Genomic DNA, 144,179 nt, shown 5'->3' with positions numbered 1-144,179 from the left:
GAACTAACAAAGTCAATAGGTTTGTCCTTGGAAACTGTGCAATAGTTTTTACTTAGTTTTTTGTGCCAGCTTATGCAATGCAGATCAAAGCTTAAAAGTCTAAAGGGTTCAAACCTCTTGGCAAAAAGTGGCTGGCATATGTTTGAAAAGAGAAATAAATGCCCACTAGTGGACATGTGGTGATGATAAATGCCATCGCGGTCAGTGTAAGGCAGCCAGGAAAGCTTCGCTGACTCCTTGCTCCATGCTGCCACCTCTGGTAGGGGGACATCAATTGTAAATGACATTGAAATAGCGCCAGGACGAAGAATACCGTCCAAACGCATGTATTAAGTATTTTTATTACGTATTTTCTTCTAAAGCTGTTTCTAGCCTGACTTAAAAGCAGGTCTGGATGACGTACTTATGCATGATCTATGGCTCAAGGAGTCTGTTAACCCTAATTAAGATTCGGATACATCGCTGCCCAATTAGGTATGTTTGACTATGGAGTATAGACTGAAAAGATTAAAAGTTCATCTTGAAAAGCAGTAGAGCATGAGACATTGTCAAAAGACCAAAACAATACAATACCGGTTCTCATGAGCTAAGCAAACCAACCCAGTTAACACCTCAGATACATTTGGGTACAAGTTAGGGGTGGGGGTGTAAATAATGCCCAGGTCCCCCCTCAGTCTTCATAATCGTGGATGGTCCACGAAGAACGTACAGTAAATGCACCTTTGCTTCTCTTTGCACCGTGGCTTTTTTCTTTGCGGATAATTTAGTACGAACACGCGTCGTGTGCAATGTGAAGACACAGGGCCTCATTCCCAGAGATTTCAGAATTATAGATGTGTAGTTAAGGTAGTTCGGTGGGTTGTGCATTTGTTGCTGTGCTTATCAAGCACAGCGTTAAAAATTATCGCCGGTTTAACGGCAGAAAACTGCCGCTAATGCGGCGACAATGGGCATGATAATATGCCCTTGAGAATGCCCATGGGAGCCCATGTTCTGGTGTGAACATGGGCTTTTATTGGAATTCTCCAGGGCATATTATCAAGCCCAATATCGGCGCTTTAGCTACAGTTTTCTGCCGCTAAACCGGCGATAATTTAAACGCTGTGCTTGATAATATGCCTCCTGGTTCCCTAGCTCTGAGGTCGACCGCTCTAGCCATAAGGCGACATCCTCTCCCTAGGTGTGCCGAAATGCTTCACTGTTTTCCCTGTTCATGCAGCATTGTGCGCAGATCAATAAGTTGTTATTATACCTGTATTATGCGGCAAATACATTTGCTTCAACCTTGCCCTGTGCAAAATTATTCTGTAATACGTTCTGCCAGTAAATCCTGTTAGCTCCAAAACCAGTAGCAATGTTGTGACCTTATTTGTTATTAGTGGGTGTCACCTTTTCACAGATGTAAATACAGCCTTACAGCCTTTTGGCCAAGGTCTCAGAGCAGCGAGGTTAACATTAGACAGTTGCGGTTACAGTGCTTAATTTGTAAAATATGAAGTGCAGGTGCTCAAATTTTTTTAGGAGGCCACACCCACTTCCCTCAGCTCTACCCACTTACTCTAGATGCCCCACCCACATCCTCAACGGGCACTTCTGACTCATGTAGCACATGGTAGCAAAGGTTCATTTAGTGGACCCTGGACAGATGCAATATGGGAGCTTCACTGCAAGATGGTGGCTGAAGTGAAGCAGCATGACAGTTACAAGTACTGGGTGCTCTACAGTCCCTATCACAAAGGAATGTTAAGAGAGACAATGTTGAAAAGGAGCTGCCTTTTAACTTTTTTAGGTCAGGATTACATGCTATCCCCACTTGAAAGGGCGATCTCTTTGTTTCACAGAATGTCAGCACTTCATGTAGATCTCCATTGAGGTTTGAAGTTTCCAAATTGCCCAATCAGTGTCCCGCCCAGCAGCAACACTGAACAAAGGGTAGCAAAAACAGTAACATAGCTGCCGAGGTTTCAGATTGCTTATGTGTGACATTTTCATGGTTTAGTGTACTTATGAGTGACATTCAAGACCAAATGTGTGACACTTAAAGTGACACTCTCGCACAAGCAAAATCAAGCAATGGAAATAAGATACATATCAGAAATAACACCCATTTGGGCAACAAGAAACTCTAAATATATCTTAAAGCTGTTGCAAAGCAGCTAAAATGGAAGGGCACTAACTTAGTCGATTGTGATAAAAGCAGTAACCCATGAAATTATCCATATTAGTTAGTGGTACACTTTCTTTGCAGCAGGCATATTAGCCCTCTGTGCTGCTTTATGAGGAGTCAAACTGCCAGTGGACAAAACTCTGATTTCTTTCCAACAGGCACATTTATCATCAGTTATCTTTGACATGTTTATTGTTGCCTAGAAAATAGACACATAAGTAACTATGCAGCAGGTGCTTTTAAACCCATATATTGTAAGCACAGCACCTCACCCCAGCTCAGCGTCCGGTGGGGCTGAACACCAAGCAATAAAAGGATTTCTGTGACAAAAGCAGTAACCCATTGAGCTATCCACATTATATGCATAGTACACGTTCTTTGCAGCACCTACATTAATCCTCTGAGCTACTTTATGGCAACTGCTACTAGACAAAAGCGAGAACATTAATCATGAGTTTCCTTTCACTTACCAACTCCCTCAACAAAGGCAGTGCTTTGAAAAATAATTACTGCATCGTACTGATGCTATCCAAGCAGCAGTCTGTGGACTCGCACATGCTCACAGCCAACAGATGCTCAGGCCAATTGCTGATGAAGATAGGAGCGTTCAGTTGCGGATTCTCATCTCTGTCTGAAGTACTGTAGAAGTTATCCTGAGAGCTCGTGTCTTTGCACACTGGAGTTCAGGGCAGGCCCGTGCCCTGTGCCTTTTAAAGATACAGCAAGCTCTCACCGACCACTGGACACAAACAGGTGACCTTCCACACACACACACAAACAGGGCAGCACATGTCGAGAAGGCCATAAATTAAGTTGTCCACTGGCATTCCGGCATGGGGGACTTGGCAGTTGCAATTTTTTCCCTAGGGCACGTAGTATTTAAATAAAAACATCCTGCTGAACCATATCCTTATATCAAGCGGGAAGAAGGCAGATGGCTGCGGTGGTGCTGCACGCCCACGAATGGACCCTGGATACGCCAGAGCTCCACTCTGGTGGCGCCGCCGCACAAGAGATAACAATAACTCACAGATTTGGCCATAGAATCCTCTGCTCATCATTGGTACCAGAATAAAAATCACAGGCAAATTAAGGCGCTGAGGGTGCTGAAAGAATTATCAGGAGAGGTTCATCTCTATAAGCAGCATTTCAAGTGCAGAGCTCTAGCTGGCTTAACCTCGTCTCAAAACCGGGACATGTATTTAATTTGGAGAAAGCTATCTGGACACCCGGATATATGTCCAAAAACCAGGACTGTCCATGCAAATGCGGGATCCCTGTTTCAATCACCTCCCTTCTACTACCCAGCTTCGGCTAGCACCTCCCAGTTGTAAACCATTCCTTGATGGTTAGCAGAGCTGAGAACCAAGTAAAAAGTAAAACATCTTTACCACGTCTTGTTCTTGAGAATTCTTACAGTGTGCACGATAGCACGCCGAGGCCCACCTGGCTCTGGCATGCCGACTCTGTAGTGCTAGGATAATAATAAACTGTGAAATTCTCGGGAACGAGCCAGGCTGTGCTCCCCAACTTCGACAGACCCCCTCTCTGCCTCACCCGGCAGGACATTTGTACCACTACTGCAGGTTTTTTTTGTATTTGTAAAGAACAAAATTAATATTTTCGAGGTTACACACACTAACCTTTCTTATGGTCGGTTCCAGGAGCGGGACTCGGACATGAATTTCTCTAGTTTGCCACAATTCCACGCCGAGGTCACCACAGAGAGCCATTAAAATACAGCTCAGCTCTCTGTTTCCACTCCCCCACAGATTTTATGAGCGTGCCCGGCCTGAAAACGAAACCGAATCCTGCCCTGGGCCTGCATCCTCTACTGATTACAGGCAGCCCATAACTGCGTAACAAATAGCCAGTGACTGAGTGCACACTAAACATGATCGTGCATCCCATCGATTCGTGATGATCAAACTAGCCTAAGCCAGGGCATCAGAAACAAAACAACATTTAAGCAGTGTGACCGTCACGTCGAACATAAAAAAGTTAATCTATTCTGTAGGCCTCACCTGCGCAGATTTTTTTGTTAATTCATGATGTCTGCCGGCCAGGCCTACGCCGCCTATCATTCCCAGCCTCCGTCCAGGCAAATCTTCATGTGCTAATAAATGTATGTGTAATGTAATGATAACCCAACTACAATGATAATTAATTAATTTAAAAAAACGTAATCCTGCGCCTGCGGCCCCCGCCGCCCCCAGGCCCTGCCAGCCCTGCCTGCCTCGCCTCACCTCACCTGCTGCCTGCCTGCCTTATTTCGGAAATTCGGCCGGCGCCGGCCTACCCCCAGGGCCCAGGCCATCTTGTCCAGGCGCTGCTGTAGCAGTGGTAGGTAGACCAATCAGGAATGATTTAAAAAACCTGACTGGTCTGGCCACCACCAGTAAATTCATCACGTTCACGCCACTGCCAGGCCCCCTGCCCTGCCTCGCTCGCACCTCGCCCTCACCTGCTGAGCACTCGCCGCTCCCAACTCCGAGTCGAGTCCACCAGCAACTTTGGGCGGGCGAGGGAAGAGGTGCGGGTATGCTGGGGCGGGCAGAGAAAATGCGGGTGCAATGCATTCAATTGCATGCAATCTGCGCACGCGTCGCTTCCTCTGGCGCGCACAGCCCCAACCCCCGCAGCAAAGCCCTGCCCAGTGCCTGCCCCTGGCCCCTGCAACAAGTAACAAAAGTTACAAAACAACAAGTCCCGGACTCCCGCCCACTGGGGCCCTGATCCGCGCCGCGGCCGGGAAGTGGAATTCTTAAAGAGAGTAAGTTAACTGGTGGGACCCGGAGCAGAGAGCAGGGCAGCTCAGCTGTATGCATCATCGACGTCGACGACCTGGTCAGTCAGAGTCGGCAAGTTGGCAACAGTGACAGCAGTAACACAGCAGCGCCACACAGCCACACTCTGTGTGTGCCTGCCAGAGTCACCACCAGTCAGTGCGCAGACAGAGACACGCACGACTTTAAAAAATCAAAATAAGGCAGGAGAACAGGTGCACTTAATGCCGAGTGATAGACCCGGCCCCCATAATTAAGTGCCGGTGCTGAGCACCGGCAAGCTCCGGCTCAAATTAAGCCCTGTGCGGTTACTGTGATTAAAAGCTCATCAAGGAAGCAGCTAGCTGCCCACTCAGTGAAAGTGTCATATGCATTAGTGACAGTAACAAAACAAAAACTTTCATCCCCTGTGGACATTTCAGTAATCACAGGGCAAGAGGCCACTTACACACATGCATTCCTAAGTCTGGGAACCATTAGGGAGCCTCAGACTTACTTAAGGTTTGTGAAAACATTTGTATGAAAGGGGCTGTTACTGTGGTGGCCGGTGGCATGCACTGGGTATAGGCGGGTGGCATTGGTAGAGCTGGGGAGGGGGTCATATTCTCCAGAGGGATTGAAGCCCGAGCTGGGGAGGGTGTAAAGAGGGATGTCTCCAGATAGGATCTCTTCCACAACACCTTTTGCCTCCCTCTTTCCACATTCACATTTACGGCCATTATTCAATATTCCACTCCTACATTGAACTTCCCATGCAACATGTATTACATTGCGTAAGCTCTACAGTGCAGTGAATCTTGCGACTCTTGCATGGGTTAGGAAAGCGCAAGAGATGTTTTGAGTATGTTTTTACCTCTCAAGTGGCATTACGTATGCAAAATGAAGCTTCTCCTACTGTAATTATATAAGCAAATATTTTTTTTTCTTGGGACAGAAAAATGAGGCAGCAGCTAAGAAGTGTATATTAGCCGCTTTTAACCTGATGCCCACAGGGTGTCTCTGCTCCAGATGCCAAGCACTGCTGGGACAGTTGCAGTAGCTCAGGGTGTGTCGGAATAACTTAAGCAGCGAATGGGCTCAGGATGGCCAGACATGGAACAGGCTGCACCTGGGAGCTGTGCACAGCATTTCCGTGGCCGGCACCCCCCATAATGCCCCCTGGGCAACTAAAAAAACACACTAATACCTTACAGTTAGGGGAGTGCTAAAAGGAATCCTAGAGCTATTTGCTGCTGGTGCTGCAGTTAGGACAGTGCATGAAGATGGTGGCCAGGCTGAGGGTGAACAGTAGTGACCGGGACCTTCAGGAGGAGATCGGAAGATGGTGCCGAGCTTAGTGCCAATATCGGCCTCTAACCCCAACCCACTACAACAATTTCTTCAATACCAGACACCACACAAAGTTTTGTTGGAGAAAGTTGTTGCAGCTTTATTTGCATAAACAATATGCCAACACATTGGGTTAACTTACGGACGATCCAGGGTCAGGGCGCCCTCGCGACCTGCCCACCTGATGAGCCATAAACCCCTGTGGTAGTAACCGCTGGGGGTGTTGTCAATGTTGGGGGAAGGGCTATCTCCTCCCCCCGGCGGACCTATAGTTCACCCCTTACTCACACCCCTCCCCCTACGGGGGGCTGAGCCTTGCAGGCAACCACCGGTTGCTCAGGTCCACAACCGCCCGAAGGACTAACGGGGCGCCGTCACTCCTCCAGGATCCCTTCGAGGATTTCCCTGGGGATAATTGGCTCTCGCACCCTTACTGTGCTCTTGTAGAGGGTACCCTTCTGTACCTTCCAGCGTTGGACCCCCCAGTAACTCCGCCTGCAACACAAACAAACATAATATTAGATATTTGTCCCCCTCCCTTGCTGCTCGCCGCCGGGTTTGCGGTAGGGAGGGAAAACAGCATCGGGCAGCAAGAGCGGAAGGCCCACGAGGGGAGGGGTTCTGTCCACGAGGCTACAAGGGTCAAAGAGGGTGCCAGGCCCGTGACCCTGGGCCTTATACCCTCGCCCCTCTGCCCACTGCCAGCCGGAAGTGACATCCCTCGGGACCCACCGTGTCCCCAACACTAGAATGCTCATCGGGCGCCGCCATCATGTGGCACTAAGGGTGGCCGCCCACGTAGGTGGCCCCCTACGGTGGCCCGGGGCAGCCTGTCATAGTGCCAATATCGGCCTCTAACCCCAACCCGCTCCAACAATTTCGTCAATAACGGACACCACACAAAGTTTTGTTGGAGAAAGTTGTTGCAGCTTTATTTGCAGAAACAATATGCCAACACATTGGGTTAACTTACGGACGATCCAGGATCAGGGCGCCCCTCGCGACCTGCCCACCTGATGAGCCATAAACCCTTGTGGTAGTAACCGCTGGGGGTGTTGTCAATGTTGGGGGAAGGGCTATCTCCTCCCCCCGGCGGACCTCTAGTCCACCCCTTACTCACGCCCCTCCCCCTATGGGGGGCTGAGCATTGCAGGCAACCCCCGGTTGCTCAGGTCCACAACCGCCCGAAGGACTAACGGGGGCGCCATCACTCCTCCAGGATCCCATCGAGGATCTCCCTGGGGATAATTGGCTCTCGCACCCTTACTGTGCTCTTGTAGAGGGTACCCTTCTATACCTTCCAGCATTGGATCACCCAGTAACTCCGCCATGGCTCTGGGTGTGGCCGCCGCAGCCCCAGAGCCCCCCCACGTTCTATAGCTTCTTATTATTTGCAATCTGTAGATGCTAAAGCTTCAGCTAAGTCAAGCAAGAAGAGGTCCATCCCCACCTTGGATAGTTCAACGCCATCTTTTTCAAAGCATCCTGTGCATTTTGTATGAAGCAACCCGTGTCTGACAAAACCAAATCCCCGCTGCTCCGCGAATTTGCGCTTTGCACTGTTCACCCGCCTGCGTGAGGTCTCCAAGGCCTCCACTGACCTTGCACCCCGCCAGAATAACCTCGGGATAATTTTGGACCACCATAACTCGCAAGTCCCCAGCAAGGTGCTCATATCGCATAACATGCTCTTCATACCCTGCAGCAAGCTTCTGCGCCCCCTGTGAACCAACTCATCACTCCCTAGGTGTATTATCAGTAAGTCAGGAGGGGGAACCCCCTTGCACAGTCTCTGGACAATACTTTTCTTCATGCTATTCCAGTGCATGCCAGGAGTTCCTAGCCACAGAATCCTTGTCTCCGTGAAACCGTGCTGCCACTTTCTGCTCTCAGCCCACTGGGCTACCCTTTGGACTCCCGCATGTCCTGTCACCAAGACCGTTTTACCTTACAAATAAAGATGCAGATGTTTTACACATAAATCGTTTTAGACACTGCAAACATAATTACACCGACTCTAGGTCGCAAACACAAGGCAGAATAAAAGCAGTTAGTGACTATACTTCCTTCCTAAGGCCATATGTACTTCTTGTAGTAACCAGACTCCCAGCGGCCCACTTGTTTTATCTGTTCTACAGGCAAGCCTGCCTGGACAGCAGTGGTTGCCGCACCGATTCTGAAGGAGTGGCTACAAAAACTTTTGCCTTGGATCCTGTTCCCTGACAAATCCAAACACACCACCATAACTCGCTGCACTTGGTACTTAGTCACAGGTGTCCCATCTGCATGAATCAGAAGGTACCCCTCACAGTGGGGGCGCAGCGCAAGGTATCTCACAACTAGTCGCACAGGGCAGTATTCAGCAACATCAAGCCTGTTTAATAATATGACCTTTCCAGTCCCATCCTGGTCTGTCTTAGATCTCCTCAATCTAAGCGTTAGTACCTCGTCAGACAATACAACATCCCCTCGGCACAAGGCAGTAAGAGAAATGTCCTGTTTGGATCTTGCCACCAGTTCCCCTATTCTAAAGGCACCAAAGAAAGCCAGGGCAAAAGTTGCTGAAAAAAGTGCAGCTTCAAACATGGAATGAGTGGCCCTCTCCACCCAAACAAGCATCTCTTTCAAGGTTGAGAAATCCTGACTAACCAAAACAGGAGCTGCTTCTTGGACCAAATATTCAACATTAGTATCCCCATTCTCATTATCATGACCAAGATATGCCACATTTTGCCCCAAAGCGAAATTGCTCTCGTCAACACTTGTACTTGGCTTTTCTCCATCTCTAATACCCCAATCAAAAGGTTCCCATGAGGTCACAGGACTCTTTAGAGAGCACCCGGCCGAAGCCTCCAAATCCGCAAAAGATCCGCCTCGGGTATACTTTGACTTACCAAAAGCCGCACTTTGCTTTGCCGTAGCTGGAAAAGAAATCTGAGACCCAGAATTGATCCCAGAGTCCGCTAACAATTCCTCGCCGCTCCAGCCAGGAACCGCCACCAACTTACCATTTACCTGATCCTTAGGTACACCAGATGCCTCATTAGTGGACATATGTGAGTGCTCAACCCACACCCACTGGCCCCGCTGTGGACTTGCTAGAATCTCTGACTCCTGCTGCACAGTCCATAACCAATGGTTCTTCATTCATAACAATCTGCTGGGGGCTATTTACAACACTGGCGCTGCTTTGTCCGCCTCTATTCCCAGCCCTGTCGTATGCAATAATAAATATATCAGCAACAAGAGAGGGAGGGTATGAGTAGACACTCCTGGACCCCGGGCTAATTCATACACAAACAACAAAGGAGTGACTAGGCACAGGCATTTGAAAAACAATAACCACGGTTCTCTTAACGTGTGGTGAAGGTTAAATAAATGAATAAATAAACCCCCATGTAAAGTGCTCTGTCTTTATCTAAGATAAAATGGTGCTGTCAGTTCCGTTAGTATACCAACTGGTACGCCTCTCACCCTCTGGAGCTAGTAATCTACAGTGGTGAAGCTCTATTCATTTAGAAGGACCCTCACTCACCACTAGTTGGTGACATGCTTCATCATCGGGTCCCCGCTAGGGTGACCGAGTATCACCCTAGCGTGCTACAACGCCTGACTACAGCGGAGCAGGATGTGGTGAGTGGAACAGTGCCCAAATCAAAAAGTGACTAAACGTGTGGTGTCAGTGCAAATTAAAAAATGCAGAGGTTGTAACCAGGTCAAAAATATTTTTAATGATGGCCAACCCGCATTGATTAAAAATAGTGAGTGGACTAGACAGGTTCTGAGTTACGGAACCACAGTCCTAAAAATCGGTCGACATGTTTCTGCTGTTTTATTGCATTTTGCTCAGCTTTCTTCAGGACCTAATAAATAGTCCTCCGGTGGTGTGCGCGCACTAAGGCGTACCCTCCCGGGAGGCTCTAAATGTGAAAAATTAATAAAATTTAAAAGAATGTGTGAAAAAATTATTTTATCACACAACAGTTGACCATGTCATCTCATGCCATTTGCAGAAACAATCATAGCAACCTATGGGAGAAAAAGGGACAAAGACAAAGACAAACAATGACACATAATTAGATCTCAATTGTGGTCCAATATCTCAGAATAAGCTGCATTAATGGAGCTGACTGGGTGTGTCATACTGGAAACAGAGCCCATCCAAAAGTGACGGTGCAGTATAATATCATTTCTATGAGTGCCTCAAAATTCTAGATCAGCACCCAACATGCCCGACCAGTTCTGCCGGTAAAATGCGGGGCAAATCGCATGTATATTCTGCTTTCAAATCAAGTCAGACTAGCCTTATACATATGGATCATTCGTCCCATAGTATCATTCATAGTCGAGTGAAGGTCTAAACGTTCCGTTTTAACGTCGTGTGTACAATATAAAAATCAAGGGCTGTGAACCTCTCCAAAACGGAAAAGGAGCGAAAATGCTATATTTCTTAATTACTCACAAAAAGCGGGACATTAAGATGCCCCTTCGGTGAGGGTGGCGCGGGTGTACTTCACGCGGTGGCTTTCTGCAATGGGAGAAAGTAAAGGGCGTAGGTATGTATCAATTACCCCATTGTCGAGAATAATGATAGCACGGAAAACCAGGGGCCCCGGGTGATTGTTTATCAGATCGGGTGTCACTTACTTCTGCACTCGCGGCTCCCCGCCCGTGACCTGCTTTCCTGTCCAACCCTCCCGGAAGCGATAGTTTCACCGGGAAGCGACCTGTGTTTATGAAACGCCCTGGGCGGAACAGAGTACACCACGTGGGACGCTGATAGTCACGTGGTGTCGTCTGCAGTGGAATTCTTAAAGGGATACAGCGCAAAAGGCGAGATTCTAATGCCAAGCATTGCGAGTTCGATCCCCCGCATGGCATTAATAACCACATTGCCCTGTAAGTGTTATCAATATTCTGAAGTCAGCAGATAATTAATTATCATTATTCCAACAAATGCTCATTTGGAATATATAAAGGGTGATGCATATTATATCAAGGAAGCAGAGTATTAATGATGCTAAATACACAACCTGCTTCTTCATACAAGTGGAGCAATTATAAATACTGCCAATGCCTCCCTTAGTTGAACACTCATCAAGCTCCCTACATAGGTTTTTTGCTCAGGGATGCTAAAACAAGGCGAGTTTCTCAGCTGTTAAAAGACATGGGGAAACAGAACAGGACATGACAAACCACGGACATAGTGTAATACTGTAATACTCTATCTTCGCAGGACACTGCCCCATGGAATATCATCGTTGAGACCAACCCTATTTGTCCCAAGACGATACACCCAACGTTGTTCACGTTCAAAAAGTGACGCCTCAGACCCATATTCTTGATGTTCTATAATGGTCCACTGTAAATCATTGGGGGTGTGTCCCGCCTGTAGAAAGTGTACGGTGAGTTTTGTGGTCATCTTTTTACACCGTATATTACTTCTGTGTTCACAGATTCTGATTCTTATGCGCCGCGTTGTCATTCCCACGTATTGGAGGCCACAACTGCACGTGATGAGATATACTACGTTAGTGGTGTTACAGTTCGTATGACCACGCTGCTCCCAACGGGTGCCATCTGTCAAGTCTAGATATTTGGTATTGGAGGTCAGGTGGCACACGTTGCAATTGCCACAAGAGAAATGGCCTTTAACCGGTGGGAGGCCCCATGCGTTGAGGACGCTTGGTGTGGGAACAGTTGTCCTTTCAGTTCTGGGTCTTGTGTGGACCAGCGAGTCCTTCAGGCTAGTTGCTCTCTTGTAGGACAATAAAGGTTTCTTCCAATCTGCTTTATTACTGGTTATAATCCTCCAGTTTTTCATGATACTTTTACTCACTGCGTTGGACAGTGAATTAAAAGTGGTGACGCAGGTTAGAGGAATTTCCTCCTTCTCTTTGGGGGGATTTTCATCCAACAGAATATCCCTCTGCTGGTTCCGCGCCCTCTTATGGCTCTTGTTGATTATCCTCTGCGGATATCCTCTGTTTTGCAGTTTGATAGACAAAGCATTGGCTTGTGATTTGCAATCAGTGAGGTTACTGCAGTTGCGACGTATCCTTAGATACTGCCCATACGGGAGATTTTCCCGTAGGGCTCTGGGATGGTAGCTGGTAAAGTGCAATAAATTATTTTTTGCAGTAGGCTTATAAAATGTCGTTGTCTCAAGCCGATTCTCCTTTCTCCTGATTTGGACATCTAAAAAGGTCAGCTCATCTCTGGAATATTCATGGGTGAATCTCAAATGATCGTCAAGTCTATTCAGCCATGCAAAAAAATTCAACAGAACCGCTTCATCGCCTTGCCAAATCACGAAAATATCGTCTATGTAGCGCTGCCACATAAGTATGTTACTACAGAATGGGTTTAGGGCACTCAGAATATTCTTAGCCTCAAAATCGAAGACATAGAGACCCGCCACCGACGGGGCAAAGGTGCTGCCCATCGATGTCCCCGTAGCTTGTAAATAGATCTTGCCATCATGTTCAAAGAAATTACGTTTCAGGGCAAGGGTGGCGCATTCCGTTACAAATACCTTTGATGTAGCATACTCCCAGGGTGTTCTCTCGAGGGCTTCCTTCACCACCTTGATGGTCTCATCCTGCGGGATGCAGGTGTACAGACTCTCAATGTCCATAGAGACAAGAAAGCATTGATCATCTGGTAGGGTAATGGTTCTCAGTAAAGACAGGAAACTTTTCGTGTCCTTCAGATAGGTACATGTGGATTGGATGATGGGTCGCAAGAAAAAATCACAATATTTTGAGAGGGGTTCGAGCAGTGATCCTAGACCTGATACTATCGGTCTTCCAGGTGGGGGTAACTTCCGTTTATGAATTTTGGGTAATATATAAAAATAAGGTACCCGGCCTTCTGAAGTTGTTAGGAAGTCTGCCTCTTTTTTGGTGATGTAGCCATCCCTTTCCGCTGTTGACACCAACTCACAAATCTCATCTCGTAGATCATCCGTTGGGTCCACCATTAGGGGGACATAGTTGGTGGCGTTGTTCAACAGGCGTAAACATTCCGCATCATAGTCTTCTTTGTTAAGAATTACAATGCCACCCCCCTTGTCTGCTCCTTTGATAACGATGTTGTCGTTTTTCTTGAGAGTTTGGATTGCCTTAAACTCATCAGCAGTTAGGTTTTTGTAAGGTGTTGGTTCCTGCATCTGTTCCACTTCCTTAAATACTGCCTGCTCAAAGGCCAGAATCTCGGGAGCGATAGTATGTGGGGGGGGTACAAACTTAGATTTCAACCTGAAATCAGTATCACTTTTTGCTCCGGTTGTTTGATCTGTGCCACCCGACTCAAAGAAGTTCTTCAGTCGCAATTTCCTAAAGAACTGACTAAGCTCACAGTGGAGTTTGAACCGATCGAGTCGGGGTGTAGGAATGAACCCTAACCCTTTCTCCAGAACGGTACTCTCTGCCCTTGAGAGTTCGTGAGATGAAAGATTCACCACTAAACTTTCGCGTTGCTGGGGCCCGGTCTCTGATCTGCCGGAGTCGTCTTGGACTGGTCTCCTGTGCTCTCTGGTTGTCCCCAGTGCACTTGGTTGTTTCCCTTTTGCCTCCATCGGTTGCCCCGCCTGCCTCTGTCCTGAAAAGGAGGCTGGTAGCCTTGTTGGTTCATTGGAGGATATGGCATGAAATGTGGGTTCCAACCCATCATTGGTGGGAAAGGTTGGAAAGGATTATGGTTATAGGGGCCCATCCCCTGTTGGTTGTATGGTGCATTCCAAGTGGGGGGGTGCGAGTCTGTTGTAAATTGTTGATAACCCCGACCCCTCCCTCTATTCCTGCCCCTTCCTCTTCCCCTTTTCCCAGTGCTGTCAGAACTCGACCCACTGTTGTTGGAATCTGCCGAGGAATCTGAATTATATCCAGCATTAGTTGAAGGGACAAAATCAGGTGTAGAATAGGGATAGGCTTTGGCATAGGACCATCTCTTCAGATCCTTTTGTAACTTTTGGGATTTGGACTGGGCTAAGTTCTCTCTGAACTCATTTTGTTCTTTGTTCAACTCACAACAGTGGGTCGAGTTCTGACAGCACTGGGAAAAGGGGAAGAGGAAGGGGCAGGAATAGAGGGAGGGTTCCAATGAACCAACAAGGCTACCAGCCTCCTTTTCAGGACAGAGGCAGGCGGGGCAACCGATGGAGGCAAAAGGGAAACAACCAAGTGCACTGGGGACAACCAGAGAGCACAGGAGACCAGTCCAAGACGACTCCGGCAGATCAGAGACCGGTCCCCAGCAACGCGAAAGTTTAGTGGTGAATCTTTCATCTCACGAACTCTCAAGGGCAGAGAGTACCGTTCTGGAGAAAGGGTTAGGGTTCATTCCTACACCCCGACTCGATCGGTTCAAACTCCACTGTGAGCTTAGTCAGTTCTTTAGGAAATTGCGACTGAAGAACTTCTTTGAGTCGGGTGGCACAGATCAAACAACCGGAGCAAAAAGTGATACTGATTTCAGGTTGAAATCTAAGTTTGTACCCCCCCCACATACTATCGCTCCCGAGATTCTGGCCTTTGAGCAGGCAGTATTTAAGGAAGTGGAACAGATGCAGGAACCAACACCTTACAAAAACCTAACTGCTGATGAGTTTAAGGCAATCCAAACTCTCAAGAAAAACGACAACATCGTTATCAAAGGAGCAGACAAGGGGGGTGGCATTGTAATTCTTAACAAAGAAGACTATGATGCGGAATGTTTACGCCTGTTGAACAACGCCACCAACTATGTCCCCCTAATGGTGGACCCAACGGATGATCTACGAGATGAGATTTGTGAGTTGGTGTCAACAGCGGAAAGGGATGGCTACATCACCAAAAAAGAGGCAGACTTCCTAACAACTTCAGAAGGCCGGGTACCTTATTTTTATATATTACCCAAAATTCATAAACGGAAGTTACCCCCACCTGGAAGACCGATAGTATCAGGTCTAGGATCACTGCTCGAACCCCTCTCAAAATATTGTGATTTTTTCTTGCGACCCATCATCCAATCCACATGTACCTATCTGAAGGACACGAAAAGTTTCCTGTCTTTACTGAGAACCATTACCCTACCAGATGATCAATGCTTTCTTGTCTCTATGGACATTGAGAGTCTGTACACCTGCATCCCGCAGGATGAGACCATCAAGGTGGTGAAGGAAGCCCTCGAGAGAACACCCTGGGAGTATGCTACATCAAAGGTATTTGTAACGGAATGCGCCACCCTTGCCCTGAAACGTAATTTCTTTGAACATGATGGCAAGATCTATTTACAAGCTACGGGGACATCGATGGGCAGCACCTTTGCCCCGTCGGTGGCGGGTCTCTATGTCTTCGATTTTGAGGCTAAGAATATTCTGAGTGCCCTAAACCCATTCTGTAGTAACATACTTATGTGGCAGCGCTACATAGACGATATTTTCGTGATTTGGCAAGGCGATGAAGCGGTTCTGTTGAATTTTTTTGCATGGCTGAATAGACTTGACGATCATTTGAGATTCACCCATGAATATTCCAGAGATGAGCTGACCTTTTTAGATGTCCAAATCAGGAGAAAGGAGAATCGGCTTGAGACAACGACATTTTATAAGCCTACTGCAAAAAATAATTTATTGCACTTTACCAGCTACCATCCCAGAGCCCTACGGGAAAATCTCCCGTATGGGCAGTATCTAAGGATACGTCGCAACTGCAGTAACCTCACTGATTTCAAATCACAAGCCAATGCTTTGTCTATCAAACTGCAAAACAGAGGATATCCGCAGAGGATAATCAACAAGAGCCATAAGAGGGCGCGGAACCAGCAGAGGGATATTCTGTTGGATGAAAATCCCCCCAAAGAGAAGGAGGAAATTCCTCTAACCTGCGTCACCACTTTTAATTCACTGTCCAACGCAGTGAGTAAAAGTATCATGAAAAACTGGAGGATTATAACCAGTAATAAAGCAGATTGGAAGAAACCTTTATTGTCCTACAAGAGAGCAACTAGCCTGAAGGACTCGCTGGTCCACACAAGACCCAGAACTGAAAGGACAACTGTTCCCACACCAAGCGTCCTCAACGCATGGGGCCTCCCACCGGTTAAAGGCCATTTCTCTTGTGGCAATTGCAACGTGTGCCACCTGACCTCCAATACCAAATATCTAGACTTGACAGATGGCACCCGTTGGGAGCAGCGTGGTCATACGAACTGTAACACCACTAACGTAGTATATCTCATCACGTGCAGTTGTGGCCTCCAATACGTGGGAATGACAACGCGGCGCATAAGAATCAGAATCTGTGAACACAGAAGTAATATACGGTGTAAAAAGATGACCACAAAACTCACCGTACACTTTCTACAGGCGGGACACACCCCCAATGATTTACAGTGGACCATTATAGAACATCAAGAATATGGGTCTGAGGCGTCACTTTTTGAACGTGAACAACGTTGGGTGTATCGTCTTGGGACAAATAGGGTTGGTCTCAACGATGATATTCCATGGGGCAGTGTCCTGCGAAGATAGAGTATTACAGTATTACACTATGTCCGTGGTTTGTCATGTCCTGTTCTGTTTCCCCATGTCTTTTAACAGCTGAGAAACTCGCCTTGTTTTAGCATCCCTGAGCAAAAAACCTATGTAGGGAGCTTGATGAGTGTTCAACTAAGGGAGGCATTGGCAGTATTTATAATTGCTCCACTTGTATGAAGAAGCAGGTTGTGTATTTAGCATCATTAATACTCTGCTTCCTTGATATAATATGCATCACCCTTTATATATTCCAAATGAGCATTTGTTGGAATAATGATAATTAATTATCTGCTGACTTCAGAATATTGATAACACTTACAGGGCAATGTGGTTATTAATGCCATGCGGGGGATCGAACTCGCAATGCTTGGCATTAGAATCTCACCTTTTGCGCTGTATCCCTTTAAGAATTCCACTGCAGACGACACCACGTGACTATCAGCGTCCCACGTGGTGTACTCTGTTCCGCCCAGGGCGTTTCATAAACACAGGTCGCTTCCCGGTGAAACTATCGCTTCCGGGAGGGTTGGACAGGAAAGCAGGTCACGGGCGGGGAGCCGCGAGTGCAGAAGTAAGTGACACCCGATCTGATAAACAATCACCCGGGGCCCCTGGTTTTCCGTGCTATCATTATTCTCGACAATGGGGTAATTGATACATACCTACGCCCTTTACTTTCTCCCATTGCAGAAAGCCACCGCGTGAAGTACACCCGCGCCACCCTCACCGAAGGGGCATCTTAATGTCCCGCTTTTTGTGAGTAATTAAGAAATATAGCATTTTCGCTCCTTTTCCGTTTTGGAGAGGTTCACAGCCCTTGATTTTTATATTGTACACACGACGTTAAAACGGAACGTTTAGACCTTCACTCGACTATGAATGATACTATGGGACGAATGATCCATATGTATAAGGCTAGTCTGACTTGATTTGAAAGCAGAATATACATGCGATTTGCCCCGCATTTTACCGGCAGAACTGGTCGGGCATGTTGGGTGCTGATCTAGAATTTTGAGGCACTCATAGAAATGATATTATACTGCACCGTCACTTTTGGATGGGCTCTGTTTCCAGTATGACACACCCAGTCAGCTCCATTAATGCAGCTTATTCTGAGATATTGGACCACAATTGAGATCTAATTATGTGTCATTGTTTGTCTTTGTCTTTGTCCCTTTTTCTCCCATAGGTTGCTATGATTGTTTCTGCAAATGGCATGAGATGACATGGTCAACTGTTGTGTGATAAAATAATTTTTTCACACATTCTTTTAAATTTTATTAATTTTTCACATTTAGAGCCTCCCGGGAGGGTACGCCTTAGTGCGCGCACACCACCGGAGGACTATTTATTAGGTCCTGAAGAAAGCTGAGCAAAATGCAATAAAACAGCAGAAACATGTCGACCGATTTTTAGGACTGTGGTTCCGTAACTCAGAACCTGTCTAGTCCACTCACTATTTTTAATCAATGCGGGTTGGCCATCATTAAAAATATTTTTGACCTGGTTACAACCTCTGCATTTTTTAATTTGCACTGACACCACACGTTTAGTCACTTTTTGATTTGGGCACTGTTCCACTCACCACATCCTGCTCCGCTGTAGTCAGGCGTTGTAGCACGCTAGGGTGATACTCGGTCACCCTAGCGGGGACCCGATGATGAAGCATGTCACCAACTAGTGGTGAGTGAGGGTCCTTCTAAATGAATAGAGCTTCACCACTGTAGATTACTAGCTCCAGAGGGTGAGAGGCGTACCAGTTGGTATACTAACGGAACTGACAGCACCATTTTATCTTAGATAAAGACAGAGCACTTTACATGGGGGTTTATTTATTCATTTATTTAACCTTCACCACACGTTAAGAGAACCGTGGTTATTGTTTTTCAAATGCCTGTGCCTAGTCACTCCTTTGTTGTTTGTGTATGCAATAATAAACCAGGGCGTCCCCTCAACACAATTGGGGCAGAGGCAGCGCGCAGTGGAGCTCTTTTGCCTCGAGCACTCCTACCTGAGGAGCGCACACGACGAAGCGGTATGTTGGCTACCGTGGCATTAATCACTGACAAGGGAGAGGGGCATGAGGGGGGGGGGTCGGCCAGACTGCGGCAGACAAGCAGCCACTGCCTGACTCACCCCCCTTGCCACCCCACGCTTCGGGCGCTTCGGTTCATCAGCGCAGTCCACAGCAGCTCCAGGACGCTGTAAATCACCTCTCCCTACCGTCAGCAGAGCTCTCACAGCTTCCCTCACGATGTCGACGTCCGTCATGTTGACACGCTCTTCAGCTCCAACTTCAAACAAAAACGGCTTCACGACGCATAGAAAATCTCTCAGGTGACAGGAAAACACAGAGCGGCCCAAACGAACCTGCGCCTCACTGATCCTCGTCACCGCTGTGACGTCAGTCCCTCCCGCCCTAAACTACCCCCTCTAAACCCTCCCTTTCCTTAACCTGCCCTCTCGCGACGCGTGGAGCATTCCACCGCGCGAATTCTCCCAGGGGGACACCGGCTCGTGCCACGTCCCCCTGGGACTCATTCTTATTTAAATCGTGTTTGGGTGTTACGAATTCATTCATTGTACTTCAAAAAATATATATCATCAAGCTTTATTGACCAGTGCGTTTCTTCTATATACAAGATCCCTGCTTGGTTTATATTAAAGTGTCCAAAAATTGATTAAGCCCTCGATGGGTTTATTCTTTAAAGAGATTTAATTTTTTTCAGAATATATCAGCTAATTCACTCTACTTCTTTTCATTTATTCAACACAAAATCCCACCCTGGATGTTATTGTAGCGTACATATATATATATATATATTTTAGATTTTTTTTTTTACTGAACCCAATGCCGCAAACATATGCAAGGAGAACAAGAAAACATGATACCGCCTAAAAGTGGCGGTAATATGTTTCGATATGATTGTAATAAATACTTGCATTACAATAATACCCAATGCTGATGCATTTAATTTTAATAGAAAGTTACGGTTATTGCTCGCAAACCCTTTATAGTTTTAATACTCTTCACCGGAAATATGATTGTCCTTGGCACAATTAAAATATACTATCACCTTTCATTTATAGTAACCAAAGCCATAGCTGAACTGCACAAGGATGAAATACGGAAAACAAAGTAACAGTTCATTCTAACTCTGTAAATCAAGACTGGAAAAGTGTCAATTCATTTGCATGCCTCATGTTGAATATAGGTAGGTAAACTCTTGTAGCAAATATTGTCCGTTATCTCTTGAAGATGGACTGGAAACCACCTCACAGCTCATTAAAAGACCAACAGGATTCTTCTTTTGGGACAGCCTCACTGTTTCGGGGGGTGGGGGGTAGCCTCACTGTTGGTGGGGGTCGTTGCTCGACATCAAGGGCCATGTAGGGTTTGGAGTTCAGATACAGTTAGCATTAAAGAAAGCAGGGGACGCTTTAGATGGACCAAAGTACTGTGACCCGGTGCTTTGGGACACCCCAGGTGTCCCCTATTTTCAGAACTGAGTTGCAAAGGCGAAGGGAATCTTGCAAACCTACAAGCCGAGCAGCGATTTGTCTGAGGCTTCCTGTGCTCTACTGTTGGTCACAACCTTTTGGCAAAAATGAGAGCAAGAGCAAGAAGTTAACCCCCTCCGAAAGGAGAGACAGTTAGAGAAGCATGGTTGGGCACTACCAGCAGGAGTACAACTGATGCAGGCGGAATGGACATGGGCACCAGCACCAGTGGCGGTTGGCAACTCTGAGGGAGGTGGGGAGAGCAAATGGTGGGGGTGATAGCATTCAAGAGTGCTAGATGCAAGTCACTATGAAATCAAATAAAAAATAACTTACCTTTAACTGCAGCCTGCACGACGACACGTCGTCCTGCTCCGTACTCTTCTGCTCTCCTTGAGGCTCTAGTCAACTCCCACAACCAATTCCGGGACGGCACTGATGCTGTTAACAAGCGTGAGATCAGTTCCAGGATTGGACAGAGCGGGCTTTCTCAGCACTCCTTAGAGCACTGGATGCCTGCACTTCCTCTATGACAGCTGGGTTAGAAAGGTTTGAAGCTTGCATGTCATGCTGGCAGTCACAAGACGGCCGGCAAAAGAGACATGTGCTCTCTAAACTTTAAGGGCCCTGACCATCACTGCTCTCTACTGTTTCCGGTCAGCTTGGCTCCACCCCCGTCCTGATGCTTGGTTCGGGACAAGGTTATTGAAAAATAAAATGGTAATAAATGACCTGACTAGTAAGCAAAAGGTGAAGTGCTGCCCTAAGTGTGGAGAAGACAAGGCTGCCAACATACACATGTTTTGGCAGTGCCCCCAGTTCCAAGGCTCCTGGTGAGATGTAGGGAAAACACTTACAGATATGATGGGCCACAGCATAGAGGTAAACTCAGAGCTAATTATATTTGGGGTACTCAGTAGTAGTGAAAATGAGGGTAAATTAAGTAACAAGCACAATAATTTACTTTTCATTGTGATCCTATGGGCTAGGAGAGATATCTGCATCTAGTAGATATCTAATATCTCGCCCACACAGCAAGAATGGATAACTTCAGTCCAGAGAATAAACAAAATGGACAGAGGGGGGTGCCAGGCAAGAGGGCAGGTTTTTGGGATATTTGGGAAAGAGAATATAATATGTATCTAACGGTACAAAGGACAATATAACGTCCAATGATTACGCAATACAGCAATAATCCGCAAATAAGGTACTCGCACTGGTGGCCCCAGAAAGCAGCCCCCCTCCAATGGGACAGGATGGAAGGTGTCTATCAGAGTAAAGGGCCCCCCAGAAACAGAATCAAACTCAAGACAGCACAGAGAGAAACAAAATCCCTGATATCTCCTTTATCCCTAGTTATTGCACAAATGAGGACAAATACATAAATAAATACATGAACTAATTACCATTATATTTTTAATCTCTGGTGGCAATTTAGTTAGTGGAGCAACGCTCCTTAGCCTTAAAGGAGGAACCGCCCCTGATCAGCCTTCCAGTCTCAGCATTACAAGTCAAGACAGCGCAGCTTGTTTCCAGACTTAGTGTTCCCAATTCTTTGGCTCCACCTAGAGGATTATTTCTCTCTCACCTCATACTATTGGCAGTTGGGTATATCAATTCACCTTCTATGGAGTGCTTACATTGCACTGCATGAGGGGCTATTTCATACCTCAGATGTACACTCATTAAAATAGTTGTCATACAGAAGTATTGTGTAGAGAAAGCTATTGCTTTTTCAATGCTGATGGATTTTTTAAAGTTTCCGTCAGGACTCAAAATCCCAGCCAGACCTATTGGCATTGCAAGATTTGTTTTCTGGTCTGAGCACGTATCATCAGCCATGACCTCCCTTTTCACAAATGTAAAATTCTTCCAGGCCAGAGGCTGATTACGTGGATCGAGAGAGTGGGGGTCTACAAAAATGTCCAGTAGCGTAGCTAGAGGGATCGGCAGTCCGCCCAGGGCGGTACTTTTTGGAGGGCGGCAAGTGAGGTGAGCAATTTTGGCGAGCGGAAGGAAGTGTTTTTCTTTTTCATTACTTTATTTTCCCTCGTTGTCGTCTTTTGACTCCTTCCAACCCCGCTCTTACCTACACTGGCCGTAACTGGGTAGCAATCTCAGGTACTGCCCCGGGTGACAAAAGCTCTAGCTACGCCACTGCAAACATCTTCAACCAACTTCATTGTAATGATCTCTGAGGCTACACAGATAGAACAATCTGAGCTGCACTGGCTTGAGCAAGGACGAAGAAAGGAGAAAATGTATGCAGTAGTGGTATGCGGAGGTAGAGAGAAGGCAGTTACCAGAAAGGTTAGATTTTCTTCTATGGTATCCCTCCATCTTGCAGCATACGAAAAAGGAGTCGGGAGTATCCCAATCCCTCATACCCTTCTAAACATTTTACCTAAGTGCATACTGTGCATGATGGAAGACATGAAGTCTTTCGGTCATTATAGATAGTGCATATTTTCCAATGGAGAGCCAGTAGGCAGCCTCCACTTTGTGGGCATTGGAAATAAGACATACACGCATCAAACTATAATCAATTGCCTCCATCTGCCCTCTCTGTCACAGCATGGCCATGGGGAAGGTGGACTCTACTGCCTAAAGGAGGTGCAATCGTGGATGCTCAGATCTGTAGCAGATGTGAGTACTTTGGTGCAGAGCAAGATACAAAAGCACTGGTTGGAGCCTGTGAACTGGTGATAAACATCTGTCGAGCAGGAACACGCCAGGTTTGGCAGAAATGTTGAAATTATTTGCAGAGGAACACAGGGGCAGTGTGTTAGAGACTTGTGGGTCCACAGCTTGGCTTTCTACTAGGTCTTAAATAGGCGGCACTAACGAAAGTGCAATGACACAAACATTGAGCAGGGTGATAAAAGGTCCGTGGTCACACCAAGCAAAGCTTTAGGATCACTGAAACTAGCTAAGGCTGTCCATTGCTACGGTGGTCGCTGCGACGGGCAGTAACAGAGTGGGTGGGTTCCTGCAGATTGTTGTTACCAGACAGTCAGAACGTTGCAAAGTCATACAGCCCGGGTGTTCCTCCACTTGTTTTGTGACTTTGTGAATACTAGTACAAGAGTCACCTGTTAGGATGGGAGTGATTTGACATTACAGGTAAGACTGCTTTCAATCTCTGTGATTAAATGCCAGGCAACGGATTGTCCCACCAAAAGACACACTAACACCCGAGAAGACATCTGTACTTCGTTCCACTGACATCTGGTTTAAAATCTGCTAAAGAAAAGTACAGTGGTGAAACCATCACACTTTCAAGGTTAAAACCCCTACCATGATGTAAACAAACAGAAACCAGTCTTTACCACATGAAACTCGGGTTGCCAAATGTTAAACTATAACTTTTAAAAGGAAAACATCAAGTATGATAAAAATGGAGGCACTGCTCAAGTCTGCCCTCACAGAGTAAAGTAATGGCCTGTAAGAACTAGTTAAATTGTAACTGAGTAGAGTGCTAGACTGATGACATTTCGTTCTATTGTTTTCTAGGTGTAAATCCCTCTAATCCTGTTGGGCAAGACTTCATCATCATCACCCCAATAAACGTTCACCACACTAAACTAATAAAGTTTCTGTTCATCATTACGGCTTACTTCGATGCAACCACTGTGACCATCACGTTTGTTTTCGGCAACATCAAGAAAGAAATCACCTTGGTGAAGGGTCAGATAGAGACCATTACAATTCCTATCACTGTAGAGATGCTGCAGTCGGGCACACCTGGTGCTCCAGTCTCAATTACATCAGACAAGCCAATATCAGTTGCATCGACCATCTACTTAGACAACCGAGTACAGGTCGCTGAAGTTGTTCCTTTGCAAGAACTGGGAGTTGAGTATTATGTGCTGACACCTCCTGGGAAATCAGATGAGGATAACAAACACATTTCAATTGCCAATTTCCAAGTACCAAACATAGTTGAGATCTACCCCACTGAAACTGTGAATTTCAAAGGAAAAACTTACGAACCAGGAAGTAAAATCACTATCGAACTTAAACCTTTTGAGGTGATCCTTTTAAAGAGCAAAGGCAACCCGTCTGGCACCAGAGTGTTAGCCACTCATCCTGTTGTTGTTACCTGCGGATATAGCAGTGCTGATACTGTCTTCCCATCGTACCAGGTCTCAACTCAGCTTCTTCCAGTCTCTCGGTGGGGAAAAGAATATCTCTTCCCATCCTTGGCATACCCAGGAAGTACTGACGTGGTCTTCATTGTTGCTTCCCGACCCTCCCAAGTAGAATACCAGGTGGATGACCACAAGCAAAGTCGAAAAATGAAGGCTGGGGAGGTGATACAGATTGTAGTCCCGGAATCCTCTACCGTATCCATCACAGCCGAAGTCAAAGTCCAAGTTATATATTTCAGGAAAGGGGATAAAACACATGAGCCCTCCTTTATCAATGTCCCAGACAAAAAACAATATAGCACTATTTATGCAGTTGTTGTTTATCCCAAATTTGAGAAGACTGTTTTAGTCATCACAGTAGAGACTTCCGCAGTGCATAAAATTACCATTGATGGAAACCCTGTTCCAAATATTGAGTGGAAACCAATCCCTGGAACTGTTTACTCCACAGCAATATATAATTTAGGCAAGGAGCCTGGCACCCACATTGTGGAAGCACCCGACTCACCATTTGGACTCATGACTCTTGGATATCCGAAGCAGCAGACTACAGTTGGTGAGTTTCCACTGTTTTTGGGGGGTCTTGTTTCTCATACCTGTGTTGTGGGAGATCCAGTTCATGAGATCTAGAAAGGTATTGGGATCTGTGAAAGAGCACTTCAAGAAGTGACGCAACCCTGACATTCAAATTGTTTTTACAAGTGAATTTGATTTGAAGATATATATAATGCAATATCCTGAGTTGACAATTTGAAAGGGGCGATGATATTCTATTCAGATTTTCAAAAAGTGAGCGACCCAGACTACCCTTGAGGGCTTGGGTAATTAAGTAGAGGGGTAAAGGTGCCTTCAAGGGAATTCGTTTAAGCAAAATTTAACACTTTCAATGTAACTTGCAAGGATGAATTAATAATCCCCATAAGAATTCAATTCAACTAAATAAATTTAAATCAAACATACATGACTACATAAATGACAAACATAAACACAAGCCAGGTGTATAGAGAAAGGAATTTATCAAAAATTTAAAACAATTCATTTGATATACAGAAAATGAACTAGGGCTGCAGGTTGACACTCAATGTATTCATAAGCAACTCAACAGAACCTATTGACACCTATCCAAAAGCATAATGAAAAAACAAAAGGGATGAGGCGGAGGTCGACGTTTCGGTCTCCTACAGGATGCTTAACGAGACCATCTTCAGGACTGATGACAATTGGAATATAAAGTATGTCAATTTCAAATTCAATTAGAGCATCGACGTCACACGTCATAAAGTTGTGAACATGGGTCTTCCGGAGAGTTAAGTATCGCCCAATCTTTAGATATAGTTAGGGTCGTGAACGCAGTGCACCAATCTTACTGCCACGTCCGTCAAGCGGCGATTCAAAGGATTTAATCGAATAGGGTTCTTAGTCAAAAGTTAACGTTGTTCAACTTCAGATAACTTCTGCAGATTCAATAGCGTTCTCTCGGAGATCTACAAGGCGGGGGTCCTGTCCATATCGCAAGTTAAGCATCCTGTAGGAGACCGAAACGTCGACCTCCGCCTCATCCCTTTTGTTTTTTCATTATGCTTTTGGATAGGTGTCAATAGGTTCTGTTGAGTTGCTTATGAATACATTGAGTGTCAACCTGCAGCCCTATTTCATTTTCTGTATATCAAATGAATTGTTTTAAATTTTTGATAAATTCCTTTCTCTATACACCTGGCTTGTGTTTATGTTTGTCATTTATGTAGTCATGTATGTTTGATTTAAATTTATTTAGTTGAATTGAATTCTTATGGGGATTATGAATTCATCCTTGCAAGTTACATTGAAAGTGATATTCTATTCAGACACACAACCACTGCAAATTGTAAATAAGATGCCATAGATAACCCACACCTGGCAACCTCTGGTGCGATCCACCTTTCGGTATGGATAATCTGGCACAGGCAGCGGTTAATTAGGGTTGACAGCACTTTTACAAACCCACAGAAAGGCTATGTTTTGATATCCAGATGTGTTTAATCCGATGGTGATTAATTACAAGTAGTTTGCTGTTGAGAGATCAATGTTCAATAGCAATGACAACATTGCTGCCCTATTCTCTTTCAATATGTGTGTACCAATCATACTATCCTTCTCGCCTGCATCTTCTGAGACATTAGCAGCTGGGAGTCTATTGTGCACTCAGCAAAGCACTCACAGCACTCCCCAATATGTTTCTATTTATGTGATGCTAAGATTTCAAGAATCACAACTTCTAGTCATTGGAACAAAAGCCATATGTAACAAGAGAAAAAGAAAATATTATACAGGACATCCACAGCCATAGTCATATCTGTCCTGCTGCAAAGTGCTTTCTATGCCACTAAGACAAATCTACCTGTGGCAGAAACAAGATATGTGCCTCTTAACTCCTAGATCCACTGTGTCCTGCAGTACATTCTTTAATTGTTTTGATTAGGTGTCTCCTTGGCTTTGAAGGTATTCTGTCCTTAATCTAGACCACACCTTACTATGCTTGTCTTCATTAAATACCCAAAATGAGCACCCACTGCCCTGATTTTGGATGTGTGGGCAATCTTGGTGCAAAGTTCTGTACTGGTACTTGTCACATTTACAAATATCTCCACAAGTGAACCTCGCTTGATTACCTCAAAGTGCTGAGTGTGACAGATGAGTGGAAAAGAGGAAACGAGATGCCAGTAAAAATAAGGCAAACAGAGTAACTTTATTCACTTACCAAACACAAACAAAACACACACAGGCACACAAGCAGCCCAACACAACAGAGATGCTGTTAGCACACAAGAAGAACCACATAAATAAACAGGGATCCAAACATACAGGAAAATGGATGGACACATTGGTACATGTAGATTTCATGACTACTTACACTATAGAGAATTTGCTGATGGAATGACATTTGAGGAAGAGTAAAATCAGTGCTAGTGCCTTATCAGTGGTTGGCTTCCTTGTGATGATCACCTGTAGTAACAACGTGGTTGCAAATTTAAGATGCATTCCGCTCACATTATCTGCAACTTTGTAATAATCCTTCACCTGCTGCACTACAATCAGGTCCCTACTTTACTTAATACAAATTCATGACACCAGTTTTTAATGTTTGGCACATAAACAAATTGTCCCTCAAAAATAAGGTAGTAATCATTTTCTCAAGACCATATTAAATCAATCTGAATATTGAGCAAAGGAAAGAGTTAGACTTTCAGGTGGATCCAAAGTAGGTGACTTTTGAAGTCGCAGTGAAGAACATGCATGCCGATGTTTAGCTGATGATGGTTCGGTAAGCAGTTTCGTAGCATTGGGGCATCGCAAGCAAAGGTTCTGTAAAGTAGGGTTTGATGCTGACAAGATTGACAGTGTACACATTACATGCCAGGAATACATGCTAGAAACTGTTTGTGGGCAACATTAGGCAAGGCTGTCACCAGATTCCAATACTAGCACACATATGTAGAGATACCTCCCCGATTCGTGGGTAATTGGTTAAGGGATTTGGAAGCCCCACGCGGGCAACAACCACAATCCTTTTCAGGGGGAACCACAATCTCACTAAATTAGCCTGTGCCTAATCCTCTAGTAGCGTTGCACAAAAACAGTCAGGATGAATTTAGAGGCAATGTGTGAATTATTTATGCAGCACACAAACAGTATTAAAAAAATAAAACAAAACCCATGAACAATTCCAAACCAATTTAGAAAAATAAAGTGAATTAAAATAACATGATACCAGAACAACAAAAATGCAATCATGGTAGCTGAAGATATGACATTTTTATGTTTTTAGTGACAATAGCTCCTAGAAGCAGAAAGCACCGCTCGCGGTTATCTGGTCGCACTAGAGCATGGGAAAGTCACAGGCTCAGGTAAACCACAATAGAGTCCCACTGAAGAGATACCTTCTCATGAAGAATTTCTTTCATGTTGGAGGAGACCACAAGCCTGTCAGTATGGCCCATCCTATCCACACCTAAGTCCTCTTTACCTCATTGTCTAGAAGCAATACACCAACCTCCTCTCCTACAGCAGGGCTATTCACAGTCATGTGACCCGGTACAGTAGTAGAAAGACTCAGTTGGTTGGGATAGAAAAAAGCCAACTTTCTAAATGTGGCATTGCCTGAATTGTAACTTAAAATCTGACTTTATTAATAAAGGTGATTTTGAATAACAATTTATTTGAGTGTAAAAAGTGTATAGCTATCTGTTCCCAATATATTAGCACCTATTAAATGTAATAAGGTAACCCAGTGTTAGTCAATTCGAGAGATAAGCCTTACAACAGTGAAAAATGATTGCAGGAGTTTTTCACTGGCCGAACGTGTAAAACCTGAATACACATTTCCAACTTTTTAAATACAATGCACCCTGCCCAATAAGCCTTTGGGACCTACCATAGAGGTGACTTTTAAGTATTAAAAAGGAAGATTTAGGCCTGGCATAAAGTTTATTTTGCCTGGTAGAAATGGCAGTTTTGAACTGCATACACAGGCTGCAGAGGCAGGCCTGCAACATGTTTTACAGTGCTACTTTAGTGGGTGGTACAATAAGTGCTGCTGCTCACACGTATAATTTAGTGTACAGGACCTGGGTACAGATAGTACCATTTACTACGGACCTAAAAGTAAATTAAAGGCTCCAATTGTAGTCCAAAGTCAAAGTTACCATGTTTTAAGAAGAGAGAGCAGAAGCACTTTAGCACTGGTTGGCAGGGGTAAAGTGCACCGAGTCCTAATGCTAACTAAAAGAGTTTAGCAAAAAAAATCAAGCAGTGAAGGCATAAGATGTGGGAGAATACCTTGCTAAGGATGTCAGGCCTAACAGCCAGCTTATGTCAGGTATGGCCATCTTATGCCCAACTGTGATAGGAGTTTTCCCATATATCCAGAATGCTACCAAATGCCAAGGGTTGCCACAATACACTAGTGATTGCCAGCTATCAGGTGGGTGACTGCCAAGCACCAGTAAGGCTAGCTTAAACTGAGGATGCATCCTGTCTCAAGTTGCAAAGGTATCAAATAGATGACAGGTGGTTACCACCGAATGCCAGGGTTCCCCACCAAAACATCGGAGATTGATATTACCACCACAGTATGGAGCTACATATGTTCAAAAATCACCATCAGATGCCAAAGTAGGTGATGCCAGTCAATGCGTATCTGGGCATTCATGCAGACGTCCCATACACAAATATAGAAGCACGCAGATAAGCCCACAATGTTACACAGACAGGCACGCACATGCACCTACTAACAACCACACACACAGATGAATCCTGATACACAGGATCACACACACAGTAATACAGACCTTAGTCATTCCTCTTCAGGACTCTTGCTTATTGTTCCCAACTAATGCTGCTGTCACTTTGTGACGTCACTTTGCCCCTGCTTTGTGGCTGGATGGCCACGGGGGAAATCCAGCAGCTACCAAGGCTCCAACTCTCTCCAGCCTCATGCTGACCACAATCAAAAGGTCCAAGACTGCAGCAGTTGTGTAGGAAGGAAGGTAGCATGTAAATGTGTACTTGCTGAAAATGATATGGTCGGCATTAGGAATAGTGAGAAAGGCAGGGGGAAGGCGCTGATTCCCATGGGTGCTTAGGTTTTCTGACCGCGCCATGTCTTCTGCGTGTCTCTAACTGGGGAAGCCACTGCCAAGCATAGCCAATTGGGGGACAGGACTCTCTTTCGATCCCACACTGAATAGTCTATCATCTGAGGAAAGATGACAGTAGGTAGGACTAGCATTTTAAATCATGGATGTTGGCTGGGAATACTGTACAAGGGGGTACCCTATTCCTGTTTGACATATGATCTGTCATCCTTCCTGCACCCGAAGCTTGTGCGCTGTAATTTTACTTTCTCCTACCTGACCTCTCTGTGTTTACCTGAATGTCTAGTGGTATTCCAGACATCTGTTTTATACATTTAGGAGCTTATTTACAAGGCCCTTGAGCCACCGTATGTCACTTTTCCCATGTTAAAAATTGTGCAAATGTGGCGCAAGGGGCTTGTAAATAAGCCTCTTAAAGTTCAAGCATAACTTTTTTACTGAGTTCGTAGCTGTAAAACATGCCTAAGTCATATCATATGCACACAAAGCGGAGAAAAATTGTCATAGACCATGTACTGCACACAGTGCAGGTTGTTCTGAGATTCTCTTCATCCACAAACTGAGCCCGCAACCAACGTCATTTGACACCAGACTCTCCCCTTCACAGGCGAATTCCTGTTCTGCCCTACAGGCAGAATGTGCAAGAAATATATCATCGTGGACGTGAAATCCCAAGCATCACGCTTTTTAGGATGCTAAGTGACCACTGAGACCTGTATTTTCAATCAATCAATTAATCAGTACTTTTATAGTGTGTCTAATCACCCGTGAGAGTTTCCAGGCACTGCGTAGCTGGTCTTAGTCAAAAAGCCAGGTCTTGAGTCTCTTCTTGAAGTCCGTCAATGAGGCTGATGTTCGGAGCTGGAGGGTGTTCCAGGACTTGGTGGTGAGGTGGGAGGAGGAAGAGCCTCTGCTGAGGCTACGGCAGATGTGCGGGGTTTGTGCAAGGACAATGGAGGTGGAGCAGAGGTTTCTGGATGGTTGGTGGAAGTTCAGTCAGTGGTTCATATATGCTGGTCCTTGGTCATGAAGGAGTTTGTAGGTGTACGTCAGTAGTTTCAATTGTCATCTATTCTGGATGGGGAGCCAGGTGGGGTTCCTTAGGTGTTGGGTGATGTGGGACCGTTTGGAAAGTTTAATGCTCAATCTGGCCACTGAATTCTGTATTGTCTGGAGCCTTTCCATGAGTTCAGTGGTGGTTCCTGCGTACAGTGCTTCATCGTAATCCAGTTGGCTAGTGATGAGGCCCTGCATGACTGAGCCATTTAAAGATTTTTCAGACCATGCGAAGAGTGTGGAAGCAGGCACAGAAGACTGTGTTGGTCTGTTGTTTCATGGAGAGTTTGCTGTCGAGAATGAAGCAGAGGTTGTGGGTGTGCGCTTTTGGTGTGGGGGTGGGTCCGAGCTCCACAGGCCACCAGGTGTCATTCCAGAGAGAGGCCTGGTTGCCAAAGATCAGTATTTCGGTCTTGTCCATGTTAAGCTTCAGACAGATGTCTTTCAACCAGGCTGTGACGTTCTTCATGCAGTTGTGGAATTTGGTCCTGGGTGTAGCGGGGTCTCCTGAGAGTGAGAGGATGAGCTGGGTGTCGCCGGCATATGATGTGATGTTTATATTGTGGGTTCTGACAATGTCGGCTAGTGGCGCCTTATAAGGGTTGAAGAGGGCGGGGCTGAGGGATGAGCTTTGTGGGACACCGCAAATGGTGCTCCAGGGTTCCGAGGTGAAGGGGCAGGCGGATTCTGTGTGCATATCATGAAAGTGCATCTTCATTGATTCCGTACTGATGCAGTCTCTTGATGAGTGTGTGGTGGTCTCACCCTTCTGATATCACAAGAGCTTGCGCACATAGAAATCATAAACAGTGTTTCTGTCTCTGCAAGGAAGCACAAAGTAACTTTTTAAGTGGTCTCAAAGATAAATGTTCTTCCCCCCCTCCATGTGCCTTGCATTCCAGAATCTGGGTGCACTAATGGAAGCTGGCCTTGGGTCGGATAACCCCACCAAATAAATAACGGACAGACTTGTCTTTCCAGATATCGGGCTGTCACATTGTTAAAAATTCTACGGGAGTGGTTCTACCTGTATCTCTGAACCAATGAAGATGAAGAATCTGGAAGTTCTAAGGCAAGCGGAGAACTTCTGCCTCGATAGAGGACGAGAAGAGATGTTTTGTTTGGGGCCCAAGGCCCTGCTTGGTTTAACTGCATACAAAAATGTGGAAGTGAGGGACAATTAGCCCCTGTACCTCTGGAGTACCAGTGGCCATGGCTTTAGTAGCTAAGGATTCCAGATTTTAGCAGAAGACACATGGCTCTGATGGTCATTAAAACATCCTCATAAATATGAAAAAACAAGGGGTTCCTTTGTGGTCAATTGGCCATAGGCCTTTGCTTTGGTGGTCAAATGAGTTGCTGCAGAGAGATAGGTTAGAAGATGCACCAGCATGCAACAGAACTAATGTACTCCCTGTAGACAGGCAGAACTCTGGATGGACACGTGGCTTTCACAGGAGTTGCCCTCAGTCATGACCAGAAGCAGAAACGGGAACCCAAGGAGGGTGGTGATTTCAGAGCAGAAGTGACAGCTTGAAAAAAAATAATTCAAGTTCCAGCAGTAACGCAGTAGCAGCAATCATCTCATGGTAGATAAGTTGCCTGTTCGGCTTGCAGTTACAAGCAAGTAACGGGTGCGCTGGTGTAGCAAAGGGGTCAATATTCAAGGTTTGTAGCCACATTTTTGCGTGTAGGTTCAGTTACTGCCTATGAGATATCATAAGGAACACATGTACCAAGAGGTGGCCCCCCACTGCTTTGTCACCACACGTACACCACACTTCCTGCACAGCCACATGACTAGGTGCTTTTATAAGCCAGTGTCTTTGCAGGAGGCCATCACTAGGATGGGACAGCCTCTATCCTATGTAGTCAAGCCATCTCACAACTTGCAGACACGTCATGCACTGTGCGTTCTGCAGCATTAGTTTTCAGATGTGTGTATGCATGTGTTTGTCCTTATTTTCTGCAGTCACTCAATTTTTCTAGAGCAAGCTTTTCCAAAACCTATGTGGTGCCACTGCGTCCTATGCGGCCTACTTTCCTTTTTGCTTTCCACTGGGATTAACTTGTAAGCTGTACCTCATAAATGAAGCAAAACGTTTCTCTCAATTCCAGTCCAGCAGATTGTGGTCAGAAACATATTCCTACGTTTTAAAGCAATAAGCTAATAGTTGAGCATTATATTGTGTCTTTATATTTCTCACATTTACATTCTTGCCCTACATTAGTGAAAGGTGCTAATCATTCTCCCTTTTAGGTCTCGAACCATATATGCTGTATCGATATCTGGGGTTACAGCCCGCCCATAGGCTTCCAATTGCTTCACACCACTGTCACTCCATATTCCCATCTTCCCATTTGTGAAGGCATGCATACGTCATGCCTCTTCTGGTGTTTAGCCCTCCCCGAGCGCATTGCCGAACTACAATAAACCTGAGCAGAGACCATTGTAATTTATATAACATTTTTCAAACTGGGTGACTTGTCCCGCGACACTTCGTTTTCGATCAATTTTGTGTGCTCCCGTTCTTGTTCTCCTCCTCTTCTAGGGCAGGGTTCTCACTATGGGTTTCTCCTTTAGTGTTCCCCTTTGCCTGCTTCTCCTCTAGCATGTGTTTTATTCCTCTCCTCTGGTCTTCCCTTCTTGTACTCTTCACTGAGCTCTTCCTGTTGTACTCCTCGAATTACCTGCTCTGCCTCACTCCTTTTCGCCTCAGCCCTCAGTGAGAAAGCATCGAGGCACTCCGAGGCCAGGCTGCAGCACTTATCTTGCTTGGATTCACCTTCAAGAAGCTTCAGCAGCCGGGGTAGCCTTTCTCAAAAATATATCTCTGAGTAAGTTATTATGGAGAAAAGGTCGCCGGTTGGGACTCCGCTTTCTACCCAATCAGGATTAGAGCGGAAAAAACACTCCCGACTGGCGCTGGCCGCCAGCCTCAGCTGCAGGCAGGTGGTGGCTAGGGCTTTATAGGGAGGAATCTGCCCCACAGTCCTGTCCGCCATCTGTGGAAGCAGGTCGCCCACATTTTTGCAAGATGCCATGTCTCTTAGTGGCCAAAAAACTGCCTTCCACCTGAGGTGTGAGGCGACCTTCGCTGTTCGATGAGGAGGCGCAAAGCACTCTCTAGTGTGGGACTGTGCCTTGCCCCCTTCCGCGCAAACTGCAGCCTGTATTTTTTACTCCAGGAGCAAAGTACCGCGCCACCCTTCCCTGCAGTGGGAGAGCACCCCAAAACTTGTCTAGTACATTTAGCATGCATGGATATCTGCTGGAGGGCTGCAAATAGCATACGTGTCTCTAGCTTTGTGCAGTGGGCACTGCTGCAACTTCTTGCAGCATGTAAACTTTACGTGGGCAGCATGGGAGGGCAGCTGTGTCAGTTAAAAGTCCCCTGGGTGAACAAGTGCATATGCAGGTCCTTCTGTGGTGTTCACATATAACTTTTAGGTCTCGGCTGTAGTAGCCGCACATACGCTGACCGAACCGAGACAGCCTTTATTTACATCTGGGGTTACAGCCCGCCCTTCGGCTTCCCATTGCTTCGCACCGCCGTGTTTGGAGAGGAAAGTGGGCTATTGCTTTTGATGCTGAAATAATTGTGTTATGTCCACTTCAAAAGTTATCACAAAAGAACAGGGATTAAGGCTACTATTGCCCGCACCGGTACTGAAGTCCTTAAAGTTGATATCTACTGAGTTGAAGGTGCAAATGGTCTGGGACACAATCCCCTAGGTCCCATTGGTTAAAAGACAGGAAACCTTGACTTTCAACAAGAACTGCACCCTTCAATTATTATTACAGTACTTAATCCAATTCACAACATTGTTTGTTTATCTTATTAATGATTCCAAAAGTTCTCCCAAGAATTTCAAAGGCAGTTTCTTCAGTTCAAATAGATTCTTTATTCACAAGGGTGTTTTAAAATGAATAGCCAACGCGTTTCATCCGTTACCGGATTTCTTCAGGGCTATAAAGATACAAAACATAAAAAATTGCTATTTACAACGAGTATTATACTCATGTCAACACAAATGTATTTACAAGAGAAAAAACAGATTACGTACAATAATATACAACCAGTGTCTCATATATACAATATAGGCTTCTCATGGCAGAATGATCTAAAAAAACAGATTTAATCATTGCATGATGTTAACATGCATGTCATAGTATACTTATTTTCATATTCTCGGTAATGCTGTTATAAATACCTATATACGTCAAAAAATGACCCAGTCTATGAGTGATATACAGTTCATTTCCAATTTCACATGTCATATGCTAAAGCATCAACACAATTCAGTAAAAAATGTTGTCTTATGTACATCAAAATACCTTTTCAGGCTTCCTTATAGAAATCAGTTCATAGAAATCTTCACACATTGATGAAGGTCAAGTAATCTGCAAACGGAATAATATGTACGGTTTACGCCAGAGTTAAGTGAACCTCAACAACAAGGTTAATCTGAAGCCCACTGGTGTCCCTTTCTATATCAAAGCTATGGCCATCTTACAAACATCTAAATATTTTCTAACACATATTTAGTCATTAAGGCTTCCTCCAATTCAGTTTGGTCAGATACCTTGTTTTTACATTCCTATTAACAAATTCCCAATCTTTATTTAATGACACATGTCCTATGTACTGGTGTCCTTAAATAACCCAACCTAATCTACTCTCATTAATTACTTCAAAGAGCGACTAGCGTCATAGTCCCATAATGTTTGGGGTTCAAAAGTCGTGATTCGCAACGAAGAATGAAAGCCTGGACAAAGAAAGAATGAAAAAATCGGTATGTATAAGACACACAGGGGCATATTACCAAGGGCTTGTATCGCCGCTTTCTCGGCGAATTGTGCCGAGAAAGCGGCGATACAGCTAGAGCGCTATTACCAAGGGCACTTTAAAGCCTAGGCCGAGCCCACTTTGCATGTCGGCGATAAACATCGCTAATGACATGCAAAGTGGGCGTTCCCACGTCCAACCACATGTAAAATGTGGTTGGAGGTGGAAACACCCTATTACCAAGGCAAGCGTTGGGAGACAAAAACCTGCGATAAACTCATTTATCGCAGGTCTCCCAACGCCTGCTCTGACCAGGCATTAGGCATTGTTAACATGGGGGTGTGGATCATAAAGCTGAATCCACCCCCCCATATTATCAAGGCCCACACTAGCGCATGAAAACAACGTTTGTTTTCATGCGCTAATGTGCCATATTGCCGACTATCGCCGGATTTCTAATCGCCTGCCTGATGCGCATTGATAATTGCGCGCTAATTAGGCGATGAAATCCGGCGATAGCCGGCGATACGGAGATGTGCGTTGTGCATTTTGCAACGCACACCTCGGTAATATGCCCCACAGTTGCTAGTATATTTATTAGTTATTACTCTATCATAGTGGTCTTGTGCCACTTAAATATGCCATTAGCAATATAGTGGTTTTATTATAAAGAAAAAATTTTCTTAATAAGAAGAGATTCTGAGAAATTTGTTTAAATGTCATTCATGTTGAAATGACATATATCCAAGCCTTATCAATTATGTGGTGGCCTTTGTTCCAAAAAATATCATATTCAAGACGCACTGTAGCTATCCTACATTTAAACAAGTTTCTCAGAATCTCTTCTCATTAAGATATGGTTTTTTTTATAATAAAACCACTATATTGCTAATGGCATATTTAAGTGGCTATGCCAATACTTGTTCAAAATTAGTCCCTAGGCTTGTCTCCCCTTTCATTTGATGTGGCCTGCCTAGATGCTAGAGATTCCGACTTTGGAACAAAACCATCCATGTTCCAGTCCGATCTTCAGTTCAGCACCCTGTGATTCTAAGCAAATTACAAACAATGTGCTACCAAGGCAGGTCCTGTTGTAAAGTGGTCGCGTTTAGATCTGCGCCGGTGGTTTGCTGGTGCACTTGTTAATACTAGAACTTATTACAATTTACCACATGATGGCGGTGTCTGTCTACTTTTGTACTCTGTGTATCAGTTTTATAATGAAATAGTTTACAAAAATAATTCTGGAGCGACCCGGCCTTTACTGCTTTGGGTCGCCTGGAATTGGCCAAACGGATACATTTATAGGCAGTGCTTTAAACGGGCCGCTACTGTCCGGTACGGAACACCGGTACTTTTTAATTTTGAGAGGGAGAGTAGCGGCACTTCTGAAGAGAAATGTAATACTTTTAATCGGCGAGTAGCGGCTCTTCTCAGAAACAAGCAGTACCTCCACTTCTATTTTTCCATTTCAAGCATTGTTTGTAGGAGTGCAATGCCATAGGCCCCGGCACTTGTTAATTTACAAATTAAGCATATAAAAAAAGCAATGTGGTAATGAAAAACATATCTATTTTTATCGAGTGACTCTGGACGATGTGAGAACCCTTTACACAACCTAATAAAAAATTTGAAAGGTGTCAGAATCCTAGTTCGACATTGTCAGGAGGCTGGCATGGAAACCAAGTGGCCCATCTGACCGTGGCTGAGCCTTTCTGCTGCACTCTGCCCCCTTCTTTCACCTTGCATGGAACACGTGGGCTAGAACTGCTCAGTTTCCTCTCCTCCAGTCATTCCTGGAGAAAATGGTGTCATGGCCAAACCGTGTATGAGTGATAATAAACATCCCGGCTACATAGCTGCCAAGGTTTCAGTTCGCTATGTGTGATATCTTCAGAATTTCAGTGCAATTATGAGTGACACTTTCTCACGAGCAAAATCAAGCAATGAAGACAGGGGAGACATATAAATATCAGAAATGCAACAAGAAACTCTGAGAAGATCTTAAAACTGCTGCAAAGCAACAGAAATGGAAGGGGGCTTAGGTATGAATGTGCGAGGTGCTCTGCTTCTAAGCACCTCACACCACTGACCCCAAGCCCTCCCTGTGGTCGAGGGATCTCCGTCACCCTCCCATGCCTCTTACACTCCTAAGGCGACACCCAGGCTGCAGGCACAGAGAGCAGGTGTAGCCTCGAGCTACAGTTGTAAATGTGTGAGGCACTCTGCTTCTAAGCACCTAACACCACTGCCCCTGCACCTCCAGCCCTCCCTGAGTTCTGAGGCGCTCCCTCTGCCCTATCAGGCCTTTCATGCCTGCCACCAGGGGATACCCAGGCGGCAGACACACTTATAGAACTCTTGTAGGGTCATGCTACATGTGTGACTCAAGTCCTGTGTGACTTCAACTTATGTCACATGGCTGAGGGCTCACTCCATTCCAGGACTCCTGAAAAGTACTGTGTAACTAACAGTGCGCCAGAGAGATTAGTATTAGTAGATACAAAGCGATGGGCACTGGTAGTTTACCACCATGGAAGTTGCTGTTGACTTAAAAGTTATCAGATGACTAAGACATTTACTAAAGACGGAAACGCAACAAAGTTATTATCCGTACAAAGTCACTCACTATAAGCGCCTCTTTCACAGTTAAAGGTAAATTAACAGTTCTGATTTTATTTTAACACATAAGTAGTTCACCTACCCCACTTTGTTGTTTGACTTAATGTTCCCATGTCATTGAATTTAAAATGGAATGAACAAGAAAACACAAATGGGAATGGGAGGAACAAAATGGCCTAAATAAAGCACTCACTCCTAAAAACAGGAAACACAAGCCAAGTGGACATAAGTTGAGATTGTTCTTCAGTGCTGGATACTTTTCTTCAATAAGGTGGCTCCCATGTTTCTCAGGATCGGGCGTGACTGTCTCCTCCAGTCCAGACTTATTATTTTGTTTCTGTGACTGGTTGTGTTGACTTTTTAATGGATACAGCTCCCAGAATGCAAAGAAAACAAGAACTAACAAAGTCAATAGGTTTGTCCTTGGAAACTGTGCAATAGTTTTTACTTAGTTTTTTGTGCCAGCTTATGCAATGCAGATCAAAGCTTAAAAGTCTAAAGGGTTCAAACCTCTTGGCAAAAAGTGGCTGGCATATGTTTGAAAAGAGAAATAAATGCCCAGCAGTGGACATGTGGTGATGATAAATGCCATCGCGGTCAGTGTAAGGCAGCCAGGAAAGCTTCGCTGACTCCTTGCTCCATGCTGCCATCTCTGGTAGGGGGACATCAATTGTAAATGACATTGAAATAGCGCCAGGACGAAGAATACCGTCCAAACGCATGTATTAAGTATTTTTATTACGTATTTTCTTCTAAAGCTGTTTCTAGCCTGACTTAAAAGCAGGTCTGGATGACGTACTTATGCATGATCTATGGCTCAAGGAGTCTGTTAACCCTAATTAAGATTTGGATACATCGCTGCCCAATTAAGTATGTTTGACTATGGAGGATAGACTGAAAAGATTAAAAGTTCATCTTGAAAAGGGGTAGAGCATGAGACATTGTCAAAAGACCAAAACAATACAATACCGGTTCTCATGAGCTAAGCAAACCAACCCAGTTAACACCTCAGATACATTTGGGTACAAGTTAGGGGTGGGGGTGTAAATAATGCCCAGGTCCCCCCTCAGTCTTCATAATCGTGGATGGTCCACGAAGAACGTACAGTAAATGCACCTTTGCTTCTCTTTGCACCGTGGCTTTTTTCTTTGCGGATAATTTAGTATGAACACGCGTCGTGTGCAATGTGAAGACACAGGGCCTCATTCCCAGAGATTTCAGAATTATAGATGTGTAGTTAAGGTAGTTCGGTGGGTTGTGCATTTGTTGCTGTGCTTATCAAGCACAGCGTTAAAAATTATCGCCGGTTTAACGGCAGAAAACTGCCGCTAATGCGGCGACAATGGGCATGATAATATGCCCTTGAGAATTCCCATGGGAGCCCATGTTCTGGTGTGAACATGGGCTTTTTTTGGAATTCTCCAGGGCATATTATCAAGCCCAATATCGGCGCTTTAGCTACAGTTTTCTGCCGCTAAACCGGCGATAATTTTAACGCTGTGCTTGATAATATGCCTCCTGGTTCCCTAGCTCTGAGGTCGACCGCTCTAGCCATAAGGCGACATCCTCTCCCTAGGTGTGCCGAAATGCTTCACTGTTTTCCCTGTTCATGCAGCATTGTGCGCAGATCAATAAGTTGTTATTATACCTGTATTATGCGGCAAATACATTTGCTTCAACCTTGCCCTGTGCAAAATTATTCTGTAATACGTTCTGCCAGTAAATCCTGTTAGCTCCAAAACCAGTAGCAATGTTGTGACCTTATTTGTTATTAGTGGGTGTCACCTTTTCACAGATGTAAATACAGCCTTACAGCCTTTTGGCCAAGGTCTCAGAGCAGCGAGGTTAACATTACACAGTTGGGGTTACTGTGATGAAAAGCTCATCAAGGAAGCAGCTAGCTACCCACTCAGTGAAAGTGTCATATGCATTAGTGACAGTAACAAAACAAAAACCTTCATCCCCTGTGGACATTTCAGTAATCACAGGGCAAGAGGCCACTTACACACATGCATTCCTAAGTCTGGGAACCATTAGGGAGCCTCAGACTTACTTAAGGTTTGTGAAAACATTTGTATGAAAGGGACTGTTACTGTGGTGGCCAGTGGCATGCACTGGGTATAGGCGGGTGGCATTGGTAGAGCTGGGGAGGGGGTCATATTCTCCAGAGGGATTGAAGCCTGAGCTGGGGAGGGTGTAAAGAGGGATGTCTCCAGATAGGATCTCTCCCACAACACCTTTTGCCTCCCTCTTTCCACATTCACATTTACGGCCATTATTCAATATTCCACTCCTACATTGAACTTCCCATGCAACATGTATTACATTGCGTAAGCTCTACAGTGCAGTGAATCTTGCGACTCTTGCATGGGTTAGGAAAGCGCAAGAGATGTTTTGAGTATGTTTTTACCTCAAGTGGCATTACGTATGCAAAATGAAGCTTCTCCTACTGTAGTTATATAAGCAAAGAATGTTTTTTTCTTGGGACAGAAAAATGAGGCAGCAGCTAAGAAGTGTATATTAGCCGCTTTTAACCTGATGCCCACAGGGTGTCTCTGCTCCAGATGCCAAGCACTGCTGGGACAGTTGCAGTAGCTCAGGGTGTGTCGGAATAACTTAAGCAGCGAATGGGCTCAGGATGGGCAGACATGGAACAGGCTGCACCTGGGAGCTGTGCACAGCATTTCCGTGGCCGGCACCCCCCATAATGCCCCGTGGGCAACTAAAAAAACACACTAAAACACATTACAGTTTGGGGAGTGCTAAAAGGAATCCTAGAGCTATTTGCTGCTGGTGCTGCAGTAAGGACAGTGCAGGAAGATGGCGGCTGGGCTAAGGGTTAGCCGTATGACCGGGGCCTTTAGGAGGAGATCGGAAGATGGTGGCGGCTGAGTGTGACGAGCAGTGACTGCGACCTTCTGGAGGATACTGGAAAATGGCAGTGTTAACAACAGTGACCGGGACGGTCGCGAGGAGACCGTAAGATGGCAGCTGGGCTGAGGGTGAACAGCAGTGACCGGGACCTTCACGAGGAGGCCGGAAGATGGCGGCTGGGCTGAGGGTACACAGCAGTGACTGGGACCTTCAGGAAGAGGCCTGCGGCTCTGTGATGTGCACAGGGTGGCCGGACATGGAGCAGGCTGCACCTGGGAGCTGTGTACAGTATTTCCGAGGCCGGCACCCCAGTAATGCTCTCTGGGCTTTGCGTGAATTAAGCCGAGGGTGCCGCCATGCACAGCGCCCACATGTCCGACACTAAATTCAAAGTGACGATGTTGCTTAGGTCGGATCTCTTTCTCGGTATGTGCATGAGCACAAAATGAACCACACTGAGCAAGGGGAAAAGCAGAGGAAACATACCTTACAACCAAATAGGTGAAACACTGACAAAGAGTATCTATTAATAGACTTGTGTACTTGTGCGGTGCTCCCGAGTAACAAAACAGAAGTGAGGTATCGGGTTGGCAACCAATTAGAAGGCTGCAAAGAAGAGCTGCACTGAAATCATCCTATGGTAAGCAAGAGGCAGGATTAAAGTCAGTATAGTGTTTACAACAGGTCTTGCAAACAGCGCATGCGCGCTGATGCTAGACCTAAAAATGAGCTCCTCAGACCAACTCTTAAGTACACTCTTCTTCCTGTGGACACTACAGAAGGACTGTCCTGATGCCAGAGGACTGTACTGCTGTTTGATGCATACCCTACTGTCTGAGAAGCAAACCTGGACCTGCTCCCTTAATCCCTGGCTCCCTGTGTGACTCCAAGGGCTTGTTCTGAGCTACAGGGACACAACAAGCTCCAGATGACTCTAAAACTGCCCAGCTGATGACCTCATTCACTGGATTTGCCTGAGTAACAAAACGGAAGTGAGGTATCGGGTTGGCAACCAATTAGAAGGCTGCAAAGAAGATCTGCGCTGAAATCATCCTATGGTAAGCAAGAGGCAGGATTACAGTCAGTATAGTGTTTACAACATGTCTTGCAAACAGCGCATGCGCGCTGATGCTAGACCTAAAAAGGAGCTCCTCAGACCAACTCTTAAGTACACTCTTCTACCTGTGGACACTACAGAAGGACTGTCCTGATGCCAGAGGACTGTACTGCTGTTTGATGCATACCCTACTGTCTGAGAAGCAAAACTGGACCTGCTACCTTAATCCCTGGCTCCCTGTGTGACTCCAAGGGCTTGTTCTGAGCTACAGGGACACAACAAGCTCCAGATTACTCTACAACTGCCCAGCTGATGACCTCATGCACTGGACTTTCCTGGAACTGCAGATGGGCTTTCCTGATCTCTGGTCTCTGCTGGAGTAAACTAATAATCTCCAAGAGGTGCCTCCCAGTCCCCTTGGAGTGACATCATTTTTGTCTTTTTTTTTAAGTGATTTTTTATTTATTTTAACAAAGTTAGTAACAAACACTTTAGTTCAGCAGCTTTAGATTCCCTGCATGGTGGTACACAACACATTTAGCTTTTCCTTGGAAATGTTGGCATTTCCTGTTCCTAACTAGGCATGCCATCATTTAACACATATGCATCATCAACATGCCTTGCTGCTTCTCCTTACATCCTCAGTTTCGGTCTCAGGTACAATTATTGTGGTGTGCGATAGGGTGGTGCAAGTGTCAGTCCACTACCTGTGTCTGTCTTTCACTAATGTTGGGGCGTGGGGGCCGTTATGTCACATGCCATTAGGGCAGGTTGGCTGATCGGGTGTTGGTAAGGCCTACTCTCTTGGTCACCGACACTGGCAGTACCCATGGCTGTCCTACTGTCCCATCGCTTCAAGGGACCCAGTCACCACCAGTGGCATCCTACAGAGCCCGCCACACTATTCGTCCCTCAGAGCAACACCCTCTGCTTGTGCCCTGCTGACAAATTCTGCCTTCCGCCTGCTATGGGGCAGCCATTCAGGGATTTCCAGTGGCACACAATGTCTTTATGTATCACTCCCATGACTAAGTCCAGAAATTCATTACCTTCTGCCTCTCACTGTATAACCCCAGAATGCATTTCTCTAACTTAAGCAGCTGGTGTATGCCCAAGGTGTTCCCTAGGGCCTCTGTAACTTACATCCAGAACCTCACTATAATTGGGCATTTTAATACCATTTTGAGAAAGTTAGCATGCGCCGGACATCACTGGTCGGTAGTGTGCAGCATCACATTTAGCCTGTGTGGTGTAAGGTAGGAGCATTGCAGATAGTTAAACTGTGTAAAATTGAATCGGGTCCATGGTTTAACATCAGTTGAACTCCCCTTGGAATAGAGGAAGAAATCCTGATGTCTTTGGCTCTTCGTCACTGTGAACGGGCATTTTTGGGCAAAATCATGCTGCCCACCCCAACTGCCCACACAAAGCTTGGATGAAGCCGACTATTTGCGATATTGTTATGGCCAGCAACAGCAAGATCTGCGCTTCGTGCTACATCATCAACAACCCGTAGTGACTGCCAATGCAAAGCAACAACCATATGCAGAGCCCATAGGGATCTTCCCATTACAGCAATGACCATCCACACACCTGGCCTGGTCTTCTTGCTACAGCAGCGACCATCCACAACACTCTCCCTGTGGCAGAACGGAACTCTTCATGCTGGACTTAATAAGGTAATAACATCAGCAGGAATAACCTGGTCCCTGTGTCCGGCCTGCCCTCCATCATAGTCGCCGTGATGTTTTGATTTTCTCCCAGTCTCACACGACCAGATAAAGTGAGTTGCACTTTGTGCTTTTAGGTGCTATACTTAACTTAAATCTTCGAAATTGCATATCCTGTGTTCTACTGATTGCATTTTTGTAATTTGGGTGTCAGATAATTTATTACATTTGACTTCATTTTCTTAAATTGGTGTGGGATTTTTCATGTGCTGTGTTTTACCTTTTTTACTGTTTGAGTGCTGCATACAAACTTTACCTTTTTCTCTGAAGACCATTATTTACTACCCCTCCCCCTGGCTCTGGCACTACTATGCCCAGCACCTTCTCCTCCAAGAAGGGCTCCTTAACGCCCAGGGTTCATTTATCACCCTTTCAAAGCAGCCTGGCTTATAAGCCTAACTCTGGTCAATCAGGTCAGAGCACTAGAAGGCTGAATTTTGGCTTACAGACAAGAAATGTTTATCACTTCTTGTCAATACATTTTAGGATAAACTCAACAATAGCATATTGTTAGATTTATCAATACTATTCTACTAAGTCCATGAATTATATTTTTAGGCTACCACTTTCTTTAGTTATCAATCAATAACTTTTTGCCATGTTAACCTATGTGGCTCTGGATCTGCAATGGGGAAATTGAACTGGGCAACTCCTCCATCACCAGGGCTTATAAAACATCTTTTATACGGACCCTGTCTGTATCTACAGGACCCACCACCCCAGGAACACCTAAGGGAGACTTTAGGGATTCTGAATATGTCCGGATATTGCAGATCCTCACTCCAAAATGCGCCTAGCACTAAAGTCGATATGGGGAAGCAGTAAACTTCAATGTGGGGAGTGAAATATGCAATGTCACTAAACCCACGGGATATTAATCTCATTTTATAAGGGTCCTCCTTATAACAACCTGAACCCCACCTTTGGGACACATAGGGGAGACCCTGGGGGTACCAATTAAAAGGTTATACATTTTTAAGTGCCCCAAACATCAAAGTTGAGTTTGGGCATAATTAGCATTACCAAAGGCGCGCCATAGGCAAGCCTGTCTGCATCCGTCTGCGCCTGAACCTCTCCCAGCTCCACCGACCCTGGTCCATTGACCATTCACCGATATGACTCCAGCACCTTCCATACACTCAACTCCGGATGGTCCACCGACTGCCTCCTCGCATCACTGAAGAGCACTCAAGGCCCAATCACCTGCCGCATCTGTGCCTTCTCCTCCCTCCACACACCAGAACAACAGACTGCACGACCCTCAAGAACCAGACCCGACCACCTCAGATGCATGCTACTCAACACCAGCTACCTAAAAAAACACGCCATAGAGATCTGGAACACCAATGTCGGCCTTCTTGACGGAAACCTGGATGAACACCACCTCAGTCTCGGACATTGCAACCACCATCCCCTATGGATACAAAATCATCCACGAGGACCACGTCAACTGACTAGGAGGAGGCATCGCCATCGTACACAAAAACATCATCCCCTTCACAACAAGCTCCAACAACGACTCACCTGACACTTCCAGATCCAGACCAACCCAAATGCCACACTTCGCAGCGCCCTCATCTACAGACCTCCCGGACCCCGCTCCTCTTCAGCAAAGTCATAGCAGACTTCTACGCTCACCCCACTCTCGCCTCAAAGGACTACATCCTCCTTGCCGACCTAAATTTCCACCTGGACAACCTTGACGACCACAACACCTCATCCTTACTGGAGAACCTCACCACCATCGGACTCAAACAGCCTGTCACATCTCCAACCTTCTCAGCAGGACACACACTTGACCCCGTCTTCTCTGCAAGCAACAAAATCTCCGTCAGCCACACCTCCGAGCCACAATGGACCGACCACTGCAATGTTCACTTCTCATTTAAAAATCCACCGTACGCTATCACACCCACCAGCTCACCACCTCCCCCATCGACTTTCACGGATGCCAATGCCTCAGCATGCAACCTCCACCATTGGATCTCCGAATACGCCAACACACTGGCACCCCTAAGGAATCCCTCAGGCAAGCAGCCCTCCAAGAATGCCAGCTGGTTCTTCCCTGCCCTCCAAGAGTCCAGGTGCACCCGCCGATGGCCTGAGAAAAGATGGAGGGCTAGCAAAATCATAGCAGACCATACAGCCTTCACCGCACACCACCACCTCATCAGAACAACGAAGAAAGCAGCCGTACCGGAATGCATCAACGCCAACACACACAACAGCAAAGAACTATTCGCCATGGGCAAATAATTAATCAAACCCAGCACACAGACAGCAGCCATTCCCCCCCTCTCAAAGCCTCTGCCACAATCGCGCCACCTTCTTTCACCACAAGATCAATGAGATCTATGACAGCTTCACAACCCAAGAAACACCCACCCCACCCCACCCGCAACCACAGTACCCAATAGCTCCAGACCCTAGCAGACATTGTTCAACTGGACCACCCTCACCTCTGATGACACCCTCAGGATGATGAAGAGCATCCACTCTGGTGCCCCCTCGGTTCTCAGCCCTCACCACATCTTCAATAGGGCTTGCACCTCCACCACACTTGAACTCTGCCGCACCATTGTCTGCTTCATCAAGTATGCCACCTTCCCTGAAGACTGGAAACATGCAGGGATCAACCTCCTACTGAAGAAACCCTCTGCCAACCAGGCGTACCTCAAGAACTACAGACCCATCTCTCTGCTCCGCTTCCCAGCCAAATTCATCGGGAAAGCCAAGTTCATCAAAACTAACCACATCCTGGAACTCTCCCAGTCAGGCTTCAGAAGCAACCACAGCCCCCCAACAACTCCCCTACCCGCTACAGACGACAATCGCACCCTCCTCAACTGAGGCGAAACTGCTGCCCACATCCTCATGGGCATCTTGGCCTCCTAAGACACAGTCTCAGACCATACCCTCTACTCAGGACTCCACAAAGCTGGCATCCGTGACAAAGCCCTAGAATGGATCAGTTCCTTCCTCACTGGCCAAACACAGAGAGTCAGACTTCCACGGTTCAACTCAGAGCTCACAGAGATCACCTGCTAAGTGCCTAAGGGATCCTCCCTGAGTCCCACCTTCTTCAACATCTACATGGCCCCACTTGCACCCATCGATAGAAGCCACGAACTCAACAACGTCACAACACCTAGCTCATTATTTCCCTCACAGATGAACCCACAGCCGCGAAGAGCAACTTTGACAACGGGATGAAGGCAGTCGCCACCTGGATGAAGGACAGCTGCCTCAATCTTAACTCCAACTAGTACGAAGTCCTCATCATGGGCTCCACACCCTCTGCCTGGAAGGACTCCTGGTGGCCCGCAGTGCTCATAACCCCACCCACACCCACTGACCATGCACAAAACCTCTGTATCATCCTGGACTCCTCGCTCTCAATGAACCACAAAATCAACGCTGTTTCATCCTCCTGCTTCCACACTCTCCACCTGCTTCCACACACTCCTCCTGCTTAATAAGATCTTCAAGTGGATTCCTATCATGTCCAGAAAAATAGTCACCCATGCCCGCGTCAGCAGCAGTTTCTACTATGGCAAAGCACTCTATGCCAGCACCACCCAGAAACTCCTAAAGAAATTGCAGAACATCCAGAACCCCTCTGCCAGACTCATCCTGAACATCCAATCACCAGCAATCCTGAAAGACCTTCACTCGCTACCTATCAACCTAAGAATTTCCTTCAAGCTCCTCATGCACGCCTACAAAGCCCTCCATAATGCCGGACCTGCATATCTCAACCACCGCCTCCTCCTTTTTCACTCTCACCAGACATTTCCACTCCATCCAACTGGCTCTGACTACCATCCCACAGGTATCGTGACCACAGCTGGAGGAAGATCCTTCTCCTACCTAGATGCAGACTTGGAACTTCTTGCCTCTGTCCCTCAAGCAATCACCATCGCTGCCGCAATTCAGAAAGGATCCCCCCTCCCCTCAGCGCCTTGAGACTCTTACGGGTGAGTACGTGTGCTTTATAAGAAACCTGATTGATTAATTGATAGTTTTGTAGCTTCAAAACAATGGCCTCAAATGTGCCCCTAGCAAGATAAAATATTTGGGAATATGGTTCACCCAAAACCTCAAAGAATCCATGGACCTTAACGGAAAAAATACACTAGACAAAATTAAAGACAGCTTCGACAAGTGGTCCACCAGATTCATTCCTTGGTGGGGAACAATAGAATCCATCAAAACGATGATCATTTACCATAATAATTTTTAATTGGCATGTCCCCCGTATACCTTTCTGATACCTTTTTTGCAAAAATAGATGCAATACTCACTAAGTTCCTATGGTGTTTCAAAAATCCAGAACTACTCTAAAGAAACTAAGGCTTCCCCAAACACTTGGGGGGCTAAACCTACCAGACTACAGGAGATACCACAATGCTTTCCTGGCAAAACAGGGAAGCCATTGGTTTCTGCCTATTGTTAACACCTCCCACTTCTGGCTCACCTCTGAAAAAGAACTCGGTAAACCACTATCCCTTGCACCCCTTATAATTATCAAGAGAATTAAAACAGACCATTCTGCAAACATTCTCTCAAGTATAGACCCAACGCAAAATTGACAACAGACTTCCCTAACAAAATGTGATACTTACACTTAGCCTCCCTATGGCACAACGAAAACCTGAAATTAGAATGAACAATGCTGTTAATAGAGAAATGGGCACAAAATTACATACTCTGGGTAGGAGATCTCTGTACCCCCTCAGAACCCATATCCTTTTCACAACTCAAACCTCAGTTCGATCTCAATGATCTAGACTTCTTCCTCTTCCTAAAAAGAAAGCACTTATAGCTAAACATACATCACCAAGCTCTTCCGACCTACCTAACACTCTAAAATCCTACTGCAAAGGCAGACATCTAGCATCCAAACTATACTCTCTCCTTTCCCCCACTAAATCATCGCTAGCCAACCAATCCAAGATAAATGGAAAACACTAATTTCCGACTCAAACTACACCCAGGAGGACATACCAAAGTGGCCATCCATGGGGGAAAACCTCACTACTAACAAGTTAACCCTATCACTTGCACAATGCCGATACAGGATTGCCAATATGGCCCACTGAACTCCAGCCAAACTTTGAAAACTGGGTTTTTGGACATCTGGCACCTGCTGGAGCTGCAAGAAGGATGCAGGAGACTTGAAGCACATGCTTTTGGCGTGTTCCTTCACTAAAAGGTTCTGTCTAGAATTCAGCAGTACCATATCACAAATCCTCAACATAAATTGGACTCCAGCCTAGCGGCCGTTACACTAGGTATATCCCCCTCTCTGCACCAACTCTATGAGACATATTGGTTGCATAAGGCCTCAAAGTTATCCACTCTGAATGGAAAAATTCATCCAAACTCTCCTCCCATACCTGATGAGAATGGGTTTAATTTACCAGAGCTGCAATGAATTCACAAAAAACAGAGGAACTTTCCCGCTCTTCCCCCTACATAGGACTGATGTGTCAAGCATTCGCGCAGCGGAACCTGGAAAGCCTGCCGGACGGTAGTACACTCTCGGCGCTGCTCATCCTGCCTCAACTAAAGACTTAAGCTGAACTGCTTTTACCGAATCGGCATTTTTAAATAAATGTATCATTAAATCTTTTAAAAAACTTATTTTAAGCTCTGCACATTGATTTTATTTTTCTCTATTCACTTACTTGCTTTAGCCCTCACTGCAGGCAGCACCCGGTTTCCCCGCCCTGGTCCACTGCGGCTGTGTGTCGTTTGTGTGGAGGGCGGGGCAGGTAGCATCAGGGACTCCGGTGACTCACTTCCGGTCCAAGAGGGGGCGGAGGAACTTTCCCGCGCTGCCCCCTACATAGGACAGATGTGTCAGCGTTTGCGCAGCTGGTGCACCGAAGGCACGCCTAAGGCCAGCCCATCTGCGCCCATCTGCGCCCGACCGGAGCCAGGGGCCACGACCCCTGCCAGCCTTGATCCCATCGAAACAGACATAAGCACCGTAGAACACTATTCAAGGGAGTCTTTGTTAGCGATATCTCTAAATCTGAGAAATAACAATATGCAGTGCATGAAAGCCCATCCTGGAAACACTGAGGGCCCGTTTTTCTGCCGTGGCTGTATGTGGCATAACTTTGCGTTTTCCGACCGCCCCCACACAGAGAAAGACGATCAGAAAATGCTTAGATGTTTATATTTTATTACCAGGTTGCTACCTAGACACACTTCCGATATCTGGGACACCTTAAACTAGAGATACCCCAACCTGGTTTTCATAGCTGAAACCTGGTTGGGCGATAACAATCTCACGGTCATCGTTAATGCCCTACCCCTCAAATATAAAATATTGAAACAAGATAGGCAGAAACGAAGGGAAGGGTTGTTTAAAGCCAACCTCGCCTGTCTCCACCCTGAAGTGGTGCCATTTGGAGAGCACAAAGTTCTAACGTTTCAGGTATCCAGTGAAGGTCACACTTTGCTTGGGGAAGCAGTAATCTACAACCCCCGGGCTACCAAACTGAACTGAGTGCTAAAGTTTTTACTCAACTTTTCACTTTATGCCTGAAATATAAACATTACCTAGTTATAGGAAACTTTAATGTACACTTCGAGGAAGCACTCACTACCGCAGCAAGGCACCTCGAAAGAGACAAGCAGATCCTCCAGCTCAAGCAATGGGTCAAAAGTCCCACAAATAGCCCTGAGGAGGAGCTCAAAGGCAAACACACTACATTAATTTCATTGTCCAACATATCACAACCGTGAGCGTTTAATATTGCAATGCAACCTAAGGTAAAAGCTTCTGTTGGGTTATCCAGAAGGCAAATAGGAAACAGCTAACGGCAAAAACTATTGGCCCCGGTACGTCCGTTTTTAAGATTCTGTATGCAATCTGATATTGCCTGACTCCAAGGTTTAAGCAAATTGATCTTATCCACCTCTTGCATATCTGTTGGTATTTAGGGCAAAAGAAATGTACATGTTCTTCGGTCTCTTTGGCTCTAGTGCAGGCAGGACAAGAATCTATTAGTAAACCAACAGCCTCTTTTTCAGGAAACTTTAAGAACAGGTTGCAATATCTGAATCTGACATATAAACTTTTAGCAAGTGGGGGGGCGAGATTTGGTCCAAAAGGGTTCAAATTGCAGACATGATTTAATAGCTAAAAATGTTGATTTTAGCTGACTATTAGCAGATTTGATAGCATAATATTTCTCCACCACCGCCCAATACCTGGCTTTTAGTCTTAGTAAATCACCTCTTGTGGCCTTGTCTGGGCATTCCCAGAGATCCAACATATTCATCAATTTGTACCAATCTGCGATATGTTTAAACCACAGTAGTTTTTTGCACCACTGATCATCAGTACCTTCCTCATAGAGTTACGATAGTCAGTGAGCTGAGGGATTGTCCAAAATCGCAACCAATAGGTTAGGGGTTTCAAGGCAGCCATATCACCTATTCTCTTCATCCCTCGATCACAAAATAGGGGAATCAATGGGGTGGTGATGGGTATCGAAATGAGTGACCTGGCAAAGATATTTTCACAGATTGTTAATTAATTTACACTAGTAGGGCCCCATATCTCTGCTCCATACAGCACTCCACTTTGCAATTTGGCACGACAAACTTCCAGTACTGGGGTTAGGGATTGAGTGTATGACTGTTTATGGAATCTTAGTATTGATTTAGACCTATGACATAAGACAAGGTAGCTCTTGTCTAACTGATGTTTCCATCTAAGTGACTCACTCAGTCTTATGCCAAGGTAATGTTTTACCAGCTCAAGAGGTTCAAATTTAATCCTGATCTCACATAGTCCTCCCCGCACTTTCCCGAACACCATATATTTTGTTTTAGCAGTGTTGAGTTCCAAACTTCTCTCCCTGCAAAAGTCTAAAAATGCATCCAATAAAATTTGCCGACCTGTGGGTTTTGTGGATATTAGTAAAGAAATATAAGTCTGAAGCCCCATATTGTATTTAATAAGTGAAAGCAAACACATGGAATTTATTTTCACACCCTTAGCAGAGAGTGATATATCATAATGAGACGATGAATTAAAAAATTGTATTCAAAGAAGCCAAAAGGTACACAATCATCTGCTTAAAATTGAATGTTTCCTGGATGCATGACTATTTTTACATCGAACCCAGAGAATCTCAGATGATTGAAAGAAAAAAGGGTCTAATGCTGTCATTCAGTGGCATACATTTCGCTGTACATATTTTTTTTTAATATTGTCAAAGAAGTAAAGAAATATATTAAGTGTTTACAGAAACCAAAAAAAAAAACATACATAGCATGTATCATGTCTTATTCAATGCAGAATTACCCTCTGTTGCCAAGCGCTAAGAATTATCAAATGTAGCACTTAGAAAAATGAAAGGAATTGAAAAGATTTGGCATGTACTAGAATGTTTGAAAGATTAAAGTAATATTGTGTAGTATGACCTTGAAGTGAACAACGTTTCCAGCATGTTACATTGGAATAGCTTGAAGAATTTTTTCACTCATGAATACAGTTCTAATGAAAAGTTACTGCATATTAAATACAAACTCAGTTTAAGCAGCAGCTATAAAAATACATTTTATTTTTTATTTTTATTAGGATTCAGGTATTGCAATATCATAGACATAACTTATAGTACATATTCATGAACATGACACATAGGAATCTTCAATACAAATATGAATTTCATATTATATAAATAAAGTAAATACACGGGGTATACAACTTACAATGAGAAGATAACACCATCACAAAAAATACTAGAATCAGTATTCATTGCTAAATGCATTGCCATGTTTCTTAAAAACTGTTTAAAAATTAGTTGCAAACATGATTAATTGTAGTTCCACTGTTTTATAATTTTTACTGCTATTTATTCTTTTATATTTTTTTGTAACAAACTCCGTTCTTTTTTAAACTATGTATGTTGATTCTCATCTGTACTTTTTGTGGTTCCTTTCAAATTTGGAAACCGAATAAAAGTTATTTACTACTACTATATATACTATAAATGCAGTTGACTTAAAACCAGATAAAAAAAAGAATATGTCATACAGTGCCTACAATAGGATAAGGGAGAATAGCTTAACTAATGTAATCAGACCCTTTCAAACTGCACCTACATCTTCAGATTGGACATATTGTCCCTAGTGCTTCTCAATCTCCTTACTCCCCCAGTACGTATTGCATATCACTGTTGACTGGTTCTGACTCATCTCATTTTCTGTAGCCAGTCCTTTATTGAGGGAATTACCTGAGTACGTCAATTTTGAAGTAAACAGGATCGAGCTCTAGCTGTTAGAAAATATATACTAATTTTACTCACTTGTTGGACAGACCCAAAACCGGGTCATACCTCAAGACTCTCAGCCAAGTAGTTGAAGCCAAATTGTCCCTCCATTCACTTACAAGGTAGTTAAATATTTCAGTTGAGAATCCCTGTATGGATGAGCAACGGCTGATTACATGCGTCCAGTTTGCCGGGCAATGCCCTATACATCAGGAACAGTTACCTGGGAGGGCAGGATTAATATATTTTTTAAAAGCTGGGGTTCTATGTAGAAGCTATTTAGAAGATAACGTATCCAACACCAATTGGTCCCTCTTAACAAACTGAAATAGAATATATTAACTTCCTTCCACATCATATTTGTCATTTCAAGGCCTTCATATTTGTCCCATTTTATTATTGCTTTTTGGGCGGATTCAGGGCCTTTACATACTAAAAGCATTCTGTTCTATTCCCCTGTCCTTTTCTAAACCCCATCATCCCTTAGATTAGATGCCACTTCTCTGCTACTAAGGATCTGAGCAAGATCCAAATCCAGAAAAACTTTATTGAGTATTCTAAATGAGCCAGAGAGGAGAAAGTCCTCCTGTATAGGCGTTCTTACTTCCACTAAGTTTTGCCATCTAGCCCCCATAAGGAAGTCGAGTACTTTTCAACATCCTCCTTTACCCCACGTTTGAACAATTTTGGGTGAAAACTCCCCCCTGGACCTATATCAACCACAGCCAAGGGTGTCGCCGCAATGATCTGGGGAATGGAATATCTCCTATAGAGATCCCCACATTTCCGAAAGAGCCAATACAAGCTCTTATAGTGCATTCTTTTAGGAAGCTTAGCCGTCTTTAGTACGTCCCAAATAGTAAACTCTTTAAAAATCAACCGCATAAAGTTTTTATAAAAAGCCCCCTGAGTATTTTTGTATTAAACCTAAACATGTATTGTGCAAAATAAGCAGAATAGTAATCTCTGAGATTGTGGAGCGCCAACCGTCTGTTCTCCTGTGATTCATATAAAGTGCTTTGTGCAATTCTGGGTAATTGTTTTTGCCAAATAAAAGATAAGAACATGGACTCAACAGCTTTAAAAATAGAGGTAGTTAACACACATGGCATATTAGAGAATAAGAAATTAAATAAAAAGAGGACCCACATTTTGATTAGGGAAACTCTCCCTAAGATAGTCAAAGGGAGAGAATTCCACCAAGAGAATACATTTTCTAATTTTGTAATTTCTGAACCCCAGTGTACCCCGCTATTGCCCTAGGTAGATACAAGACCTTTCACTTATATTTGTGTTATCATTGTTCCACATAATGGGTTTGGTGCTGACCTTTTACCCAGTTCAGTGCTGCATAAATATCATGTGGTTTTCTCCGAAAACTAACATAATTTATTATGCATGAGGATTCTCAGTATCACAGCAGGATTATCATCTTCTGCATCATAGCTCTGTATAAGGATCATCACTATCGCCATCCTTGGCTGATAATCCCACAGTACCATGACACATCTAGGTAAAACCCCTCAGGGTAACATTGGGGTATTTAAGCACCACATCATCGCTAGGCAAAGGAGAGGAGAAAGACTTCCATGCTGACACAGGGAGTTGAAGTCCCTGCATGCAGATACTCCAGCACGCATTGGTCTGACATCCCTCATGGCGTGTCCAACTAGAGATCAACACGGAGTCCTTCTTTCTCTCACATCAGGTAATGGGGGTGGCTCTTTCCCAAGGTAAGTAAGTAAGTAAGTACATTTTTATTATGCTTGAATAATTAAAACCTTGCATATAATACATGAACAATAAAATAAAAATGACGATAAATGAAGAGTTTACAAGGCTAAAATGGCGGCATTGTGCTATCCATAAAAAATTTGTTTTTTAAAATGACATTACTAATTGAATCATACGTGCTAAAATCACTGATGCAATTAATGCTCAGTCTATAAAAAGTCAGCTTGATAAGGGTTATCACTTTAAACTGATGGGATGCTCCTGGACAGCGTGAGACGACTGCCTGGTGTAGCTGCTTGTAGTTTCACAATGCCAAGTTGGGAAGCCATAAAGTAGCATTACTGGGCAAGATCTTGAGGAGCCAGGGCCATTAAGCAGATCTAGTCCATGACAACTGAAGATAGATTTTTCAGCCTTTTTTCAGTTAATTCGAAGAATTTTGCAAGACGACAATTAAGCTGTACTAAAGTTGGATTAAATATTTAACAACAAGGGGTGGTGATGGACAGAGTTTCTGAATTAAGCAGAATACTCTCACCCAGTCAAGAGATCAGGGCTAGATCCAACACCGTTTTTTAGCTCACTGCACCATCCCAGTTCAGAACCTGGCTATATGCAAATTAGTCTGTTCCTGTCCCAGTGCATGATGGGAACAGGGCAAACCAAACTACCAAGCCAATTCTTACACTGGGAAGGAAACAAGCTTCCGGGGACCGGTTTCTGGCATTTCAGCCGTCGTCGGCCCGGCTTGCTTGAATCCTGATGGTGCAATGAGCAAGGGACTCACATCTGAGTATACCCTTCTACGCTTAGGGTGGACAAAATATTTAACAACAAGGGGTGGTGATGGACAGAGTTTCTGAATTAAGCAGAATACTCTCACCCAGTCAAGAGATCAGGGCTAGATCCAACACCGTTTTTTAGCTCACTGCACCATCCCAGTTCAGAACCTGGCTATATGCAAATTAGTCTGTTCCTGTCCCAGTGCATGATGGGAACAGGGCAAACCAAACTACCAAGCCAATTCTTACACTGGGAAGGAAACAAGCTTCCGGGGACCGGTTTCTGGCATTTCAGCCGTCGTCGGCCCGGCTTGCTTGAATCCTGATGGTGCAATGAGCAAGGGACTCACATCTGAGTATACCCTTCCACGCTTAGGGTGGACAAAATATTTAACAACAAGGGGTGGTGATGGACAGAGTTTCTGAATTAAGCAGAATACGCTCACCCAGTCAAGAGATCAGGGCTAGATCCAACACCGTTTTTTAGCTCACTGCACCATCCCAGTTCAGAACCTGGCTATATGCAAATTAGTCTGTTCCTGTCCCAGTGCATGATGGGAACAGGGCAAACCAAACTACCAAGCCAATTCTTACACTGGGAAGGAAACAAGCTTCCGGGGACCGGTTTCTGGCATTTCAGCCGTCATCGGCCCGGCTTGCTTGAATCCTGATGGTGCAATGAGCAAGGGACTCACATCTGAGTATACCCTTCCACGCTTAGGGTGGACAAAATATTTAACAACAAGGGGTGGTGATGGACAGAGTTTCTGAATTAAGCAGAATACTCTCACCCAGTCAAGAGATCAGGGCTAGATCCAACACCGGTTTTTAGCTTACTGCACCATCCCAGTTCAGAACCTGGCTATATGCAAATTAGTCTGTTCCTGTCCCAGTGCATGATGGGAACAGGGCAAACCAAACTACCAAGCCAATTCTTACACTGGGAAGGAAACAAGCTTCCGGGGACCGGTTTCTGGCATTTCAGCCGTCGTCGGCCCGGCTTGCTTGAATCCTGATGGTGCAATGAGCAAGGGACTCACATCTGAGTATACCCTTCCACGCTTAGGGTGGACAAAATATTTAACAACAAGGGGTGGTGATGGACAGAGTTTCTGAATTAAGCAGACTACTCTCACCCAGTCAAGAGATCAGGGCTAGATCCAACACCGTTTTTTAGCTCACTGCACCATCCCAGTTCAGAACCTGGCTATATGCAAATTAGTCTGTTCCTGTCCCAGTGCATGATGGGAACAGGGCAAACCAAACTACCAAGCCAATTCTTACACTGGGAAGGAAACAAGCTTCCGGGGACCGGTTTCTGGCATTTCAGCCGTCGTCGGCCCGGCTTGCTTGAATCCTGATGGTGCAATGAGCAAGGGACTCACATCTGAGTATACCCTTCCACGGTTAGGGTGGACAAAATATTTAACAACAAGGGGTGGTGATGGACAGAGTTTCTGAATTAAGCAGAATACTCTCACCCAGTCAAGAGATCAGGGCTAGATCCAACACCGTTTTTTAGCTCACTGCACCATCCCAGTTCAGAACCTGGCTATATGCAAATTAGTCTGTTCCTGTCCCAGTGCATGATGGGAACAGGGCAAACCAAACTACCAAGCCAATTCTTACACTGGGAAGGAAACAAGCTTCCGGGGAGGTAAGTAAGTAAGTACATTTTTATTATGCTTGAATAATTAAAACCTTGCATATAATACATGAACAATAAAATCAAAATGACGATAAATGAAGAGTTTACAAGGCTAAAATGGCGGCATTGTGTTATCCATAAAAAATTTGTTTTTTAAAATGACATTACTAATTGAATCATACGTGCTAAAATCACTGATGCAATTAATGCTCAGTCTATAAAAAGTCAGCTTGATAAGGGTTATCACTTTAAACTGATGGGATGCTCCTGGACAGCGTGAGACGACTGCCTGGTGTAGCTGCTTGTAGTTTCACAATGCCAAGTTGGGAAGCCATAAAGTAGCATTACTGGGCAAGATCTTGAGGAGCCAGGGCCATTAAGCGGATCTAGTCCATGACAACTGAAGATAGATTTTTCAGCCTTTTTTCAGTTAATTCGAAGAATTGTGCAAGACGGCAATTAAGCTGTACTAAAGTTGGATTAAAGCACAGCATCACCGCCTGTCTACAAGACCTAACGCCATGCAGGTTAAAGTATGGTTTCCACAAGGAGATCCGTATGTCCTTTAAGTTCTTGCAGATACATATGATGTGAATAAGACTCTCCGTGCCACAGGTGCACAGACGGCAAAGCTGGTCACCTCCTTTTCTTTCCCAAAGCGGTAGGAATGGATTAATCAGGCCGAATCCCAACCGAAGTCTTAAGAACTTTTCCTTGGTCGCAATCTTTGTATATGCTGTAAGGTAGGGTTGGAGTTTAAGGACATTGTAATTATTGAGCACAGCCCAGCCGTGAGCAAGTTTAGACAATGCATTCTTGTCCTCTATTGATGATATTAATCTTGTTGTCTTTGTTACTAGTTTTTTAAACTCCAAGTGACCAAATAAGATGTTCCAGGCGTCTGTCAAGCCTAGGGTTTTAATGGATTCTTGGAGGTACATGTAGGCTGGCAATGTTATGGTGCGGTGCAGCTCTACCCAGAGATGGTTATTTAAGGACCCTATTTAAGCAGCTCTAATTTTATGCCAGCTTTTTATGAAGGCTCACTTTCTTTCTACTGCCTGTTTTTGAAGGCCAAATTCCAGCCTAATTTCAGCTGGTGAGGCGTATTTGGGAAGGTGGAAAATTGATCTGTAGGAGGATACCATTATGTTATCAAGAGTTGCAGCGCCTCTACCGGTCAAGGATTCACTTCCGTAGGTGATTGTAGGTTTCAGTTTGGCTCAGAGGACTTTTAAAAAAGGGTCGAGAGTTAGATCCGGGAGCATCTTCTTCAGCGGTTTCAGTGCTAGATAAATCGTGACTCCCTTCCTTCGCAAGGATTCCAGTTGCTGCTTAAATGAGTTGTTGTGATCTAACAACACGCCCAGATACTTGTAGCTTGCTACTTGGTCTAGACGTTTGCCGGCCAGATTCCAACTAGGATTTGCCTTCTTATGATGATTTACTGCCATGGCTTTAGTTTTTAAATTTTATTTTTAGGCCATTCTGTTGCGAGAATTTGTGAGTCGCATCTAGGAGGCGCTGAAGTCCGATGGGGATCCGGCTCATCAAGACTAGATCATCGGCATATGACAAGTTTGTCAATGTTATGCTGCCTAATTTCGGAGCATGTGAAGAGCAACTGTTGAGCTTGCCCGGTAGATTTGCCAGGAAAAGACTGAATAACAGGGGGGCCAAAACGCATCCTTGCTGTAGGCCCTTTGTTTTAGTAATTTTTGTTGAAAGGTGGGTCCCAGCGCCTAACTTAATTCTTACCCACGTATTAGTGTGCAATTTGATGAGCTGGTCTAAGAGGGGTACTGGTATACCCCATCTGTCCAGCTTATGCCAGAGCTTCTTACGGTCAACTTGGTCAAAGGCCGCTGAGTAGTATATGAAGCAGAGGTATAGAGGATATTTGCCCTGCTTCGCTGCATCCATAAGCATGGTTAAGGCCATAATATTAGTGGTGGTGCCGTGCCCTTGGCGGAAACCTGTTTGAGTTATGGGTATGATGTTGTTCGCAGAGGACCAGCTAACCAGATCATTTAAGATGATGCCCACATAGTATTTGGCCTCAGTGTCTATGAGGGCTATCAGTCGATAATTGTTTGGGGCAGTCCTTGTCCCCTGTATTGGGCTAATGATTGAGCCTCTCCATGACTCTGGAAATGCAGAGGTTCTTAAAGCATGTCCTATCACTGGAGCTGGTGCTTTGCTCCAAAATTCAGGGTCATGTTTGTACAGCATTGGAGGTATGCCGTTTGGGCCAGGTGCACCTGCCCTTCTACCTCTGGCTATTTGTTTCCTTATTGCCAAAGCCAGGGGGCCATTTTGCTCGTCTACTGTGCTAAATTGGTTATGTAGATCTGGTAGTAGTGCTATCTCCTGCTGCATGGGCTCTAATTGTATGCTATCGCCATTACTTAAGTGCTGATGGATTGCTACTGCCCCTGTTGAATTATCAGCGCTGACGTTTCCAGGATTGACCAGAGGGGTGACGAGGACTGGTTTCAGGTCATTAAAGTGTTTGGAAAGATAATCAGCCCAAGTTACCTCTGTAATATTGAAGTCTATGCCAAGGTGGTTAAGCCGCTGCAGTTTGTTTACTGATTGCCAACATTTGGCACTATTTCGCTGTTTTGCGTCATGAAGAAGTTGTGCCCATAATACATTATCCGTTGCTCTTTTGTTCACCCATCTCCGCCGTTTTAGCGATGTCCTTAGTTCCCGGAGGGTACCTTGCAGGCCCCGGTTGCATGGAAATTTACATTGTTGCTTTAACGTTCGATTTATAGATTGCTTTAATTTTTTAGAAACAGGGCTCTTTACCGCTTTAATAGTGGTTGCTGCGGCTTTCCACTGATTCGGGCCTTGCCTCGATGTGAATTTACCTCTTAAAGATGTAACAAATTCTACCCAACTTCCCATGGGCTGTTCCAAATTTGCTCCTACCTGGTTGTATAGGGCTTTAGCTGTTGTTGTTATTTCGTCTATGTTACTGGAGTTACACCTTATTCTTTTAAGATTACTGCTCTCGTCCTGCAAAACTGATCAACTAATTTCTGGTGGATTGCATGATTTTGTTTGAAGACACAGTTCTTGTGGGAGATGGTCGCTGAATTTATTGTTGCAGATCTTGAGAGTTGCAATTTTGTTGAACAGAGTCAGAGTCGTGAATGTATAATCTAGATGAGATGATACTATGGTCGAATGATACGTTGCAACTGGGGGGATATCCTCCTTAAACCGGCCGTTTAAAGCTTTCATATTTAAGTGCTCCAATTCCTGGAGCAAGTTCTTCGCTGTTCTTGAGGCCTTGCTGGTCTCTGATTGACCTTGTGTTGGATTTTCCCAAGCATCCGAAAGGGCCTGTGTTAAATCATCGGCCTGGGTGGACCCTAGAAGCTGCATGTTGAAATCTCCGGCCAGGATAAAGAGGTCTGTTGTCTCCTCATCCATTATTCTCTTCAGCTCCATTATCAACTCCTTCGCTGCCTTTGATTTTTGTTTGGGGTGCACATAAACGTTCATTGTTATTATATCCTTGTTGAGCTGGTTAATCTTGAGTGTAACTTTTATGGCTTGAATACAGCTTGGAGGTGTTAAGTGAATTGTGATAGGAAGAAGGTCCCCTATTTCTGTTATTGAAGCTAGGAACAGTAACCCCCCCCCCGAGCGACGGCCATAGTCAGATCCCTTGATTGCAGGTAGTGAGTAGGAGGTATAGCTCTTCAGATCGTAAGGCTTATCTTCCCAGGTTTCCTGAAGCAAAATCATATCAAAAGATTTCAGGTAGTTTAGAATCTCTTGGTCACTCATTTTAGACGATAACCCATTAATGTTCCAGATGCAAATTGAGGTGCCATGTTGTGCTGTATGAATTGGCTGTGCTGCAGCCTTCTGTTGTAAATTCAGTCATGCAGAGTTTATTAATCGTTGGGTGCCTGTCCAGTTATCAGTTGTTAAAGGATTAATTGGAGCAGGTCGACCTTGAGTTGAAAGTACTGCAATTGTCAAATTCGCGGCAGTAGTTGTGCCTGGTGTTCTGCTCCTTGCTCGTTTCAGAACTGAAAAGGTAGTCTGTTGTGGTTGCTGGCATCTATCTTAAGAAAAGGAGTTGGATATAGTGGCTTTGGAGTTGTTTTCAAAATGATTCCAAAATTTTAAAATCTATTTCTTTCCCGCACGATTCTGCCTGCAACCTCCGGGGTTTGCCATCTTGTTTTGGTCACTTCAGAGTTCTGGCTGTTGTTGGATGGCATAAATTCAACTGACAGTAAGTCCGAGGTATCAATGTTGGCTACAGATGTGATGGAATGTAAGAGCCATAGAACGTTCCCTCTGTTTAACGTGTCCTCACACCCCCGTGTTTCATATTGAGGGATGAATATTTTGGTATCAATATCATCTTCCTTTATGGAGTCCTTATCTTGAAGCATTTTGCCTTCACTGTTAGTTGCTGTATAGGCAGATATTTCATGATGGTGGCGGTGTGAGGCAGTACTGTTGTATAATGTGCGTGCGAGGGCCCCTTGATGTGGAGGATTAACTTTATCTCTTCCTTGATTGCAACTGTTGTGGGAAGATATGGGTTGACCAGAAGAGGACTGAGCTTTGTCTTGCATGCTGGCGGCTTGCTCACGATTTTGGCTTAACAATAATGGAGGCTCAACACGACTGTCCTGCAAGACTAGGCCTTTCAAATCTGTTACTTGTGAATCCTCAGCAGGTGCCTCTCTGTCTAAAGTAGTTGTGAATGACTCTTGGCTTGGATTGGTGCTTGCCTGGTTGGTGCCTTGGGTAGAAGGGCTAAGAAGGGAGATGCTGCCAGATAATTTCCCTGTTGAATCATAGTCGACTTCAGGATAGGCACTGGCAGTATCTGGGAGGCAGGAAGACTATGCTGTGTTTTTGTGAGGTTGGGTCTTTCATTCACTGGGTCCTTTGTCTCAGTGGCCGGCACTGCAGCCGCTGGATCTAGAATTTCCTCTCGTATTCGATCCGTTAAGGCTAGAGCTGGCTGGAGATGGATAGCCGGATACCGAACCTGTGTAGTTGGTGTCTTTTCGCTGCCTTTCCTTTTTTGCTTGTGGCCTGTTGTTAATGAGAAATCATTTCCGTTTTGTAATCTGGATTTAGAGACTTGCAAGGGAGCACTTCCTCCTATTAGGTCATTGCTGCCGAACGTTGATGGCCCTGTCAATTGTGGGCCCAGTGTTGTATTATCTACCGTCATTTTATCCTTGCTAGCAGTATTGAAGGTTATAGCTGTTGGTTTCAAGGCAGTTAGTAGGTTTCCCAAAATTGTCGGGAGCATTAGTAGTTTATTGTGTGTTAAAGGCCGATTCTTGCCCTCTCCTTATTAGGCCGTTCAAATTGGCTAACTTCCTATCAATCCCAGAGGTGAAGTCAGCTAGTGTTTGGAGAACTGTGAGCTGAAGATCCAGTTTGTGAGACTGGTATTGTAAAGCCGCGGTTGAATATTGCATATTACTTAATAATGATTCCCATATTAGGTTTTTGTTACTATGGTTAATGTTGGTTCTATCTGTCTGTACTGTTTTTGGAAGGATATTGGAGTCCTGAGTATAAGAGGCAACTAAGCCCACCCATTCTTGGGAAGCTAAAAAGGACATGTCTCCGTTGGAAGGGGACGGACCTTCATTGGGGAGCGGTTGTCCATTCCCTATTTGCGATTTTCCATAGAGTTTGTCCATTGGTGACAGGCCTGCCTGAGACCCTAGTGCTGCTGCGTCTAGGCTAATAGTTGCCAAAAGTTGAAGAGGGGAGGTTTTTAAATGTGGTCCTGGATCCTTTGGTCTTTGTTCAGAGTCTATTTGTTGTGGGGGATTTTGAACTTCCTCGATTGGAGTTGTCACAGCTGCAGAAGGAGTCTCATGAGGATGCCGAGGATCTGGCAGATCTGAACCTGATGTTAAGCCCTCCTGCCGCTGGGGTATTGAAGTTGCTAGAACTGATAAATCCATTGAGTTCTCAGGTGCGGGCCTGCACAAATGAGGATGCGGAGTAGAGTTTGAAGCATTACTTAAGCTGTCCAGTGATGTGTTTTGTAAGGAGGTGACTTGCTCTGTATTGTTGTCCGTCTGGTGGGCGGATTGATATTTCAGTTGTTCACGGCTATGTTCCTTGCTTGTGCAAAGCGCTGTTGTGTCATCGGCTGCTTGCATTGCGTCGACTGTTACGCCATGTGTTTGTTCATGATTAACTTGGAAAAACGACTTGTCACCCCTGGAAGATCCCTTGGCATTATTTTCAGTAGTTGCTTGATACCTGCCATTAGAGTGAATCATTGCTGCAGTTTCCTTCGTTGTTGTTGGATGTAGTTTTTGATCGAGGCTGTGTGTTGCTAAAGGTAGAAGAGGAGATTGCAGCCCCACTATGGTTCCACTTTTGGAGAATATTGCTTAGCCTGGATCTTTCAGAAAGGAGAATTTTGAGTATATCTTGGGCTGGAAGTAGTACTGATTTTTCCTTAATAGAGACACATCTGGTCTAATTATATCCTGATCCTGATCTTCTGGGTCCAACCTTATGTTAACTGCTTTATCCTTTGGTCCGGCCGCTACATTTGAAGAGAAGCTACTTCCTGGAGTGAAAAAGCGTGGTTGATTGCGGCGTTGGGGTGCAGACTACTGCAGGGGCTCAAGGTTGCTTTGACCATCATTGTTTCTTGGGTTTCTTCGACCTTTCCACATTTTGTTTTGTGGCAAACTGGGCCAAGATCCTGTAGAGTAGTGTCTCTAGACCCTCTCGTTCCCTCATTCTTCAGTTTGGTGGCTTTGGTTTGTAATTGTTGCTTTGTTTTTGTTGGTGCTTTTCTTACTCGACCCGATCTCATGATTCCCTGGCCTCAGTGTCGGTTGAATGTTTGTGGGGACGGCCTAAACTGTGGCACTCGGTTATGCCCAACGCACTTTGAGCAAGGTGGTGCCAGAAAGCTGGCTGGTCAGTTGGTCAGTCAAGCTGACCACCCAGGGGATAGAATGGAATGGAAGGGGGTAGAGCAAGCAAGACTTCCAAGGCCGGATTGCGAGATTACAAACTACCTTCGTGGTACAACTCCTAGAGCTAATCACCACTCAGCTAAAGGTGGCCACAATACCCAAGTTCTTTGCACTCGGATGCTGCAGCTCAGGTGCTGCGCAGTTCATAAAAGTCACTGAAAGCACTAGAACCCCCCCACACCAGGTGGGGTAAGGTTGAGAGATCAAGAGATCGAGAGGAGAGATGAGAGAGGAGAGAGGATTCACACCTGGGAGGCTGGCAGCAAGGCAGGAGAGTCGCCGCTACTCCTCTGCCTTCTCTGCGTACGCTACCCGCTCACCGCGGCTGGGGTTGTAGTCCAAGCAGCTGTCCGAGCAGGCGGGCAGGCACCCCCACCCCTGGCCGGTGCAAAATCCTTCGGAGCGGTGCGAGGTCCTTTAATCAGCCAGGTCAATCAGTTGCTAGAGGGACCTGGTGTGGTCCTTGCGTGGTTCGTGCCTCCTACTTGTCTCCCATTTGTAAGCTCTTCCGCTTATCGGCACCTCGCACCTCGCCGCACGCTGCTCTCTGGCCAGTTGCCAGGTGAAGGGTCCTTGCCTCCTGCCACCCGCCTCATTGTCAGCACCTCCGCCGCTCAGTACACTCTCCTCTGCTCTCCTCTCTGGGCGTGCCTGGAAATCTGGAAAACACTGCCTGGATCAGGTAGTTAATGGGTAATCTGAATATTCACCTGTATCACCCAACAGCAAAACTGTAGGGTCCCTGGTTATACATCTACATACATGCTAGGTACACGAAGGTATAACTAGTTAGGGATTGCAACATAGGAGTACGCTTTATTACTGTCATGTACCTATATGCCTGCATATATCCATTGTTTTAGCACTATGGTAGAGTTCTATCTTTTATTTACTCTACTGGTGCTTGTAATCCTATATATCTGTTTCTGCCTCATGGTTATTTCAGCACACGTATTTTACACTAGCATGACGCTGGTCCCCACCATTTTTTTTGTGTATCTCTCTGAGAAAAAGGGAGCATGAGTAACTGAGCGAAAAGTACTGTACTGTTTCGCTGATCCCTGAGGACTCAGGGTTGTTATGTTCTGTAGTTGCCAGAAACTTTTTGCTCCTTGGTAAGAGGGGCACATAGTGGCACTGTGAGCTAGCTGGTCTACCGATGAATATATCCTTTGTTGTCTAAACGCGCAGATCCTATTTATAGAGGGGAGAGAAATTGAGGTCATACAAATCTTCGATCTTAGAATAGAACCGTATGCGCTTCGGTTAGTAATTAACACATACAGCACTATCTGAAAGTTAAACTTCGGGATTACAGCCACAGAGTATTATATATGTCTTCCTCCTGTTGATTCTATACCCGCCCAGTGCCTCATACTGAGCAAAAACCTCAAAAAGCTTTTCCTGAGTCTCCTTCCGACTGTCTAAAATTAACATGATGTCATCAGCAGCATATAGTTTTATCTTGTGCATTTGTGGGAATGGTTCAATGAAGAAAGCAAATAAAATCGGGGAAAATGAACACGCCTTTATTTGCCACACTTCTACTGAGTTAATTATGATACCTGCTTACAATACATATTATATAAAGACCCAGTGATCGGGTGGTATTAACATACACGATGGGAAGTAAGACAAATTAAGCATAGCAGCCTGTGGCCATCTTGGAACAGTATTGTGCATATTGCATTGTTTTTTCATAGCTTCAAAATAACAGACTGATTTAGAAACAATGTGCCTGCTATCTTGGAATGGTAAATCAACAATACTTTATGTACGACTGTAATACTGAACAACCAGGTGTATTATAGCCTTAACTTGAACAGAAATTCACTTCTATATTTTGTATCATGCTGCAGTACTACTATTTCATGCCCACAGGTCGAATGAATAGGTCCTGCAATGCAATACAAAATCATTCTGTGCTAAACATAAAAACATGAGCTCGAAAAAAAGATTAGGGACTCTCTTATTAGAAAAGGCCAAAACATATTTGCTACGGTTGCCACCAGTCTTTAGTGGGACAGTGAGAGATTGCTGGCCTTAATAATTGGAGATGGCCGAGATTTAATCAAGCATTCTGCCCATCATTTATTTGTTTTTCTGAGTGATTTGAAAGGTGAATCATACATTCTTACCTCATGAACTAGCAATCCCACAGTGCTTCAGCTCACCTTCTCAACATACTTTTATATAGAACACACTCAAATCTTTATAGGTATGGATTGCATAAATTTGCACTCTCTTCCACCATTGAAGGAATCTGAAATATCACAAGCAAGCCAGGCAGTGCATTCTTTGCCCATAATTCATTGAAAATATTGCTCATGACAATTTATATACACTATGAGCTACTTTCCTTCCCGAAGGGCCTTCTGAGGTGAAGGTTAGACAACTTGTCTGAGCCATTGATTTTTTCTCTTCGCAAAAAACCCTGTCCAGTAATAGAGAAGGACGAAATAAAAGAGGATCTATGAAAAGGAAATTCCAAAACGAAACAACTGGACTGCCAGTTGTGGCAATGAAACACACTTGTTTTCAGGCAGATGTGCACATGTGATGATATGAAATGCTGTCACCAACAGGGCAATGGAACTCCTGACTGAGTGGGCTATACCTCATTAACGACGGCGTCACTGGTAGAAGCAGAATATGCCTACAGGCTTTAACAAAGTGAAATAACAATCCACCAAAAAGTTATATAGGCTGTGATTAACATATAAGATTTTGCACAAAAAAAGGTTGCCTCCACTGCCTTTGGCATTACGTTTTATTATGGAAAGGTGAGACCTACAGCATCTGACATTTCCAAGTGAACTAATCAGGCCTTCAAAGTGGAATAAGAACTCTCTTTTTTAATGGAAGCACAAGCCTTAACTCCAATCTAAAGCTGCTAGCAAATAAAATTAACATGTTGGTGGTCTCTAAACCTCATCTCAACAATGCTTCTCAAAGCAATTGTTATGGTTATCTCATACAGTCAAGTGACACCTGTCATGTAAAGCATAAAATGATGAGCATGTGAACTAATAAAGCTATTGACTAAAAGATGATATAAGCAAAAATTACAAATGTGCTAGGATAAAGTGGGTGTGGCATGTTTTATTCATTGTAACTTCATTCCTCTGTTGAGCACTACGATGCATCATTTCAGTAACATCTGGAATTGAAAAGATATAGGATGTGCTAAAATGATTGTACTAGTAAAATGTCGGTGTATAATAAAAACTTGAGTTGAACGGTATTGCACACTACAGGTTTGTCGCAAAAATAATATTTATTGCACAAATGTCAAACAAAAAGGTCCAGCAATAAAATGCAGTCACTCAATGCTAAAAATGGAAAATAACAACATTTAGAGATACAATATCATTGGCAAATGCCAAGACATATTTGCTATGTGGTTAGTTCCAGTCTTCAGGGGAAGAAAGAGAAAAAGAACTATTGACTTAAGTGCAACCCCGCATAATTAGAGGTGGCTAAGATTTATTCATGCATTCAATCAATTACTTTTTTGTTTTTCTGAAAGAGTTGCTTGGTAAATCATACTCTATATTTTACAATTCAGAGGGATAGGCTAGTGATGATGTGATCTCTTTCTTCTAGATGAAAAGTCATCAGCCCCTGTGGGGACCGACTTTGTTATTCCCACCCCAACAATCCATGATGAGAAGAATCCTGTGAAGTTTGAGTTCCAAGTCACAGCCAAAGAGCCAACCACTGTCACCATCAACTATGAACCTGCCAAATTGAAGAAAGAGTTGACGCTACAAAAGGGACAGACTACCACCATCAACATCAATATTCCTCCTGGGATGCTGCTGAAACATACTGGAGCTTCCCCATTCATCATTACATCAGCAAGTCCAATATCACTCATAGTTATCTTCCACATCGGAACCCGTGTTGAGACCATTGAACCTGTTCCTTTGCAACAACAGGGAGTTGAATATTATGTGCTAACACCTCCTGGGAAATCAGGCGATGATGACAAAGAATTTTCAATTGGCAACTTCCATAAACCAAACAGTGTTGCCATCATCCCGACTGGAACTGTGGTTTTCCAAGGACAAACTTATAAACCAGGAAGGAAAATCACTATCACCCTGAAACCTTTTGAGGTAGTCCTTATAGAAAGCAAATACAATTTGTCAGGCACCTCAATCAAAGCCACAACGCCCATTGCAGTAGTCAGCGGCTACAGCAGTCCTGAGACAGTCAGTCCATCGTACCAAGTCTCTACTCCACTGCATCCAGTCACCCAATGGGGGAAAGAATTCCTCTTCCTTTCATTGGCAAAACCGGGAAATACTGACAAGGTGTTTGTTATTGCATCACAGACTAGTAATATACAGTATCAAGTAGGAGACCATAAACAAAGCCTAAGCATGAAGGCCGGGCAGGTAACTGAGATTGAAATACCAGAATTCACCACTATCTCCATCACAGGCAATAAACCTCTCCAGGTGACATATTACAGCACACCAGGCAAAACTGGGGACAGGTTATATGAAACCTACTTGATCAACATCCCAGACACTACGAACTACGCCCCAAAGTATACAGTTACAAGTAACCCAGATTTTGAAAAGAATCGGGCAATTCTCATAGTAAAAACATCTGCAGTGCCTCTAATTACCTTCGATGGAAAATCACTTTCTATGATTGAATGGAAACCTATCCCTGGAACTGGGTACTCCATAGCAATATATGATTTTGGCAACAAGCCTTCCACCCACATGGTGGAAGCACCTGATATGCCCTTTGGATTACTGATTATCCGTTATCCAAAGCAGCCTGCCATTGAAAAGCCAGAAGGACCCAGTGACGGTAAACACATTTTTTTATATATTGCTTATTTCTGTATTCTATGATATGTCTAGTTTACCAAGTAGCATTTTAGCCTCTTAGCCTGGAATGTAATTTTAGGAAAGAAATAGTGGTAATGATGTGTGCTTATCGTTTAAGTTTTTCTAAGAAAATGTCCGTCACAGCACTAAATAGCAATGTTTAAGCTAAAATCAAATTCTGATGGGAAAATGGAACAGTGCTTCTACTTTATACCGAAATATTGGTTTTAACTAACATACTAGGGCATTTCTGTGGGGTACAGGAAATTAAATCAGTGCAGAAGATATATCTTTTTTTTCAGATGGAAGGTTTATTACCTCTGATAATACATACCAAAAAGTGCTAAAGACCTCTCTGAGAAACATTGGATGTACACACCTCATTTAGACTTGAGGTCTATGGATATATATATATATATATATATATATATATATATATATATATATATATATATATATATATATATATATATATATACATATATATATATATATATATATATATATATATATATGTTAGTTATTATTAGACCAATCATCCTTAGGGTGGTCTTTACCCAAATAGTTTGCCTGCCTGCCTTCTCTTTTTTGCTGATTTTCTTTGTTGGCCTTAGGACTCTGAGCACCTTACCTCTGCTGACCACGGCTAAAGTGCATGTGCCTGTTTCCTCAATATGGTAATATTGGTGTATAAACAGTTGGCATATTTAGGTTACTTGCCTGTCCCTTGTAGAGTGTAATACCATATACCCTGGGCCCGTACCCTAAATGCTACTAGTGGGCCTGCAGCACCGATTGTGCCACCCACACAACAAGACTTTCAAACCTATCCCAGGCCTGCCACTGCAGGGCCTGTGTGTGCAGTTTACTGCCACTTTGACCTGGCATTTAAAAACCCTTTGCCAAGCCTAAACCTCCCCTTTTATTAAACATAAGTCACCTCGAAGGTAGGCCATAGGTAACCCATAAGGGAGTGTGCTGTGTAACTAAAAGGTAGGACATGTGCTTTTAAGTTTTTCTTGTCCTTGAGTGAAAAATGCCTACATTCATTTTTCACAACTCCGAGGCAAACTCATCTAATAGGTTAACATTGACAATTTCTGTATACTCTTTTAATTTGTAATTCCTGATTAGAAATGATGCTGCATGTTTTTTACCTTTGGAATGGTAAAGATAAATCATCTTTACTGGTAAAGTTGGATTTACCATTACTGTTTTAGAAATGCCACATTTAGAAAGTGGACATTTCTCTGCTCTCACTGCTCTGTGTGCTTGCAGCCTGACTTCAATACATATTTGCGGTTTTTGACAGCTACATTTTGTGCATTTCCTCTAGACAGCCACAAACAAACAACGGTTATGTGCGTCGGAATTCTTATCTGTATTCGGAAGGCTCTTCTTGGGTAGTGAGGGAGGGAGTGGGGAGTTGACACTTACACCTGAATAGGCAGTTTCCTGTTAGATCATAAAGGGCAGAATACCCCCTACTGATAGTCTGGGCCCGGGCCTGGGCTGAAAGGACCTCTGTCCACTTCAAAGACACTTGATGAAAGTATTATGCACATTGTCTTGTTTTTTTATAGCTTCAAAATAACAGACTGATTTAGAAAAAATGTGCTTGCTATCTTGGAATGGTAAATCAACAATACCTCATGTACGACTGTAGTACTGAACAACCAGGTGTATTATAGCCTTGACTTGACCACAAATTCACTTCTATATTGTAGGCTAATGTCTTGCTGCGCTACTACTAATACATGCCCACAGGTCGAATTAAAGGTCCTGCAATACAATACAAAATCATTCTGTTCTAACCATAAAATGGAAAAAAATAAGCTTAGGGACTGGAATGTCCTTATTAGCAGAGGCCAAGACAGTTTTACTATGGTAGGCACCAGTCTTTAGTGGGACAGTGAGACAAATAAATATGAACTCGAGTGCTGCCTTTAATAATTAGAGATGGGCGAGATTTAATCAAGCATTCCGCTCATAATTTATTGTTTTTTCTGAGTGATTTGCTAGGTGAATCACACATACTTATATATAGAATATTTGCATGTTGAGAGGATGGATCAAAACTAGCAATTCCACAGTGCTTCAGGTCACACTCTCAGCATACGTTTATATAGAACACACTCAAATATATACAGATATTGATTGCATACATTTGCACTCTCTTCCACCATTGAAGGAATCTGAAGTATCACAAGCAAGCAAGGCCGTTCATTCTTTTCCCCTGCTTTATTGACATAATTCCACATGACAAATTATACATTAACAGCTAATTTCCTTCCAGAAGGGCCTTCTGTGGTGAAGGTTAGATAACTTGTGGGACCACTTGATTTTTTCTCTTCGCACAAACTCCTTCTAGTTGACCTAGTACAAAAGTTCTGGAAAAGACAGAGCTTCCCCCTTAAAGTTCATGCTCATTCCATCTTGGAACAGCATTCCGAATATAGCCTCCTTGTTTTATACCTTAAAAAGTGCCCCATACAGGAACAATGTGCTTGCCATCTTGGAATTGTGAAACAATGATACTCTGTGCACAATGCTTTTCAATGAGGATCACTGTAAACATTGCAGTGGGTGCCGCCTTGGAATGGAAGGGTGCATAGTGCATCACTGTTGAGCGATCGAGGCATGCTGCTTCTAAATGCTGCAGCCATCATGGGATGAGCGCTGTTATGACACTTGAAGACCATCTGCAGTTACAACATTTGCAGTGTTCATGATTCGACTACTTTTCCTTCGAGTCTCCTACCAGAATAATCTTTCTGTGAAGTGCAATCATTTGTTTATAGTGCACCTTTCTGATTTGACTTTGAGGGTTAACTAGTTCGTATTCAGGTGGTCGCTGTTCTTTTTAGATCACCAGTTGCCTCACTATTATTGCAACCATCCAAGAGTTACTTTGCCATTAGTTCCAAACTTGGTAGCAACCACAATGTCCCTGTTAGAAAGTTGTCTCTATTCAAGTGCCCGTTACAGAACTAGTTATTGCTCAATCCTTTTGCCTGCACTCTATGATTCTTGAGTGTTCTACCAAAAAATGTTGTGGATTGGTCATAAATAGAAATTTAGCTGCCAAACCAAAACAGATGTAAAGTTCTGACTTGATTCCTTTTCGTCTTTTTCTATACAGAGCTTAGTGTTCCAGATCTCAGCAACACAGAGGACTTGAGCGCTGAAAAGCCCACTTCAGGTAAGTCTGGTGACTTGAAGGCATTTGGGTGGAAAGATTTTTGTGAGGCCTATCTTGTGCTAGATTCAGGAAGTCAAGCACCTGTAGTATATTTGAGAGTGAGTAATGTCCCCACACTCAAAGATGGCTGCTGTGCCATGTGAATTCTACAATTCTCACTCCAACTCTCACAACAGTTGGAAGCAAGCATTTACATGGCAGGATCAGGAGCAGGTGAATATAGTCAGGTGGGGGCAGCTGATGATGTGAGCACTGAGCTGGCAAGCAGGCAGGCGTGAATATGTGGGCATGAGACACGGTTCAAGGGGCAAAGGTGGTACATCATGGAACTCCATGCCCACAGGTCGAATGAAAAGATCCAGCAAAAAAATGCAGTCAATCAATGCTAAAAATAGAAAAAATAGAAAAACATGATGAAATGGCAAGACATATTTGCCAAGCCTAAACCTCCCCTTTTATTACACACAAGTCACCTCGAAGGTAGGCCATAGGTAACCTATAAGGGAGTGTGCTGTGTAACTAAAAGGTAGGGCATGTGCTTTTAAGTTTTCTGTGTCCTTGAGTGAAAAATGCCTACGTTCATTTTTCACTACTCTGAGGACTACTCATCTAATAGGTTAACATTGAGAATTTAGTTATACTCCTTTAAGTTGTAATTCCTGATTAGAAATGATGCCTCATATTTTTTAACTTTGTAATGGTAATGATAAATCATCTTTACTGGTAAAGTTGGATTTAACATTACTGTTTTAGAAATGCCACATTTAGAAAGTGGACATTTCTCTGCTCTCACTGCTCCGTGTGACTGCAGCCTGACTTCAATACACATTTGGGGTGGTTGACAGCTACATTTTGTGCATTTCCTCTAGACAGCCACAAACAAAGAACAGTTAGGTGCGTCTGAATTCTCATCTGCATTCGGAAGGCTCTTCTTGGGTAGGGAGGGAGGGGTGAGCCTACACTTACACCTGAATAGGAGGTGTCCTGTTAGATCACAAAGGGCTGAGTACCCCCTACTGATAGACTGGGGCTGGGGCTGGGATGAAAGGACCTCTGTGCACTTCAAAGACACTTGATGGAAGTATTGTGCATATTGTCTTGTTTTTTTATAGCTTCAAAATAACAGACTGATTTAGAAACAATGTGCTTGCTATCTTGGAATGGTAAATCAACAATACTTTATGTACAACTGTAGTAGTGAACAATCAGGTGTAGTATAGCTGTGACTTGACCAGAAATTCACTTCTATATTGTAGACTAATGTCTTGCTGCACTACTACTAATACATGCCCACAGGTCGAATGAAAAGATCCAGCAAAAAAACGCAGTCAATCAATGCTAAAAATAGAAAAACATGATGAAATATAACACAATTTGGAGATAGAATACCATTGGAAAATGACAAGACATATTTGCTAATGTTAGTTCCAGTCTTCAGGGGAACAAAGAGAAAAAGAACTATTGACTTAAGTGCAACCCCGCATAATTAGAGGTGGCTAAGATGTATTCATGCATTCAATCAATTACTTTTTTGTTTTTCTGAAAGAGTTGCTTGGTAAATCATTCTCTATATATTACAACTCAGAGGGATAGGCTAGTGATTATGTGATCTCTTTCTTCTAGATGAAAAGTCATCGGCCCCTGTGGGGACTGACTTTGTTATTCCCACCCCGACAATTCATGATGAGAAGAATCCTGTGAAGTTTGAGTTCCAAGTCACAGCCAAAGAGCCAACCACTGTCACCATCAACTATGAACCTGCCAAATTGAAGAAAGAGTTGTCGCTAGAAAAGGGGCAGACTACCACCATCACAATCAATATTCCTCCTGGGATGCTGCTGAAACATTCTGGAGCTTCCCCATTCATCATTACATCAGCAAGTCCAATATCACTCATAGTTATCTTCCACATAGGTTCCCATGTTGAGACCATTGAACCTGTTCCTTTGCAACAACAGGGAGTTGAATATTATGTGCTAACACCTCCTGGGAAATCAGGCGATGATGACAAAGAATTTTCAATTGGCAACTTTAAAAAACCAAACAGTGTTGCCATCATCCCGACTGGAACTGTGGTTTTCCAAGGACAAACTTATAAACCAGGAAGGAAAATCACTATCACCCTTAAACCTTTTGAGGTAATCCTCATAAAAAGCAAAGACAATTTGTCAGGCACCTCAATCAAAGCCACAACGCCCATTGCAGTAGTCAGCGGCTACAGCAGTCCTGAGACAGTCAGTCCATCGTACCAAGTCTCTACTCCACTGCATCCAGTCACCCGATGGGGGAAACAATTCTTCTTCCTTTCATTGGCAAAACCGGGAAATACTGACAAGGTGTTTGTTGTTGCATCAAAGCCTACTAATATACAGTATCAAGTAGGAGACCATAAACAAAGCCTAAGCATGAAGGCCGGGCAGGTAACTGAGATTGAAATACCAGAATTCACCACTATCTCCATCACAGGCAATTCACCTGTCCAGGTGACATATTACAGCACACCAGGCAAAACTGGGGACAGGTTATATGAAACCTACTTGATCAACATCCCAGACAGTACGACCTACGCCCCAAAGTATACAGTTACAAGTAACCCAGATTTTGAAAAGAATCGGGCAATTCTCATAGTAAAAACATCTGCAGTGCCTCTAATTACCTTCGATGGAAAATCACTTTCTATGATTGAGTGGAAACCTATCCCTGTAACTGGCTACTCCATAGCAATATATGATTTTGGCAATAAGCCTTCCACCCACATGGTGGAAGCACCTAATATGCCCTTTGGATTACTGATTATCCGTTATCCAAAGCAGCCTGCCATTGAAAAGCCAGAAGGACCCAGTGACGGTAAACACATTTTTTTATATATTGCTTATTTCTGTATTCTATGATATGTCTAGTTTACCAAGTAGCATTTTAGCCACTTAGCCTGGAATGTAATTTTAGAAAAGCAATAGTGGTACTGATAGTCTGGGGCTGGGGCTGGGATGAAAGGACTTCCGTGCACTTCAAAGACACTTGATGGAAGTATTGTGCATATTGTCTTGTTTTTTTATAGCTTCAAAATAACAGACTGATTTAGAAACAATGTGCTTGCTATCTTGGAATGGTAAATCAACAATACTTTATGTACGACTGTAGTAGTGAACAATCAGGTGTATTATAGCTGTGACTTGACCAGAAATTCACTTCTATATTGTAGACTAATGTCTTGCTGCACTACTACTAATACATGCCCACAGGTCGAATGAAAAGATCCAGCAAAAAAATGCAGTCAATCAATGCTAAAAATCGAAAAAAAAGAAAAACATGATGAAATATAACTCAATTTGGAGATAGAATACCATTGGAAAATGCCAACACATATTTGCTAATGTTAGTTCCAGTCTTCAGGGGAACAAAGAGAAAAAGAACTATTGACTTAAGTGCAACCCCGCATAATTAGAGGTGGCTAAGATTTATTCATTCATTCAATCAATTACTTTTTTGTTTTTCTGAAAGAGTTGCTTGGTAAATCATTCTCTATTTATTACAACTCAGAGGGATAGGCTAGTGATGATGTGATATCTTTCTTCTAGATGAAAAATCATCAGCCCCTGTGGGGACCGACTTTGTTATTTTCACCCCGACAATTCATGATGAGAAGAATCCTGTGAAGTTTGAGTTCCAAGTCACAGCCAAAGTGCCAACCACTGTCACCATCAACTATGAACCTGCCAAATTGAAGAAAGAGTTGACGCTAGAAAAGGGGCAGACTACCACCATCACAATCAATATTCCTCCTGGGATGCTGCTGAAACATTCTGGAGCTTCCCCATTCATCATTACATCAGCAAGTCCAATATCACTCATAGTTATCTTCCACATAGGTTCCCATGTTGAGACCATTGAACCTGTTCCTTTGCAACATCAGGGAGTTGAATATTATGTGCTAACACCTCCTGGGAAATCAGGCGATGATGACAAAGAATTTTCAATTGGCAACTTTCAAAAACCAAACAGTGTTGCCATCATCCCGACTGGAACTGTGGTTTTCCAAGGACAAACTTATAAACCAGGAAGGAAAATCACTATCACCCTTAAACCTTTTGAGGTAATCCTCATAAAAAGCAAAGACAATTTGTCAGGCACCTCAATCAAAGCCACAACGCCCATTGCAGTAGTCAGCGGCTACAGCAGTCCTGAGACAGTCAGTCCATCGTACCAAGTCTCTACTCCACTGCATCCAGTCACCCGATGGGGGAAACAATTCTTCTTCCTTTCATTGGCAAAACCGGGAAATACTGACAAGGTGTTTGTTGTTGCATCAAAGCCTACTAATATACAGTATCAAGTAGGAGACCATAAACAAAGCCTAAGCATGAAGGACGGGCAGGTAACTGAGATTGAAATACCAGAATTCACCACTATCTCCATCACAGGCAATGAACCTGTCCAGGTGACATATTACAGCACACCAGGCAAAACTGGGGACAGGTTATATGAAAACTACTTGATCAACATCCCAGACAGTACGACCTACGCCCCAAAGTATACAGTTACAAGTAACCCAGATTTTGAAAAGAATCGGGCAATTCTCATAGTAAAAACATCTGCAGTGCCTCTAATTACCTTCGATGGAAAATCACTTTCTATGATTGAGTGGAAACCTATCCCTGGAACTGGCTACTCCATAGCAATATATGATTTTGGCAACAAGCCTTCCACCCACATGGTGGAAGCCCCTGATATGCCCTTTGGATTACTGATTATCCGTTATCCAAAGCAGCCTGCCATTGAAAAGCCAGAAGGACCCAGTGACGGTAAACACATTTTTTATATAATGCTTATTTCTGTCCCTCCTTTTAAGTCTTGTAGTTTTTCTTCTTCAGTCTTTCCCTTGGCGCCGGGAAACCCATTGCGGGTAGCTGTGCGCCTTATAAGTTTAAATAAATAAATACAAGTTTAAATAAATAAATATTCTATGATATGTCTAGTTTACCAAGTAGCATTTTAGCCAATTGGACTGGAATGTAATTTTAGAAAAGCAATAGAGGTACTGATAGTCTGGGACTGGGGCTGGGATGAAAGGACCTCTGTGCACTTCAAAGACACTTGATGGAAGTATTGTGCATATTGTCTTGTTTTTTTATAGCTTCAAAATAACAGAAAGATTTAGAAACAATGTGCTTGCTATCTTGGAATGGTAAATCAACAATACTTTATGTACGACTGTAGTAGTGAACAATCAGGTGTATTATAGCTGTGACTTGACCAGAAATTCACTTCTATATTGTAGACTAATGTCTTGCTGCACTAATACTAATACATGCCCACAGGTCGAATGAAAAGATCCAACAAAAAAATGCAGTCAATCAATGCTAAAAATCGAAAAAAAAGAAAAACATGATGAAATATAACACAATTTGGAGATAGAATACCATTGGAAAATGCCAACACATATTTGCTAATGTTAGTTCCAGTCTTCAGGGGAACAAAGAGAAAAAGAACTATTGACTTAAGTGCAACCCCGCATAATTAGAGGTGGCTAAGATTTATTCCTGCATTCAATCAATTACTTTTTTGTTTTTCTGAAAGAGTTGCTTGGTAAATCATTCTCTATATATTACAACTCAGAGGGATAGGCTAGTGATGATGTGATATCTTTCTTCTAGATGAAAAATCATCAGCCCCTGTGGGGACCGACTTTGTTATTCCCACCCCGACAATTCATGATGAGAAGAATCCTGTGAAGTTTGAGTTCCAAGTCACAGCCAAAGAGCCAACCACTGTCACCATCAACTATGAACCTGCCAAATTGAAGAAAGAGTTGTCGCTAGAAAAGGGGCAGACTACCACCATCACAATCAATATTCCTCCTGGGATGCTGCTGAAACATTCTGGAGCTTCCCCATTCATCATTACATCAGCAAGTCCAATATCACTCATAGTTATCTTCCACATAGGTTCCCATGTTGAGACCATTGAACCTGTTCCTTTGCAACATCAGGGAGTTGAATATTATGTGCTAACGCCTCCTGGGAAATCAGGCGATGATGACAAAGAATTTTCAATTGGCAACTTTCAAAAACCAAACAGTGTTGCCATCATCCCGACTGGAACTGTGGTTTTCCAAGGACAAACTTATAAACCAGGAAGGAAAATCACTATCACCCTTAAACCTTTTGAGGTAATCCTCATAAAAAGCAAAGACAATTTGTCAGGCACCTCAATCAAAGCCACAACGCCCATTGCAGTAGTCAGCGGCTACAGCAGTCCTGAGACAGTCAGTCCATCCTACCAAGTCTCTACTCCACTGCATCCAGTCACCCGATGGGGGAAACAATTCTTCTTCCTTTCATTGGCAAAACCGGGAAATACTGACAAGGTGTTTGTTGTTGCATCAAAGCCTACTAATATACAGTATCAAGTAGGAGACCATAAACAAAGCCTAAGCATGAAGGCCGGGCAGGTAACTGAGATTGAAATACCAGAATTCACCACTATCTCCATCAAAGGCAATTCACCTGTCCAGGTGACATATTACAGCACACCAGGCAAAACTGGGGACAGGTTATATGAAACCTACTTGATCAACATCCCAGACAGTACGACCTACGCCCCAAAGTATACAGTTACAAGTAACCCAGATTTTGAAAAGAATCGGGCAATTCTCATAGTAAAAACATCTGCAGTGCCTCTAATTACCTTCGATGGAAAATCACTTTCTATGATTGAGTGGAAACCTATCCCTGGAACTGGCTACTCCATAGCAATATATGATTTTGGCAACAAGCCTTCCACCCACATGGTGGAAGCACCTAATATGCCCTTTGGATTACTGATTATCCGTTATCCAAAGCAGCCTGCCATTGAAAAGCCAGAAGGACCCAGTGACGGTAAACACATTTTTTTATATATTGCTTATTTCTGTATTCTATGATATGTCTAGTTTACCAAGTAGCATTTTAGCCACTTAGCCTGGAATGTAATTTTAGAAAAGCAATAGTGGTACTGATAGTCTGGGGCTGGGGCTGGGATGAAAGGACTTCTGTGCACTTCAAAGACACTTGATGGAAGTATTGTGCATATTGTCTTGTTTTTTTATAGCTTCAAAATAACAGACTGATTTAGAAACAATGTGCTTGCTATCTTGGAATGGTAAATCAACAATACTTTATGTACGACTGTAGTAGTGAACAATCAGGTGTATTATAGCTGTGACTTGACCAGAAATTCACTTCTATATTGTAGACTAATGTCTTGCTGCACTACTACTAATACATGCCCACAGGTCGAATGAAAAGATCCAGCAAAAAAATGCAGTCAATCAATGCTAAAATTCGAAAAAAAAGAAAAACATGATGAAATATAACTCAATTTGGAGATAGAATACCATTGGAAAATGCCAACACATATTTGCTAATGTTAGTTCCAGTCTTCAGGGGAACAAAGAGAAAAAGAACTATTGACTTAAGTGCAACCCCGCATAATTAGAGGTGGCTAAGATTTATTCATTCATTCAATCAATTACTTTTTTGTTTTTCTGAAAGAGTTGCTTGGTAAATCATTCTCTATTTATTACAACTCAGAGGGATAGGCTAGTGATGATGTGATATCTTTCTTCTAGATGAAAAATCATCAGCCCCTGTGGGGACCGACTTTGTTATTCTCACCCCGACAATTCATGATGAGAAGAATCCTGTGAAGTTTGAGTTCCAAGTCACAGCCAAAGAGCCAACCACTGTCACCATCAACTATGAACCTGCCAAATTGAAGAAAGAGTTGACGCTAGAAAAGGGGCAGACTACCACCATCACAATCAATATTCCTCCTGGGATGCTGCTGAAACATTCTGGAGCTTCCCCATTCATCATTACATCAGCAAGTCCAATATCACTCATAGTTATCTTCCACATAGGTTCCCATGTTGAGACCATTGAACCTGTTCCTTTGCAACATCAGGGAGTTGAATATTATGTGCTAACACCTCCTGGGAAATCAGGCGATGATGACAAAGAATTTTCAATTGGCAACTTTCAAAAACCAAACAGTGTTGCCATCATCCCGACTGGAACTGTGGTTTTCCAAGGACAAACTTATAAACCAGGAAGGAAAATCACTATCACCCTTAAACCTTTTGAGGTAATCCTCATAAAAAGCAAAGACAATTTGTCAGGCACCTCAATCAAAGCCACAACGCCCATTGCAGTAGTCAGCGGCTACAGCAGTCCTGAGACAGTCAGTCCATCGTACCAAGTCTCTACTCCACTGCATCCAGTCACCCGATGGGGGAAACAATTCTTCTTCCTTTCATTGGCAAAACCGGGAAATACTGACAAGGTGTTTGTTGTTGCATCAAAGCCTACTAATATACAGTATCAAGTAGGAGACCATAAACAAAGCCTAAGCATGAAGGACGGGCAGGTAACTGAGATTGAAATACCAGAATTCACCACTATCTCCATCACAGGCAATGAACCTGTCCAGGTGACATATTACAGCACACCAGGCAAAACTGGGGACAGGTTATATGAAAACTACTTGATCAACATCCCAGACAGTACGACCTACGCCCCAAAGTATACAGTTACAAGTAACCCAGATTTTGAAAAGAATCGGGCAATTCTCATAGTAAAAACATCTGCAGTGCCTCTAATTACCTTCGATGGAAAATCACTTTCTATGATTGAGTGGAAACCTATCCCTGGAACTGGCTACTCCATAGCAATATATGATTTTGGCAACAAGCCTTCCACCCACATGGTGGAAGCCCCTGATATGCCCTTTGGATTACTGATTATCCGTTATCCAAAGCAGCCTGCCATTGAAAAGCCAGAAGGACCCAGTGACGGTAAACACATTTGTTATATAATGCTTATTTCTGTCCCTCCTTTTAAGTGTTGTAGTTTTTCTTCTTCAGTCTTTCCCTTGGCGCCGGGAAACCCATTGCGGGTAGCTGTGCGCCTTACAAGTTTAAATAAATAAATACAAGTTTAAATAAATAAATATTCTATGATATGTCTAGTTTACCAAGTAGCATTTTAGCCAATTGGACTGGAATGTAATTTTAGAAAAGCAATAGAGGTACTGATAGTCTGGGACTGGGGCTGGGATGAAAGGACCTCTGTGCACTTCAAAGACACTTGATGGAAGTATTGTGCATATTGTCTTGTTTTTTTATAGCTTCAAAATAACAGAATGATTTAGAAACAATGTGCTTGCTATCTTGGAATGGTAAATCAACAATACTTTATGTACGACTGTAGTAGTGAACAATCAGGTGTACTATAGCTGTGACTTGACCAGAAATTCACTTCTATATTGTAGACTAATGTCTTGCTGCACTACTACTAATACATGCCCACAGGTCGAATGAAAAGATCCAGCAAAAAAATGCAGTCAATCAATGCTAAAAATCGGAAAAAAAGAAAAACATGATGAAATAGAACACAATTTGGAGATAGAATACCATTGGAAAATGCCAACACATATTTGCTAATGTTAGTTCCAGTCTTCAGGGGAACAAAGAGAAAAAGAACTATTGACTTAAGTGTAACCCCGCATAATTAGAGGTGGCTAAGATTTATTCATGCATTCAATCAATTACTTTTTTGTTTTTCTTCAAGAGTTGCTTGGTAAATCATTCTCTATATATTACAACTCAGAGGGATAGGCTAGTGATGATGTGATATCTTTCTTCTAGATGAAAAATCATCAGCCCCTGTGGGGACCGACTTTGTTATTCCCACCCCGACAATTCATGATGAGAAGAATCCTGTGAAGTTTGAGTTCCAAGTCACAGCCAAAGAGCCAACCACTGTCACCATCAACTATGAACCTGCCAAATTGAAGAAAGAGTTGTCGCTAGAAAAGGGGCAGACTACCACCATCACAATCAATATTCCTCCTGGGATGCTGCTGAAACATGCTGGAGCTTCCCCATTCATCATTACATCAGCAAGTCCAATATCACTCATAGTTATCTTCCACATAGGTTCCCATGTTGAGACCATTGAACCTGTTCCTTTGCAACAACAGGGAGTTGAATATTATGTGCTAACACCTCCTGGGAAATCAGGCGATGATGACAAAGAATTTTCAATTGGCAACTTTCAAAAACCAAACAGTGTTGCCATCATCCCGACTGGAACTGTGGTTTTCCAAGGACAAACTTATAAACCAGGAAGGAAAATCACTATCACCCTTAAACCTTTTGAGGTAATCCTCATAAAAAGCAAAGACAATTTGTCAGGCACCTCAATCAAAGCCACAACGCCCATTGCAGTAGTCAGCGGCTACAGCAGTCCTGAGACAGTCAGTCCATCGTACCAAGTCTCTACTCCACTGCATCCAGTCACCCGATGGGGGAAACAATTCTTCTTCCTTTCATTGGCAAAACCGGGAAATACTGACAAGGTGTTTGTTGTTGCATCAAAGCCTACTAATATACAGTATCAAGTAGGAGACCATAAACAAAGGCTAAGCATGAAGGACGGGCAGGTAACTGAGATTGAAATACCAGAATTCACCACTATCTCCATCACAGGCAATGAACCTGTCCAGGTGACATATTACAGCACACCAGGCAAAACTGGGGACAGGTTATATGAAAACTACTTGATCAACATCCCAGACAGTACGACCTACGCCCCAAAGTATACAGTTACAAGTAACCCAGATTTTGAAAAGAATCGGGCAATTCTCATAGTAAAAACATCTGCAGTGCCTCTAATTACCTTCGATGGAAAATCACTTTCTATGATTGGGTGGAAACCTATCCCTGGAACTGGCTACTCCATAGCAATATATGATTTTGGCAACAAGCCTTCCACCCACATTGTGGAAGCCCCTGATATGCCCTTTGGATTACTGATTATCCGTTATCCAAAGCAGCCTGCCATTGAAAAGCCAGAAGGACCCAGTGACGGTAAACACATTTTTTATATAATGCTTATTTCTGTCCCTCCTTTTAAGTCTTGTAGTTTTTCTTCTTCAGTCTTTCCCTTGGCGCCGGTAAACCCATTGCGGGTAGCTGTGCGCCTTACAAGTTTAAATAAATTAAATACAAGTTTAAATAAATAAATATTCTATGATATGTCTAGTTTACCAAGTAGCATTTTAGCCAATTGGACTGGAATGTAATTTTAGAAAAGCAATAGAGGTACTGATAGTCTGGGACTGGGGCTGGGATGAAAGGACCTCTGTGCACTTCAAAGACACTTGATGGAAGTATTGTGCATATTGTCTTGTTTTTTTATAGCTTCAAAATAACAGAATGATTTAGAAACAATGTGCTTGCTATCTTGGAATGGTAAATCAACAATACTTTATGTACGACTGTAGTAGTGAACAATCAGGTGTATTATAGCTGTGACTTGACCAGAAATTCACTTCTATATTGTGGACTAATGTCTTGCTGCACTACTACTAATACATGCCCACAGGTCGAATGAAAAGATCCAGCAAAAAAATGCAGTCAATCAATGCTAAAAATCGAAAAAAAAGAAAAACATGATGAAATATAACACAATTTGGAGATAGAATACCATTGGAAAATGCCAACACATATTTGCTAATGTTAGTTCCAGTCTTCAGGGGAACAAAGAGAAAAAGAACTATTGACTTAAGTGCAACCCCGCATAATTAGAGGTGGCTAAGATTTATTCATGCATTCAATCAATTACTTTTTCGTTTTTCTGAAAGAGTTGCTTGGTAAATCATTCTCTATATATTACAACTCAGAGGGATAGGCTAGTGATGATGTGATATCTTTCTTCTAGATGAAAAATCATCAGCCCCTGTGGGGACCGACTTTGTTATTCCCACCCCGACAATTCATGATGAGAAGAATCCTGTGAAGTTTGAGTTCCAAGTCACAGCCAAAGAGCCAACCACTGTCACCATCAACTATGAACCTGCCAAATTGAAGAAAGAGTTGTCGCTAGAAAAGGGGCAGACTACCACCATCACAATCAATATTCCTCCTGGGATGCTGCTGAAACATTCTGGAGCTTCCCCATTCATCATTACATCAGCAAGTCCAATATCACTCATAGTTATATTCCACATAGGTTCCCATGTTGAGACCATTGAACCTGTTCCTTTGCAACAACAGGGAGTTGAATATTATGTGCTAACACCTCCTGGGAAATCAGGTGATGATGACAAAGAATTTTCAATTGGCAACTTTCAAAAACCAAACAGTGTTGCCATCATCCCGACTGGAACTGTGGTTTTCCAAGGACAAACTTATAAACCAGGAAGGAAAATCACTATCACCCTTAAACCTTTTGAGGTAATCCTCATAAAAAGCAAAGACAATTTGTCAGGCACCTCAATCAAAGCCACAACGCCCATTGCAGTAGTCAGCGGCTACAGCAGTCCTGAGACAGTCAGTCCATCGTACCAAGTCTCTACTCCACTGCATCCAGTCACCCGATGGGGGAAACAATTCTTCTTCCTTTCATTGGCAAAACCGGGAAATACTGACAAGGTGTTTGTTGTTGCATCAAAGCCTACTAATATACAGTATCAAGTAGGAGACCATAAACAAAGCCTAAGCATGAAGGCTGGGCAGGTAACTGAGATTGAAATACCAGAATTCACCACTATCTCCATCACAGGCAATGAACCTGTCCAGGTGACATATTACAGCACACCAGGCAAAACTGGGGACAGGTTATATGAAAACTACTTGATCAACATCCCAGACAGTACGACCTACGCCCCAAAGTATACAGTTACAAGTAACCCAGATTTTGAAAAGAATCGGGCAATTCTCATAGTAAAAACATCTGCAGTGCCTCTAATTACCTTCGATGGAAAATCACTTTCTATGATTGAGTGGAAACCTATCCCTGGAACTGGCTACTCCATAGCAATATATGATTTTGGCAACAAGCCTTCCACCCACATGGTGGAAGCACCTAATATGCCCTTTGGATTACTGATTATCCGTTATCCAAAGCAGCCTGCCATTGAAAAGCCAGAAGGACCCAGTGACGGTAAACACATTTTTTTATATATTGCTTATTTCTGTATTCTATGATATGTCTAGTTTACCAAGTAGCATTTTAGCCACTTACCCTGGAATGTAATTTTAGAAAAGCAATAGTGGTACTGATAGTCTGGGGCTGGGGCTGGGATGAAAGGACTTCTCTGCACTTCAAAGACACTTGATGGAAGTATTGTGCATATTGTCTTGTTTTTTTATAGCTTCAAAATAACAGACTGATTTAGAAACAATGTGCTTGCTATCTTGGAATGGTAAATCAACAATACTTTATGTACGACTGTAGTAGTGAACAATCAGGTGTATTATAGCTGTGACTTGACCAGAAATTCACTTCTATATTGTAGACTAATGTCTTGCTGCACTACTACTAATACATGCCCACAGGTCGAATGAAAAGATCCAGCCAAAAAATGCAGTCAATCAATGCTAAAAATCGAAAAAAAAAGAAAAACATGATGAAATAAAACACAATTTGGAGATAGAATACCATTGGAAAATGCCAACACATATTTGCTAATGTTAGTTCCAGTCTTCAGGGGAACAAAGAGAAAAAAAACTATTGACTTAACTGCAACCCTGCATAATTAGAGGTGGCTAAGATTTATTCATGCATTCAATCAATTACTTTTTTGTTTTTCTGAAAGAGTTGCTTGGTAAATCATTCTCTATATATTACAACTCAGAGGGATAGGCTAGTGATGATGTGATCTCTTTCTTCTAGATGAAAAGTCATCAGCCCCTGTGGGGACTGACTTTGTTATTTTCACCCCGACAATTCATGATGAGAAGAATCCTGTGAAGTTTGAGTTCCAAGTCACAGCCAAGGAGCCAACCACTGTCACCATCAACTATGAACCTGCCAAATTGAAGAAAGAGTTGACGCTAGAAAAGGGGCAGACTACCACCATCACAATCAATATTCCTCCTGGGATGCTGCTGAAACATACTGGAGCTTCCCCATTCATCATTACATCAGCAAGTCCAATATCACTCATAGTTATCTTCCACATAGGTTCCCGTGTTGAGACCATTGAACCTGTTCCTTTGCAACAACAGGGAGTTGTATATTATGTGCTAACACCTCCTGGGAAATCAGGCGATGATGACAAAGAATTTTCAATTGGCAACTTTCAAAAACCAAACAGTGTTGCCATCATCCCGACTGGAACTGTGGTTTTCCAAGGACAAACTTATAAACCAGGAAGGAAAATCACTATCACCCTTAAACCTTTTGAGGTAATCCTCATAAAAAGCAAAGACAATTTGTCAGGCACCTCAATCAAAGCCACAACGCCCATTGCAGTAGTCAGCGGCTACAGCAGTCCTGAGACAGTCAGTCCATCGTACCAAGTCTCTACTCCACTGCATCCAGTCACCCGATGGGGGAAAGAATTCTTCTTCCTTTCATTGGCAAAACCGGGAAATACTGACAAGGTGTTTGTTGTTGCATCAAAGCCTACTAATATACAGTATCAAGTAGGAGACCATAAACAAAGCCTAAGCATGAAGGCCGGGCAGGTAACTGAGATTAAAATACCAGAATTCACCACTATCTCCATCACAGGCAATGAACCTGTCCAGGTGACATATTACAGCACACCAGGCAAAACTGGGGACAGGTTATATGAAACCTACTTGATCAACATCCCAGACAGTACGACCTACGCCCCAAAGTATACAGTTACAAGTAACCCAGATTTTGAAAAGAATCTGGCAATTCTCATAGTAAAAACATCTGCAGTGCCTCTAATTACCTTCGATGGAAAATCACTTTCTATGATTGAGTGGAAACCTATCCCTGGAACTGGCTACTCCATAGCAATATATGATTTTGGCAACAAGCCTTCCACCCACATGGTGGAAGCACCTGATATGCCCTTTGGATTACTGATTATCCGTTATCCAAAGCAGCCTGCCATTGAAAAGCCAGAAGGACCCAGTGACGGTAAACACATTTTTTTATATAATGCTTATTTCTGTATTCTATGATATGTCTAGTTTACCAAGTAGCATTTTAGCCACTTAGCCTGTAATGCAATTTTAGAAAAGCAATAGTGGTAATGATGTGTGCTTATCATTTAAGTGTTTCTAAGATAATGTCTGTCACAGCACTGAATAGCGATGTTTAAGCTAAAATCAAATTCTGATGGAAAATGGAACAGTGCTTCTACTTTATACAGAAATATTAGTTTTAACTAACATACTAGGGCATTTCTGTGGGGTACAGGAAATTAAATCAGGGCAAAATATATATCATTTTTTTTCAGATGGAAGGTTTATTACCTCTGATAATACATTCCAAAAAGTGCTAGAGACCTCTCTGAGAAACATTGGATGTACACATCTCATTTAGACTTGAGATCTATGGATATATATATGTTAGTTATTATTCGACCAATCATCCTTAGGGTGGTCTTTACCCAAATAGTTTGCCTGCCTGCCTTCTCTTTTTTGCTGATTCTCTTTGTTGGCCTTAGGACTCTGAGCACCTTACCTCTGCTGACCACGGCTAAAGTGCATGTGCCTGTTTCCTCAATATGGTAATATTGGTGTATAAACAGTTGCCATATTTAGGTTACTTGCCAGTCCCTTGTAGAGTGTATTATCATATACCATGGGCCCGTACCCTAAATTCTACTAGTGGGCCTGCAGCACTGATTGTGCCACCCACACAACAAGACTTTCAAACCTATCCCAGGCCTTGCACTGGAGGGCCTGTGTGTGCAGTTTACTGCCACTTTGACCTGGCATTTAAAAACCCTTTGCCAGGCCTAAACCTCCCCTTTTATTACACATAAGTCACCTCAAAGGTAGGCCATAGGTAACCCATAAGGGAGTGTGCTGTGTAACTAAAAGGTAGGACATGTGCTTTTTAGTTTTCTGTGTCCTTGAGTGAAAAATGCCTACATTCATTTTTCAACTCCGAGGCCTACTCATCTAATAGGTTAACATTGACAATTTCTGTATACGCTTTTAATTTGTAATTCCTGATTAGAAATGATGCTGCATGTTTTATAACTTTGGAATGGTAAAGATAAATCATCTTTACTGGTAAAGATGGATTTAACATTACTGTTTTAGAAATGCCACATTTAGAAAGTGGACATTTCTCTGCTCTCACTGCTCTGTGTGACTGCAGCCTGACTTAAATACATATTTGGGGTGTTTGACAGCTACATTTTGTGCATTTCCTCTAGACAGCCACAAACAAACAACGGTTATGTGCGTCGGAATTCTTATCTGCATTCGGAAGGCTCTTCTTGGGTAGTGAGGGAGGGAGTGGGGAGTTGACACTTACACCTGAATAGGCAGTGTCCTGTTAGATCACAAAGGGCTGAATACCCCCTACTGATAGTCTGGGGCTGGGCCTGGGCTGAAAGGACCTCTGTCAACTTCAAAGACACTTGATGAAAGTATTATGCACATTATCTTGTTTTTTTATAGCTTCAAAATAACAGACTGGTTTAGAAAAAATGTGCTTGCTATCTTGGAATGGTAAATCAACAATACCTCATGTACGACTGTAGTACTGAACAACCAGGTGTATTATAGCCTTGACTTGACCACAAATTCACTTCTATAATGTCTTGCTGCACTACTACTAATACATGCCCACAGGTCGAATTAAAAGGTCCTGCAATACAATACAAAATCATTCTGTTCTAACCATAAAATGGAAAAAAATAGGCTTAGGGACCAGAATGCCCTTATTAGCAGAGGCCAAGAAAGACATATTTACTATGGTAGGCACCAGTCTTTAGTAGGACAGTGAGACAAATAAATATGAACTCGAGTGCTGTCCGTAATAATTAGAGATGGCCGAGATTTAATCAAGCATTCCGCTCATAATTTATTTGTTTTTCTGAGTGATTTGCTAGGTGACTAACACATACTTATATATAGAACATTTGCATGTTGAGAGGATGGATCAAAACTAGCAATTCCACAGTGCTTCAGGTCACACTCTCAGCATACTTTTATATAGAACACACTCAAATATATACAGATATTGATTGCATACATTTGCACTCTCTTCCACCATTGAAGGAATCTGAAGTATCACAAGCAAGCAAGGCTGTTCATTCTTTGCCCCTGCTTTATTGACATAATTCCACATGACAAATTATACATTAACAGCTAATTTCCTTCCAGAAGGGCCTTCTTTGGTGAAGGTTAGATAGCTTGTGGGACCACTTGATTTTTTCTCTTCGCACAAACTCCTTCTAGTTGACCTAGTACAAAAGTTCTGGAAAAGACAGAGCTTCCCCATTAAAGTTCATGCTCATTCCATCTTGGAACAGCTTTCCGAATATTGCCTCATTGTTTTATACCTTAAAAAGTGCCCCATACAGGAACAATGTGCTTGCCATTTTGGAATTGTGAAACAATGATACTCTGTGCACAATGCTTTTCAATGAGGATCACTGTAAACATTGCAGTGGGTGCCACCTTGGAATGGAACGGTGCATAGAGCATCACTGTTGAGCGATCGAGGCATGCTGCTTCTAAATGCTGCAGCCACCATGGGATGAGCGCTGTTATGACACTTGAAGACCATCTGCAGTTACAACATTTGCAGTGTTCATGATTCGACTACTTTTCCTTCGAGTCTCCTACCAGAATAATCTTTCTGTGAAGTGTAATCATTTGTTTATAGTGCACCTTTCTGATTTGACTTTGAGGGTTAACTAGTTCGTATTCAGGTGGTCGCTGTTCTTTTTAGATCACCAGTTGCCTCACTATTATTGCAACCATCCAAGAGTTACTTTGCCATTAGTTCCAAACTTGGTAGCAACCACAATGTCCCTGTTTGAAAGTTGTCTCTATTCAAGTGCCCGTTACAGAACTAGTTATTGCTCAATCCTTTTGCCTGCACGCTATGATTCTTGAGTGTTCTTTCAAAAAATGTTGTGGATTGGTCATAAATAGAAATTTAGCTGCCAAACCAAAACAGATGTAAAGTTCTGACTTGATTCCTTTTTGTCTTTTTCTATACAGAGCTTAATGTTCCAGATCTCAGCAACACAGAGGACTTGAGCGCTGAAAAGCCCACTTCAGGTAAGTCTGGTGACTTGAAGGCATTTGGGTGGAAAGATTTATGTGAGGCCTCTCTTGTGCTAGATTCAGGAAGTCAAGCACCTGTAGTATATTTGAGAGTGAGTAATGTCCCCCACACTCAAAGATGGCTGCTGTGCCATGTGAATTCTTTTTTTTTTTTTTTTTTTGTGTTGAAATTTTTTATTGAAAAGTTTTGAGATAAAAATACAGAAACATATATATATGCAAATAAGCAATACATGAAATATTGATAAATGAATCATAAAACAGATATGAAAATGATATAGTTATATATAGGATAAATTGCATATGAAAAAGCAATAATATCAAATCTTCATATAAGCTATAGAGCAAGAAATATCAGAAAGGAGGAAAGAGAAAGAATAAAAGGAAAGAGAGGAAAGAAAAGAAAAAGAACAGATAAAGAATCCCAGAATAACAAGAGAAAGGAGAAAAAGAGGTGAGGCCGAAACACATGAAAAGGATAAAGGGGCAGAAAAATGAATAAATAAATAAATAAATAAATTTATTGAGGAATAACAGACGTTGAAGAGGAAGGAGTGGCGAGAGAGTCACTATCCACCGTGGCTTCTAGGAATGGGGACCATGTTTGAAGAAAAACAGAAGCCTGATCTTGCAAATTATAAATTACACGTTCATAAGAGGCTGTTTGTACCATAGCCACCACACACTCTTTCTGAGAAGGAGATAAGGAGGACTTCCAATGACGTAAAATACAAATTTTGGCCGTAGCCAAAGCAGTGTGAAGAAGACGAGTCTGCGGTTTAGATAATGCCGGAAGACCACGAAAATCATGTAAAATAATATTTGCAGAAGTAAAGGGTAATGGTAATGACATAGTAGATGCCAAAGACTTTCTTATAAAAAGCCAAAATGATCTAGTACAGGGGCATTCACAAATGATATGTTTAATATCACAGCCTGGAGCTGAACATCTCCAACACAAAGAATGTGTTATCAGTTTAGCATGATGTAGTTTAGATGGAGACCAATGCCATTCATGGTTGAGTTTGAAAATGCAAAATTTGAGACGAGCCTCTCGGACACCTTTATGTAAACCCTCCAGAATCTGATCCCATTGAGTAGTGGAATATGTAACTGAGAAGCGAGACTGCCATTTTAATTGAAGAGCGTTTGAGAGGGGTTGTGAAAAGAGAGGATGTAAGAAAGTTTTATAAAGACCAGAAGTCACACCTTTAAAATTGCCCTACAAATGTAAATAAGACAAAATAGGAGAAACTGTCAATAATTCAGGTGGAGAACCTAAATGTTTTGTAATGGCTTGTTGAAGTTGAGTATATTGACGGGATTGTGTTGGTGGTAGACAGAATTCCGCACTAATTTGAGAGAAAGATTTAAAATTGTTGTCATGAAACAGTTGTTCCAGAGAATGAACACCAGCCTCCTGTCATAAAGGCCATGACAACATGCGACCATGAACACGAATAGCCGAGTTGGACCATAAAGGAGCTTTGATATGAAGCCGTGATTTAGATTTAAGTAAACGATGACTTCTTTGCCAAGATTTGTACATAGCAGATAAGATAGGATTTTTGGGATCAGAGGAACTGGAGCCCTTACCATATAAAAGGGATAATCCAAGACTAGAGGATAATAAGTGACGTTCAAGTGGGACCCATTGAGGTATATCTTTAGACTTCGGCAAAAAGAAGGAAAGTTGTGAAAGATGAAGGGCAAGTGAGTAATGTTCAATAGAGGGAAGACCCAAGCCGCCGTGTAATTGATGAGATTTTAATTTGGCCAAGGTGAGACGCGGTTTAGCCGTACCCAAGATAATTTTTTTTATTTTGGAGTCAATGGACCGAAGAACAGACAGGGGAATGTTGAGAGGGAGCATACCTAAAACATAAAGAAATCGCGGTAGGGTGACCATCCTAACCGCCTGCACCCGCCCCCAAAGAGATAAGCCAAGGATATTCCATTTATCGAAATCTCTCTGCATCTGTGTAATCAACGGTGTTAAATTGTCCATAACTATATTTTCCAATCCTCTGTTAATCAATACTCCTAAATATTTAACGCGGGAGGGTTGCCAGTGAAATGGAAAACCAGAAATTGCAGCTTTTGTAGTAGCAATGGACATGGGTAATGCTTCGTTCTTATCCCAGTTTATCTTATAGCCTGAAAAAGAAGAGAAATTATTTATGATAGAGAGGAGAGCAGGGAGAGAACGGGGAAGAGCAGTGAGTGTGAGAAGAATATCGTCCGCATATAAATACATTTTTGAATGACCAAGTGGAAGAGGGACTCCAACCACTGCAGGTGATTGACGTATTGCAGCAGCCAGAGGTTCCATTGCCAAAAGGAAAAGAAGAGGGGAAAGAGGGCAACCTTGACGGGTACCCCGCCTGATTGGAAAAGGAGTAGAAAGGAAACCGCCGCAGTTAACTTGAGCGGAAGGGTTGCCATATAACAGACGCACTTTAGTAATAAACTGATCGCCTAGACCAAAACGTTGCATTATGGTAAAAGATACTCCCACTCAATACGGTCAAATGCTTTTTCGGCATCCAAAGAAAGGAGTAGGGTATCGCTATCAAGATTTTTAGCTGACCGTAAAGCATGAGAAAGAGTACGTAAATGATTTCGAGATGAACGACCAGGAACAAAGCCTACCTGTGAATTGTGGATTAAAGATGGTAAAACCCTTCGAAGACGTGATGCAAGGGTACTTGCAAGAATCTTAACATCAGAGTTTAATAAAGATATGGGGCGATAACTACCACACAACAGAGGATCTTTACCAGGTTTTGGTAAAACAGCTATAATAGCCTTGTTCGATATAGAACCAAGAGAAGATTCCTCTGTGGCTTCCACAAATGCGGCATGCAGAGTATCAACCATACTCTGACCAGTCCATTTGAAAAATTCAGGGGGGAAACCATCATCACCTGGTGCTTTATGGTGTGGTAAGGCAGTTATAGCTGAGGAAATTTCCTCCTTCGTTATATCTCCATCAAGTAGAGCTCATCATCCGAGAGTTGTGGAAGATGTACCGTATCCAAAAAATTGGACATCGCTGACGTGTCAATATGAGTGCTTGGGGAATAAAGAGTTCTATAAAATGAAGCAAATTCATCAACGATTTCTTGCGGTCGGGTAAGCATGTCTCCAGAGCTTGATTTAATGGCCGGAATTGCCATAGCAGCCTCCCTCTGACGCAATTGCGCAGCCAATAGCCGGCCAGCCTTTTCACCCTGCTCATAGTGACGCCCTTTCATCTTTTGTAAGGCATATTCAGCCTTGGAAGTAAAAATACTGTTGAGGGACATGCGCGCCTGCTCCAGCAATTTACGATTTTGAAGGGTTGGTTTTGAAACATATAATTGAGAAAGACAGCAGATGTATTTTTCCAGATCAGCTTGCTTGGCAGCATTCTTCTTGTTATGCAAAGCTGCATCACGCATAAGTTGGCCTCTAATAGTTGCCTTGGCAGCTGCCCACACCGTTCTTCTTGAGGAAATTGAGTCCTCATTATGCAAAAGATAGTCCTGCAAGTGGGATTGTAGAAGAAGTTTACCTGTTGGTGTTTTATATTTATTAATGTTTAAACGCCAGGACTTGCGCCCCGGATTGGAAAGACCCAAATCAAGAGACAAGAAAACAGGAGAATGATCAGAAATGGCTGCTTCTAGAATTTTCGATTCTGTAACTAGCCGGACTGTATGTTGCGAAAGAAAAAAGTAGTCGAGACGGGAGAATGTGCCGTGAGTAGAAGAAAAGAAGGTGTATTCTTTATCTTGAGGGTGACTGAGCCTCCAATGATCAACAAGACCAGTATCAGTAAGAATGTCAGTCAAAACGGCTCTATCGGATGCGTTGACGGTATCAAAGCAACCTGTTCTGTCAAGGGCAGGGTCCGGAGCCAGATTCCAATCACCTCCGATGAGAAATTGGGTAGCATTAATTTCTGTAAGGAGGCGATTAAGTCGAAGGAAAAATTGCTTTTTGGAACCTAATGGAGCATAAACAGAACCAAGACAAATGAAAGAGTTTCCAAGTTTCAACTTAACAAATACATACCGACCATCCGGATCAGTCCATGTCTTGATAATCGTAAAAGGAAGTGACTTTCGAAAAAGAATGGCTACCCCACATTTACGAACAGGGTTGGGATTAGTGGGATCCAGTTTAGAGACACTGCTATGAATGACTTTACCAACCCAATCCCTGCTAAGTTTACTAGATTCAACATCGTCCAAATGGGTTTCCTGTAGCAAGGCAAAATCTGCATGTTTAGAATGTAAATAAGAAAGAACTTTCTTTCGTTTAATATAATGGGTGAGGCCATGAACATTCCAGGAAATCACCGACAACGGGTGGATAGTAGACATGACAAGAGAATTGAACAAGAAGATGATAAAGAAGAGAAAAAGAAGTAAAGAGAGGTAAGAAAAGAAGTATGTTACTCTGGGCAAGGAGGAAAAAGAGAGAAGAAAAAGAGAAGGGAAAGTATAATATGAAGGTAGAATGAAAAGTGGAACAGACAAAGCAAATATGAATATAAAGAGAAAAAGTATGAAAGATACAAAGAAGAAGAAAGAAAAGAAGAAAAAGAAAGAAAAGAATCCTAGACTGTTAACTACGGGTCTGGGTGCACCTACAGCAGCACCAAGGGAGGCCGGTCCCCCACCAAGCAAAGAGGAATGGGGATCCGGGGAACAAGTAATAAAACTGAATATCGAAAAATGCATTTAGAATATAATTACAACAAGAAAAATATGGAAAACCATATACCATCATCATGAAATATAAGCAATAAAATGGATAAAAAATATGATATGAGAAGCATACAATAAGAGAAAAAAAAACAAAAGGAGAGAAAAGATTAAAAGCAGGGGAGATGAAAGAGAAATGAAACCTATAACATAATACATAATAAGAGAGGTACGAAGATAGAGTGAAATAAATAGGAAAGGTAAATGAGAGGAATAGCGAAACCCAGCATCATTATAAAGAGGGGGAGAGAAGAAGGAAGAAAGAGTTAATATTGCATTAGAATAGAGACATAGGAAAATACCAGGACCTATTTTGAGAAATATATGAAAGTATCCAAAGCAGAGTATCCACTGAAGAGAATGGATAACGTTACTTTAAACAACAAATACTATAATATAGAAAAAGGAAATGCATTGAAAAAAGACCATCATAGTAAAGGGAACAATATTGAGGCAAGTCTACAGACAGAGGGGTACTCTAAGAAGGTCGAACGCATAGCGTAAAGCCATAAAAGAGGGGGGACATAGAGAACACAATGTGAGACAAAGAACAAAAAATGATCTTATCATTAATAGAAAAACGGCTTGAGAAGCAAAATAGCAAATAAAGAAATAGCGAGTAAATACCTTAATAACAAGAACATTACTATAGCAGGGGGAAGGAATAAGAATAAAGGAAAGAGAAGCTACGTGTGGGAAGGTAACAACCTTATAATATATAATAAGGGAAAACCTGAAAATGAATAAAGAAAAACATATAGTAATAGCAAATATAGAATAACAGTAAAGCAGAAGGTACTTATACAGAACACTAAATATATGGAACCATATCATGTCATGCATAAAAGTCTCAGTGAACTAAACAAGCAGTTAAAGCATTATGAACAACCAATACTGCTATAAACATATAGAATTTAGAAAAACTGAGAAAACATTAGAACATAAAAAGGAATTCAGTCAGCATCAGAAGGCGTTTTAAGAGGCGATCTAGACTTGTCTCTTTGTTGCGTGTTAGTGAGAGAGGAGACAGAATGTAAAGCTGAATCCCTGTCTTCCTGAGAGCGAGACACACGAGTGTTATCTCTGCCACGTTGTCTAGAGTCAGTAGAAGTGTATAAGGAAGATGTTGGTAGATTCAGTAAGGAGGACTTGGACTGAGGAGGCTGGGCAGAGGAAGAAGGCTGAGTTTCCATATCACTGGACTTGATATCATCTAGGAACTGTTGTAAAAGTGCAGGATCATAGAAGTCTTTGGACTCTCCATCCCTTGTGATACGAAAACGTGCAGGTTCAAATAATCCATACTTTATGTCCATTTGTCGTAGTTGGGGCCGCATAGAGAGAAACGCTTTCCGTCGTTCATTCGTTTCTTTAGAGAAGTCTGCAGCCATCTGGATGTTATGACCTTGAAACAGGAAGGAGCCATGAGTGCGAGCCAATGATAAAATCTGTCTGGTTTGCTCATGCCTAAGAAAGCAAGCAATAATTGGTCTGGGTCTTGCCGAAGGACCAGAACGTGATGGGCCCAATCTATGAGCACGTTGGAGCTCAAGAAGAGGAGCGAAGGAGATTCCAGTCAAAGTGGGAAGGACATTACAGAGAAAGGACTTCATATCTTGCTTTTCGATATTTTCTGGAAAACCAAAAAATCAGATATTGTCTCTACAACTGCGATCTTCTAAATCGATGATCTTACTGTGTAGAAAGAGTAGATCTTGATCTGAACCCTGAGCTGAATTCAGTCTACCTTCAATGGCCACTATTTTAGAGTCAATGACGTCAATCCTGGTGTGGAAATTAGTGAGTTCTGCCCTGATAGATTTAGTTTCCGCAGTTAATGAAGTCATGGCAATGTCCAGACCCTCCAATCGTCGATTAACTCCAGAGAGTTCTTGCAAAATGCGTTGCATAGTGTCAGATAAGGATTTGTCACTCTGAGGTAGTGTCGCTTGCGTTGTAGGAAGTGACGCAGATCCATTACCTTTAGCTGTCGAAATAGAGGGTTGTTTAACCAAGTCAGTGAAGAGTGTTTGTTTAGGCCCACGACCACCATTTCTATTATTAGACATTTCCGTACACTTTTGTATCGGTGGTCTGCAGTAACGAATAGAGGACATTTTGAAATATGAGGCAATGATGGAATCAGAAATGTAACAAATAACAAGGAAATAGTGAGTTGTGAACAGCGAGTAAATGACCAAAACAAACAGCATACAAGTAATGCCAAAATTACCTCAAAAAAGCATGTAAATACAGTAAAGGAGTACTACAATAGAGTAGCAGTGTAGTGACGATAAAGTAATTGTACATAATAGAAGTACAGATTGAACATAAAGGTAAAACAATTCCAAATGGAAGGTAGCATAGAAGAGAATAGAAGTATCATACACTCATATATAAAGCAACAACTGTGAATAAGAGTCAAATGTTACTTGAAGGCCTAGCTAGTAGAAAGGCAAAATGAGAAGACGGGCTGAGGATAAGGCTGATAATCCTGCTTGTGAAATTTCCCACAGCACAAGCGCAGTAATAGTCCATGAGTCTGTAGTAGCAATGTAGTTATACAGTGAAAATACAGTTTTTAATGGGTGCCAAGGGTAGAAAGTGTAGAGGGGCAGAGCAGAAAAACCCAGTAAAAAGTACTTGAAACAGGCTCCAGTCGGTAAAATTCGTCGTGTCAAAACAATTATGAAGGGATTCTTTTACTAAACTTCAAAGAAATCCATTAGAAAGCCACTTTTGAAATAAAGCGTCGTGTATTAAGGAGATACACGATGATATGCAGGCTTCATGATGAGCTCCTTAGGCGGAGGAGCGCGGCCTCGTCATTGAAGGGGGCACGGCCTACAGCATGGAAGAGCCCGGCCCTAGATTAGCAGGAGGCGCGGCTTACCCTGAGGAGAGGCGCGGCGTCGCCATCGCGCAGCTAACGGTGCGCACCACAGGGCAGACGGGCTCCTCACTCACATGCCGGAAAACAGGAAATACAGCACCGCCGAGCTCCGTGAAGGCACCGCTGAGCTCAGGAAAATCCCCGCTTGCAATGGGGCACCGACTGCAGGATCCACGAAAAAAGGTGAGAGCGGTAGGCTCGGTAGGGGTCCGTCCCTCGGCGGAGCTTCACCGTCAGGCGGCCATCTTCCTGCGTGGCCAGACCACGCCCCCGCCATGTGAATTCTACAACTCTCACTCCTACTCTCACAACAGTTGGAAGCAAGCATTTACATGGCAGGATCAGGAGCAGGTGAATATAGTCAGGTGGGGTCAGCTGATGATGTGAGCACTGAGCTGGCAAGCAGGCAATATGTGGGCATGAGACACAGTTCAAGGGGCAAAGGTGGTGCATCATGGAACTCCATGCCAGCGGGCAAAAGTGATGAGACACAGTAAGTGTAGTACCCAACAAATACCATTCCTACAAAAAAAAAATATATTAATAGAGAAGGGTGAAAAAAAAAGGATCTATGAAAAGAAAAATCCAAACCTAAACAACTGGACTACAAGTTGTGCCAATGAAACACACTTGTTTTCAGGCAGATGTGCACATGTGATTGTATGAAATGCTGTCACTCACAGCGCTCATGACAGAGTGGGCTTTACCTCTGTAACCATGGTGTCATTGGTAGAAGTAGAATATGACTACAGGCTTTAACAAAGTGAAATAAACAGCCACCCAAAAGGTTAGGCTGAGATTACCATATACGCTATTCACAACAAAATGGTTGCCTCCACTGCTTTTGGCATTACTTTTTATTACGAAGGGATGAGACCTGCATCATCTGAGAGTTCATTTTCAAGTGAACTTATCAGGCCTACAAAGTGGAATAAGAACTGTCTCTTTTGATGGAAGCACATGCCTTCTCTCCAATCTAAAGCTTATAGAAAATAGAATTAACATGGTGGTGGTCTCTAAACCTCATCGCAATAATCGTTCTCAAAGCTCTTTTTCTGAGTATTTCATACAGGCAAGTGACACCTGTCATGTAAAGCCTAAAATGAACATGTAAACTAATAAAGAAATTGATTAAAAGATGATATCAGCAAAAAATTCAACATTTCCAGGATAAAGTGGGTGTGGCATGTTTTATTCATTGTAACATTATCTTCTTTGTTGAGAACTAGGAGGCATCATTTCAGTAACTTCCGGAACTGGAAAGATATAGGTTGTGCTAAAATGATTGTACTAGTATAAATTTGATGTACATTAAAGACTTGAGTTGAACGGTAATTCACTTCTAGATTACACACTACTGTTTCGTTGCACATATCATATTTGATGCACACATGTCAAACGAAAAGGTCCAGCAATAAAATGCAGTCAATCAATGCTAAAAATAGAAAAACATGACAGAAAAAAAATTCAATTAAGAACCGGAAAACCACCATTGGCAAATACCAAGAAATATTTGATATTGTTAGTACCAGTCTTCAGAGGAACAGAGGGAAAAAGAACTATCAACTTAGTACAGCCCCAAGTAATAAGAGGCGGTTAAGATTTAATGATGCATTCAATCAATCACTTCTTGGTTTTTCTAATTAATTTGCCTGATGAATCATACTCTATATAGTTTACAATTCAGATGGATAGGCTAGTGATGATGTGATCTTTTTCTTCTAGGTGAAAAGTCACCAACCTCTGTAGTAGTAGTATTCTAACCACTTATCCTGGAATGTAATTTTAGAAAAGCAATAGTGCTAATGGTGTGTGTTTATCATTTAAGTGTTTCTGTTGTAATGTCTCATCAAAAGCACTGTATAGTGACCTTAGAGCTCAATAAAACTGTTTGATGGAAAAACAACACAGAGCTACTACTATATACAGCCGGATTGGCTTTAACTAACATACTAGGGCATTCCATTGGGGTACAGTAAATTAAATCAGCGCTGATGAAATACACATTTGTTTCGGATGGAAAGTTTATAACCGTACTAGAGGTTTCTCTGAGAAAACTGGGATTTGCATGCCTCATTTAGACTTGAGAACTATATTTATATATGTATTTTATTATTAGACCGGTTATCATTAGAGTGGTATTGCCCTAAACAGGTTGAGTGCTTACCTCCTTTTTTTGATGATTATCTTTGTTGGCCTTAGAACTCCGAGGACCTTACCTTTGATGACCAGGGCTAAAGAGCGTGTGCTTCTTTCCTCAATATGATAATATTGGTATATAAACAACAGGTATATTTAAGTTACATGTAAGTCTCTTGTAGAGTGGAATACCATACACTAAGGGCCTGCACCCTAAATGCCACTAGTGCTCCTACAGCACTAATTGTGCTACCCACAAAACTAGCCTTTCAAACCTATATCAGGACTGCCACTGCAGGGCCTTTGTGTGCAGTTTACTTCCACTTAGAATTGGCATTTGAAAACAGTTTGCCAAGCCTAAGCCTCCCCTTCCTTTAATTAGACATGTCACCCAAAAGGTAGGCAATTGTGTGACCCATAGGACAGTGCATTGTGTAACTAAAAGGTAGGACATGTGTTTTTACGTTTTCCATGTCCTGGAGTGAAAGTCACCTAATTTTATGTTTCACTACTGTAGTGAGGTCTACTTCTCTCATAGTTAACATTGAGAATTTCTCAATACACTTTTAAGTTGTAATTCCTGATTTGAAATGATACATCATGTTTTATAAATTTGGAATGGTAATGATAAATCATCATTATATATCCTCTTTACTGGTAAAGTTGGCTTTAGCATTACTGGTTTAGACACGCAACATTTAAAAAGTGTTCATTTCTGTTCTGCTGCTCACTGCTCTGGGTGCCTGCAGCCTGCTCCAATACACATCTGGGCTGGGTGACAGCTACACTTTGTGCATTCCCTCTTGACAGCCACAAACACAGTACGGTTAGGTGTGTCTGAATACTCTGCTGAAATTTTAAGACCCTTCTAGGGCAGGAAGTGAGGAGGGAGCTGGCACTTACAGCTGAATTGGCAGTGTTCTGTTTGAACACAAAGGGCCGAGTAGACCCTACCGATAGTCTGGGGACAGGGGTGGAATGAAAGGACATCTGTGCACTTCAAAGACCCTTCATTGAAGAAATCCACACATTAGAGGCATTGCTCTGCCAACTAGGGACCCCATTTCTGACAGTTATATAACACTTTCCAAGTACTGCTCTGCTATTTATTAAATAACTGTGTTAATAACTGTGTTAACCTTGACCCACATTAGTTGATCTCTTTACTCTCAGGTTTCTCTTAACCACAACTGCACTTCTGGTGCATGGGCTGCCCCCTTGAATATTGAAGTGTCTCCAAATGAAACATGGAACACTAATTCTTGAACTTGGATATAACTCAATAGACAAATGCTGCAATTCTCAATTTCCACCATGTCAGGGGTGAATAAGTAGGACATTTGGTAAACAGTGAGTCAGGAATGGTTTATATCATGTTCCTTTATTTTTACCTCTCTTTCATATGTTTTAAAAACCAAGTGCACTATAGACCGAGTTAGGAATCCCATTGATGTTGTCGTCAACAGTCCTATCTAGCACCCACCCTTGGTGATGCATATTCCTCAAGACAGATCAATTGCTTGTTGGCTTCCTAACCTGAATCTAATTAGTCCTAACCTTGGTGTTTTTTAAAAGAAGACACAAACAAGTTGGTACACCTTAACTTTCCTGGTTTATGTTTATTGGATAGTTTGGCCTACTTGTAATAGCATGAAAAATATTATAGTGGCAATGGTCAGCATAGTTGAGCTAGCACCTTTTCGTATTAAAGGTGTGGTCATTAAACATGCGTTTGCTTCTGTTTTGTTCCACCATTAACATTATCTTTAAAGTAATCATAAACTGGTGCCCACTCATGTGAAATCACAAACACAAAATAAAAATAGCAATAATGCACTTCCCACAATATAGTGCCACTGGACATCATACAGAAAAAGTATTTGTATGTAAGTGACAGACTAACATATAGCTGAAGTTTATCATTTGATTCTGGGGCCTTTTTCCTTTTAACTTTCTAGGTTAAGTAGTTCGTATTTTTTGTTCGCATTTGGGTGAATACGGTCCTTGTTTTGAAATCACTGGTTTTGTCACCTCACAATACTACTTCTTCTTAAACCTCTTTTTAGGGTTATCTCTCACAGTCAAGAGATACTCGTCACGCCTAAAAATAAACAACAGACAGACGAGTAAAGAAATTAATTAAAAGATGATGTAATAAACAAGTAAGAAATGACCAGGACACAGTGCATGAGTCATGTTTTATTTATTGAGAATTCATCTCCTCTGCTGAGAACTAGGATGCATAATTTCAGCAAGGATTGGAATTTCGAGGATATAGGTTGTGCTACAATGAATGTATTACTAAGCAGTGCAGTTGGTTTCTTACAATAATACTGTTTCACACGTACAGCTCGTATTGAAAGGTCCCGAAATATGCAAAGTCATTCTATGCTAAACATGAAAAACATGATGGAAAAATTACACGAGGGCATGGAATGCCATTATTGGAAAATGCCAAGACAGATGTTCAATGGTTGGTATCAGTCTTCAGTACACAGTGAGGAAAATAACTTTGGACTCAAATGCAGCCCAGAGAAATTAGAGGAGGCTGAGTTTTCATCACTCATTTAATCCAGCACTTTTTTGTTTTTCTTAATAATGTTCCTGATAAATCATACTCTATATAGTTTCCAATTCAGATGGATAGGCTAGTGATGATGTGATCTTTTTCTTCTAGGTGAAAAGTCGCCAACCCCTGTGGGAAAGGACTTTGTTATTCCCACCCCAACAATCCATGATGAGAAGAATCCTGTGAAGTTTGAGTTCCAAATCACGGCCCAAGAGCCAACCACTGTCACCATCATCTATGTACCTGCCAATTTAAAGAAAGAGGTGACCCTACAAAAGGGGCAGGCAACCACCATCACAATCAATATTCCTCCTGGGATGCTGCTGAAACAGACTGGAGCTGCCCCATTCATCATCACTTCGGAAAGTTCAATATCACTCACAGTTATCATCTACATAGGCTCCCGTGTTGAGACCATTACACCTGTTCCTCTGCAACAACAAGGAGTTGAGTATTATGTGCTGACACCGCCTGGAAAATCAGGTGATGACGATAAAGAAGTTTCAATTGGCAACTTCCAAAAACCAAACAATGTTGACATCTACCCGACTGCAACTGTGGTTTGTGAAGGACAAACTTACAAACCAGGACGTAAAATCGCTGTCTCCCTCAAACCTTTTGAGGTAATCCGCTTGAAAAGCAAAGACAATTTGTCAGGCACCCGAATCAATGCCACAAAACCCATTACAGTACTCAGTGGCTATAGCAGTCCTGAGTCAGTCACACCATCCTACCAAGTCTCTACCTCTCTGCATCCCGTCACCCAATGGGGGCAAAATTTCTTCTTCACTTCATTGGCAATTTCGGGGAATACTGACATGGTGTTTGTTGTCGCGTACCAGCTTACTAATATACAGTTTCAAGTAGGAGACCACAAGCAAAGTCAAACCTTGAAGGCAGGAGAGGTAACCCAGATTGGAATACCAGAATTCACCACTATCTTCATCACAGCCAATCATCCGGTCCAGGTGACATATTACTGCACAGCAGGGAAAATTGGAGCCAGGTCATATGACAGCTTCTTGCTCAACATTCCACCCAAATCGGAATATAGCCCCAAGTATATATTTATAAGTAACCCCACTTTGGAAAAGAATCGGGCAATCCTCATAGTAAAAACATCTGCAGTGCCTCTAATTACCTTTGATGGAAAATCACTTTCTAATATTGAGTGGAAAACAATCCCTGGAACTCAGTACTCCGTAGCAATATATGATTTTGGCAACGAGCCTACCACCCACGTGGTGGAAGCTCCTGGAAAGCCCTTTGGACTTGTGATTATCGGTTTTCCAAAGCAGCCTGCCATTGAAAAGCCAGAAAGACCCACCACTGGTAAATTCATTTTAAAATATTCATTTGTTTCTTAGTATTCTTAACACTTATACTGGAATGTAATTTTAGAAAAGCAATAGTGCTAATGGTGTTTGCCTATCATTTAAGTAAGTGTTTCGGTTGTAATGTCTCATCAAAAACAGTGCTGCTACTATATACAGACGTATTGGGTTTAACTAACATACTAAGGCATTCATTTAGGGTAAAATAAATTAAATCAGTGCTGATGAAATAACCATTTGTTTCAGACGGAAATGTTATGGCCTCTGATATACACAGCAAAAAGTACTAGAGGCTTCTCCAAGAAACATGGGGTTTGCACGGCTCATTTACACTTGGGAACTATAGTTACATACGTTAGATATTATTAGACTAGTCATCCTTAGGGTGGTCTCCCCCAAAACGGTTTGCCTGCTTACCTCTGCTGACCAGGGCTAAAGTGCATGCGCTTGTTCCCTTAATATGGTGATATTGGTACATAAATAATTGGCATATTTAAGTTACTTGTAAGTTGCTTGTAGAGTGGAATACCATATACTCAGGCCCTGCACCCTAATTGCTACAAGAGGGCCTGTGGAACTGATTGTTCCACCCACACAACTAGCCTTTCAAACTGTTCAAAGGCCTGCACCGCAGGGAACCCTTTGCGAAGCCTAAGCCTCCAATTTTATTACACATAAGTCAACTCTAAGGTTGGCCACAGGTAACCCATAGGGCAGCGTGCTGTGTTACTAAAAGGTGGGACATGTGCTTTTAAGCTTTCCGAGTCCTTCGTATTGAAAACCACCTACATTAGTTTTTCACAACTGTGAGGCCTACTCCTCTATTTGGTTAACATTGATAATTTCTGAATACACTTTTAAGTCGTAATTCCTGATTAGAAATGATGCATCATGTTTTATAACTTTGGAAAGGTAATGATATATCCTCATGAAAAATCCTCTTTACTGGTAATTTGGATTTAACATTACTGTTCTACAAATGCCACATTGCGAAAGTAGACATTTCTCTGCTCGCACTGCTGTGTGTGCCTGTAGCCTAACTCCAATACACATCTGGCATGTGTGACAGGTTCACTTTGTGCATTCCCTCTAGACAGCAACAAATGCAGGGCGGTTAGGTGTATCTGAATGATTATCTGCATTACGATCACTCTTCCTTGGCAGGAAGGGATGGGAGACCTGACACACCGGAATAGGTAGTGTCCTGTTTCAACACAAAGAGCTGAGTACACCCTACATGTAGTCTGAAGCAAGTGCTGGGATGTAAGGAGCTCTGAGCTCTTCAATCAATCAATCAGCAGATTGTAAGTGGACTACTCACCCTTGGGGGTCTCGGGGCACTGGGGGGGGGGGGGGTCCACAGGTTTGTTTAGCCGAAGACCCAGGTCTTGCAACCATCCTGAAGGTGTTCAGGGAGGGGGCGCGTCTGATGTCTTCGGTAGCTCATTCCAAGTCTCGGCCGCAATGTCAGAGTAGGATCTTCCGCCTACTCTGGCTCTGTGGATACGCAGGGTTTCGGCCAGTGCGAGGTTGGAAGATCAGAGGTTTCTTTTGGGTATGTGGAAGTTGATTCTGTCCTTGAGGTATTTGGGTCCGTTGTTGTGTAGGCATTTGTAGGCGTGGGTGAAGATTTTGAAGGTGACTCTTTTCTCCACGGGGAGCCAGTGGAGTTTTTGTAGTTGTTAGCTGATGTGATCATGCCGGGGGCTGCAGGGGACAAGCCTGTGGTCGGTGTTCTGTATAGTCTGGAGTTTGCAGAATATGGACCTGTTGATGCCAGCGTAGAGTGTGTTTCCATAGACCAGCCTGCTGGTGATGAGTGTGTCGGGGACTGTCTTTCTTGACTCAGGGGGGATCCATTTGAAGGTCTTGCGAAGTATGCAGAGGGTGTTGAAGCAGCTGAATGTGACGGCGTTGACTTGTTGGTTCATGGTGAGTGACGAGTCAAGGTTCTTGCCATGGTCTGAGGTGGTCGCTGGGCTTCCGAGGGCGGTCGGCCACCAGGTGTTGTCCCATGCTGAAGAGGTGGTTCCAAAGCAAAACCAATGGGGGTGATGGACGGATTGTTGAATATTGCAAACACTCATCCCCAGTCAACTCATCTGGGTTTAATCCATCATCATTCTTTAGCTCACTCCGCCACCCCAGTTCAGACATGGCCATATGCAAATCAGTCTGACCCTGTGCCTCATAGGAACAGTCCAGCCCAAACTGCCAAGCCATGTCTTCCCTGGACCGGAAACAAGCATCCTGGGACTAGTTTTGGGTTCATAACTCTCATCAGCCAGGCTATCTTGAATCCAGTGGCAAAGTGAGCAAGGGACCTACATCTGGGCATACACTGCCTACTTAGGACAAACAAAGCAAAACCAAAGGGGATGATGAACGGAGTGTTGAACATTGCAAACACTCACCCCCAGTCAACTGATCTGGGTTTAATCCATCATCATTCTTTAGCTCCCTCCCCCACCCCAGTTCAGACATGGCCATATACAAATCAGTCTGGCCCTGTGCCTCATGGGAACCATGGTTCCCAGCACGAGAAATTCTGTCTTCTCTGCATTGAGTTTAAGGCAGCTGTTGGTCATCCAGACTGTGACATCTTTCATTCCTTTCTGGAAGTTGAGTTTGGCGGTGGCAAAGTCTTGGGTGAGGTAGAGGATGAGCTGAGTGTTGTCAATGTGGGATACGATGTTGATCTGTGTTGTCAGACGATCGCTGCGAGGGGGCCATGTAGATGTTGAAGATGGTCGGGCTTAGTGATGACCCCTGTGAGACTCCGCAGGTGATTTCTGTAGGGTCGGAGAGGAATGTCGGTAGTCTTATTCTCGGGCTTCTTCCGGTGTGGAACGATCGGATCCCGTCCAGGGCTGTTCCTTGTATGCCGACATCGTGCAGTCTGGCGACTAGTGTGCGGTGAGAGATGGTGCCGAAGCTGGCTGACAGGTCGAGTAGAGTGAGGGCTGCAGAGTGGCCTTGGTCCTGGAGGGTGTGGATGTCGTCTGTGGTGGCGAGTAGGGCGGTCTCAGTGCTGTGGTTGCTTTGGAATCCGGATTGGGACGGGTCAGGGATGGCGTTCTCTTCGATGAATCGTGTCAGTTCCCTGTTGACCGCTTTCTCTGCGACTTTGGCTGCGAAGGGGAGGAGCGAGATGGGCTGGTAGTTCTTCAGGTTGGAGGGGTCCACAGTGGGCTTCGCAAGCAGGGGACTGACTTCTGCGCACTTCCAGTCATCTGGGAAGGTACCTGTTTAGAAGGTGGTGTTGATGGTGTGTTGCAGTTTGGGTGCGATGGCAGCTGCAGCTCTGTGGTAGATGTGAGGATGGCAGGGGTCAGTAAGGGCCCCCCGAATGGATGCCTTTCATGGTCGAGGCAGTGTCTTTGGTCGGTGATCGGTGTCCAGTTGGAGATGGTGGGTTGGCTGGTGTCCCTTGGGGTGGGGGTCTGCTGCGACATCTGGAGGATGGTCGACAAAGTAGTCATAGAGGGTTTTGATCTTGAGGTGGAAGTAGGTTCCAAGCTTGTCGCAGAGGTCTTGGGCTTCGCTGCATGGGTTGGTGAATTCCTGAATGGCACTAAAGAGTTTTCTGGAGTTGGTGAGGATTTTGTTGTGGATGAAGTTCCTCTTGGTGGTTCTGATTTGGTTGTGGAGTAGTTTTCGGTTGTCTTGGTGTTTCTCCAGTTCTTCTCCAGGCGTCTACAGGTGCGCCTGGCTTCTTGGAGAGCAGTGGTGTCCCAGACGGCTTTCCAGGAGCCCTGTTTGTTGCCGTTGCGTAGTGGGGCGAGCTCATCTGCGCAGTTGGAGATCCAAGTGTGGAGTTCTCTGGCTGCAATGTTTGCGTCAGATGTCCAGGTGTGGTTGTCTCGGTTGAGGGTAGAGTTAAGTTGCTCATGGTGACCTTGCTCCAGTTCCTCCGTGGTGGGCATGGGGCTGGTTTGAGTGCCTTGGGTTTTTCTATGCTGAAGTGTACGCTGTGGTGGTCGGTTCATGGTGGTTGCGTTGTGTGGCTGAAGTGGATGCTGTTTCCTGTAGCAAAGATGGAGTAGAGGGTGTGCCTGTCTCTATGGGTCGATGTGGTGACGAGTTGTATAAGTCCAATGTTGGTGAGGTTGTCACGAAGGTTGGTGGAGTTGGGGTCGCTGGGGTTTGTCGAGGTGGAAGTTCAGGTCTCCAAAGAGTATGTAGTTCGTTGATGCGAAGGCGTGGGCTGCGATGAAGCCGGTGATGGCGGTGGCAAAGGATGACGGAGGGCCAGGAGATCTGTAGAGGAGGGTTTCTTAGAGTGTGGAGTTGGGGCTGGTCTGGATCTGGAAGTGCAGGTATTCGGCAGAGAGGAATGTTTCGCTGGAGGTGGTGAGGCGGAGGGTGCCTTTGTGGGCGATGGCGAGACCCCATCCTGGGTGGTTGGGCGGTCTTTACTCTGAATCTTGTATACGCCCGGGATCGCGATGTTGATGTTGGGGGTGGAGGAGGCGTTGGTCCACGTCTCCGTGAGGAAGGGGATGTCGGACGAGAAGCAGTCGAGTAGGAACCAGATTTCCATGGCGTGCTTGTATACGGAGCATGGATTGAGGAGGATGCACATAGTGTGTCGTCGTTGCTGGGTCGGCGGTGTTGGAAGCCGGGGTTGTGGTGAGGGTCTGGTGGCAGGCTCTGTGTCTCCCGGTGTTGAGTGCGAGTAGGGTGGTGGTGTCGTAGCGATGGATGGTCACAGGGCAGAGGTTTTGGTGGGAAAAGCGGGTGGAAGGTGAACAGCAGACAGCACAGCAGAAAAAACTGAAAGGGCACAACACAGGGGGGGACACAGTAAAAATATATCACCACAAAAAATAGAGAATATTCAATACCAGCACAAGGACGAGAACGAAAAAACAATACCAGCACATCGAGAAGGGCAAGCACGGGAACGGGTACCAGCAAGATGCACGAGGCACGGTGCAGTCTCGAACCCTGCCTGGGTGTGGTCAGAGGCAGAACAGGGCACAGCGGATCTGCTGGGGAAGAGCAGATCTCAGACCAAACGTCAGAGGTCTTGCTCGCGCTCGTGCAGCGGCCGCCATTAAGTAGGGGAGGGGGAGGGACGTGCAGCTGGGAGGGGGGAGCGGTCTGGGGCAGAGGTTTTGGTGGGAAAAACGAGGGGGAAGTGAACAGCTGACAACACAGCAGAAAAAATGGGAGGGAACAAAGCGAGTCAACAGAAAGGGCACAATGCAGGGGAGCATAGTACAAATATAATACAGCAAAAAACTGAGAATAAGCAAAACCAGCACAAGAACGAAAAAAAAACAATGCCAGCACAACGAGAAGGGCAAGCACAGGAACGGGCTCGAGCAAGGAGCACAAGGCACGGCGCAGTCTCGAACCCTGCCTGTGTGGGGTCAGAGGCACGGCACAGCGGAGCTGCTGAGGAAGAGCAGATCTCAGACAAAGGGTCAGAGGTCAAAGACCCTTGTTTGAAGTAATCCCCACTTCAGTGGCACAACTGAGAATGAGTTTTGAGTCTCTGCCCCTACCAAGACAGTACACTACAGGACCTGTGAAGAACTCTACCAGGAGGAAGGACTGCTGTGCTATTACTAGGGCTGCCACTTTGCAGGAGTGCTGATCTGGAAGAACTGCTTTTCTGCTCTGATGTGCTGCCTGTTGCTTTTCTGCTCTGCTGTGCGGCCTGTTGCCGTCTGCTCTGATGAGGAAAGAACTGGACCCATCTCACCTGAATCCAGAGTGACTCTAAGGGATTGCTCGACTACCCCCTTTTCCGGGGCAGTTCTAAGGGACAATAAAGACTCCCTACACCCTACAACACTGCAACTGGACCCTGCCATCTGTGACAATCCAATCCTGGGCCCTTGAAAGTTATCTTTTTAGTGCTGACCTAGCAGAATCCAAGCATCAGCGACCTTGCTCCGATTGGAACTGACGCATCTCACTCGACACAGTTGCTGGTTGAGGTTATCGCTTCATTTGACTGCATGGTTCAGCAGCGACGGACTGCGTGGCTCGATGACAACACATTGCCTGCATTGCAAAGGGGTTCATTGATGAAGCTTCACTGACTGGGCAGATCAGAACTGATGCATCACAGACATGCCAGGGATCTACAATAATGCTTCACCTCCCCAGTTCCTCTCATTAGGTCTTCAAAGTCAACACTTCCTCCATCAAAGGTATATTTACAACAGGAGCTGCTGAGTGCTGTAGCCAGCCTGGGCTCCATCCTGGTTGGTCTGAACTTTGTATTTACCCGGTCTAGCGCGGGATGGGGCTTTAGGACTCTAAGCACTATAGTTGCAAGCATTCCTAAAAAATTCTACGTATTGGATTTTTCTCATTTTGTTCATGTTTTACTCATAAAAATATCATCTATTTTCCTAACCTTGGATGGAGTATTTTTGTACAGTTTTCAATGTTTTAGTGGGTGTGTTTGTGTGTTGCCAAATTGCACTACACAATACCTCTTTAGATAAGCCAGACATCACTGTACCAAGCTACCAGAGGGTGAGCACAGGTTATTTTCTAGAGCGAATCTAGCTTACCCTGACAATAGTGGTGTAAACCTCTGGCAAATAAGGACCCCATTTCTGACAGTTATATAACACTTTCAAAGTATGGCTCTGCTATTTAATAACAGTGTTAACCATGACCCACATTTAGGGCCCGATGTAGGTAATCCCAGATTACCCATTCTTAAATACCGAATCATACCGATTCGGTATTTAAGAACTGGCAATCTGGATGTAGGTATTTTTACCGAATCGGTAAAAATCGGTAATTACCGAATCGGTATTTACAGATTCGAAAATTGCCATTGATTCCTATGGGCCTTGAGGCCCATTGGAATCAATGGAAATTACCGAATCGGTAAATACCGATTTGGTAAAATTACCGAATTTACAAGGGGGACAGGGTGTCACTTTGACACCCTGTTGCACCCCAGATTCTGGCTTGTGTGCAATGTGACACACATACACCACATGGCACCGGTGTACATGCACAGATGTGCATGTACACAGTAATTCATAATTTACCACCAAATATTATTTGGTGGTAAATTATGAATCGGTAATGGCCTGTGGCACTGTTTAAAGTGCCTCCTACATCTGGATTTACCAATTCGGTAACTTTACCGATTCGGTAACTTTACCGATTCAGTATTTTACTTTTACCGAATCAGTACAATTCAGGCCACCTACATGTCAAATCCCAAATACCGGTGGGTAACGGCCGAAATCGGCCGTTACCGACCGGTATTTGGCGACCTACATCTGGCCCTTAGTGAGATACTTCACCATCAGTTTCCTCTTAACCACTACTGTACTTCTGGTGCATGGGTGGCACACGTATTAATTGAAGTGTCAATAAACGAAACATGCAATACTATTCCCTGATCTTGGATAGTTACTCAGTGGACAAATGCTGAAATTCTCAATTTCCTCAATGTCCGGGGTAAATAAGTGAGATATATAGTAAAAAATGAGTCAGGGTGGGTTTAGATTATGTTCCTTTATTTTTACCTCTCTTTCATATGGTGTAAAACCCAAGAGCACTATAGACTAAGTTATGAGACCCAATAATATAATTGTCAACATGTTTCAGTCCGATCTGGTGCACACCCTTGGTTATATACTTTTGCCAAGACATATCCATTGCTTGTTGGCTTCCTAACCTGAAACTAATTGGTCCTAAATTTGGTGTTTTTTTAAAAGAAGACAAAATCAAGTTGAAGCCACTTATCTTTTGTGCTCTATGTCTATTGGATAGTATGGCCTACATGTAATAGCCTGAACAAGATTATAGTGGCACTGGTTGACATAGTTGAGCTGGCAACTTTTTGGATTAACTGTTTGGCCATTAAAAGTGCCTTTCCTTCTGTGGTGTTCAACCATTAACAACATCTTTAAAGTAATCATAAATGGGTGCCAACTCTGGAAGTCACAAAAAAATAGCACACATACACATCCCACATGTAACAGACTAACATTCCTCTGAAGTTTAATAATTTGATTCTGGGGCCTATTTCCTTTTGACTTTCAAAGTTAAATAGTTGGTAGCAGATTTACAAGCCTCCTGTGCCACCACTACATCACTTTTTGTGCTGTACTGGTGGCGCATGTTACTGCTCCATATTTCCAAGGACAGGAAAAGCCACCCTGCGTGACTTTTCCTGCCCTTGTAAATATGGCCCCTTTAAATGCAGCACTTTGTGTGGAAGGGGCGTTCCACGGGTGTTGTTGTGGGTGTTCTCATGCAACGAGTCACATTCCCAGATTTACGAGGAATCGTTAATCTGGAAATGTGTCTGAATGCTTCGACACCATAGGGATGGCGGAGAGAGGTGCAACAAGGAGAAAGGTTTTGATTTCTCCTTGTTTTTTCCGCTTTCAATGGGTGCTGCTTTCTACAGCATGCATTGAAAGAGGGACATGCCTGTTGTGACTATTTTTGGGCAGGAAGGTGCCCTTCCTGCACAAAAACAATCTCCCCATTATGCAGGCATCTTTGCACCATGGTGCTAGGCGCATGGCAGCAGTTTGTGCGCAAGCGCAGGGGAAAGCAGAGAGATGCGAAAGTACTAATTTACAGCAACTGGTGACTGATGCGACTCATCAGGCAGGACATATACTTGACGGAATTTTTTCTAATAATCCCCAGTTATTAGTCACCAATATCACTCCACTTCCATGGTCGGACCGCAAAGCGGTTCTATTTGATCACACTATTCCCAAGCGCCACTCTCAGAAGCCAGTTAAAAAAAAACTGGTGAAAAGAGCGTGGAATAAAGTAGTGGCGGAGGATTTGTGTGATATCCTCAATAAGACTGTAGCTTTGCCCCCCTTAAATTTATAAGAGGCAACACGTTCTTATACTAGCTGGCTACAAACAGCAGGGAACATGCTTGCTTCTAGAAAGATGTTCTATCCCACCAGACAGCTGCCCTCCGCTCCTTGGTATTCACAGGAACTCAGGGAACAAAAATTGATTTGTAAACATCTGGAGAGAAGATGGAGAACAGAGTACAAGGATACTGTTAACGAGGACTATAAACGGGGTCTTGCCATATACAAACAGCAGATTCACCAGGAAAAGCTTTTATTTTTTTCCATGAAGATTAACAGAGCAAATAAGTCAGCTTGGGAACTAATTAATAGAGTATTAGCTTGGCCAACCCAGTGGCGATTACATCTACGCATAGTCAGGATCTTTGTGAAAAATTGGCCAGTTTCTTCTATGGGAAGGTGGATGCCATTTTCTCCACTTACTCTATTGTTACTTCTAAGAATACGGCGGGCCAAACGGTTGACCTACATGTAGAAAAGAAAGTGCTACTGGACAAATTTTCCCAGCTTACAGTTACAGAAACTGGTAATCCTCATATGCAGCTGAAATCCGGATCCACTTCAGACCCTTGCCCGATAGAGCCAGTCTCTCGAGTTTTGGCACCTATTTTTAATTTAATGTATTCAGAGGGATACTTTCCGTCAGACTGAAAAAAAAGTCTATTCTGCCCCTTCTGAAGAAACCGAATCTCGATACAAAAGACCCTAACAATTTTAGACCAATATCCAGACTTCCGGTACCTGCCAAAATCATCGAGAGAAATTTAAATATGCAACTTCGCCATTTCTGTAGTTTACACAAGCGTCGAGGGGGCCACAGCACCAAAGCTGCTCTTTTGAAATCTATTGAAGAGATAAGGACTATTCTAGATCAAGGTGGCAAGGCTGCTCTGATCTTGTTAGATCTCTCTGCAGCATTCATTACGGTCCACCACGATTTGTTGATGGACCGGCTGCAGGAGATTGGTGTACAGGGTTTGGCTTGGAGACTCCTAAGATCATTTTTGTCAAACCGGAGCCAGCTGGTGGCGCTAGGGGAATTTGTATCCAAACCTTTCTCTCTACCATGTGGGTTCCCGCAAGGGTCCTCACTGAGTCAGAAACTATTTAATATATATGTGTCCTCTTTGGCACCCTTTATTAATCAATCAATCAATCATCGCATTTGTATAGCGCACTACTCACCCGGAGGGTCTCAAGGCGCTGGGGGGAGGGGGTCCGCTACTGCTCGAACAGCCAGGTCTTGAGCTGTTTCCTGAAGGCGAGGTGGTCCTGGGTCAGGCGGAGGTGGATCGGAAGGGAGTTCCAAGTCTTGGCGGCCAGGTAGGAGAAGGACCTTCCTCCAGTGGTGGCTCTTCGGATGCGGGGGACGGTGGCCAGGGCGTGGCTGGTCGATCGAAGCTGGCGTTTGGGAGCGTAGAAGTTGAGGCGGCTGTTGAGGTATCCTGGTCCTTGGTTGTGTAGGGCTTTGTGTGCGTGGGTGAGGAGCTGGAAGGTGATTCTCTTGTTGACCGGGAGCCAGTGCAGGTCTCTCAGGTGTCCGGAGATGTGGCTGCGGCGGGGGATGTCCAGGATGAGACGTGCTGAGGTGTTCTGGATCCGCTGGAGTCTTTTCTGGAGTTTGGCGGTGGTTCCGGCGTAGAGGGAGTTGCCGTAGTCCAGTCGGCTGGTGACGAGGGCCTGGGTGACCGTCTTCCTGGTCTCGGTGGGGATCCATCGGAAGATCTTGCGTAGCATGCGCAGGATGTTGAAGCACGCCGAGGAGACGGCGTTGACTTGTCTGGTCATGGAGAGGGAGGAGTCCAGGATGAAGCCCAGGTTGCGTGCGTGGTCAGTTGGTTTGGGTGCGCTGCCCAGGGTGGGGGGCCACCAGGAGTCGTCCCAGGCGGAGGGTGAGGATCCCAGGATGAGGACTTCCGTCTTGTCTGAGTTCAGTTTCAGGCGGCTGTTCGACATCCATTTGGCTACGTCTGTCATCCCTTTGTGCAGGTTGGCTCTGGCGGTGGCGGGGTCGTTAGTGAGGGAGAGGATCAGCTGGATGTCGTCGGCGTAGGAGATGATGTTCAGGTTGTGCTGGCGTGCGATGGCTGCGAGGGGGCTCATGTAGACGTTGAAGAGTGTTGGGCTGAGCGAGGAGCCTTGAGGGACGCCGCAGATGACTTCGGTGGCTTCCGATCTGAACGGAGGGAGGCGGACTCTCTGTGTCCTTCCGGCGAGGAAGTAGGCGATCCACTCCAGTGCCTTCTCCTGGACTCCGACGTTGCTGAGGCGCTGTACTAGGGTACGGTGGCAGACAGTGTCGAAGGCCGCGGAGAGGTCCAGGAGGATGAGGGCCGCTGTTTCTCCGTTGTCAAGCAGGGCTCGGATGTCATCTGTAGCTGCGATCAAGGGGGTCTCGGTGCTGTGGTTGGCCCGGAAGCCAGACTGCGAGAGGTCGAGGGAGCCGTTTGTCTCGAGGAAGGCGGCCAGTTGCTTGTTGACGGTCTTCTCGATGACTTTAGCCGGGAACGGGAGCAGCGAGATGGGGCGGTAGTTCTTGAGGTCGGTGGGGTCGGCTGATGGTTTCTTGAGTAGAGCGCTGAGTTCGGCATGCTTCCAGCTCTCCGGGAAGGTAGCGGTGTCGAAGGAGGTGTTGATGATGTCCCGCAGGTGGGGTGCGATGACAGCGTCGGCCTTGTTGAAGACGTGGTGGGGGCAGGGGTCGGTCGGAGATCCGGAGTGGATGGAGTTCATCGTGCGGATGGTGTCTTCGGTGCTGATCGGGGTCCAGGCGCGGAGGGTGGTGGTGGGGGGCGGTGGTTCGGTCGTGGCGTGCGTCGGGTGAGTGCTGAAGCTGTTGTGTATGTCCGCGATCTTGTTGTGGAAGTAGGAGGCGAGGGAGTTGCAGAGGTCTTGCGAAGGGGTGATGTCGTTGTTTCCGGCGTTGGGGTTGGAGAGCTCTTTCACGATGTTGAAGAGTTCCTTGCTGTTGTGTGCGTTGTTGTCCAGACGTTCCTTGAATGCGGTTTTCTTGGTGGCGTGGATCATCTGGTGGTGTTTTCGGGTGGCGAGCTTGAGGGCAGTCATGTTGTCCGGTGTTGGGTCTCTGCGCCAGGTTTTCTCGAGTGCTCTGCAGTTCTTCTTGGAGCTCTTGAGTTCGTCGTTGAACCATGGGGCTTTCTTGCTTCCGGGTCTACTCGGCGGGGTCTTCAGCGGGGTGAGGTCATCTGCGCAGTCGCTGATCCATTTCGTGAGGTTGGTGGCCGCTTGGCTGGGGTTCGTTGTGCTGGTGGGATGGTTCTTGTTCAGGGAAGTGGCGAGCTGGTCTGCAGTGATCTTGTTCCAGCTTCTGCGGGGAGCCTGTTGCTGGTGATGGTGGAGCGTGTTTTTTCTGTAGCTGAAGTGGACGCAGCTGTGGTCCGTCCAGTTGAGTTCCGTGGCGTGGCTGAGGGCGATGTCTTTGCTGGAAGAGAAGATCGGGTCGAGTGTGTGTCCGGCGTAGTGGGTGGGGGTGGTCACCAGTTGCTTGAGTCCGAGGTTGGCGAGGTTGTCCAGCATGGTGGTGGTGTTGCGGTTTGTTGTTCTCCAGGTGGAAGTTGAGGTCCCCGAGGAGGATGTAGTCAGCAGAGGGGAGGGCGTGCGGGCTGATGAAGTCGGCGATGTCTTCGCTGAATTGTGTGCGGGGTCCCGGGGGACGGTAGATCAGGGTGCCTCTGAGGGTGGTCTTGGGGTTGACGTGGATCTGGAAGTGCAGGTGTTCGGCGGGTGCGAGGGTGTCGTCGGTGTCGGTCGTGATGCGGATGGTGTTCCTGTGGATGATGGCGATGCCTCCTCCAGTCTGGTTGATGCGGTCCCTCCGGATGATCTTGTAGCCGTCCTGGATGGCGATGGCGATGTCGGGCGCTGAGGAGTCCAGGTTTCCGTGAGGAAGGCGACGTCTGGGTCTGTGGTGTCGGGCAGGTTCCAGAGCTCGACGGCGTGTCTGTGGACGGAGCGGGTGTTGAGCAGGATGCCCTTCAGGAGGTTGCTGTTGCTGCTCGTCGAGGTCTTGAGCGCTGGCGGAGTGGAGCCGGTCCGGTTGCAGGTGAACTTGCAGGCGTTGCAGATGAAGGGTCCGTGGGTGCGTCTCGGTGTGGCTCGGTAGCAACCCGGGGTTCGCCCGGTGTTGAGAGCGATGAGTTCGGTGGCGTCGTAGGTCCGTCTGGTCGGCTTCCGGCGGTGGGAGCCAGGGTTCCTGGCGCTGGGCGCGGTCCAGGCGCGGACGGGCGCAGACGGGCTTACCTTTGGCGCACCTTCGGCGCTCAATCGGTGCTCCCGCTGCCCGCGTCCGCTGCGCGGTCGCTGAGGGGGCGACATAAGAGGGGAGCCGGGAAGGCGGGTCAGCTGGGAGGCGGGGTCGCGTCCGCCAATCGTGTGGCGAGGGGACGAGGGCGCCGGCAGGAAGCGGCGGGAAAACGGGATCGGTTGGAGCGGGCGGCCCTGCGGCGGCTGGGGCGCTGCTCTCGGCGTAGGAAAGGTCTGGCACTGCAGGGGTCTCTGAAGCAGGAGCGCGGAGGAGCGAGGGGGCAACCAGGCCGGAGGCGCGGTGGTCACTGTCCAGGTGCGTGCAGGGTCGCCTTAAGTGGGGAGCCGGGAGGGCGGGTCAGCTGGGAGGCGGGGTCGCGTCCACCAATCGTGTGGCGAGGGGGCGAGGGCGCCGGCAGGAAGCGGCGGGAAAACGGGATCGGTTGGAGCGGGCGGCCCTACGGCGGCTGGGGCGCTGCTCTCGGCGTAGGAAAGGTCTGGCACTGCAGGGGTCTCTGAAGCAGGAGCGCGGAGGAGCGAGGGGGCAACCAGGCCGGAGGCGCGGTGGTCACTGTCCAGGTGCGTGCAGGGTCTCCTTAAGAGGGGAGCCAGGAGGGCGGGTCAGCTGGGAGGCGGGGTCGCGTCCACCAATCGTGTGGCGAGGGGGCGAGGGCGCAGGCAGGAAGCGGCGGGAAAACGGGATCGGTTGGAGCGGGCGGCCCTGCGGCGGCTGGGGCGCTGCTCTCGGCGTAGGAAAGGTCTGGCACTGCAGGGGTCTCTGAAGCAGGAGCGCGGAGGAGCGAGGGGGCAACCAGGCCGGAGGCGCGGTGGTCATTTGGGTTCAGTCTGACTATTTAGGCGGATGATACTCAAATGGTGGTGTCTCTTCTACCATCTGAGTCAAAGAGCACAGCACTCCGTTTTAAAGATTGTATGAATAAAGATTGTATCTCTCCGCCGCTTTTGATACGGTGTCTCACACGGTGCTTCTCGATCGTTTAAAGGACGTAGGTTTGGAAGGAGTGGCTCTGTCATGGATGGAAAGTTTCCTATCCGGTCGCTCCCAAGAAGTTTGGCTGGGCTCCCACAAATCCATCTATAGGGAGCTCAACAAGGGAGTGCCACAGGGCTCATGTTTAAGCCCGACACTTTTCAATGTGTATGTGGCCCCCTTGGCCAACTTAGCAGGATCATTTGGGTTTACCCCGGTGTCGTACGCCGACGACACCCAACTCCTCTTTCCTTTTAAAAGTCTGACCCCTGCAATAAAAAGATCATTTGCAGATGGAATGAGAGCAATATCAGAGTGGATGTCATCAAACTGTCTCCAATGCAACGTAGAGAAAACAGAGGTCATGCTGTTTGGACAAGCGGCAACACACTGGTCCCCTGAATGGTGGCCCTCAGAATTAGGCCCTGTTCCCAGCCCTAAGAGTACGGTAAAAAACTTGGGAGTGTTACTAGATCAGACACTCACGTTTAAAGATCATGTAAACCAGGTGGCTGGTACCTGCTTTCGGGCAATTGGGATGCTAAGAAGAGTGTTTCCCTATTTACCAGATTGCCACAGGAAAACACTTGTGCAGGCGCTAGTCATCAGCAGAGTGGATTACTGTAACGGTCTTCTTTTAGGAGCCAACAAAGGACAACTTAATAAGTTACAAGTAGTCCAAAATACGGCGGCATGGACAGTCCTGAACGTTCCCCCTAGGACTCCTTCCCGCCCCCTGCTGACTAGACTCCACTGGTTACCGGTGAAGAAACGAGTGCAGTTTAAGACCCTATGCACCATCCACAAAAGTGTGATAGGCGAAGGCCCAAGATATTTGGCCGAAATGTTTCAGCCACACGTACCTGGGCGCTCTCTGCGTTCTAGCAGTCAACAGCTACTGCAGATACCTAGAATAAAGAAGTCCAGACAAGGAGGCCGAGCGCTGGCTCATGTGGGACCAGTGCTCTGGAACTCTCTACCTCGTGAGCTGAGATCACTCACTAGCCACCTGACTTTCCGGAAGACCCTAAAAACATACTTATTTACCAGTAACTAATTTCTTCCCTGTATGATGTACTATCCCTTGAATAAGACCATCTGGAGCTATATTCTGACTGGCAAAGCGCAGAGATACCCCTTTGGGGGTTTATTCAGGCGCTATATAAGAATATAAAATAAATAAATAAATAAATAAATGAATGCCGTAGGGATCTGGAAGGCCCAAAACTGCCTTAAGATAAACTCCAGTAAGACGGAGGTGGTATGCTTTGGGAATGATCCTAATTTCTGGACTCCAGAATGGTGGCCAGACACCCTGGGCCCTCTTCCTGCACCCAACAGGAAGGTTAAAAAACTAGGTGTGTGGGTGTACCAGAAATTCCGTTTGAAAGACCAAGTTAACTCGGTGGCCTCTGCTACGTCTTTCGCGCTTAGGTCATGCAAGAAAATGTTGCCATTCTTACCTACAGAATGTCGTAAAACAGTTATCACTGCTCTCACTATGTCAAGGCTGAACTTCTGTAATAGTTTGTACTTCAATATCCAGGAAGGTTTAATGCAAAAGTTGCAACTCCTGTAGAATGCGCTGTTAGACTGGTGTCGGTCATCCCACAATACGCTCCAATAGCGAAAGAGATACAGAAACTGCACTGGCTGCCAGTTAGGAAGCGTACCATGTTCAAGGCGATGTGTCTGGTTCACAAGGCACTTTATGGAGCAGGGTCAGCCCATTTAAAAGAGCAGCTGTACTGGTACACTCCAAACAGACTAGTACGCTCATCTGATGCCAAACTGGTTCATGGGCCATTTGTAAAAAAGGCCACCTGGGGTGGAAAAAGCTTTGTAGCTAATACAGCCAAAGCTTGGAATAAGCTTCCCCTACATCTCAGAGGTATGTCGAGCCTTATGGCCTTTCGGAAAGCTTTAAAAACCTAGCTGTTTACTGATTAGCATGACATTCGTTCGATTCTCAGGCAAGGATGCTTGATTCCAGTCCAGGGAAGATATGGCTTGGCAGTTCGGGCTGGACTGTTCCCATGAGGCACAGGGTCAAGGCTGATTTGCATATGACCATGTCTGAACTGGGGTGGCTTGGTGAGCAAAATAACGATGGATTAAACCCAGATCTGTGACTGGGGGTCAATGTTTTGCCATTGTGCAACATTCGGTCTATCATATTGTGTGTTTTGCTGTTCACCCTATGTGGGAAGGGTATGCCCAGACGTGGGCCCCGTGCTAACTAAGCCACTGGAGTCAAGCTATCCTGGCTGAAGACGGCTGATAGCCATAAACCAGTCCTAGGATGCTTGATTCCGGTCCAGGGAGGACATGGCTTGGCAGTTCGGGTTGGACTGTTCCCATGAGGCACAGGGTCAAGACTGATTTGCATATGGCCATGTCTGAACTGGGGTAGCTTGGTGAGCAAAATAACGATGGATTAAACCCAGATCTGTGACTGGGGGTGAATGTTTTGCCATTGTGCAACATTCTGTCTATCATATTGTGTGTTTTGCTGTTCACCCTATGTGGGAAGGGTATGCCCAAACGTGGGTCCTGTGCTCACTAAGCCACTGGAGTCAAGTTATCCTGGCTAAAGACGGCTGATAGCCAATAACCTGTCCTAGGATGCTTGATTCCGGTCCAGGGAAGACATGGCTTGGCAGTTCGGGCTGGACTGTTCCCATGAGGCACAGGGTCAAGACTGATTTGCATATGGCCATGTGTGAACTGGGGTAGCTTGGTGAGCAAAATAACGATGGATTAAACTCAGATCTGATACTGGGGGGAGAATGTTTTGCCATTGTGCAACATTCTGTCTATCATATTGTGTGTTTTGCTGTTCACCCTATGTGGGAAGGGTATGCCCAGACGTGGGTCCCGTGCTCACTAAGCCACTGGAGTCAAGTTATCCTGGCTAAAGACGGCTGATAGCCAATAACCGGTCCTAGGATGCTTGATTCCGGTCCAGGGAAGACATGGCTTGGCAGTTCGGCCTGGACTGTTCCCATGAGGCACAGGGTCAAGACTGATTTGCATATGGCAATGTCTGAACTGGGGTGGCTTGGTGAGCAAAATAACGATGGATTAAACCCAGATCTGTGACTGGGGGTGAATGTTTTGCCATTGTGCAACATTCCGTCTATCATATTGTGTGTTTTGCTGTTCACGCTATGTGGGAAGGGTATGCCCAGACATGGGTCCCGTGCTCACTAAGCCACTGGAGTCAAGCTATCCTGGCTGAAGACGGCTGTTAGCCAGAAACCGGTCCTAGGATGCTTGATTCCGGTCCAGGGAATACATGGCTTGGCAGTTCGGGCTGGACTGTTCCCATGAGGCACTGGGTCAAGACTGATTTGCATATGGCCATGTCTGAACTGGGGTGGCTTGGTGAGCAAAATAACAATCGATTAAACCCAGATCTGTGATTGGGGGTGAATGTTTTGCCATTGTGCAACATTCTGTCTATCATATTGCGTGTTTGGATTTCACATAGCGCTAGGACACCTACAGGTAACAGTAGCGCTCAACAAATGTTATAATAATAATAATAATAGTAATGATATTATTGTTGTAAATATGTCGCATCCCTGTGCTTTGAAACTAACGCAGCGCGGTGCAGCAAAATGAATTGCGGCACCGCGCTGCGAAAGTTTCTTGTAGATCTGCCCCTTAGTATTTTTAGTTCGTATTTGGGTAAATACTGTCCTAGTTTAAAATCACTGGTTTTGTCACCTCTCAATACCATTTCTTAAACCTCTTTTTCTGGTTATCTCTCACAGTCAAGTGATAACTGTCCTGTCAAGCTTAAAAATAAAGAACAGGCAAACTAGTAAATAAATAATTAAACAATGATGTGAGAAACAAAAAATGATCAGGACACAGTGCATGTGTCATATTTTATTTATTGCAAATGTATCTCCTGTGCTGAGAAATAAGATGCATCATTTCAGCAAGTGCTGGAGTTTCCAGGAAATATGTTGTGCTACAATGAATATAGTACTAAGTAGTCCAGTTGGCTTCTTGTTATAACACAATTTCACACTTAGAGCTCAAAACAAAAGATCCCTCAATAAAATGTAAAGTCATTCCATGCTAAGTATAAAATACATGATGGAAAAAATAAAATGAGGGCTTGGAATACCATTATTGGCAAAGGCCAAGACAGATTTTCTATGGTTAGAACCAGTCTTCAGTTGCACAGTGAGGAAAATAGCTTTCGATCCATCACTTTGTTTTTCTAATTAAGTTGCCTGGTAAATCATACTCTATATAGTTTACAAATCAGAGGGATAGGCTAGTGATAAAGTGATCTTTTTCTTCTAGGTGAAAAGTCTCCAGCCCCTGTGGGGAAGGGCTTTGTTATTCCCAGCCCAACAATCCATGATGACTTCTCTGAGAAACATAGAATGTGCACGTATCATTTAGACTTGAGAATTATAGTTATAGCTATTAGTTATTATTAGACCGGTCATTCTTAGGGTGGTCTTCCCCTAAATGTTTTGTCTGCTTACCTCCTCTTTTTTGCAGATTCCTTAGGACTCTGAGTACTTTGACCAGGGCTAAAGTGCATGTGCTTTTCCCCTAAGCATGGTAATATTGGTGTAGACACAATTGGCATATTTAGGTTACTTGTAAGTCCCTTGTAGAGTGGAATACCATATGCTCAGGGCCTGCAGCCTAAATGCTACTAGTGCCACCTACAAAATAGCCTGTCAAACGTATCTCAGGCCTGCCACTGCAGGGCCTGTTTGTGCATTTTACTGTCACTATGAATTGATATTTAAAAACCCTTTGCCAAGCCAAAACCTTCCATTTAATAAACAGCACCCCTAAGGTAGACCCTAGGTAACCCAATGGGACAGTGTGCTGTGGAACTAAAAGGTAGGACATATGCTTTTAGGTTTTCAATGTCCTGGTAGTGAAAAACTCCTACATTTGTTTTTCACTGCTGTGAGACATACTCCTCTCACAGGTTAACATTGGGAATTTCTTAATACACTTCTAAGTTGTAATTCCTGATTCAAAAGGAATAGCTGCTTCATGTTTTTTTTAAATTTTGAATAGTAATGATAATTCCTCCTTACTGGTAAAATTTTATTTAACATTACTGTTTCAGAAATGCAACTTTTAGAAAGTGGACATGTCTCTGCTCTTACTGTTCCACGTCTGGCGTGGATGACAGTAACACTTTGTGCATTCCCACTAGACAGCCGCAAACACAGGACGGTTAGATGTGTCTGAATACCCATCTGCATTCTGATGACTCCTTCTGGGCAGGAAGAGAGGGGGGAGCTGATACTTACACCTGAATAGGCAGTGTTGTGTTCCTCCAAAAGGGCTGATTACCGTCTACCAAAAGAGTGGAGCCAAGGCTGTGAAGGACCTCTGTGAACTGCAAAGACCCTTCTGTGGTGTCATTCTGACTTCAAAGACACAAATGGGTGTAAGTACTGGATCTCTGACCCCACTAAGACAGTACACTACTGGACCTATGAAGAATTCTACCAGGAAGAACCACTGCTGTGCAGATACAAGGACTGCCACTTTGCTCGACTGCTCCTCTCGAAGAACTGCTTTTCTGCTCTGCTGTGATGCCTGCTAATTTGTCCTGCTGAGGAAATGACTGAAGCCATCTCACTTGATCCCAGGGTTACTCCAAGGGTTTGCTGGTTTGCCCCCATTCTGAAGTCTCAGGAACATCAAAGACTTCCTGCAATATTACAACAGCACCTGGACTCTGCCATCTGTAAGTCTTAACCTGCCAAGTTGTGCCAACCTTGTCCTGGGCTGTCGGAAGTGAGTTTTCTGTGATAACCCAACAGACTAGATGCATCATTTCCTTTGCGCCAATCAGAACCCCAAAGCATTGCTGCTCAAGGACATCTGTTTGATGACTGTGCGGCCTCGATGTCAACGGACTGCATCGCAAAGGGGTTCGCCGGCAAAGCTTTTCCAACTACACGGATCGGAAGTGACATGTCACCCACATCCAAGGGAGTGACGGCAATGATGCATTTTCCATCCAAGGTACTTTCTCAGCAGGCCAAGGATAGTCCCTGTATTCGACATGCGCTCCATTACAGTTGGCCTGAACTTTGGGTTTACCCAGTTCAAACACAACCAGATATCCCAGGTTGGCACCTTATGCCTCCAATCACTATATTTTCAAATATCCTTAAAAAATTAATACCTCTGTTACTACTTATTGGATTTTTGTCACATAGTTGTTGTTTTGTTCATACAATTATAATCTATTTTTCTAACCCTGTGTGGAGTATTTTTGTGGTGTTTCCATTGTGTTGCTGTGTTTGTTGCACTAATACTTTATGCATTGCCTCTTTAGATAAGCCTGACTGCTCTGTGCCAAGCTACCATAGGGTGAGCACTGGTTAGCTTTTAGTGGGTATCTAGCTTAACCTGGCTATAGCGGTGTTCCTTACTTGGACAAAGTGCACTCCATTGCCAACTAGAGACCCCATTTTTAACAATCCCAAAGTGTTGTCGGGATTTCATTTGTCCTAACTCTATGTTGTTATGCAGTCCCATGTGCGTGTTCAAAGAGTGTCTAATTTTCTCATTTACAGTACTCTTCAGCTTGTTCCCTGAGCACACTTCCTCTCTATAATGTTTCATGCTTATTCTTCCACAACAGATACCACTACAGTGCTCTGTTATTCTGATTGAAACTTTTATCATTGTCATCACAATGTATCTTAGATAACATTGACGCGATCAGATAGTTCACAAACTCACTGATGCACTTTTGGGTGAATTAAATGTTGACAAAGTGTATTCTGGCTCAAATCAATCTGATGGTCAACTGATATAACCCACAACTCTCACTTGGGTTTTGTCATCTTTGTGGTAAATAATCTTTGAAGAACAGACCTCAATAACTACATGTTCTGCTAAAATTACCAGTTACTACTCGGATTAGTAACTAATTGCAAGTCAGTTGCTCCTTTATATAACAATGAAGGCGATATATTTATTCCAACAATCATGATATATGTCATGATATATATCTTATTGCCTGATTTAAATTTCGCTTCATCACTCAGTCACAATGGAAACTGATACCCCGTCCGTTGAAATATAAATCCCATTTGATACTATGGGATTTATATTTCAGCGGATGCAATATTCATCCCCGTTGTGACGGAGTAACCTGTCCGCTCAAATCTAAATCAGCTCCTAAGTGGCTTGGACGTCTTCATTATTCGCCGAAATCATAATAAACGGAAGCTCATTTTTTCTACAAAATTAGTAAAAATGTGTTATCATTTCATGTCTAGCTATTATAGATAATATCATGTTTACATCATAAGGTTAGTATTGCCTAAGATCCACAAATTAAAAATTTGATTACGTTTTTTCTTACATGTACAGAAGATATGAGATGCAAGGTTTACAATGTTTTGCCAGTCCTATGATTTGTGTTCATGATCAGGACTTCCTGCTTTTGGAAGATGTTCCTTTGAACGGTTATTTTCCTTTAAAGAGTCATGGAGCTGGAACTCCATTTTGGATTACCACTTAAGTGGGAGCAGAGGAATCTGTTCCTGGTGAGAAGAATCTGATTCAAATGTCCCCTGTGTTCATTGTCTCACAGAACACCTGTCTTGAAGTTCTTTCCATTTTAGATTGGGCTGCAAATTAACATTCACTATGGTGAGGCTGCTTCAAGCCTCAGCAACTTGACAATTTATGGACCCATCCTGGCTTTGCTGAGGACTTTGGCCAAGTTTGTCTGTACTCCTGGAAGCCTGTTTACGTAGATACTCTTGTCCAACCTCTATGTAGACCCTTCAAGCGGCTCCAGCTGAAGAACTTTTCACTCCCCATACTTTTTGTAAGGGCCAATGTAGAATCACTTACTGGGAAGAAAAAGTAACTTGAAAATGAGCAGATACAAGATAGATAGCTAAATGTGACGTAGAAATGGCAGAGTCAATGGTCAAGAACAACAACAAAGTTTATTGCATGATCATTGCGTTACACGCAACAAGCTAGCCCCCGAGTCTGTCAAAGAAGCTTAATTGAAGAGCAATATGTATATGAAAAATGTACAAGCGTACAACATTACATGATACCGTTGGTATGCAGAATATGGCTGAGCGCAGGGCAGCATGATAGACAGGAGAGGAGTTTTCAAGGACTGAAGAGAGAAACAGCCTCTGTCTAATAAGGGCAAAGTCTTGGGAAAAAGGGAAGGGAATGAACGGGAAGTTATAACAGAGTTGCACACAGAGGCTCAGAGCCTGGCAGTAAATGGGAAGAGTCTGATCATAAATGAAGCCTAGCTTGAGGGCCAGAGTGCAACAGGGAAGAAGCAAAGGGTGTGTCGTCTGTGTGAGTGTGCTTGAATTATATATGCTGCAAGGGTAAAAGCAAATGCAGATAGTTATGCAATCCGATATATTTTCAGTTTTCCAAGATTTTCTTTGTCTGGCTGTAGCAGATTCACTTTTATTGCATATTCTTCCTAGATCGGTTGCATATTTATGGACTGACTTTGACTGGTGTTATGGTATTGTCAATCATTGGTCATAGCAAGTCTAAAACTAGCTTTTTATTACATTTAATTCACCTCTAAGGTCTGACCTAGATGCTCAAAGGGTAGGGTGCATTGCTATAAAAAGCAGGGGCAATGTAATATATGTTTTATATGCCCTGAGAAGGAAAAACAGCCATGGTCATTTTTCTCTATTGTAATGCTGCTGGCTCCCTAGGCTAACATGGGAAATCTTTAATAAACTTAATACACCAATAAAGTCTACCTTTTGATTGAAGCTAGCTAGGCATGTCATTCAACATATCAGAATACTGGTTAAAATAAATCCAACAACTTGACACTGTCTAATTTGTTATAGCTATTATAACAGGAAAGTGGTTTTAGAACTTACTGTCCTGAAGTTACTTAATGAATCCATGTAGTAGCCTCTGCTGATTGGTCAGCCCTTTTACAAGCTGAGCCAATCTGCTACCTGAGTATGTGTGAAGAAGACTGGGGCTGCAACAATAGCCCTTTTATGGACATGGACATTCCTGGAGAAGCCAGGGAGGGGAAGGGGGCTAGGGATATACGCTGGACTTCAAAGGCAGAAAAACAGATGTCATAGGACCCAGGCCAACCCCACTTCCTTGATGTCCTGCCATATGAGAGCCCCCAACCCCCCAATTAGATTAGGAGAGGGGCTAGAAGGTGCATGAAGTTAGACGTTAGCTACACCTCCGGTTTGGGTGACACAGACACGCATACCAAGGAGAGAATTAGTTCATTATGATTTTTGGGAGAACAGTGTATTCTGGGTTGAAAATATGCCACACTTTGCAGGAAGTGGTCATAGAAGAGGGACATAGCTTTACTGCTACAGGTTGGGGTGTCCCAGCTCCTGCCATCTCAGAATAGAGGCCCTTAGACTGCACCACAGAAGACTTACACTCCCAAGGAGTGCACCTGATGCACTCAGGAGTTTCCATAAAGAAAAGGCTGTGCCTGACTCAACGGAAAAGGCATGGACTCCCTGATCAGAAACAGGTAAAACAGAGCTGGAAGTAGTCACCCTCCCCACCAAAGAGAGGATCATCCCAAATGACCAGTTGCTACTGGATCTTTTCTGGACTGTGCAGGTACATTGTGGGAAATTGAGGCCTAAGCCCCCAAGAGGCAATCCGGGGTCTCTTCACCTTTGGCTAGTGCTACTGGACCCTTATTTTCCCCAAAAGAACTCAGAAACAACAAGATCCCAAAGTTTGTAAACTTTCTGCAGCGTTTAACAGAAAAGCTCCAGGAGGCGACTGGCTCCGGAGATCCTCGCCGTTGAGGACAAGGACATCTTGAGGCTCACCGAGGCATCGCATGGCTGCAGTCATTGAATTGAACTCTGGATCTGAGGAACCCAATGACTAGTCATCAAGTGAAAAGCTCCAAGAAAAAGACTAAGTATCTTTTTTAGATTTCGGCAGACAGGTTGCTCCGTCACAGTAAGGATGGATGTCCCCTCCGCTGAGATATGAATCCCATAGATAATAATGATATTTAGAGTTCAGCAGATGGGATATCCGTCACGGTTGTGACAGAGTAACCCATCTCCCGAAATCTAAATCAGGCCCTAAGTCCGAAGATACAGTTTTGACCGAGACCTAGCCCTCAGCCTATCTGACCCACACTCCTTTGCCGTCAGCCTAAAACTTTGACTTTGTCTCGGTCCAGCCTGAACATATAGAGCGACGCTTTATGCTTTTTTCGCACTCAAATGCACAATTGTTTATTTAATCTTTACACATTTATATTTCAGTGCCCCTATATTGGGTTTTGTCATTTTGGTGTCATTTAAAACAAAATGTTCTTTAGTGTGGCTGGATGTTTATTGTGCTGTGTTTTTTACATATTTACTGATTTGTGGGCATTAAATGCTTTAAATATACCTGTTTCCTAAGTTAACCCTGACTGCTTGTTTTCTAAGCTCCCAAGGGTTGATCAAGGATTCATTTGCTGAGACTTGACTTGACCTATAAGTGATTGTGGAAATGTTACCAGCTGAGTGTGAATACCCTCACCTACTAATAACCAACCACTTCCCTACATTACCATAAATTAGTATCCCATGATCACATATGTCGGTCATTGTCTATAACTACTCTCGTGAAGTACAGAAAGTAAATAAATACAACATAGATAAAGGACAAATAATTGGGCATGCTACAATATTGGAAACTGTTACCATGTTGGATAGAATAAGAGGTCGGTAACACCAATAATTAATAGTAAATACATGAAAACAGCATCCCATTCAAGTGGGAATATTTAACAAAAAAGTTTAATACCTCATAAAATATGAAGACCAGAAAAATCATGCCTATACCACATCACATAACAAAAAGCATAACTAAACCTATCATGCCCATGTGGGCTGTACCACAAATATAATTATCAATAAGTATTCTAACTAACAAAGTAGAAACTCAACTTACTCAATTGAAACTATGTCACTGAGGTGTATCCAAAAATACAATGTTCTTGTTTTCTGAAAAACATACAAAACAAGTATATTCTATTCTTACTTTCTCTAAATCCAAGTTTGAAAACATACAGTAAATCTAACATTTATGATAAAAGAATATCAATAAATCTTATTCATGATATTATTTGGGAACTGTATTGTTCCATTTCTGGTGCCCAGACCACTTGCTCCTCCCAACAGCCCATTACCAAATTGGCATAGCTGGGACAGACGCAGGTGCCTCTAACCGTCCCCGGTCTTTCCAGGTCTATCTTCTAATTAAACCAAAAACAGTTATTGTGCTGACAAAACAAGATCATGGTTAACATGGTCCATTCTATATACCATAGACCTAGCTCCTAAAAGTGTTTTGAAGACCTATACCCCAATGGTGTGTTCAATACTTGTTTAGAGTGCACATACTGTGTGGATTATTATTATTATTATTATTATTATTATTATACTTCTATTGTGATCAACAAATATGCTTTTTTTCCAAGTTATGCCTGATATCTGTGCAAGGAAGTCTCAGGTATTGTTTAAATATGAGGGCAGAGTTTCAACAAAGGAATGTAGAAAATAGTCATTTCCAGTGGCAGCCGGCACGGCTTGTGGGTGGCGGGTGATAGGAGGGGCGCAGGGTACAACGTTAAATAAATAAAATACACTTACCATGACGCCAGTACCGCGTCTCCACTCCTGCTCTCCTCCGGACTCCATTAAACACAGCCAGGATACCCTGACCAATCACAACGCTGCAGTGCAGCGTTGTTATTAGTAAGTCCCCAAGCTCCACTGACCAATCACAACACTGCAATGCACCATTGTGATTGGTCTGAGCGCCGTAGTTCAGTGCTCAGCCAGGGACTGGGGGCCTGGGCATGTTCTCCATGCAGGCTGTAATGCAGCCTGCATGGAGAACAGGGAAAGTGCGGATGACTGGGCCGACCAAGCAGTCATTGCTCACTTAGGAGTGTTCTACCACTCCTCTCCTGCTCTGCAGCCCCACCCCCTCACATAAAGTTGCCACAAGTCAAGCTTCTTCAAGGCAGTGGGGCAACGCTCCTTCCCCTTAGAGGAGGAGCCACCACTGGTAATTTCCATCGAAATATATAGATTATTTTCAACATCTTTGTTGATTCATACCCATTATACTGGAAATCAGATTAAGACCATATGTTAAAGAACTTTACTTACAGAGAGGAAGCATTTTAATCTGGAAAACAGTGAAGCATTTGATAACCTTCTCTTAAATTGATTATTTCTAAAATGTACAAATATAATAGACTAAAGAAGGTAGAAATAGGTTAATATTTATTGGAAGCCCTATTGAAGCATTCACGCGGAATAAATTTTATGTGAAATATGCATCACAAAGTAATATGATTTGACATACCATACCACTGTATTGATATGACTTCTCTTTATTTTGATGTTCTTAGGTGAACAGCCTACAGCTCCTGCTGGAAAAGAATTTGTTATCCCTAGCCCAACAACCCTTAACCAAAAGGAAGTTAAGTTGGAGTTCCGCGTCACTGCATACGAGGACCAAACCAAAGTCAGCCTTGTCTATGAGTTAATCAAATTGAAGAGGGAGTTTACCCTGAGAAAGAGACAGACAGCTGCTGTTTCAATAACCATTCCTGCGGAGATGCTGGCGATGGGGAAAGACACCTCTTCTATTGTTATTAAGTCAGATAAACCAATTTCAGTTGTAACTGAAACTTTCAGAGGCACCCAGTCAGAAACATCTGAAATAATTCCTTTGCAAAAAGTGGGATCCGAATATTATGTGGTAACACCATCTGTAGGGGAAGAGGGAGATAAGAAAGAGTTTTCTGTTACTAATTATGAAGGTAAGAATAAGGTTGGCATCTCTCTAACGGGAAGGGTGGAATATCAGGGAAAGATATACACACCAGGAAACACACTTACTCTCAGCCTTGAATCTTTCCAAGAGGTCCACTTCCAAAGCAAGGACGATTTATCTGGCACCAGAATTGAATCGACTCAACCTGTTGCTGTTTCCAGTGGATATAGCTGTTCTGGGAAAGTAACCCCTTGTCATGTTTCCTTCCAGCTCCTTCCTACTTCTCGTTGGGGCACACAATTCTTTGTGCCGAGTTTAGCATTCCAAGGGAGGAGAGATATAGTGTTTATTGTTGCTTCACAATACACACAATTAGGTTATCAGGTGGGGGAACGCAAGTTAAGCCAATCATTAAAGGCAGGTGAAGTTTTGAGGATTGAATTACCAGAGTCCCACACTGTCTCCATCACAGCCAGTGCTGGGGTCCTGGTCATGTACTATTGCACAGGGGGGAAAATCGGTGAGCGGTCATATGAGCCATTCCTAATGAACATCCCAGACTTGACTCACTATGGCACCAGCTACCAGGTCATTGGTAATCCACACCTAGAGAAGAATATAGCAGTCCTGGTAGTAAAGACCTCAGCTCTCTCTCAAATTACATTTGATGGAAAATCTCTTTCAAATATTAGTTGGAAAAGTTTCCCGGGCACTGAGTATTCCTGGGGGAAGCATGATTTTGGCATTGATGCTGCCAGCCACACTGTGGAGCTTGACAACACCCCATTCGGACTTATGATCATTGGGTACAGGAAAGGCAATGCCAAATGAGTTCTCATCTTTGATGTGCCCCATCTTTCTGTTCATGTAACTAGCATGCTATCCAGTGGGCCATGTCTGTGCTCTGGTAGTAGCTAGTGCGCTTAAAGATGTAAAGCTTGCCATTTATTTTGCAATGTTAATCAATTTCTGAAAAGGTCTGCATACAGTATGATTTGCTTGTCCACGTCTATTGCCAAAATGGAGTCACCCACTTTGCAGTACCTCTTTCTAACTTCCAGGGTGCCTTATCTTTTGTTATATTGGCTTATTCTTTTTTTGAAAATGAAAGGTGCACTAAATGTGTTGTTACAAATAAAAATATTTTCTCACTCTGGATTGTTGTGAAGGTTCGTATGGTCGCAGGCCCTCGTAGCCAACTGTATTGAAAAAAATATGAAGCTTCAAGAGAAGGTTTTAAATGAGTACTCAAATCATTTCTGTGTTATTCAAATCTGTATATCTGGAAAATCTAGCCAACCATTTCAAATTAAAAGCGGAACATGTTAGGTATAAGGATGAAGAGAAGTAAAGTCATTTTGATTGAAGGGCAAATGGCTTTTGTGAGCGATTCAGAGAATGCTTATCTAGTTTAATTGGCCTGTATTCTCTGGCTGGGATCAGAAGCATCGACCTTTGTAATGTAAGAGATGTATTTGCGCATGTCCGCATTTATACACTGTGGTCGTGTCCAGAATCTATACACTTTTTCTGGCTGAAAGGACTTGCTTTCTATTACAACCCTCCAACCAACCCACAGACAAAAACATGGCCCCTTAATGGAAATCCAATATAGGTAAGACAAGTAACCATGTCAGAGACTACATGCTAAGAACACGTACAGACAGTTTCCCGGGCCAAAGCTATAAAGGAATCACAAAGAAAGGTCACATGCATTACCCAAACCATGTAGAGGCTTGTCACGCGAACGCTATGGTACCAGCCAACAGTGGCATTATTGTCAAAAATAAACAACGGCATCCCTTTCTTTATAATGCTGCTTACTGCATCACAGACCATATTACAAATAATCTTAACACATAGCAACGCCTTTATCGTCAGTGGCAGACTACTAAGGGGACTTCCTATGACCTTTTTTTACATCACTTCAGCCTTCCTGTTTAGTCGTGCTGATCATACTAAACAATTAGTAAAGTAATGGGTCTAGATTATGCTAAAAGTTCCTGGATACTTTGATTCATACAGTTACTCATCGTCCGTCCATACACTAAGTGGCTCATCATTTAGGCACTTAGTCAATCATGCATGCACTTATGCCTCTATTTATCGACCCATTACTCATTGTTCTTGTCACCTACTCATCCAACGATACTAATTCACACACAATCTCACCAATTGGTAAAGAGCTAATTACATTTAGCCAGGTTTTGCATCTAATTTATATGGGGCGTGGGACTGCTTCTACTTCTAGCAGGGGTGTCTGCTGCCAATCCAAGGTGGGGGGGGGGGGGGGGGGGGGACAAATATTCATACAAATCTAAACTTAACTTTCCTGCTGGCTGCCGCAATCTTCTGCTCCCGCGCCGCGCTGCTCCTCTGCTCCCATCCTGGCACTACAACTCCCATGGACACAGGCTCCCAGACCCCACCCAATCCCATCGCGTCTCCCAGCATGAGAGAAGAGCTGTGATTGGGCGTAGTGTGACGGTTTTGCACTCCAGCAGGGTCTGAGAGCCTGTTCCCCTGAGCACTAGGGTATCTCCGAGGAGCAGCCTGGAGATATCCAAGTGAGCATGTTGGTTTGGCCGGAAGTGGATGGCAACCCAAACCGACCAGTGCACTTTTAGTGCCTACCTCCGCGGACTGGAAGTAAAAACAAACTGACAATAAAATAGTTTTATTGACATTTTATTTTTCTTCTGACCGCTGCATTTCAACACTGGGCCGACGCTCCCCCGCCATAGTGGAAGAGTCGCTCCTGACTTCTAATAGTCTGTAAAGGTGGAAGAGAGCTTTCGGTAAAGAGTTACTGTTAGTCCGTGAGGGGTGTGAGTGCTGTTGATGGCATGAAATTCCCACTCTGTTGGTAGTCTAGGAGTGCTGTAAGATTGCTGTAGATAGTGTTTGACTACTCGTCTTTGAGAGTGCTTCTGGTAGTATGTGACATCTAGATTGCGAGGGGAGTATAAATACTCCTGGTAGTGTGTGACTGCTACTCTAATGTGTGCATGAGTTCTGAGTCTCATGTACAGTTACAAACCCTCAAATTCAATAACCCTGAGGGGTTGCGACCACTAAACAATTATTGAAATTTACTAAACCCAATTAACAATTCAGAAAAAGGTTTTGCATTGTTAAATGTGATTAGGAAACAATAAGGAACTGGTATTTCAAGGGGGGGAGCTTAGGGCATCCAATTCCAAATACTGATGCCTTATGGTATGTATTAATGTTCTGCAACTGAAATCTAGTCCCAAAACATTAATATTTTACTACAAACTCAACGGAGTTTTGAACTCCTTCATAGATAGGACAGGGATCCTAATGGACCTTTCTCCTTTGTGAATGTTGAAAAACCATTTTTTAGGAATAGGGAGTGGTCCATGGTTTTTACTAAAAGAAAACGGGCTGCATTAAAAAGATTTTTTTTATTTAAAAGCAATCACAGACATGGAGATCTGCTGACTCCAGCAGGCCATATTGTGGCCAAAAGTAGTGGGTCTCATTAATATAATGAGGTAGATATAATGAAGTTTATGATTCTGGATTTTGTGACCCAAGCTATTAGTAAATAGGTCAGTTTGATAAATCGAAGAAGGATTTGGTAAATTTGGTGCATAAATTGCAACCACATTTACTGAACAATTCTTTTTATATGAGTCCCAAATTGGTAGTATTTGAGGGGTGCATAAATGCTTCTGGTAGTGTTTACGAGGATGTTGAGGAGGAAGCGTACTTCCAGTAGAATGTGACTGCTAACCCGTGAGGGGTTTGAGAGAGCTCTTGATGGTAGGAAATTGCTCCTCTAATATGGGTGTTAGAGCATTATCTGTAATTTATGTTTGGCAGCCACAGCTGGACTGGAAACAGAAACCAGACCTGGCAATTCCGCTGGACTGGCCCAATGGGGTATAGGGGTGCTAGTTCCCAGCACTGCTGCTGCTTTTGTTAGAGGGGGACAATATTATTGCAGCACTGCTGCAAAACCGGCCCCCAGCAACAAAACCAGCCCCCATGGGTCAAAAATCAGCCCCCACCCTTCCAGCTCACAGGGAAAATGCCCGGTGCCACTACATCCAGTCCGGCCCTGTTGGTGGCCTGCAGGTAGAGTGAGATTGCTGTTGATTGTTTTTGACTGCTTGTCCTTGAGAGTGCTGCTGGTAGTGAGTGACTACTAGAAAGTAAGGAGTGTACAAGTGCTTATGGTACTATGTGACTGCTACTCTAATGCGTGTGTAGGAGCTCTGCTGGTAGCATGTGAGGGTTGGAAAAATGGTTCTGGTATTGAGGAACTGGATCTCTGAGGGGTGTGGCAGGGCTTCCGGTATTTAAGATTTTGCTTTGTACCAAATGGGTGTTAACAACGCCCCTTGTGCTTTCCTTGAGCCACTGGCAGAAGACATGCTGTCTACTAATTTAATGATGGCCAAGCATAACTTCTTCATGCTTCAGCAATCATTCTTAGGTGGGGTCCTCTCCCTCTGCTTGTGAGCCTTGATAGTCAGCGTTCTTTAAAGAGGCTTTCCACAGATTGGTGCAAACATGCATTATTGACACAAGCTGTTCATTTAGTTACATTGCAGTGTGATTCTCCCAGTTAGCCTTCACCTGCAAACCTCGACACAACCACACATCATATGCACAACTGGTTGTGTGCCGTACACTTTGGCTCCTAAGAGCTTGCAGTCACTCACCCTCAAAAGCACTCATCTTCTGTTCTGCTCCATAATTCTGCCTCTGACTTCTCATGAACAGCTCCACAGCAATTTTTAGTAGCTGATTTCCTTGGCTTACACTGGTCCTGCTGTACCAACCAGAACCCACTGCAACATTCGTCCATCTAGCATGTAAATACAGATAAAGCGCTAGGCAGCAAAGTACCTTCTACTCTTAGGATACATTCATGGTACAGTGAGCTAGACAGATCAGCTAGTAGTTATGTACTAGGCAGGATATGGTAGTAAGCACAGGCCTAAATGTATGGAGATGCACCAGGGAGCACCATTCTCATTAACTAGATAATCCAGTTTACTGCAGCATAGACCCCACCCACCATTGTTATCACCCGCCAATGAAGACTTACACAATGAATACCAGACCTTTCTACCCCTTCTGGACTATGGTGGTTGTCAAACAGAACTATGATGGCTATCACAAAGTTAACTAAGGCAATTGTGAGAGTTAACAAACCAAGGGGCATATCAACAAAGTGGTGATAAAATCTATCGCCGCTTTTGCAGCTGTTTTCGTCCGGAAAGCGGCAATGATTTTATCGCAATATTAGCAAGGTCACGCTACCGCTTGAATCCTTGCTGTAGCGCCCTTTCCTGTAAGGCCCACCTTTGCATCTCCAATGAGATGCAAAGTGGGCGTTCCAGCTCCAAATAACCGGAGAAATGTCGCTAACCGACATTTCTCCAATTATCGATGGGCACGCTAACAAGTGATAAGAAAAGTAGCGCTAACCTTGGTTATCGCTACTTTCCTTACGCCTGCTTTTCCTGTGACTAAACAATGTTAGTCAATGGGTGGTGGGTTATAGTGCTGAGACCACCCAGCCCTATCAACAAGGATATCGCCGTTTTCCATGGAACATCACTGGAAAACCAGCGATGTTCCATGGAAAACATCACTATCTCAGGAATAATTATCGCCATTGGGCTATGCGTTGGTAATACGGCGCTAGCATGGAGATAATTATCTGAGATAGCAGGCGATAAAATTCCTCACGCTAATTGCGGCCAGCGATAATTATCACTGCTGCTTGTCGATATGCCCCTAAATCTCCATCCTTTTGCATTCTCAATTAAAAAAACATTGCCTATTGGATTTGCTGCAGGGTTACAGTATGGAAATCCCCTTCATATTGTATTGATGGTGTGGGCTGAGTTAGCTGTGGCTCAGTCATTTATAAGCTTTGAGCTGATCGTTAGTCCAGAATTGGGATAACACACTTGCACTGAATCAAATGCCAGTGAAATGAGATCATCAAAGCAGTGGAGCCAAATCAGAAGGTCCAATCTATTATCGGGCCACAACTAAGCACCAAGCGCATACCTTGTGCACTTGAACTCACAGTTGAGTGGTAGAGCAGTCCAAAGCTTACTCTGGAATTTGTGGAGTTTAGGAACCTAGAACTGTGCATTGGAAAACATACTGGACCATATGTACAACACTTCCAATTTACATTTCCTGATGTGCAAATCCTTAGAAATCACTATTTGAGAAATGCAAAATGGAATGTACAAAAATTGCAATTTCCTAATATTGATTCCTACAGTCACAATCACTATTAGGAAATCTCTATTTAGGAAATGCTACACCATTCATTACCATAGGTATGAACGGTTTAGCATTTCCAAATTTGCTATTCCCTAGTAGGAAATTGTAAATTAGGAAATGTGAAACAAAGTGTGCCTATGGGCCTAAGGCCCCCTTGATGCACCCCCCAAAAGAAGTGGTGCACATGTAAAGCACACAAATGCCCTAGGTGCGAGTGTGCACGTTACGGCATTACCAAAACTGCAGTTTTGGGTGCCTTTTCCTAATTTTCACATGGTTAACATTGATTTGAATTCGATGGTAATAGCATATTCTAAATTCCCATTCTGCATTTATGAAAATCTTTGTACATATGCCTATGAAATCGCGAATAAGAAATTCCTATTTGCGATTTCCTACTAAGGGAATCGCAAATTGCGATTTCTAATGGATAGAAATCGCATTTTGGCGTATGTACATATGGAAAGGCAGTGATGCATTTCTTAACAGGCCAAAAATGCCATTCGGTCCATTAAGAAATGCAGTTTCCTTTCGTACATATGGCCCAACGTTCCACCAAGAATTGTCTTCATTGTGTTTAAAACCCTTTTTATTGGATGTATAGTGGTGTTCCAGCACTCAAAGCCCCTTCCTATTGTATCCATCAATTATGAAAAATTTGAATATTTCATAGGTGGTCTAACACAACTGCTTCCCAATGTAATGCCCATAAAGAAGATCAAGCAAGGAATGAATGAACCATTTTTTAGGACTACACGAGCTCTAGCAGACATTTCGATCTATCTCTAGCCAGACCAAAACCTCCTGCAGGCCTTGTGAGTACTTGTGTACATATTTATTTTAAACCACTTAAAGCCAGATTCTCAGCCAGCCAGCCACTCACTCTTCAATCACCAAACAAGCACCATGCCAACTCATCTTCATCAGACCTTTCTCCCTTCTAGGAGGCTGTAAGCGTGATCCTTGGAGAGCTTAGATTGAATATAGTGGTCAACAAGTAAATGAGAAGCAAAACATATGTTGAGGCTTTCATTATAAATTGCCAATGGTAATGCACAGAGCTTCTCCTCCATGCTCCTTATTTTCTCTATTAGATTCTTAAATAGCATAGCATTCCTTTACCTTTTGCCCTTTACCTTGACCCCGAAAGAACCAATAGGGAACTAATGTGCCATCAATCTATTTGTTGAAGACAAATGGTATAAGTTATACAATTGTAACACAAATCACGGCTTCTTTGTTTAACTTAACTAACCATAAACAGAAATACAAATCAAAGTGAGAGGGGCATGAGGTGGAACCACAAAAACTGCAATGGTACAGTGTATTGACATGCTCGCTCAATATGCACTTAACTGAATCAGCCCAAATACAACCAGTTAACCTCTGTGGGGCTCCTCATGCCATTTGAAGATGTGACCATCTACAGGAATTCCGTTCAGGTGAATCCACCATGCTTCCTGCATCACCTCTGCTTTTTGGTTTCTGTAGTCCTTATTTCGAGTCTCTCTCTTTTTCACAAACTCCACCACACTCTTCCCCAATCTATACTACTATTATAAAGAGAGAACACAAACCTTTGAGCCAGGTAAACTCGGGAACCACAGCGCCAATCCACACACCCGATACATTGTTGAAAATGTCAGGGTGTGCAGATGGACATAGGCTATATAAAATAAAAATTAAACGTACATTTAAAAAGTTTAGTTAAAAAAAAGTAGTCCCCTGGAAGTAGCGCCGGCCGCGACGTAGCGCTGGCCACGACGTGCGTGATGACGAGGGGAAGCAGCAGACATGAGCGGCGGACAGGCGGGGAGGAGCGGCGGACAGGCGGGGAGGAGCAGGAAGGAGCGGTGACGAGCGGCGAGGAGCGGCGGTGAAGTCAGGAGCGCCGGCTCAGGTAACGCAAAGGGACACGTAAAATGTCGGGGCGGGAGGGGGCCGGGGCGGGAGGTGGCTCCGGGACACGGACATTGTCGGGGCGGGCGGGGGCCGGGGCGGGCGGGGGCCTGGCGGGCGGTTGGCCCTGAAGCCTCATTGCCCCCGGACAACGTCGGGGCGGGCTGCTAGTCTGGTATAAAGTGAGGTGTCCATTGTTCCATTTCTGCGCATTCTACACCTACCACACATGTATTCTTACTACTCGCAGTCTATATGATTCTTTTAATTGTGAGAATCCTGCACTCACTTTACCTGATTTCACTGTATCCTGTTGTCCTACACTCACCAATTTAGAGCAGTTCTCTCAATGTTACCTATCAGATACTTTATCAACACATTCCGTAGCAATACTGAGACTATCTTGGTGCCAGCTTCTCTTCTCCACATCAGGAAAAATGGTGCATGCACTGTCGATCAATTCAGTGGTTCCAAATGACCATAGCATCTCCAAAACAGCCCTTTCAACATACAATCTACATTTTTCAGTCATCTCTATTGTGCCCTTTTATCTGGGAGTGTTGGTATCCTGAAGAATATTCCAGGTAATGTGCCCGAAACAGCATCAAAAGCATGAATAACCTAGGCAGCAGAAACAGTTAAATAAACCTTTGGGAGTTAGAGTTTAAGTTAGAGACCATGAAGGTTTATTATAGATAAGCAATTTCATTGAGAAGGCAAAAATAGTGTTACTCAGGCATTGTAGGGCATTAGCATAAGGCCCAATCAAATGCAGCATAAAGTCTGACGAGTACTGTAAGTCCTAAGCATGAGACAAACTGAGGTAGGGCTGCGCTCTAAGCATCAGGCACGGTTTCAATGGCTCACTTCCATATTGAGCCCTTCTTATAATAAGCTACACTGAGAAAATAACACTGTCAACATAAAGCGATTGAACAGCCACAGATTTAGCAAATCAGAATACAGAATATAATGCAGCATCATTTAACACAAACCTGACACCATCCCCTAAATAAATATTGATGACCCTCTTTTTGACCTATTGTCATCCGATATGACAGTTACAATCTATTTCACTCTAAACATGACTAATTATATGAATGGACCACTGAAAACGGGCAGGAAAAGGCCTTGAACAGTTTCCAGTTTAATTGAAGGAGCCCTCTGAAATCACAGAGAACATGTCACAAAAACATTTCACTCATCCCAACAAGCTCCTCAGAAAAATCCAGACCATACAGAATGCTGCAGCCAGACTCATCCTGGACCCCCCAAACTAACCCACATCGCCCCCAACCTGCAAGACCTCTACTGGCTCCTGACTCAGTAGTCATAGTCATAGTCAAAATCCTTTCTCCGATGAAGTACAAAATGATCATAAAAGTACATATAAAAAAGAAATGAAAGGATTTTCAATATTCAATTTCATTTAAAATCTGGAATATAATAGTTCATTTTCATCTTACTAATTTTTTTTTAAATTGGATCTATAAAATATTGACCGTTTCCAAGGTTTTACTCCTGTTACGTACTTTTCATCCCGTGAATGGGTCTAGTGCAGAGTTTTTCCTTTTTTTCATGCAGGCCAAGAGAAACAAAGCTAGAGTAAAATAAGTCAAAGGATCTGATAGACTCATTAAAAAATATAGTGCCACCCTACATAGTTTAAAATTCATTTTCTGCAGTATTGGTTTTAAATAACTGTTCCTCTCCTTCTTACACAGTTTGCAGAATAATACAAGGTGCAGATCAGATTGTCTTGACAAGCCATCACAGAGGCACAAAGTTAAATCAGCATGGTTATAGATTTTTCTGGGGTATCCTATCATAAGAGGGATCATGTTCAGACGAAACCTAATCAATATAAATCTGTGATATGCATTTGTAACGTCTGACAGATAGTAAAAATATCCTCTCTCTATCACTGTGAGAATTGATCTATAGTTCACCATTGCCTTCTTCTTGCCATGAGTTTCCCTTATCTCATACTCTACCCTCATCCTAAACATAATTTTGACCTTTTCTTTAGAGATCTTTCTACATTCATCTGGATGATGAAACAATTCAGGGAGCCCAATCTTGTTTAGGAGTTTTTCTAAGTAGCACAGCCATCTGGATCTCCTCCACTTATCCATATTTAAGCAATTCCTAATTATTGTGTGTGTCAGGGGGAGTGTAACCCATCTCCAGATTGAATGCCACAGAAGAACAGGGGACAAATGTATTGAGTCGGTGATAAAAGGGAGTCCCAGTTCTAAATGAAAAATATAGCTAGGGGTCGAGGTGGGGAGGCCAACTATAGATTTAAAATATCACAGCAAAGGATTTTGAACGGTTTACCCTCAGATCAAGTGAGTCCATAAACGATACATACGAAGATATGAGGTGCTGAAGGCCAGACCCATTTCTGGCCATCAACACCGCATCGTCCGCGTAAGCCAAGATAGGTAGAGGTTGTGAGTTAAAAACTGGAACATCTCTTGTGGACTTGATTAGGGCTTTTTCCACTCCATTTGTATAAATGGAGAAGAGAAATGGTGTAAGAACACAGCCCTGCCTAACTCCTCTGGCGATTTTAAATGGGCGTGCGCAGCCACCATTTTTTGTGTACCTTACCGAGGCCATAGCTTTGGAGTACATCTGTCTAATAAAATGTAAGATTAATAGATCGACTCCCATCTCCCCTGATTCAGTAAATATGCTAGTTCATGATCCTCACGCACACCTACAAAGCACTCCACATCCTAAGACCAGCCTACCTCAACCATCCCGCTAGACATCTGCGCTCCTCTTCTCTCACCATCGCACACACCATCCACATTCGTTGAAGTGGTGGCTGCTCCTTCTCCTACATCGCCACCAACACCTGGAACAACATTCCCCTCCAGCTCCGTACAGGCCCCTCGCTAGTAGCCTTCAGAAAGAGACTTAAGACCTGGCTTTTCGATAGACACAACACCCAGATACCCCTGGGGTGACAGTGCTGCGCTTTAAAGATGCTATTTGCTTGATTGAGTGACTCGTGCACATTCTGCTGTGTGTGAAGACAACATGAGATGAAAACATGGATTCTTAAAAATACAAGCTGGACTCTGGCTTAGTTTAGGTCTTGTTTGGCCAAAGCTAGACAAAAACACAGTGTTGTAAAGTTCAAAATTCTAATTTTTAGTGCAAAATATTCATGTCACAAAAAAAAAGAATTATTAATCAGAAAGATCTTCAGCACTTCATCAGCACATTTCATAGCGATACTGGACCAACCTCTTTTTTACCCTCACTAGGAAAAATTGCTTGTGACCCATTGATCTAATCATAGTAGTGCCAAATGAGCATGTCTTGTTCAAAAGTGCCCTTTTAAAGTACAATCCACATTTTACTGTCAGATCCACCATGTCCTGATAACTCTGTGGGGGGCTTGATACTCAAAAAAGAACGATAGTTAGAGCAGGTGTTTTATTAAACTGTCCAAATGAATTGCTCAGAAATATAATATGAAAACAGTAGGTTTAGAGATATCACAATTGAGGTTTAATCATTGGATAGAAAGAAATTTCCAATACATTTGTGTCTTATTGATTAGTTTTCAAATCCTGTTGTTAACACAAGGCCCCCGATTTGACTTCAGAGCTCAGCCAACACGTGTCTTCCCACCTGGATGTCTCACAGGCCTGGGATTTTTTCTAAACTAAAAAAGACAACGTCAAAGAAAGATGTACAATGTGCAATATTCAAAACCATTTTAAATTAAAAGTTAGACCAGAATTTTGAGCACAATCATGATATCGCAAAAACGAAAAGTAAACTGGTCGTCTAGATTATCACTTGCGAGCAAGTGTAAATTGAGCCCGGCCCACAATTTTTTCAACTAAAAAGTGTTGTATTGATAAGTCATGATTGATGTACCACACAGCCCTTTTAGCAAATCATAGTGAGCAACCAGGCACTAGGAGACTGGTACGAAGAATGGTAACTACAGTCATGTCACTGCTTAGTGTTTCATGAGCGGGACTCAGGCAGATATATTATTATGGTGAGCATGGGATCTATACTTACAGGAATCCATTCCAGTAAGGCAAATTTGCAGGAGATAATATTGGGGTCTGAAACCATAGAAATAGAGGTAGAATCCAGGAAACACTGGGCCCAATTCACAGAGGTAAACTGAGACAAAAGTCCAACTTTACGACTTTTGGTATTCACAAAGGGCATTTACAAGTAGTAAAGTAAAACAGTTATTTAGATGAGATTGCCCGTGCTTGGATTGGGGTGGAATTAAGGGTAGCTCCAGTGCTTTCTGTCACAAGCAGTCAGGCTTATGATACAAATCCAACATACAGTTCTTCAAAGTACAAATAATGCAAAAATAGGCTTTATATTCAGTTTGTTGAAGTTGATTGCTCCATTCGGGGCTGCTGCGGTTTCATGAACACTAAAATCCAATGGTTCCTGGTGACAGCAGTAGTGTGTGCTGGCTGCAGTGTCGGAAGACCCTCAACACAGTACCTTTGTATTCCAGCTGACCATGGTGGTGCAAGCTGGCTGTGGCGGGCGTCAAGGCTGTGGTGTGAAGCGGATTGGTGCAGCGTGTGGTATCTCAGGTCGCA

At 43.9% G+C, this 144,179-nt stretch overlaps 1 protein-coding gene across 1 annotated transcript; it reads left to right on the top strand.

Annotated features, from left to right (window-relative positions):
- The first annotated feature begins 24,027 nt into the window (after positions 1–24,027).
- LOC144769654 (uncharacterized) lies at positions 24,028–132,550 on the top strand. The gene is made up of 13 exons (XM_078653829.1): positions 24,028–25,009; positions 68,292–69,515; positions 72,678–72,737; positions 74,361–75,584; positions 76,316–77,539; positions 78,392–79,615; positions 80,347–81,570; positions 82,423–83,646; positions 84,500–85,723; positions 86,456–87,679; positions 90,733–90,792; positions 103,262–104,485; positions 131,027–132,550. Exons 1-13 carry the CDS (start codon positions 24,028–24,030, stop codon positions 132,223–132,225), a joined length of 13,317 nt encoding a protein of 4,438 aa, XP_078509955.1. The 3' UTR covers positions 132,226–132,550.
- The last annotated feature ends 11,629 nt before the right edge of the window (positions 132,551–144,179 follow it).

Source organism: Lissotriton helveticus, chromosome 7 (assembly GCF_964261635.1).
Source record: "Lissotriton helveticus chromosome 7, aLisHel1.1, whole genome shotgun sequence".
Classification (NCBI taxonomy): Eukaryota; Metazoa; Chordata; class Amphibia; order Caudata; family Salamandridae; genus Lissotriton; species Lissotriton helveticus.
Note: the sequence above shows the minus strand (reverse complement) of the source record. Positions and strands in the feature narration are given on the sequence as shown.

Excerpts from the sequence above, each read along its gene's own strand:
- LOC144769654 (XM_078653829.1), top strand. The coding sequence starts at position 24,028 with ATGCTGCAGTCGGGCACACCTGGTGCTCCAGTCTCAATTACATCAGAC. Across the intron at positions 87,680-90,732 it reads GCCAGAAGGACCCAGTGACG|AGCTTAATGTTCCAGATCTC; the intron begins GTAAACACATTT and ends TTTTCTATACAG. Across the intron at positions 90,793-103,261 it reads CGCTGAAAAGCCCACTTCAG|GTGAAAAGTCGCCAACCCCT; the intron begins GTAAGTCTGGTG and ends TTTTTCTTCTAG.